Consider the following 142,536-nt stretch of genomic DNA (forward strand, 5'->3'; position numbering starts at 1 on the left):
GATCAATTTTAAGGTTATTTTAATAGTTGTTTTAAAACGTCTTCATGGTCTTGCGTCTTCTTATCTGACAGATTTAACTTTATCTTATGAAAGATCGCGAGCTCACGTATCCTCCTGCGGCCTGCAGAGAACTTTGGTGTTTTTTTCAAAGCAGCCTCAAATCCTTCCTTTTTAATTTGGCTAATGTTTTAAATTCAATAATTCTTTATTTTTCATTTATTTATCTTCAATGTGTACATACAATGGCAGGGGGTGAGCGGACGAGTGGGTTTCACTGTATTTAAATTTGCATTTAAAATTTTGGGGCTGAATTTTACTGTATGAAAAATGCAATATGACTAAAGTTTGATTTGATTTGACGTGCCTGACGAATTGCTGTTGTTGTTCAAGTTCGTTACAAGTACAAGGAGTCATAGAACGGAGAATATCGAGGGTTTGCGTTTGGTTTGCTCTGTGTGGTTTTTCTATGATCTCCATGTATGATATTGAGCTTTTTTGTACCCCACAGTCTAAAAATATGCATTTCGTGTCCGTGTCTCTGTCATGGGCCATGATTGCCCCCCCTCCCTTCAGTATAGTAGAGAAAAGGATATGAAGACGGCTAAATGTTTACCGTTATCTGAGGAGATGTTTCCACTTCCCTATATTAGAAAAAGAAAAAAGAGCAAAAGTTTAATTGTCATTGTGCAGCAAGTTAAGTCAACATTATGAGGTTCTTGTGACAGGGTTGATTTCAGATGTCCTGCAGAGCTTACGATGTGGTGCGAGTTGTAGGAGCCCTTTGAGATGTGCTTTCCTTTGTAGAATTTGTCATCTTTTATCAGTTTCTCCCCACTGCATGTGCAGCCCATCCTGCAAGTGCGTTAGAAATTCTATTCACTGTAACGCATGTAATTCAAAAGAATCACTGTACGTAAAGTTATTTACCAGTGTAACGCATTTTACATAATGCAGTGAAATAGTTCCTGCCTGCAAGATGCTGATCTCTGAGCTCTTACCTGATAAAGCAGATGAGCTTCACTGAAGCTTTTTTCAGTCGCCACTTCTCCTGCTGCAGGATCTGATCTTTGACTTCATGCCCACAGCGAACACGTGGATGAGAGATCCTGGAAATGAATCTTCAATGTCAGGTATATGCCTTTACAAAGAAAAAGACACTGAAACTGTTAAGAGGAAGTGGAATTTTTTTTCAGCTTCGTAAAGTGTTATTCTCATGTACTTTACATTCACCTCAATAAATAAATAAAGTTATTTATCAGATTGTCTTACAAAATATTTCTGTTAAACCTTTAAAAAGTGAGGAACCTTGTAAATGTTTAAGACTTAGAGACTCATTTAACGCCACTTCAAATTTACCAGCATTTGAATCTTTTGCAGGCACATAGATTTAACATTTATAACAAAAGTTTAGCTTGGTGAGTCTGAATGACACAGGCAGAGTGAAAATATCCAACACAAACAAACCTCAAATGGTCACATAATCTCACTGTCCATGAAATAATGTGTGAAAGCAAAAATGCCAACTGACCATAGCTCACCTTCAGAAAAACTACCAGTTCTGTTATTTCAACAATGTTATTTTCTTAGATATGATGGAAATATTAGAATTACCAGTTTCAATAAGCAATGAAACTTCAGACCAGCTGAAATTTATATGCTAACTTAGTTCTGCTGTAGCCTTGAAAAATACATTTTACTTTAAATATATTTCTTATTAGTTTTCTTATTCTTAATCTGAGAGTGTGTAGCTGCATAATTTGATGATTATTGTCATTGGTCTGAAATGATCATCAATACCTATGTAAATTACTAAAACTTTTCCCATGTTCACTTAAAGTGCATTTGATATTTTCCTTAATTTTGAAATTAATGAACTGTCCTAAGACTGAAATGCTAAAATTGACATACCACAGGTAAATACCTTCAAATTGTCCCTGGTTGTCTTCAGAGGTGCTCCAGATGTAAAATGTCTTCAGTTTCCTCATTGAAAACTGGCAGCTTGTCAGGGTGAAACTCTCTCTCTCTCTCTCTCTCTCTCTCTCTCTCTCTCTTCACACACTCACACTCCCACACACACACACACACACACACACTCACACAGGCCTCCCCTGGGGAACCAAGTTGAGTTTACTGGAAACAGGCAGCAGCTTGTTTGTTTTATCATGAGGCCCTCCCTCCCTCCCTCCCTCTGCTGCAGATCATCTCAAACAGCACTAAGATCACCTGCTGATTGAACCCCGATTCCCCTTAAATGTTTTGTAAATAAATGAATGCACTTTATTTATCAGGTTTCTTCAACTCTGGACAGTGTTGATCGAAGGTTTGGCTGATAATAAATGATGCCTGATGAGGGCAGTTGCAGGGTGTTGTGTAAAGAGATCAGGCTGGGCTGCTGGTGTGGCTGAGTGTTGCATGCCTCGATGTGAAGACACAGTTTCTAGTTTCCATAGCAAACTTCTCAGTTCCTCACGCGGTCTGCAGCACTGCTTATCTGATGGATTCTGGTTCTGCAGCCACGAGTAGCTGCAGTGCACATTCTTACCACCAGAGGGACCTCTTGGCCACAGTGAGATTTATCTTCTTAGTTTCATAGAAATGGAGTCTGGGTAACTATTGCAACCCCATCAGAGCTATACATTTGTTTTTGTTTGTTTTCTTTATTGTGATTAATTAATGTATTGTGAAATGAATGAAGAAATGTGTTTTTATATTAAAATGTATGTAGTTTGTGTGATGCTATAGCTGCAAAGAATCCAAACATTCATCCATCAATCCATCTTTGAAACTTATGGTTATCTGAGAATTTCATGGGGGTTTTCATTTACAAAATGTCTTATCCGAGCCTTAACTGTCAAAAGAAAACCGAATGATCACTCTGTTGCTAAAACCATATCTCAGTCTTTCATATATGTGAAACTAATGTATAGTTAGTAATACAGATAAAGTGTGATTTGTGAACTTTGGTGTCTGGCATTTTGGTCCCACACAGTAGATCAGACACACACACACAAAAAAAATCTGTTTTTCTAGTTTTTTTTTCTTCCACAGTATGATACAATAAAAAGGAAATACAAGAACACACACATAAATATCAGTATGCTGCAAAGTGTCTCCCGGGTACGAATCTCTTACAAACAATACCTTTGATAAAGCAGTTTGGCTAACATTGTTTTTTTTCTCAGAATTTGACTCTGAGTTGGATAAGATGCTGTAGAAGATGGATGAACGGTATTAATTTTTTGTTATTTTGCTGATGTTCCTCATTTTCAACACTAGAGGGAGTAAACATTCACATTTTATAGCTTGGCTGTCATTGAAGTGTATTCCTGAAGTCACCTCAATAGTTTGTCCCAAAATGTTTTGGCCTTCCACTTCACGATCAGCCTTTAGATGACATCTTGACTCCGAAGTGTGGTGCTTTCTTCATTTTCAGTCACGATAACTTTTCGCTGCTGCGTTTGGTGTTGAGGCGTTGCAGACTGCAGAGGCGAAAGCAGAGTCAAAGGAGAAAAGTTGAGAGCCGGTGTGTGGTCAATCTATCAAAGCGCAACAATGCTTTAGTTTTCCACACCATGCGAGACGGTTAACCAGGTCCTTCCTATTCTCACCGCACAATGCACCGAGGAGGGAATTCACCCCTCTTCTTCACTGACAATAAAACAAAACACGTCCTTGAGATGGCTGTAATATGACCTTTCCGTACCCGCTCTGCATGCTAACTGTATTATTAAATATGGAGAATGAATCAAAGAAGTCAAAAGGAAGATATCAGTCACAACGTACTGTAACCTATAAGAGCGGGGAACAATAAATCTTACAGCACCGGAAGTGTTTGTTTCCTATGGGGGGCTTTTATACAACACGCAACGTGGGGATATTACTCTCTGGGCAACACTTCACAGGTTTTTGTTTGGACCACCTGTGCTGTGTGTGGGGACTGTGCTGTGCTGTAGTTCTCCAAAGGAACAATCTCACTTCACACACACACACACCCACACACACGCACACACACAGACCCAGGCTGCAGGTGCATGGCGAGTGTTATTGAGTGCGTCCTGGTTACTAACTGCTGTTTCTCTTTATATTCCTTTCTTCTGGTTTTCCATCAGTCCTTGTTTTCTTCCCAGGGCTTAGCGGATGCTTGTGTACAGCTCTGCTGGGGTCCCCAGACATTGCATCCTGCCTGCAGAAGGGTCATAAGTGGCCCCACAGGATAACCTGAACAACAGTGGGAAAGAAAGGGAGCGTGGGTCTCCTTTAGTAATCCAGTGCCAGAAGCCTACATGCTTCCAACAGCCACTTTCAGCCCCCCCCCCCCCACCCCATTATTAATGTGAGTGTGCTCTGCATGTGACTGACAAAATCTGTGCATGTGCCATGTGCTTTTTTTTTTTTTTTTTAGAAATGTGTGTGTTCTCTCACTCACTATACTGTGCAAAAAACTGAATATATAAAAAAAGCTGTGCAGTCAGTGTATTTGCACACACACACACACACACACACACACACACACACCTTCCTCATTTTTGATCCCCCATCCCACATCACAGGAGGCCCCTCTTCTTTGACTTCCCGTCGGTGTGGGAACCTTTTGTGTCCTCTGTCACACATGCAGAGTGAGGGAAGGTCTCCCATCTACATTTTCCATTAAAAAAGACAAAGTAATTGTCAATAAATAAGAAACAATTGAGCTCCCTCGATCTATTCAACGGGCACTTTTGCTCTTCCTCCAGGATGTTCTTGAGTCTCACTTTTCACAGTGCTGTTTTCCTGAGTTGGACAGACACCAGCAACAGACATCAAGCACAACTTGAGCAAGTATATTGTATTATTGTTGGTTTCCCATACATTTAAGACAAGAGTTAAAACAATAAGTCTATTTTATTGTCTCATTGCATCAGTAAACATGGTGAAAATACTTTGTCATGATCTTCTGAAACTATCTTTAGAGGTATCCATCTCATTTTATTTGATAATCATGAAAACATGAACGCCGTGCAGCGCCATAGCAGCAGGGCTGTGCAGCTGTTCCAGAAGCAAGATGCTCTGAGGTAAACATAGCTTTGGGAAAACCCCTCATTATTGTACTGTGGATGACGTTCTTCACTCTCCCAGTGTTTACTGTGAAAATTACTTTGTGCCAGCAGGCAGGTGCTTCCTCGAAAGAGATTTGAGGATTAAATTCTTTTCACGAAGTCAAACATTTCAGTGAAGAATGATAGAAATATCCTTTCACAGTTTGAAAACCTCGATTATTGTTTTTGTTATTGCTGATGTGGTTGATCTCTAGTGTAGATTCTGATTTTCTCCAGCTACTCTTATGTTACTCTTCGTATGAGACACATTATACAACTGTCTGTGAAAGATGTCACAGCATCTTAAGAAGTCTATTTCATGTGAATGTTTTTTTTTTTAACTGTGCTCAATAGACATAATACAGCCACATTTCAGAAACTTTGGATCCAAGTGACTAACATAATCTACATATATTCACAACTTATTACACCCAAAGTGAAGAATGTCAAACTGTTGATCGTATCAGATCCTTGTGGTAATAACTCACCAAGCCAATGCCTTGCTCATGATTTCCTGAGCCTGAACCCTAACCTTTAACCCCATCCTGGCCTGTGCAGGTGTTTATGCTGAGGGTGTAGTTTTGCGATTGGTGGGCTGATGTCACGTGACTCTGTACCCCTTTACTTTCACGCACGTGGACCGGTGTTTGAGTGTGGTTCCCTTGAATTCGGCCACCAGGGGGCAGTTATTTTGATACCATTTCTCTGGAAGCACTGAGGAGGGAATCACCAGATTGTGGATTGTGGGTTTAGAGTGAAATGGCTCGGAAGATTTAAAGCGACACTAAGGAAGTTTTCAACCTTCATAAAACATTTTAATATCTTTTGTGATGATACATCGACTTATAGCTACTTGAATGACCCCTCTGTCACGGGCTGAGGGCGTCAGTATTGCTTTCACTGGGACTAAGCAACTGTGAGGAGGGTGGTAGGAACCCTGCACACTAAAAAACTCCAAACGTGCGGACTGCTTTACGGCATGCGTCACATCATGATATAACATTGTTTAGCCACCATTAGATTCATTACCTCGTCGCTATCCATCCTTCACACAGCCACTGGAAACAAATGAAGGCGAGTTCAGTCTGACAGCACGCCACCGGGAGCAGCATTTTACAACGCCACGCGCTAGTCCTCATGGGAACTGTAGTATTCCTTCAGGCAAAACACTACCGCTTTTGTCCACTGGCGCCGCCAAAATCAACTAAAACTGAAAGTTCCTTAGTGTTGCTTTAAAGTCTGGGTAAGACAGAGGCTGCTTGAGTGTTTTCATTGTGGGTTGTAATTTTCATCACAATGTCAGCAGAGATCAACTATTTGGTTGGAAACAAAATAAGAGGCAGAAAATCATTTTCCACACTGAATGGAATCGCATACTGGATAATAGATGCGTAACACCAAGCAGACTTTGCTCTAAGTTTGTTGTGAGTGCAGCCAGCTCGTTCATTTCAAAAGGAAAATAATGCAGTATGTGTTCAATTCCACAAGCTCTCTCTCTGGAGTTAATGAGTTAGTATTCCCAGACTGTTGGATGCATTTCTATTGTGGAGGACTTCGGAGGCCTCATGTCATATTCTCATTTCAAAAAAAGGCAGTTTGAAAAGAGAGGCCTGCCTCTTAAGCAGTCGATCAGAGTGACACCAATTATGTATGCCACATGACCACAGGAGGCTGCAAATGGAAAGTCAGAGAGGGGCACATCCATCAGCTGTGTCTAATGGGACACTGCAGGAAGAGCCTGAAACAAGGCTCCACAGTCGCTGCTGGTCCTTTCTATCAGATGCTGATTTGAGCTGCATGAAGAATATTATATTTCAAGTGATACATAGACTGTGTCAGTTGTGACTGGAAACCAAAAAACTCTTCCAAAATATTAAACACTGCCACGAATTCCAAAGTTGAGATAATTACTTTTACCGACCTCAAAGCTATTGTGAATCAATCACGGCTCGCGTTGAATGAGAGACTAGTTCTGTGAGAGTGGGGTCAGTATTAGGATAAAATAAAGACTGCTGCCTTCTTGGGTCATCACAGCGGTTCATGTGCATCGTATGTTTTCGATTTGCCACAACTATTATGCTGACCAGCCCAACCTGAGCATTTAGTGGTGTACCTCAGGGCTCACTGCAGGGTCCTCTTGAAAATAGCAATGTGACTGTTAATATTTGATAAGATTGTCTTAACATCAAGAAAAAAAAAATAGACAGAAGGATTTAAATGTACATTTAATATCAGATATAATGTGTGCAATACATTCAGCAAAGATCATGAACTCTGTACCACAGAGATTAATGTAGTTACTTACTTAAAAGCACAATTCAATAGTCTAATATACAGAAAATTGGGATGAAATTGTATCATACATAAATCCCTCAATTGACGTCTGCTACCTTTCAGAGATATTCATCTCCTACAGAAATCAGTTAAAGCTATAAATTCAGTTACCTGAAGGAACTGATACATGCATACAATGATCATCGTCCACCTTTCACACAACAATAAACCCTGTAGAAGACACCGTTAAACATTCAAAAGGAATCCTTTTTTTGTTTGTTTGTTTTTTGGGTTTTTTTGTTTTTTTTCCCTTCGGGATTTCCAGAAAAGAATGACTCGTCCATTTTGTGTACCCAGGACATTGGGTAAAAGAGAACTATAAGCAAGAAAAGTATGTTACTTAGTATCAATTTAATTTTGGAAACAGAATCAAAATACAGTCATAAATCCTCTAAATTATGTAGATTATGAAGAAAAATGTGAGTGGTGCAAAATTGTTCAAACACTTAGAGCACCAGGATTTGTGCATTTCACATTATTTCCACTATTATCGTTATTGTCATCAGAGCATTAAAGTTCTGTAGAGTGAGAGTTAATAGTAGCATTGTTTCATGTCTAAGGCTCAGAACTGCAGCACACAACAAATACTTAGTTACTCATCAGTTTTGCATTGCATGAAAACTAAACAAACATCCTTTATACAATAGATACATTCAAGTTTTTTAGGATTTCTTTTTTTCCATACAGTTGTAAGAGCAGTACTTCTAGTGCAAGTGTTCAATTTCAGCATTAGACATGCTGGTGCAAAGTGCCTGTGATTCTTAATGCATATTTATTAGGATCAAAATAAATACAACAAAATGATAATAGTCTGTGCGAATATTTCAGTTTCTTCAGAAAGTTTCAGTTGCCCACTACTTGTAACATGAGTATCAAGAAGTCTGTTGTTGCCATTTCAAATATACAATAAATATTTTTCTTTTTTTTTTTGTCGCGCATCAGTCCGCCACTTCTCTCCAACTCTGGTGGAGTACCGTAGTAATCAGCTTTCAGCAAACTCTATTTCGAGTTCTTTGATTCAAGTCTTGTAGATTCGTCTTGGTTGTTTAGTTCAACATCAGAATCTTCGACGTCTGCATACGTGCCGTCCTCAGATTCTGCGTTCATCTTGATTCTTCCATCAAGTGGCTTCAGTGTTGTTCTGTTGGCGTCGGTGCTGGGTCCATTCTGACTGTTTATCTTGAAAGGTTGCACCCTCGTCTCACTGTCCTCCACAAGCTGGTCTTCGTCTTCGTCTTCTTCGTCTTCTTCATCTTCTCCGTCGGCCGAATGTCCCTCGTTTTCACTCCAGTCGTCATTGACTGTCTCAGTTTCCTCGCCCTCTTTTCCAGAGGCTGCAGTCTCGTCATCTGCTTCCTCTTCTATAGCATCCATACATTCACACTGTGAGACATCAGGACTGCCATCGACATCTTCTTTTGCTTTGTTTTCCTCTTTGCTTTCCGATATTTCCTCCACATCCGAATTGTCCTCTGGTTTCAGCTCCACCACTTCATCTGCGCCTTCTGTTTCGCCATTGTCTTCTCCACTCTCATCACACGTGTGTTGAACTTCATCAGGATCAGTCTCAGACTCACTGACACCGTTCTCCACGATGTCCTGATCTTCTCCTTCGAGCCGTTCAACTAGCGTAGATTCATCTTCGGTGTCATCCGCCGACGCTTCCTCTTCTTGTTTAACTTCTCCGTCCTCTTCTCCTGCAGATGTACCGTCTGCCTCCGATTCTTCTCCACCATCTCTCTCAGTAGTCGTGGACTGTTGCTCTGATTCTGATTCTTCCTCTTCCCTTGAAGAGCCTCCTGATCCCCCTTGAGCCGTTTCATCGTCCTCACTCTTTTCTTCATCTTTAAAGTCTTCGACGGCACTGCTTTCTGCGTTTTTTTCCGATGCTTCCGTCTCCTCGTACTTCTCTGGCGACAACTCTTCAACAGGGTCTGCTTCACTTGGAGTCTGATTTTCATCTGTTGGTGCCTCTGTGGTCTCATCTTCCTCTGCAGAATCGTCTGTCATCTCATCTTCATACTTGACCTCTGAATGCTCGAATCCTGACTCATTGTCATTGGTAACTTCAGAAGTGTCTCCAAATCCTGTAGTTTCACTCAGGTCTGATGTTGCATCATTTACTGTTTCACTTCCTTCTGATTCAGATTCACTGCTTTCTTCCTCTGAATCATTTACAGGCACAACTTTGGAGCTTTCCTCTCTTGCAGATTCATCTTGACTAGCAGTTTCATCTCCATCCACATCTTCCGAGTCATTTTCATTTGTTCCGCTGCAACATTCACTGATTTCCTCTTCACCCGACTCTTCTTTTTCTGTGTCCTCCTCCTCTGTCTTTTCAATGGCCTCATCTGCACTCGTTGCTCCTTCAGATGTTTCCTTCTCCTCCACATCTTCAACTTTGGCCATGTCCTCAGGAACATCATCGTCAGATCCATGCTCAGCTATCTCCACCACGTCTTCTGTTACGCTTTTCTCCTCAACCATTGAAGCTTCCTCGTCTTTTCCGCCATCATTTTCACCTTCGGTTGGTTCTTCAGAAGTCTCTTTCTCATCAGACTCAGATTCAGCATCACTGGTTTCTTGCACGCTGGATTGTGCCACATCTCCTGCTGGGTTTTCTTCTTCAAGTTCAGTGTCTTTGCCTGCATCTCTTTCTGTTTCGTCTTCATCATCTCTTTCATTTTCTGTTGGCTCGTCGGCTGTTTCCTTCTCGTCTGACTCTGCGTCATCCTCGTCTACTGCAGTGGTTTCATCTTCTTCCTTCAGTTCATCCTCGCTGGAGACAGCATTCTCTGATTCTCCAATCTTTTCATCTTCCGATGGTTCATCATCTGAGCCCTTCTCATCTGACTCAGACTTAACTTCAGATTCTTCCACTTTTTCACATTCATGCTCTGTTGTTTCTACCACGTCATCTGTGGCCTCTTCTTCCTCCACTAAAGTGTCTTCCCCATCAGTTTCCTCCTTTTGCTCGTCTTCACTCGTTGCACTGATATCTCTGTCATCAGCTGTCTCTTCCTCTGAATTCGACTCGTTTGCACTGGTGGCTTGCACAACATCCTCCTTGTCAGATTCATCTTCAGTCGCAGCTTCCTCATCTGCTGCACTGCTTTCTTCATCTACATCTGTAGTTGTGACAGCTACGTCTTTCTCCACAACACTCTCATCTTCAGTCTGTTGTTCATTGTCAGCTGCTCCTGCCTCGACAGCCTCGTCCTCATCAGATTCGTGTTCACTTGTGGCAGCTGCAGTAGTTTCTGCTGCATCTAAATCTTCTGCAGAGTTGTCACAATCTTCTGCGCAATCGCCCAGAGAAACAGCCTCTTCTTTATCATCAACACTCCCCGTTTTCAAAGCCTCCTCATTTCCCATCTCTTCTGCTTCATTTTCATCAGCATCATCATCACTGCCTTCATCTTTTTCTATCATTTCTGTTTTTGCAGCCGTCTCATCTGATGAATCCTTAGCAGTTTCTTCATTATCGTCGTCACTTGTCGCAGTTATCTCTTTTTCGACAATCAGCTCGTCTTCACTTGTTGCCTCTTCAGCATTCACGTCTGTGGTGTCTTCTTCATTTGTGGCTGCGTCTAAATCTTGTCCAGATTCATCCACGCTAGCAGCATCAGTCTCTTCTTCATCGTCAACCTTTCCCACTTCCACACTTTCCTCATCAGACTCGTGATCATCTACAGTCAATTCAGCTGCCATTTCTTCATCAGATTCCTGCACACATGTGGCAGCTGCCTGGCTTTGCAGTTCTGTTTCTTCTTCAGTTGTAGCTGCGTCGCAGACCTCCAGTTCATCATCCTCTGTGTCAACAATCTCTTTTTCTGCAGCAATCTCATCTTCTGTTGCTTCTTCCTCCATCACTGAACCCTGATCTGAAACTTTGTCATCATTCTTGTCCTCAGATCCATCGGCACCAGAAGCTGAAATAGCTATTAAATTGTCAGCCAATTCACAAGTGAGAGTGCTCTCTTCCCTTGTAATATCTTCTTCTGCAGCATCTTCTCTGGATTCAGTTTGTTCCTGCTCTGAGATTGCAGCCTCTGTGTCTTCTCTTTGTGACGCTGCTCCATCCGTAATTATCTCTTCTGCAGGTAACTTCTCATCAGCTTCAACTTCATTGTCTTTTTCATCTGCAGCCAAAGTGATGACATTTTCTTCTTGCATTTCCATTTCCTTTACGGCTTCAACAATAACGTGTTCAACAATTGATTCTGCTGCTTTTGATTCAGATAACACGTTTACCTTAATGCATGTTTGACATGGACAGTTGTCATCGTTGTTGTCGCTGCGCTGGTCACTGAAAGATGTGCCCGTTGCCGAATCATTACTTTTTCCTGCTTTTGAATCAGCTGAGAGTTTTAGCATCGCTCTTAGTTTCTGTTTTCTCTCCTCTGTTTGTGTTGTTGAAACATGGGACATTGCCTCTTCGGGAGGCTTTGGTAGGCCCGTTCTACTTTGAATTTTCCTGAGTTCTCTGTCGATACTGGCCTGGATCTTGTTGTGAACTCCAGTTTTAAGGTCATTTATCATTTCTTCAAGCTTTTCATTATCTCCCAAATTCCATCGAACTTGGAACTCTTTCATTGCGTTGACATAATGCTTCATGAACTGCTTTTTTATGTTAGTTAATAAGGATAAAACCCATATGGGATCAGGATCCTGAGAAATCTCTTTGATTAATTGTGTGCTTTGAAGCAGGAAGCTACTCTCAGATTGCATGTCCTCTTGATCTGCCATCTCAGCTTCTCCAGGAGATTTTTGGCCACTACTGTCATTTCCTGAACTCTTGTTTGTTGATGATGGTGTTTCAGGTATTTCTCTTTGACTGTCATCGCTTCTAATTGTCTCATCTGTTGCTGGGTCTTCTTCATTCAGTTTTTTCTCATCTGAATCTCTGTCAGAGGTCCACTGAGGTTCAGCTTCACAGATCTTTTGTGCTTCTTGCAGTGTACTCACACTGGTTTTCTTCACGCCATCGCTGCTCTTTCCCGAGCCTGTCGATCCACTGTTGACATCCACTCCTGAAGACGAGGTGTGGTTGAAGTCATCGTCCACAGAATGATGGTCGTCCTTTAACGTGTATTCATGTTTTGGAGGCTCACAGAGCCAGAGAGACTGCAGGATGTTCATCAGCTCTTTGTATCTCTCGTCCTTTTCATTCGCATTTTTAGGGTCATTATCGATTAATTGCAGTTTCACAAGGCTGTCCAGAAGCCCTCTGGCTGACGTGCTCAGCTTACGCCCATACACCGGGGAAATTTCTGGTAAACTGTTGCATCTATCAACCTTTGGATTTAGAAGAACCTTCATTACTTGTATGGAGGAGTTGAATACTTTTGACTCATCATCTTGGTCAGTGCAGGTATCGTCATTTGGTGACTCTGAGTTAGTACAAACGCTTTTTATCACCTCATCCTTGTTTTTGTCCTTTGAATTTATTGCTGTTGAGTCGTCACTGTCGTCATTTTGTTCGCCTGTATTTATTTTCTCCGTTCCTGGAACTGTTTGTTGTTCTTCAGTGTCTTCATTAAATTCCTCCATGTCATAGGCATCATTCTCCGCAGGTAAAGTTTTCAGCCACTCGTTCACAACCTCGGTCGGGGATGCATTGGGTAGCCTTGATGGGACCAGGTCAAAGTCATCAGCCTCGGCGCTTCTGTCACTTTTGTGATCAGGAACACTCACTGGACCATTTGTTAGTCGTGGAGACGCAACAATCGTCGCTTCTCCAGGTGCTGTGGTCTCACAGATTTCTTTAACAATGTCTGAACTGGATAAAGTTTGAGACAAATCACTTTTGTTGGATTCATTATCACAAATGACATGATCAGCATTCCCTAAATCCTTCGGCACACTCTGATGAGCTGCTGATGTCGCAGAATTTGAAGTGGACTTGGGTTTAGCGCTACTTTTCACAGTTGTATTTTCTATTTCTGTTCTTCTTGACTTGCTGGACTTAGAGTGACGACTGCTTTTATCACTTGTCTCCTGGTGTCCTTTCTCCTGCAGACAAGAGTCACTGTTTTGTTCAGGATTCAGAACTTTGCCGGTATTCACTGAAGACACGCTGGTTCTGTCGTCAGAATAAGCATCAGCAGTTTTCAACTTCTTCAGCTTGTCTTTATTTTCTGTGTCTCCGTCTATTGTAATGTCAGTTACCTTGGATTTTTTAGATGTAACAGACAGATGTGACTTCACACTTAAGGAACTTTGAGTCGGGCCTTCACTTTTCAAAGAAGTTACTGACTTTTTTGATCGAGCTGAACTCTTTGACCTTGAAGACATCGCTCTTGGTGCTTTGTCATCGCTTTCCTCTACTGTCACAGAAGGAACATTGGACTTGTTGAATGCATCAGATCGATTTGATCTTGTTGATGCGGGGCTCGTTGTTCTCGCCTCTGTTTCGTTTGTATTTTCATCCGTAGGAGCATCAGAGTATTTGGATATTTTTGATCTCGCTGATCTGTTTGACTTTACTGACATGGAGCTTGGTACTCTCTCGGATGTCTCTTCAGTATTTTCATTTGGGGCCTCAGTACTTTCTGGAGTAGAATTCCTATGAGTTATTGATGGCTTTGACTTTGTTGAGTGGGATGATTTAGCTGATCTGGTTGACTTTGCTGTCTGGGGTCTTTCATCCGCCTCATCATTTTTACCATTTTCACAAGGAGTTGCTGCAGACGTGTTTGATTTCAGTGATAAAACACTCGGGCTCCTCTCATTTTGACTAACTTCACAAGCTGCTTGTTCACTAACATTTGTTTTTTCTGATCGTTGCGTAGTGTGAGAGGCTCTTGATTTTCTAGAAACAGATGTTGCATTGGAGTTCTCTGATCTGGCAGACATTGGGCTCAGTGCTCTCTTCCCACTGTCATCTTCTTCATTGGTTTCGTTGCTCTCCGTACCATTTTCAGGTTTTAATCCTGCTGTAGCATGTGAATTTTCTGAGTTTGCCGATTTTATGGAAGTACTACTTGGTGCACGCTCAACGTCAGCAACATTAGATGTTGCTGTCTGATCAGATTCAGCTGAAATGCTGGACCGTCTTGATTTTACCGATCTAGCTGATTTAACTGACAAAGTGCTTGATGGTCTCTGTGCAGCTTCCTCTTTTGCAGATACCCTTGAATTACTGGATCGGGAGGACTTTACTGACATTACACTGGGTACTCGCTCTTCAGTTTCTTTGGCTGAGTTAGCTGACATGCTACTGATTGCTACACTCTCTGCATCGTCCTTGTCATCCGAGACGTCATCAGTAGCTGGCACATCTGAGACTTTTGACAAATTTGACTTCACAGACTTTACTGACAGTGTGGATTTGGCAGACATTGCACTCTTTGATCTCTCAGATGTTTCCACATTTCCATTCCTTTCATGTGAAATGCCAGTTTCAGAGGTAATTGTTTTTGCTGATTTAGCAGACAAGGAAGAAGGGGCCCTTCCTTCAGTGTTTTCATCCTCGTCCAAATCTTCAACTGTGACACCAGAGGCTTGTGTTCGCAAAGACTTCTCAGAAGCATGAGAGTGGCATGATTCAACCGACACGCAGCTTGCAGCTCTTTCCTCAGGCTGTTCATTTCCATGCTCTTCACTGGAGCTTTCACAGCTCTGTGCTGCTGAAAGAGCTGTAGATTTGGACTTCATAGATCGGGCAGAAGTACTCGACTTGATTGTCTGAGATGACATTGCACTCGCTCTTCCTTCATTCTGTGCGTCGCCAATTTCTGTGCTGTGTTCAGAGGGTACCTCTGAAACTTTTGATTTTTTAGACGATTTAGAAATATTCGACTTTGCTGATTTGACTGACATACTGCTGGCTGCTCTTTCCACATGATTAGAATCATTCACTATTTCTTCTACTGCAGAAGCACACTCACTCGACTTATTAGAGGTTCTCGAAACAGTTGACCTTACCGACACTGGACTCTCCATTCTGTCCTGACTTTCTGCTTGTTCATTTCTCCCATCAGAAGCACATTTGGAAGCATCTGATTTGATAGATATTGTAGAAGCATGGGACTGAGGTCTTTCTTCAACGTGGACATCGGCTGAGCATTTTGACCGATTTGACCTCTCAGACTTGATCGACGAGACAGACATTGAACTCACTGACCTGCTTTCAATTTGCTCTTCTCTGCTTGCTATTTCATCACTGGGGTCAAACTCACTGACGGAAACCTTTGATTTCTTTGATACCACTGAAATATTGGACTTTTGTGATTTATTTGACTTTAAAGACAAATTGCTGGGAGCTCTGTCTTCAGGTTCCTCATGATCAAATGTTGGGTGTTCAACACGACAATCCAGTCCAGACTTTGCAGATTTTGTGGATATCGATGACTTGGCAGTTTTGGTTGAAACGGCGCTCTGTGCTCTTTCTTGAGGTTCGTACTCAACTGCTCCCTCATCAGTGCCTGACAAATTTGATCTGGCCGATTTTGCAGACACGTTAGATTTCATTGATTTATTTGACAAAGCACTTGTTGTTCTCTCTGCAGACTTTATGGATATTTCTGACACACTTGATTGGACAGATTTGGCTGACGTGCAGCTCGGTGCTCTTTCTCCACTTCGCCCATTGTCATTTTCTTCTTCTGAGGTCATAGGAATTTCTTCTGCTGGAATTTCAGCAGAACATTTTGAATTGTCTGATCTTGAAGAAATGTTTGATTTAACTGACATCGAACTCACTGACCCCTCTGGGCTTTCATTTTCAGCAATTCCTTCTTCGGGGTTATTGGCATTGTCCTCAGAGCAAACCTTGGATACTTTAGATGCCCGAGAAGTGTTCGATTTTGCTGACCTGGCAGACAAATTGCTCTGAGGTCTTTCTGTCAGTTCCTCCTGATCATCTGTATTTTCTTCACCTGGATTGTTATGTCCTTTTGATGTAGTAGACTTTGCAGAAATCGTCGATTTTGCAGTTTTGGCTGACATTGCACTCCCTGCTCTGTCTTGACTTTCATCCTCACCACCTTCCTGAACAGTATCAATATTTTCATCATGCTGTACTTCAGAAGTATTACATTTGCTCGACCTAGAAGAACGGTGTGACTTTGCTGATTTATTTGACAAAGCACTTGGTGTTCTCTCTGCAGACTTTATGGATATTTCTGACACGGCAGATTTTCCAGATTTGGCTGACATGCAGCTTGGGGATCTTTCTTGAGTCTGTTCTTTGTCATTGTCTTCATCATCAATGCCTTCCTCAGCTGGTGCACCAGCTGAACGTTTGGATTTGCTCGATCTTCCAGAAAGATCTGACTTCGCTGATTTGACTGACAAACAGCTCATTGCCCTCTCCTCACTCTCGCCCTCAACAATCCTTTCCTCATTATTGTCCTCTACACCAGCTTCAGAGACCTTTGGTCTTCTTGATTTTGTAGAAATATTTGACTTTGCTGATTTGACTGACAGGTTACTTGGAGCTCTTTCTGCGAGTTCTTCCTGATCCACTACATTTTCTGCTCCCGATGATTTGATAGACTTGGCAGAAACACTTGATTTTGCAGTTTTGTTTGACATTGAACTTGGTGTTCTCGCTGCAGACTTTGTAGACACGTCCGACACACCTGTCTTAGCAGATTTGGCTGACATGCAGCTTGGTGATCTTGCTTCACTTGGCTCTTCGTTGTCTTCTATCAGTGAGATCTCCGAGCCATCCTCATCTGGAACAGCAGTCGAACATTTGGATATGCTTGATCTTGCAGAAAGATTTGACTTCATTGACTGGACTGACATTGAGCTCAATGCTCTCCCTTCACTTTCACCTTCAACAATTCTTTCTTCAGGATTGTCGTCCAGACCGACTTCAGAAACTTTTGTTCTTCTGGAAGTTGTAGAAATATTTGATTTTGCTGATTTCACTGATGTGACTGACAGACTGCTTGGAGATCTTTTTGTGTTTTCCTCCTGCTCAGCTGTGTTTTCTTGCCCTGTATCATCCAATCTCCTTGATTTAGAAGACTTTGCAGAGATTGTTGATTTGGCCATTCTGGCCGACATTGCACTCTCTGCTCTGTCCTGGTTTTCATTGTCACCCTCTGCTTCAACAGGAATACTGGTGGTTTTGCCAGATTGCACTTCAGAGGTGTTCGATTTGACAGATTTTGTGGAAATGTGTGATTTTGCTGATTTATTTGACAAAGCACTCGGTGTTCTCGCAGGAGACTTTATAGATATTTCTGACTCGCATGAGTGGGCAGATTTGTCTGAGATGCAGCTCGTTGGTCTTTCTTGAATTTGTTCATTGTTGTCTTCTTCATCTGCAATCTCAGAGCCTTCGTCAGCTGGAACACCAGCAGAACATTTTGATCTACCTGATTTGGCAGAAATATTTGACTTCCCTGACTGGACCGACATGGCGCTCAATGCTCTTCCTTCACTTTCACCTTCAACAATTCTTTCCTCAGGATTGTCTTCCTGACCAGCTTCTGAAACTTTTGATCTTCTTGATGTTGCAGAAACGTTGGATTTAACTGATTTTACTGATCTGACTGACACGTTACTTGGTGCTCTCTCTATGTGTTCCTCGTCATTAGCAACATTTTCATCAGCTGGATCATCCAGTCTCGTAGGTTTTTTAGATTTTGTGGAAATAGATGATTTGGCCGTTTTGGTTGACAGTGCACTTTCTGCTCTGTCTAGATTTTCATCGTCAGGAGTTTGAACCTCAGTAACATTTGACTTGAGAGATTTCATTGAGGCCTGTGACTTTGCTGACTTGATCGACAAAGCTCCATCTGCAGAGTTTACAGATACCTTCGAGCTGTTCGACCGAGCTGATTTGGCTGAGACAGCGCTTGGTGCTCTCTCTGCAGATATTTCAGAAACGTGCGAGTGGACTGATGAGCTGCTTGGGGCTCCTTGTTCACTTTCAGTGTCCTTTCCCTCACTTGTAGAATCAATTGACTCTATGGACATTGAGCTCACTGATCTCTCTTCAGTCTCTGCTTCAATAGCAATATCTTCAGTGACATTACTGCAGCCTTCAGAAGGAACTGCAGAATCTCTTGCGGAAGCATTTGACTTTGAGGACATGACCGATGTAGTTGACATACTGCTCGGAGCTCTTTCTTTAAGTTCAGTGTCACCTGCAGGACTTTCTTCAGCTGACACACGAGATTTGGCTGAAATATTTGATCGGGTTGATTTGGCTGACATGTTTGACCGCACAGATTTCACTGACAGCGCACTCGGTCCTCTCTCATTTGAATGGGTAGATTTAGCAGACATTACACTCTCTGCTCTCTCCGCAGCTCCCTCATCGTTGCTGTTTTCTGTCAACACCTCAGTAAAGGTTTTTGACTTACTTGATCTTGTAGATATCTTTGAATCAGCTGATTTTTCTGACATTGCACTAGATACTCTTTCCTCACATTGCTCTTCATCATTTACTTCCTCACATGCATCACCGCCTTTTTCAACTTTAAAATCCGATGATTTAGATTTTGTTGAAATATCTGACTTCACTGAAATCCCAGATTTCACAGAAATGTTGCTTTTAGGTCTCTCTTCGTTTTCCTCTTCAGTCATATCATCATTTTCTTCAGGTTGAGCAACAGGACTCTTTGATTTTGTAGATCTTGTAGATTTATTGGATTTAGTTTCCTCATCAGAAACATCGTTTGATTCTTCATCACCTTTTGATTTTGTAGATTTTGCAGATAAACTTGACTTGATAGATCTTCCAGACATTGCACTTTGTGTGTCCCGTTCAGTTTCATTTTCTTCAGCTGAGAGTTGCATGCTTTCTTCCACAGATCCTTCCGATGTTTCTTGTTTCGATTCTGACATGGCACTCGGCGTCCTCTGCTCAATTTCATCCTCAGTTGTTTTTACATCTGGGATGGAAGATATCCTCGATCCCTTTGATTTATTGGAGGCTTTAGATTTTGACGACATGGAGCTCAGTGCTCTGTCTTCTCCCACGTCTGTCTCTGATTTAGACTCTTCAAGTGTTACCTCTGAGTTCACAGATTTCCCAGATTTCATTGAGGCATTTGAATGAACTGACATGGCACTTTTGGACCTTTCCTCCCCACCATCTTTGGACTCTGTTTCCTCTTTGTCTTCTGACTTATCTGATGTGCAAGAGGCATTTGTTTTCACAGAAATGGCACTTGGCTGATCTTTTAGTACGTCTTCTTCTTCTTCGTCTTCTTCTTCTGTTTGGGCATTCATTTGTTCATTTGTATCATCTTCATCCACGCCACAATGACACGTGTGCTGATTTTCAGAATCTTTTGGCTGGCTGGAAGACCCTGAAGCATTGGATGCTACATCTGTAGGGCTTGGAGATGAATGCTGTGATTCCGTTTGCATCTCACCACTCCCAGCGGTGTCTTCTTTTTCAGGTTCACTATTCTGAGAGGATGGTCTTGAAGCCCTTGGTTGGACATCGTCAGCCTCATCAGCTTGATTCTCCTCATCACCTGCTGACTTTGTAGGAGAAGCACAAGTAACATCTTCTTCCTGATTTTCTTGTTCTGGCATTTGAGCCATTGACAATGCAGCCGCATCAACCAGCTCCTTTGGGCAGCCGTGCAAACAATCAGCCTCACAGGCGTCATTTGTGGAGGACAGCACATTGCACTTTGGCGTCCCGCTCCTGATGGTACAGTACTCCACTGTTTCAGCAGACTCAATCGTCTGCCTTATGCAGGTTTCTCTCTCCACCACCTGCTCCGTGAACTCTTCGCTAGTCTGCCTGTCAACCACTGTCTTTCTAGAGACCACTGTACGCGAGGAGGCGCTGGAGCTGGAAGACTGAATGCAGCGACTTGCTCCATGCACTCCTGGGATATTTTTCCAGATGTCATACTCCCGACAGTGAGGACAGCACTGCGGACAGTGAGACTCTCGATGCCTTGCACGGCGAACAGTGCCATAAGAATCATCTTTATCACTCATCGAAATGTTTTCAGATCCCGAATAGCTTCCATCGCCAACCTGTGAAAAATAGGGGCTATTGTATCCTCGGTGGTACTCGCAGGCCCTGCCTGCAGTCTTTGTCACTTCTGTGGACCAGTGCAATGTTTCGTCATTTTGTAATTTGAAGCGCACTTTCATTTCCATCGACAAGCTGCCGTCCTCGTTGACACGAACCCTCTTCTCGATATCGTCTTCTCCCAGCTGTTCGCAGGCGGGTGGGTTGGAGATGACTGGAGAGTCGGTCCCGTCAGGTGCTGACTTGTCAGAAGACACAGAGTGCCTGGTTTCTCTGTTGTCGCTTTCTAAGTTTGGACAGATGAAACTTTTCCTTGCAGTAAGTCCTTTGTTTGCATCTAACCAAGAAGAAAAATACAAAAACAGACAAATATATAAATTAAATTAACTCATGTGTTGGACAATTCACTTATTTGATGCAAATTCTTTATAAACTGCATTGATTTTTTTTATGGTTACTTGAAAGTAGTACTACATCCTATATTGAGTTAATAAATCTGAGAACCCTAAATCAAGAACCTGTGTAGAAACTCTAGATTATTTTGTCTTCCTTACTTCCATGTTCGTCAGGGTGTCCACTCAGATGTGACTTATTCAGCTTTGGAAGTTTTTCATCAGATGTTTTGTGGAAATTCTCCGCAATCGAAGGGTGAGACGGCTCCCGTCCGACACAGACGAGCACATTGGGGCACTGCAGGAGACTCTGGACATTGTCAATCTGAAACACAATATGACAAATGTCACTTAATGATACATTTCTAGCAAAGTATTTCTTTTTGTAACACTTTACACTGGCTAAGTAGTAAATTCTAGTGCAACATACAAACTCAAAGCCTTTATCTACCCTCACATAATAGAGTTCATATAATATCAATATGTTTCCATGTTGTCCAGTAATTAGAGATTCTTCTATTCTGATTCATCCAACTTAAAGCCATGTCCTAATCCCAGCTGAGGGTGAGTCCCTGGACAGACCACTAGCCCGCTGCTTAAGAGACAGACAGCCACACACACTCACACACACTCACACCTATTGGCAATTTAGAGTCAGTGATTAACCTTTGGGCTGCAGAGTGTCACATTAGTTAGCGCTGCCGCCTCAAAGTGAGAAGATCTGGGTTCATTTATGGGTCAGGGCCTTTCTGCGTGGAGTTTGCATGTTCTCCTCATGTGTTTGGTGGGGTTTCCTCCCACTGTCCAAAACCACACATGAGGTTAATTACAGTCCCTAAATTGTCCATAGGTATGAATGTGAGTGTGTCTAGTTGTTTGTCTCTGCGTGTTTGCCCTGTGATAGACTGGTGACCTTTCAAGTGTCAATTCTGCCCTCGCCCATCGTAAGCTGATTGGATTTAGCTTTCTGTGACCCTAAACAAGATAAGTGGTATAGAAGGATGGATGGATAATCACCTGTCATGCGGTACAGAAAAAAAAACACACCAAGAGAATGAGTGAGTGCTGCACTGAAAGACCCAAACTCACAGCTGAGGTATTCTCACCGCGAGGCCATAGTGGTGACCACCTCACCACTATGTGGTTTCCCAAAGCACCGTTCACAGACAGCACAAAGCTTGTTTTCCCTTCAGATATGGAAGCCAATAAATCAATAAATCATCTGCACATCTGCAAAATGTCAGCATGTTCTACAGGTGCAGCTCATCACAGATGCATATATTTCCCTAAAGGAGGAGAATGCTCCGATCCATGTCCACAACAGAACTTCAGTCTTTTCTCTCTAATTATTTTAATGTATTTTACTTGGAGCTTTTGGGCAAGATTTATTTTGGTAATTGTCCTATCGCCAACAAATGTTCATTTGTTTATTTAATCAGTAGCGTAGCTGGTCTGACTTGTGCACCTTTTCATTATTTCATCACTAAGTGTATTTCTCTATACTTCATATTATTTTCTTAACACAGATTCTCCCCAAATATATTATTTACTGACTCCTATAAAATGCCGGTAAAACATTTCACCTAAAATATCGAGCGCTTTCTTGATTTTACTCCGTTCATGTGCAGTCAGTTTTGATGACAGTGCAGGTTTGAATTTGAAATCCGGTTAGTAACAGCAGATGAATGGCTTCATCTGTGGTCACATGAAGCCAGCGGGAAGATAATTAATTGCCCCCGTGGAAGACACATTTCTGAGACACCTCTGGTATCAAAGTAGGTAAGTTGCAAAGGTGACCTGTTTCTCTTCTCTCAAAAATAGCTCTGATTTGACCAAGATTAATGGGTTTTGAGGAGATATCCACAATCGCAAGGTAACTGCGAGGGAACATCCCCATTTCATTCCCTTGATGCTCACGCTCAAAATATTTATCCTACTCAACTTGGGCTACAGCAATACGTAGTGCAGACGATGTAAAAATGATATATTATGAAACGTTTTGTATGAATTTCACTTTCACAGCTTCTGCATGGACACACACTGGAGACGAAAGTCACCAATCAGTCCCACTAAAATGTGCCAGGAGAGCGATGCCACAAGATGACTGAGCTTAAAACTCAGGTTGATTTTGATGTTTTAGAAAGGCTTTTAGCTGAAATAACAGGATTGTAGACTGTTTTGGTTGCAGCTTCCTTTTTTTTTTGGTTAGAAACACAATGTGCCCTCACAACCTAAATGAAATACTTTTTCCTATCGATTTCTCACTTAAAAATGTGCATTTGACAAATCTCAGCTCTAATTTACGGCATCAGATTCATCCTTATTGATCTCTTTATTACTCTGTTCCTCAGTCTCAGACTAAACAATAAAGATCGCAATATATAATAAAAAAAAACAAGCTTAAAAAATTGGCTTTAAATTCCAACTATTTTTCACTCAATCATTGCTTTTGTAGTTTTATAGAGTGTAAAGGATTCATTCTCTTGAAGTTTACCCCTAAAATAAAAACATATAAAATCACAAGCTCCTCCATTTATCGATAAGAATATGTTGGGGGAAAAAAAATAAACACCTGCATTCAGGTGTGTGTGAGCTCACCTTGCGTCCCTCCAGAGTGTAGAACTTCCTAATGTGGTACTGCATGAGCTCAGAAACTTCCTCTAAGAACAGTCCGAAGCTGCGTAGCCCCCTGCGGTGCAGGACGATGGTCTTCCTGAGCGAGGGGTCGCTGTTCTTCACCAGGACCACCCTCTTTTTATGTCTGTGATGGTGAACGTGGCCGGAGGGAGCCCCTTCTGGCCTGCTTGGTCCTCTGAGAACATACTGGTGGGGGTGGTGGTGGTGGTGGTGGGGGTGGTGGTAGGGTGTGTGATAGAAGGGCGTCAGGTGAGTGTCTACGGCCTCGAAGGTCTGAGCGTGTCTGTACTCAGAGCAGAGACAGCACTCGTTCACATGGTGGCCCACAATGCCGTGCTGCGGAATCCTGGGTAGGTGGTGGGAGTGGTGCTTGAAGGCGTGCGAAGGTCTGTGGTCGCCTTCAGCTCCGACGGCACTGAAGCACTGGAAGCTGCGTTTGTGGGAGGACATTTTTATAGTGTCCGTCTCCACAACGGAGGGTGATCTCAGGTGAGCAGACGGAGGGGGCGGGTGAGGTCAGGAAAACGGCGGCCGGGGTTCGTCATGTTTCTCCTGAGTATCCACGAGGAAGGTGTCACGCAACGAACCTGCATGGCTCCCACACACCCCGGTCTAAAAGAGACAGGAAAAAAAAAACTGGTTAAAAATAAGCTGCTCAGCCTGGAAAAGGAAAGGATAAACAAGAAAATCCATGTTTTCCTCACTTTCTAATCACCTGCACAAGCCCCTGCTGGATTTGAGCATCCTTCTAGACTTTCCCTTGCAACTCAGCATGAACGCTTCTCTAAACTGCTTAAGTCTAAAGATATACCTTAACTTGTCTGATGAGGTCTGGCATAGAGCTCGTCTGGAAAAAAAAACAAAACAAAAAAAACAGAAGTCTTTTCAAGGTAAAACACCTGAGAGCATATAGTGAGCAAATGCTTCTTTTACTGCAAGGTTTTGTATTAATTAATGTACATTTTGAGCCACTGTAATCTTGTGAATAATTATGCCACACACACTTAACCATTTTTTTAGTGGTTGATGTGGCTTAAATATTACAAACGCATCCTAAATTAGATTTAATTTAGTGTGTTGAGCAGCTGTTGAGAATGTAACAATCCACAGTTTAAAGTGGGATGAAAACAACAGTTGATAGATACGTTCAGACTGCTGTGAGGATCAAAGAGTAAATGAAGGCATGGATCATGATAGAGCCGCAAATAAATCCTCCAAGTGACTTTAAATAACGAGCTTAAGGCTCTGTGAGCGGTTGAAGTGGACGTTACCTCAGTGATCATCCGTCACTACAATAATACATCCGGAGCCAGCTGCCTCTGCAATCAAGATGCAGGGATGGCTCGTAAAAACAGAAATACCTGCAATAAGCAAAATGCATTCTCTCTGTGACAATACTCGAAACTAAAACCCGATCCCGCACTGCAGGATGGGAGGAGATGCATCCCAGCATCAAATGCAATTTCAAATGGTGTGAATTCTGTTTACAATAGAAATAGACTAAGCTTGACTGACGCTTGTAAAGAAAAGGTTTGCCTATTGTGCTTGTTCTTGCATTAGCAGTGTTGTAGACAAGCAAGTAAGAAGCAGGAAGTGATCCCGCATGTTTCCTCCAAGGAAACTGCACTATTTGTTGCTGTAAATACTCTCACATGTTACACTGACAATCATAAGTAAGTCATAAGTATTATAAGTGGCCCCATTTATAGTCCAAAAAGACAGTCTCAGAGCTTATCTTCAATAAAAAGGTTCTACACCATCCAAGATGTTAAAAGTAAAATCTATTCATGTCCATTATGGTTACATCCCTTTAGATGGATGTTTTATTAACACTGATGCTATGTTTTGACCTGCTGACTTGCCTTTAAGGCTCATCATGATCCTGAGATAAAAGATCAACTTGCTAGAGAACTATACTAACAAGAACATCAGGGTTATATACCGAGATATTGATTTATTTTTCTAATAATAAATAAAATAAATACTTTTGAGCTGTATGCTGATATTGTGATGTCTTATATCAGGAAATATGGACTGTAGTGATAAGGTAAATACGTAGAGATGACTCAGTAAACAACAGGAATGTACTGTCACTTTTAGTTTGCTAACAAGACAATTCAAGCAAACGGCACAAGTAGATTGCTAAATTTGTTTCTTTTGAACAAACTGGGTTCCTGTAACTCACTGAATCACAGATGCAAAAGATTATTTCTTGACCAGAACCAGGAAACATATGTGGCCTTGTATCCCAACAACAATGTAACACATCCCTGTGGTGTTGTATTGGCCAACCAAATGCTCCAGGAGGACTCCGAGCAAGGAAAATGAAAATTACATCCTGCATACAGGCCAGTTGTTGCATCTTTTGAACAGCATTTCAACTTGCACAGCATGCAGCACAGTGACACTGCTAATACACACAGCACATATGCTCAGAACTGTGCATGCATTCAGAGGCAGCATACTCACAAGAGACGCAGCTATACTCCAGACAAGTAGAAACACATAGCGGGAAAATATTCCGAAATCCACAGATGGAAGTCCTCCAAGAAACAGCGGAGCTATTGCGAGGAAAGACCCGGTAAAGTGGTGTAAAAGCCTCCCCGTCGACGCCGGGCCTACCTGCTAATCAGATGCATGGGAAGCTAAGGATAGACTGAAAAGCCTTGCTAATCACTCTGAGATTGGACTGAAATCTGCTGAGGCTTTGGACACATGACTTGGACTCCGCCGTTGCATAAAGGGAGTTAAACACATTTAGAAAGCAGCTGAAGCCTCAGTGACAGTTTATGACCAAGCATGATTCCTACAGATATGCGTTACCTTTTGGTGTGTGTGTGTGTGTGTGTGTGTGTGTGTGTGTGTGTGTGTGTTTCATCACTGAAACTACTGGTTCCTTCTTTCTGTGCCTTAGAGACACAGTAAGACCCTGCAGCATGTTGTACAGTATCATCATCATGCGCAGGGATTCATATCGCTGCAGCAGTGCTTTTTAAAAAGTCTAAACACGTTAAAATGTATGCATTCAGATGATGGACGTTAAAAACTAGTTTTTGCTTGTTTAGATAGGAAAGACGTTTCTTTTGTTTTGAGGGTTTTTTTACTGTACTGTTTATATTTCTGTTTTGGTCTTTCTATTGTTATCTTTTCACTGTGATTATATTTGACTGGATACATGTACTTTTTTGCAATTTGCTTGCGTGTTTTAACATGCTCTGTTGGACAAAACTCAATAAATGAAGTGTTAAATAAAAGAATACCTTAGTGTCATGATAACTGAAGCTATATGTGGCTATAAACACACTACATCAATAACAAAACAAAAATACAGTGAATGTGTTTCAAAATGAAAATGAAGAAGATATTTAAAGCACACCTCAGCATGTTTTTCTTTTGTTTTCCTTTCATGGGTTTCTTATCTATCTCTAAAAATGCCTTTGACTATTGCTATTACTAAATTTTGTTACTGAAGGGAAACAAAAAGGAATCATGTGATTCTGTGAAAATACAGCAAACGCACAGAGGCTAGAAAATAGGATTCAAAAACAAAAATGTAACATTGAATAGGAATTTCTCAGAGGTCATTAAGATAAACGCCTACAGCTAATTATCCTATTTCACAGCAAGCTGCCGGGCTGGCACACGTCTCCTCACACACACTGTCACAAGTGAACATGGTGAGCAGTCACAAAACCCTCTCTCCATACATGTTAGGGCTGATTTTGTAACACGCGCGTGAAGCCAATTCAGATTAAATACAGTTTGTTCTTAACACCAAATGTGGAAAGTATTTGTCAAGGTTAAAAGAGTTGCCTCACAGTTCAAGAAGTCCTGCCCTCATCAGAGGCTCGGGAACAGCCTGAGGTGTCAGGACTGCTTAGTCACAGGAGAGCCCACTCCCACGAAGACTAGACTCACACAAACTGACAGGGGGGTGAGCCTTTTGCACTACCTGCCCTGAGACTTAAGGAGCTTGATGGGTCATAAATAGGTGGAGCTCAGCTGAGTCGATACGGACAGACGGAGTTCTGACTCAGGAGTGACTCAGGACCACTGCTGAGGACGGACGGTAGTTTGGACGGCTTGTTTTCCTGTGAGCCTCCCCTCCCTCCTCACTCAGAGAGGACACATCCAGCTTTGATTCTACACACAGCTAAAAATAAGCGATGATCAATTATTTTAATTTGGATTTTTTTTTTTTTTTTTTTTTTCCCATTCCATACTTATGACCGACATCTCGCTGCCCTGCCAGCTGTCGGGCTTCCACCTCCTCCTCGGATCACAGGCAGAGCAGGCTGTTCTGAAGCTCATCATCTGTCAGGCGCTCACGTGTCCACTGATGCCCGGGCTTAGCACTCCCCATTCCTGGCCGCAGGTAAAATGTCAGGGCTAATCACAGCGCAACCTGTTGTGCAGTCAGACTCCTGCTATACTGAGTGGTCAGGGTACTAGTAAAGCATACATCCAGGAAGCTGAACCCTGGATTACGAGTCCAGACGAGGGGCATTACGGAAACATTCGAGGCCGGAGCTAGGGTAGAGGCACAATTCTAATCAAAACATTAACACTGAGGTTAAACCCGTACTTAACTATTCCAAGAAAAAAGAATGTTTTCTTGAATACAAAAAAAACCTATCACCTGCATTTTTTTCTTTTTCATTCTATGTCTCAAACTTTTAAATGTGCAGTGAATCACACATCGTACTCTGACCCTTTACTATAAGGTTCTTATTAAAATATTTTTGAGAGTTAAATATTTCAATTGTGTAGTTTTATGGAAAATAACTTTGCTTTTGACAGTGGGTAAAATTATATTATAGGTCATTAATATATATCATATAACATTTTCAATTGTAAAACAGCCCCAATTTGAGATTCCAGTATGAGACTGGAAAAAAATCTGACTTTTTCCAAAATTGACATTGTGGATCTAGAATCACAAAGAAAACAAGTTTCTTTTAATATAAAATGTAAATTATGAATGAACTTTTAATTATTGACTGACTGGCGATGGGCCGAGGTAGAAGAGAGTAATTTTTGAGAACGATCCTCACCAGTCTTGATTCCGAATCTACAAAAATGAATAGCATCCACATATAAACAGTGGCTTGAAAAAGTATAAATACCCCTTTGAATTTTTCCACATTTTGTCACACTCCAACCACAGACTTTAATGTATTTTATTAGGATTTTATGTGATAGACGAGCACAACATAATGCACATTTGTGAGTGGAAGAAAAGTGAAACATGGTTTTGTTTTTATGCATAATGAAAATGATTATTTTTCACAAAATTTGATATTTTCTACTACTACCCATCAACCCTGCTGCAGGATGTGACCTCAGAGTGTAGTGTGAAAAAAAAACTGAACAAGCATGAATAAATAAATAACCCAAGTGGAGTCCTGTAGCCTTAAGTAGCAAATTCATGTCTTTGCCAGGAAAGGTTTAGACGTTAGAGAACCGGTGCCAGTTTCACTGTAGTCTGTCCAGACAGGTGTTACCTCTGTTCACCCTTTAACCTTTGCCTGACACCGCGAGGTCACAGTGTGGATCACAGAGGTGTCAAGACCTTAAACCTCTCACTGACTCTATCAAGTCATGGCAGTTTCCTGATCTCATTATTCTATACTCAGAAAGACCAGAGCACCATATTTTGTAAAATTATTATTTTTTTGCATGAATTTAGCAATTGTGTAAATATATTTTTATGAACTGCATTGCTTCACTTATATATTTGCAGTAATAGTCATCTTTTTTGGCGTGACATAATATCTAAGTTCCATTTTGACTGTTCTTTTTAAATAACATTATCAGTGTTGTAAAACTTACTCATTAAAAAAAGAACTGGCAAACTCTCTAAACAAAACTTCATTACTTTTACTAGTATGTGATAATGAAAAGGATGAAGGTCCGTCCTGTGTGGGGTTTGAACTCACGCCTGGAGGATGTGCTGCATACCAACAAAGCTCTGACCAATCAAAACACCAGCTTCCCACCAGCTCCAACTTTTAACCAATCACAAAGCAGAAATGTTGGAGGAGAAAGAACAGTTCTATTCAAATTTGCAAAAACGGAAATACTATATTGGGATTGTTTTTGTGTTGTAATCCCACATCAACGGTTAAAATAAAGACAGTTTAATCCAAAGTTTGCAAGAAACATGAACCTGTCTATTACGGGATTTGAACTCAAAGCTTCCGGCTGGAATAGTGACTAATCTATCAAAGGTCCAGCCAATCAAACCAGAAATATTGCTTTTAATAATATATGGCTAATATGAACGTTTCACAATTAATATTTAATAGGGGTTCTAAGTCAGTAGCTCATATTTATTATGCAACTCACATATATTAAAAAGAAGAAGAAAGACATCTACAGTAGAGCTTGAGCTCCCGCCTGGCTGTGAACAAGGTCTGGGTGGAAAACAAAGCATTCTTTATTAAATTACATTTACAGCTTCAGTATTGCACTTGCACAGTTCACAAAAAAGATTTTAAAAAATAACGCAATTGAAAATAGTGTGCATTCAAAAAGTTATTTGTGATATGCAGATCAACACATCAATTCATTTAAAAAACAGTTTAAAAATTCAGACTTCAACCATACAATAACATTGAAATCATTTGGTTAGTTTAATGATATATTGAGGGGAAAAAGTGTTTTACGAAGATTGCATAACCTCTGTGATTATACTGAACATACAATAAACAATAACAAAAACAACAATAGATCAACAGACCTGTCACAACCTGATACTGTTCCACAAATTAATTCAACTGGAGCAGCCCCCACTTTACTACCTGAACTTAACAAAAATGTTTTGTTTAAATGTGCACTGCAATAGAAAGAAAATTATAGGAATGCTGGTCTGTTATGCTAGATGGAAAAAGAACAGTGTAACGCTAGTCTGAGAAGTGACTTCATCATCATCATTATTAGTACTATTAGATTGCACTGTTGCACTAAATGTCATAACAATGCAAAAAAAAATGAAAAGGAGATTTCTGTCAGAAGTGGGATTCGAACCCACGCCTCCAGGGGAGACTGCGACCTGAACGCAGCGCCTTAGACCGCTCGGCCATCCTGACAGCTGTAGCGATGATTTAGTGATGTTAGTGTTAGCCATATCGATCAAATGAATACTGAATTACAGCGGTAAATAGCAAAGAAAGCGCTAAAACTATCGTTTTTTAAAGTAGAACATAGACATTCTCGCCTGTATGAGCGTAGACTTACAAGGTAAGCTACAAAACCTTCCGCCAAAAACTCTAACTTTCGGTGCAGCTGCAGAAAGCTAGCCGGCTAATTAATTAGCTATCGAGCGATCTCAAAATGCTACAATTTACGCTAACTATTTAAAAACACAACATCTGGAACAAAGTTAAGCTATGAAACGGAAACTGTTGGAACATAAAACAGAGAGAAACACAGCGAACGGAGACTTTGTGATGATGATCCAGGGCGAAGAAGCTCCTCTCCTGTCCGCCTCCATGTCCGAACTACGAGCTGTCACCATTTAATTAGCTGACCTGTTCAAAATAAAACTTTTTCCGGTGCAATTTCTCAGGTTTCTAAAGCCTTTCTAGTGGTATTATATGTGGGGTTTGGGGGCTTTCACATAGATGCCTGTACACAGGTCTCACAAAAAAATAAAATAAAATAAAATAAATAAAAAATAAAATAAATATACATAAGATTATACATAAGTTTATCTGAATTTCTCAACATCTGGACGTCAATGAACACGTCTGTATTTGGTAATTATAAAAATTATTCATTTGTGAAATTCCATTTTCTGGGCTTAGGAACCGGACATGATTTTGATTGATTTCCTGTTTATTCACAAGAAATAAAAACATTAGAGGCTGTTGGCTTGTATAAATAGTGATTTTCCATATCTTTGTTTGGTGGATCCTGCCTTTAAATGGGTGGTTGGATCACACCTGTTATATTGATGTGCAATTTATGGCAATAGTGACTGTTTATTGTTAATAATATTATTTTTATACAGACATAAATAAACCTCTCACTTTCAGAACATGATCTCAAGTCTACTCACAAGGTCCCTACTGGCTAAGGTCCCATTTACATAATTTAAGTAAAAAAGGATAGTTTTTTAGTTTTCATTTCAGTTTGTATTTGCGTTTACACAGCAATGTTTTGAAAATGTGAGTGTTTAAATTGCTGTGAATGTGAGTGCGTGTGATTGTCTGTCCTGTGATGGACTAGAGAAGCCGTCATTTTATATAAATGGTGTAAGTTTACAAATAAGGTCATCCACTATAATGAATAACATTTGTTTCTCAAACACCATGGGATATCGACTCTGTGAAAGTGCAGACTGTGTATTTTACAGCAGCAGAGTTTACCAAAGCAGAGGGTCAAGGCTAAAAGTGCTTACAGTTTGTTCTTGGTCCAAAAAAAAAAAAAAAAAAAAAACACATTTCAGTAGGATTATGAATACATTAGTGGTGCATTGCTGAGTGGAAAGGAGAAGCAGTTTTACAACTGTGTTATATGATGGCTCTTGTGATGGCGAATGATTACTTGACTTTGATTCAAGGCAGTTTGTGTATTTTGGATCGTAGGATTCAGTTCAGCCCACGTGCGTCCATGTGGGTCACAGTGGATACGTGACTGCTCTCTGAGCTTATCAGGAGCTTCAGCTATCACTGCTCTTCAAGTATTCGACCATCTGTAATAAACATGGGCCCGTCCAGCTCATATCCTGTTTTGAACCTGTCAACATGGTACTTTAGTTGAGGTGTTTGAACTCTTGGGACAACCGTGTGACTCATTTCCACGTGTTTCATATTTGATGTGGAGTCTTTAAGGAAACGGGGGCGAGCATGCAGCAGGAAGGGATTCCTTCAAGCTCAGACATCAACAACATCCCCAATATTAAAACTTGTACCGCTAAGGTCAGAGGGTTGGGAGTGACGATGGAAATGATGCCAGAGTTACCCGCTGCCAAGGTCAGAGAGGAGCGATGCCACGGAGAAAATCTGGGAGTAAACAGCGCACATCAAGGCTCGGGAAATGCTGTGTGTCATCGCTGACGTACTCCATCAGCGAGTTAGCAGCGCTGCCGGGAGTTTAGCTGTTCCTCAGTGAAGGAACTTGCATCATTGAACAGTCATCTACAAACGTTTAAGAAGTGGCATCAGTCATAACTTCAGAGAAGTGAGCAGGATGGGTTTTCATAAGCACGTTGGAGTTGTGATCAATAGTTGAGGATTAAACAATAATTCATATACAAATTTAACAAAAAAACAGCAACATTTTGAGTTCAGGTGGCATCAACAAATAACTTATCATGACTGATAAGCTCACCACCCAAAGACATTCACTTCACCACACTGCAGGATATGTTCACTCATAAATATTTATATTATTACTCCACTATTAGTATTTTGCTTAAAGTGTGTTTAGTAATGTTAGTTGATTGACCTGGCCACATAATAAACATATTCTGAGAAACATATCGATGTGATTAATATCTTCACCAGACAGATGAGGAGAACATTTCCTACACGCTGTGGGACGGTGGCAAAACAGCAGTCTTGACTGTAAAGCGTATCCGCCCCCAACTTTAGAGGAAATACATTGGTTTCCTTACTCATTCCATCCTGTTTAAAGAATTTGGGTATGTACACTTGAATGGTTCATGCAGTTACAAGGGTGTTTCTGTTTCTGGTAGAAAATATGGAGCTTTATTCATAGTCTCAGAAAGATAACTTTTCTTTATTGTGCACATAACTATTGATTTTGATCACAAAAGGCAATTATCTTTTTTTTATTGTCTGGTCAATAATTTTGTGTTCATTAAACTTTGGGGCAGCTCAGCTGTCTTCATCCCATTCTGTCACAGCTGTGACACCTGTGAAGGAAATAATTGTGTGTGTACTGTCATTCCAGTGCAGAAATTGAAGGCTCGTTACTGAACGACCTCCAAACCACACCTGATTATGAAGGCTTTCAGAGCTGCTGCACTGTGTGCACATTCTTTTTGACAAGTTTACTTTTATACTATTTTCTACATTTTAAATCACAAACTGCACACTGTATGTGTAAGCGCTGATGGTTTCACCTGGCTTGTCCTTTCAGGCTAAACAATCACTTGTTTATTTCCAGTGAAAATTATTAAAACAGGAGATGCATCTCAAATGACACAGATTGTTCAGAACTTGATGAAGGAAAAATTAGGAGTAGTGGCCAAAAACCTTTGACAGACAATCAGCATGTCCAAGCATTTGGCTATCATGAGGCTGGATGACTGGATGAAGCAGTATAGAAGATGAATAAATGAATCAGTCAATCAATCAATGAACAGAGTTGTCAGCTTCATGATCTTCAAATATAGAAATACTTCAGGGTAACAATGCTAATTTTATGACTTATTTCTGCTGAAACATGAAAAGCCCTGCGTCTCGTCAGCGGCCATCAGTCATCAGGCAGCCGGTTGGTTTGCTTTGTCTATCCTCCGCAGTAGCTGTTAAAAGGGGCTCTCTCACACCGCTCAACTTATAACATCACTCACCCAAATCATTAAGGCGTCTGCTTTTCAGGATGCACACTGAGTAAACTCTGTTAGCGCGGCGCAGCGGGGCCCGAGCCACGACGGCAGCGCGTGGGCCTCCTGAAATGGAAACGCCAGGGAGTGACTGCAGATCAAAGACACGCCACCCTCGCCATTCAAGAAAGTCGTGTTCATAATCACTTAATGTCTGTAAGTGTTTGTTTAAAGAGAAGAGAGCACATTCTCAAAAGGTGAGTAATATTGGGATGTGTCCGCTCTGAAGGAAGAAATCGCTGCCTTTAAATAAAATTACACTGTCCAAGCCACGGTCTTTGTTTACCAACGCTGTCAGGGTCAAAACACTCTGCCGTTTGCTTCCATGAAAGCGTGAACCCAGGTACATGACGCCTCCTCCAGTTATTCCCACAATAAGAGATCCCACACAGAACAGATAAGGGACGTTCTATCTCTTAAATGGAACAACCACATTGCAATTAGGAAGCACAATAGGAACATCCTCCTCCACATGGAGGTGAAGAGTTACACCACCCTGGGGAGAATCCGCAGTAGTCAAAAACAAGCCACATTGTGCTGCAGCGCGCTGGTGTACACCAATGCAACCCATGCTATTAGAAACAAGGGTAGAGAGAGAGAGATCAGTACAGACCACAGTGTAAAAATGGGACGCCCCATAATTTAACACCTCGTGTTAAACAGAATTCACCCGTGGAAGTTTTAATACTTCAAAACGTCTTGTGATACAACTTCGAAGCTCTTATTAAAGTGTGGAGTTGTGCATAGGTTTGGAAGAAAGCACATTTCTCAATCCTTTTTCGTGCATTCTCCGGTGTAGCACAGGCTTTGCTGCCTGTGCCGATTTGGTAATCAGGCCGCGCTTACGGGTAAATGGAAATCTAGCCTTCTCCTTCCCCGGGTTGGCAGCCATGTGCTGGCCTCCCTCTGTGCTTTTGCTGGTCGCCTGTATCTGCTTAGAACAGGTGCCGGATCCCGTTCAGCTGCAGCATTCACAGCGCAGGTACGGGTGGGAGGCCCTTGGCTGCTCGCGCGGTCCCCCAAGTTTTCCAGGGGTCCCCATCTGTGTCCCCGCACATCCTCTGCCACATGGCACCTGTCCCTCGACGAGTCTGGTCCATTCTTCGTCCGGCGACGTACACGCCTGCCTGCCACCCCACACTCTGCCTGTTGTTGAGCCACAATGAGATGAAGAATAGCTGCACCCATAATCCCTCGCTGTGAGATGTGTGTGTGTGTGTGTGTGTGTGCGCCTTCCCTTCTTTTTCCTCCTTTGGCCAGATTTAGGGCCAAGTACAAATTGTAAACAGGTTATTATGCTGCTGTAGCACACTCCAACTGGAAATGCACTCCGACAACATTTAGTGTTTACTGATGTGAACGTGTCTTTATCCGTCACACGGAGGAGTTCAGTTTGGTGTAAAGTTCACGGAAATTAGTGTCACAGTGGCGTGCTAATAGGTTTGTTGTTTTCTGTTTGCCAGGCTTAACGTGAAGACATGTAATTATTTCCTGAAAGCTGCTTGAACGTGCAATTTGCTTCCTGCACTGCAAGAAACTGCTGCATGCAGCACTTTTATTCTGTTTTATAATTTCAGATATAAACAGGAATCTTCGTGCAGCATTTATTCAGAAGCTGCACGAGCCAAGTCAAACACAGCGTAGCATATATAGCACGCCGGTGTAAAGGCCATCGCGGCCTCAATCAGCGATATGCCTTAGTCACGTAGTTCAAATCAGCCACTTCCTCTTGACCTACAGTTAATACATTAGGAACGTCATACAACACATGTGGTCGACTTCCAAATGTGTGGGGACAGCACGCCGGCTACACAATGGACACCGGCCCCGAGCAGACAGTCGGCCTCCTCCACGCCTCCGGAGAACACGATATTTAAAGTGCTCGCCGCTCGCCTCGTTCCCAACAGATGCATAATACGTTACGCAGCTGTGAGAGCGCCGCGTCCCGTCTGAGCGCGCCGAGCTTTACGTCTGTTACCTTGACAGTTGCTGTTGCATTGGAGCGGTGGTGAGGTTGTTTGTTTGGCCAGGGAAGTGACATGACGGCAGAGGAGGAAATAGGAAACATAACAGACTACCTGACAGACTCATTCCACAGGCTTGACCTGAGACTGGATCCGAGCCAGCGAGCAATCAGAGAGAAATAACAAGGGGAGGCTCTTTTGTTTGTTCAGCCTATATCCTTATGATCACAAATACTGTGAATCTTGGGGTCGTGCAAGTGTGTGAGGGATTCGAATACACACATCGGCGGCACGGTGCATGTTAGTGGAATTAAATATTTAGAGAATTATCGAATGTTGATTTGCATTAAAAATAAAATGCATAAAGATTTTGTTGTTTTTTTTTAAGTGTTGTGTCTCTGTCTCCGGTTGTTGACGCACCATTTTCTCTTTCCGTTGTTGATTTATTGCAGCTGAAACAGCAGTCGGAGCTGTCGGAGCTTCAGCAGAAGGCTCTGACTAAAGGTTAGGATGATGATGAGTCAACTCCTCAGGACGGAAAGGAGCCCGACATGTTCAGTGTTTCGCCCTCACTTCCGAAAGTACCAAAAAAGTGATGAGATTCACAAATCTCAGTAAACACCATGTAGCTCTGATTAGTTTTATCTGAGGATCTTCAGTTGGTGATGATTAGATATCAAATCATGTTTATTATATCTGTGCAGTCTAAAACTGCATCATTTCATCCTGTTCATCAGTTTCTTCAGAGTAAATAATGTCAGCTGCTGCTGTTCTGGGAAGCTGTGGCTCCGCCGGGACAGTAGGTCGTCTCCCAGGTCAATAGTTCAGTCCCGCATCTCACCTTATCTGTGTGTTGAACTGTCCCCGGGCGAGAAGCTGAAATTCAAATTGTTTTGAATTTAGATCGAGAACCCTGCGTGGCAGCCATGTCCACTGATGTGCGCGTGTGTGAGTATGCCAGTAAAGCAGCGCCACAACATATAAGTGAAGTCCATTTATTGTTAATAATCTTACTGAATTATTTTTGTCCCAAAGACGTAGTTTTTTTTTTATAATAGACTCAAACTGTTTTAACCGAAAGAACCTGACATTGAATCAGTACGACGCTTTTTGCTAAGTTAACCGATACGGGTGTAAGCATTAAAACTATACTACATGTAGTGACAGATAAAATATGTTATGTTCATATAAATGTCAATGAATCTCTGTACTAATTTTTTCAGTCCAATCAAAACAACGTGATTCAAGTAATGGAAACTTGACTGTTTTAGGGTTTTTTGTTTTTTTTTTTTAAATATAAAGGCCTAAAGATTTGAAGGTTTACCAAGTATATTTCCAAATTAAGTCAGTCTACCCCTTATTTTTAAGCATAATCTAAAGGAACTGGATGTTTTGTTGCACCCATTAAGAGTAAGTGTTTGGTGTATTTTAGGAATCTTGTTGATCATTTCTGTGCCAATGTCATCATAGTGCTCATAATTATCATCCTAACTTTTTTCCTGTAATCACTGCAATGCAACAAAAAGAAGCATATTTTGTTTTTTGCCTGACTCGAACTTCTTTGTGTGCGTCTAACCCGAATTTGACCAGGCTTTGTTGTGGCTTGAGTCTTTGTCCTTGTGCGTGTTGCGGCGTCCTACCCTGAGGTGGTAGACAAGGTTTCTGAAACATTACAGGTCATCTCCGCCGAGGGAGTCGGCAGCAGAAGCAGCACCCTGAGCTAACCCTGACCGCTCCCGGGCTAATGCCCCCACCGAAGGTTACCTTCTCAACCCAGATGCCCGAGGCACTCACCCACCCGACTCCAGAGTCCAAAATATGGCTGCGCTAACGTAGAGCGTCTGCGGGGGTTTAGACCCTGCAGGCGCAGAGGTGTAATGATATAACCTCAGATGAATGAGCACAAACGCAAAAACTGGTATATGATGAATGTTGTCATTCAGGTTGGTTTAAACACATCCAGATTCGAGTTCCCAAGCGTGTCAGATCGCGGCTGGTAGTCGGAGCCAAAAATGTGACTGTCGTGAGGACGGATTTCAGGCGGAGGAATCTGGTTTGAACTCATTCGTGAAGCAGACCTGCATGTGTGTGGTCAAGGTGCAATAGGCCGGGTCGACAAAGCCTCTCCTGAAAAATGGTGGATAAGTAAAGACGGGTGAGTAAGATGCTAATCAGCAGCGCGGTGTTTCCTCCCGCTCGCTGAACAGCGGGTTCCCTTCCCTCACTCTGGCTTTAATGCCGGGCCCAGCCAGGCCCAAACATCCTGACGGAGAGAGGCTTTTCGCTTATCAGTCAGGAAACACCGCTCCTCCGCCACATCCTCTTTACAAGAAGCACGACTCAACCATTCCCAAAAAATGCAGGAAGACCAGCCAGACTCCAGGATTTGTCAAAAGCCCCCTGAATTCCTTTTATCGAGAAAGAAAAATTCAAGAGAACAGAGAGACTGAGGAGAGGAGTGGAAAGAGGAGAGGGGGGAAAAAAAAGAGAGAAAAATGAGGAGGGTGTACAACAGTCAACGAGGCCCCAGAATTTATTTTTTTTTATTTATTTTGCACAGATTACCAAAGGTCTGCATCAGCAAGATATAACATTGGGGGGGGTTGGTTGCGGGGGTGGAAGGAGTGGGGGGGGGGGGGGGGGGGGGGGGGGGGGGGGGGGGGGGGGTCCAGCGCGCCTAAGAATGGCACCCTGGAATAAGACGGTGGAAAACAAAGCACGGCCGAGATGGAGGCGGGCGGGGACGGCTGTGCCTGTTTTACACTAATCCTCTGAACCGGGATGAAATGAAAGCGAGAGGAGAGGGATGGAGAGAGACGATGGCGGGTGGAAAAAGCCGGTGGGAGAGTGGGTGTCATAATGGGCCTCTCGCAGCGACACGGCGCCCGGAATAGAAGAACACTCAATTCAAAGATTTTTTTGTTTTGTTTTTTCACTCCTCTCTGAATTGTTTATGGACATGTTGAAAACTTGTGACTCCACTAACTTTTATTTCAAAATGTAATTGTAGTAATTATTTTCTATGTATATGAGTACAAATGTAATCCATATGCTATACAGCTTCATGGTTTTAGGAGTATCTATCATTATCAATAATTTTTAATTATGTGAAACAATAAACAGAAATCTTTTGTCATGGTATATCATCTGTGGAAGTGTGATCCAGGTAGCAACTGCGTTAAAATAAAAATTGACCTTTATTTTAAATTACTGTCTTTCACAAACCTAAATCAGCATACAGTTATAGTTACTATTATTATTTCTCATTGTAGACGTGGATTATATATTATTAGTTACTTGAGAGGAAGTATAAACGCCTTTCTTTCTTCATTTTTAAGTTGCATAAGAAATGTCCAACTAAAACCTCATTCAATTACAACTACTGAGGTAAGACTCCCAAACTGGTGAGAGCGACAACATAAAAATACAAACATTTGAATGGAAAGCGTTGATAATAACAATACAGGTAGCATTTTAAGCAAAAAAAACATCAAAGTACTTAAATTAGCTTCTTCAGAGCGTCTGTACATGCCTCAGTGGCAGCAGTGAGATTTACAAGTAGACAAAGACGATTGTTCTACTGGTTTAAGAAAACTCATGACAACTGGAGGTGGCATACTATAGTATTTTGTGTCTGCATCCCTGAGGTGTCCATCTCCTTCTTCCACAGCCTCCCGACCGCTCTCGGTTTTGTCGAATCGGGCTCCAGATAATCATATTGCTCAGTATTCAGTTCACGGTCGGATGAAATTGTCCACAGATGCGAATAAAGGTTCTGATATATGTTCTTTCGGCATCCAGGCGCAACGCCATCCCAGAGTTCAGGTAGTGTAGCGTCTCTGATCAGTCACGGGCGCAGCCGGTGTCGCCGCCGCCGCCACGCTTACGAGATGCCGTAGTTGTTGTAGTAGGCTGCCGTGGCGTCGGCCAGCACAGAAATGAGGCTGGTTTCTGTGGTGCTGCTGGGACACGCGGCGGCCGGAGCGGCGGCGGCGGCGGCGGACGCCACCTGGATGTGTCCCGTCACCGTCATGCCGCCGGCGCCGCCGCCCTGCTCGGGGTGGAACCCGCTCACTGTGGAGTTCAGGTACTGGTCGAACTCGTTGCGGTCCACCTCGCCCAGGAGCTCGGCCTGGCTCAGTTGGTCCAGGGTCTCCAGGTGGGCCGGCGTCTCCGGCGGAGGGGACAGCTGGCCCAGGTGGCCCTGGTGGAGCCCGTGGTGGATCTGCGGGAAGGGCGATGAACTGTAGTAGGACAGGGGGGGGGCCGGGGAGGAGTCCGCCGCTGCCCCCAGACTGGGACATGTGAGGGATGTGAGCGATGTGCGAGCCCCCGCAGTGGAGCTGGGTCTGAGCGTAGTCAGTGTGGTAAGGGGGGGGGCTGCCCAAGTGTGTCTGGTTTTGGTGGTGATCATCTGGACAGGAAGCTGAGGAGGAGCTGCCAGACGTGGAGTAATAAGAGGGGGGCACGTGCTCGTGGTCCATGGCGTCCAGAGGGGACATCTCGGGAGGGGTGGGGAGGCCGTAGGGGTAGGTGTCGAAGCTGCTGCTGGAGCCGGCGGGGTCCCTGAAACTCCTGACGCTGGGCAGAGCGGGGCTGGAGCTGGAGAACGGGCCGCCGACTCCACCGGAGCCGCCGCCGTCGTCTTTGTCGAGGGGGTGGCAGAGGGCTCGCTGCTCCGGCATGGCGCCGTGCTCGGGGGCCAGCCCGCTCAGGAGGAAGCCGGGGTCCACTCGCTTACAGATGCGTTTCAGCTGCTTCTTCCGGCGCGGCCGATACTTGTAGTTGGGATAGTCCTGCATGTGCTGCACCCGCAGCCTCTCCGCTTCCTCCACATAGGGCCTCTTCTGAGGAGGAGTCAGGGCCTTCCACGACTTCCCTGCACCAAACACACACAAGGCATGTTAGTAATGCAGAAAAAATGAACACATGTAGCATTAAAAAAGCTTTCTAAAAAAAACCCATCACATTCATATTTAAACTAATTACAAAAGTATTAATTACATCAATTAAATGTTAATAAAAACTATTTTTTATTTCAAAATAGATTTTTTTAATTTTCATTAAATTATTTAGATGGTTAATTGTCTATTAAAGAACATAAACAAATAAAATATGAGTCAAAACCTTCAGGGTAACCTCCACTATCCTTTTTGCGTCTGAATTTATAAAATCCCCTTCATTCTTTTCACTAAAACATTTAATGTAAAAATATATGAAATGTATTTTAAATCTTCTATCAGACAGTACAGTAGCTTGTTTAACAATAAAGTGAGTATATAAACGCCAGATTTGCTGGATCTGTGTAACTTTAAAGTGACAAAACCCAATAATTTCTTCCACTGTTTTCTGTAACTTTCAGGATTTATGCATTATAATGTGAGCAGTTATCTGACTTCACTCTTGACAAGCAATGATATATTTAAACAAAAAGAAGAAGAAGAAAGAAAAGACATTTTATTGTTGTAGAGTTGCAAAGAGTAAAAAAAAAACGAGGCCTAAAGGGAATAAAAAGTTTAGAGGAAATCAGAAAACGGTAAGATAATAATAATAATAATAATAATAATAATAATAATAATAATAATAATAATAATAATCTCTCACCCAGCATCTTGCTGAGCTCGGCGTTGTGCAGGTCCGGGTTTTGCACCGCCAGCCGTTTGCGCTCATCCTTGGCCCAGACCATGAAGGCGTTCATGGGCCGCCGGATCCGCGGCTCCGGCGTCTTGTCCGCGGCGGTCCGGTGCGGCCCGTGGCCGTCGGGCACGTCCCCGTCCCCCGGAGGACACTCGAAGGACTCCGGCCAGGACGAGTACGCGCTGATGAGAGCAGCCATCTGCGCGCTCTCTCCTCTCCAAAACTTGGGATGCGCGCGCCTGTAAGAAGTTTCACTCTCTTCTTGGAAGATGGTTTTAAAAATAAAAAAAAAAAAAAAAGACAAAAAAAAATCCAAACTTAAAAACTAAAACTCCTGCAGTGTGCTTCAGTCTCTCGGTGCGGGTTGAGCAGAAAGCCCAGATGCGCTCATGTTGCGGCTCCTCCTTGTGATTCGGTCTTTCCTGGTGGATGGGGGGAAGCGCTTTATATCTGAGGAGCAGGTTCCAGGAGAAACCCCGGAGGAGGACTCTCAGCTCCTCCTTGATTGCTAGTTGAGCCCCGTGAAAGGAAAGAGAGAGAGCAGCAACATTTCAACACCAGTAACTCCTTAAACTGGCCTCACAACACAACAAGGCTCTGGACAGACAGCTTAATACCTGTTTAACTGACGGAACTCCTTTGCACGATTCTTTATTTTTTTATTGACATAAGAAAACTTTTTTCACAACTGAAGAAATGTGTATTTTAATGTGCAAAATATCTCGAGCTTAAGAGACAAACTAGGATTTGCAGCCACACTGTTTTCTCAGCTCCAGAAGAGAAATCTGACCTGACAAACCAACCGAACCTGTTTCACCCAGTTTACCCAGAGACATTAAACTGCTGTGGTTAACTGCGCCTGTCTTCAGGTTTCCCATGAAACTCAGCGTGAACATCAGTGAAGGTGTCTGCTTGCCAAGAAAGATGCAACAAAGAGCTGAAATCATTTTTGCACGTTGAGGGATTCATTGCAAACATAATGTGCTTCCAGTGAATCAAATATATCCTCTTTTTCAGGAGTTTGATGGCAGATAAATGACTGGAGCCTGTGAGCATATCTTTGGTGGGCAAGTGAAATTAAACGGCTGAACGCACACTACAAACAAATCAGTTTCCTTCTGTGGCCAGAAACGGGTGCGTATCAAATCCAGAAGTTCCTGTTGACAGGGAGCTGTTGGGCCGCGGCCAAGGAGCAGCTCGCGCTCTCACACAGCCGCCGATCCACCGCTCAGATAGTGTTTTAAGACGGCGGGAGAGTCCTGATGACAGAGGGGAAGAGCATCGAGCTTTCGTCTCCTGCAGTGGCGGGTCGGGGCTCTCCACTCAGCGCTCTGAAACTCGCCCACAGGAAGAGGATACGGCACCTGAAGCCACAGATTGTGCTCATAGCAGGCACGGCGGTGATATAAAGGGACACGCTTCCTCTTGCCGTTCTCGCAGGGGCCGCTAGATGTGGAGTCAGGGAAAGTCAGAAGAGCAGAGTAAACGGAAGGTGGGCTTCCAAGTGACTGACAACTCAGGTGAGGAGACAGACTGTCGTCCTGGATGAATCTGTAGGAAGAACACACACCACAAAGAGAACGGTCCAGAAGTGAAATCAAACCCAAATCTTCCTGCTGAGAGGAAGTGTTGATCACTGCACCGTAGAAACAGAGAAACATTAGAAACCAGACCGACTCTCACGCTCTCGTTTGGGGTTTTTCCAAAGCTGCACTTCACTTCAGAGTCTATATGGTGAAATCCATTTACCATACGGAAGAATGATGCTCATGTAAAAACTCTTAAAGAGAGATTTTCTCAGGAGAAAAAGGTTTAGAAAAAAATCGCACAGCTCAAAGTTAAAGACCTTTACCTCTGGGAAAAGTCTTCCTGATATACTCTATTCAAATCTGAGGTGTATCAATGACACTGTATGTCTGGGAGCGTAGATTCTGGTAGGTATGGTCTACTGGTAAATATCTTTTTCTGCCTATACTCAACTAGAAAATATTAAAGACATCCACAAGTGACTGAGAGTCATGCTTTCAGCCAGAAGATGACACTTTCAAAGACAATAAGGAATTTTGCTACGAGGGATAAGACAGATTCCCCCTCCGTTGACGCACACCATGCAAATCTGAAACAGGACAGTCCTGTTAGGCGTTTACGAAGAAATTAAAAGGAATGAATCTGCACCAACGGGTGGCGACAGCGGCTCGACACGTGCCAAACATTCAGAGCTCCTCCACACCGGCAGAGACTCACTGTGAAAAATGACTGCACTTCACTTCTCAGACATTTTATTTACACGTCAGCTTTTTTTTTTTTTAATTATTTCATTTTATTTCACAAAAGGGAAAAAAGCTCATTATGCACGACCACTAGATTTAAAAAGGTACGATCCAAATGAAGCACAACCAGTTGGTTTGCTGAAACTTGTGTCACATCTTATAATTTGCATTTGTGACATATGGAAAAAAAAAACTTGTTTGGGCTGTATTTCTTGATACTAAACTGACAAAACAATTTCTAGGAATTTCAACGTCGAGGAAACACAGGTATTTCCACAACGCTGCAACTGACCTGTTTATATCAAATATGGGACTAATGTCAAGATACACGGTCTCTGGCGCTTCTCTTCAAGATGATTCAGTCAAAACTTGTTCAGCTGTGTCGAAAAAGCTCAAACTCTGCTTGATCCATCTGCACAAAGTTTAAGAATTAACAGTGACTTTTTTTTTAATGCATTCCTCGTACAGCGATCAGCAGTGACGCTAACCTTGTCATTTCACTGTCAGGGGAAAAAACCCGATTTCCTCCAGCAGTGGAGCATTTCATGGGGTTTACATAGGGCAGGAACGGGGTTTTCTGACTTGTTTTATATGATAAAATGTGTCTGAGAAAAACAGTCTGTTATTATCTTCTGTATGAAGGGGGCGTCTGATATTCCTCTAAAGATGCTTCACTTCACAGGAGTGAGTCTCAGTAATGATCAAATCCTCTTAAATCTAAATGGTTCAACTTCGTCCCACAGTCCTATTCCCTCTTCTTCTTTTTCTTTTTGGGTTTCTTCTGAACCGACTCGTCCGTGTCCTCCGTCGCCACACTGTCCACCCCCTCCCCTCCCTCCTCCCTGTGTTTCTTCTTCTTCTTCTTCTTTTTCTGTGTAACCTCTGACTCTGCGCTCTGATTTTCAGTTTGATCCAGTCCATTCTGCAGCTCGTCATCTAGATTTAGCTTTTTAAGCTTTTTCTTCCTGGTCGAGGACGGATCCTCGCAGTTCTCAGTGACGGCGTGGTCATCTTTCGCCGTTTTCCTCTTTTTCTTCGAAGGCTCGTGATTCTCTTCGCCGTCTATTGCTATGACAGGATTGCTCATCTCCTCTTCCACCTCTTCAGAGGATTTCTTGTTTTTCTTTTTCTTCTTCTTCTTCTTTTTGGGCTCTTCCGTATCATCACGGGCGGGACTGGTTTCTTCAGAGGCTGCTGCGCTCCGGGCCCCTCGGCCGTTCTTCAGCCGGGCCATTCGCTGCGCAAAATACTCCTGCATGGTCAGAGTGCTCGTCACCGTGTTGGTGATGGACTCCGGATCCAGTTCAGAGGGAGCGGCGGCGGCGGCGGCGTTTTCCTCCGTCTCGCCTTGAGAAGAGTCCCCGCTGTTGCTCTCCTAGACAAGAAAGATCAGGAGACAAGTGTAAGTGGTCGTCAATCACCATGCAGACACTAATCCGGTGGATTTCAGTGATTGAAAAGCTGGGGCCCAAAACGGGATCTTGCTGAGACGATGGGTGTTAACGACTTCAAACGGGCCACTCTCAAAACAGATCCCACTTCCACACAGCTGCACATGGTGCAGGATCTGAATATTCACAACACAGTAATATATCGACACAGTGCTGTCGAACACATTTTAGTTCAGGAGCCACAAACAGCCCAATTTCATCTCCAGTGGACGGGATTTGTAAAATAGTGCCATAAACAAAAGGAAATTTAAACTTGAAAGTCTTTTTGATGCAGATTGTCTGATGAAAACATCTATTTTCACAAAGTCAAACAGTTCCTGCAATGACTCAATTAAATGTATTTCATTTAATGAAACCTTCTGGTGCAAAATATGGTAAAAGATCAAAAACCAACTTATATAGCTGTCGCATTATTTATGTTTTTACAAACTCACCCTGACAGCATGGCTTTGAGGCCACTGCCTGCTTTCTATCTTTCATGGTATCTCCGGTCAGGTGTCAGGTGTGTCTGAAATTTGTTATAAAATAAATGTTTTTTTTTGGTACCATTTCCTTGGTGGTTTGGCGGGCCGGATTGCAGCCTCCTGTGGGCCGGTTATAGCCATGGGCCTTATGATCAATTCCACCAGGCTGAAAACGGGTAATTTTGCGCATCAAGCATTAAAGTGTGCAGGAAGAATTTGAAATATTTTATTATTTATTGTTAATCCCGACTGATGCAGGCATCAATATTTGATTTTGATTTAGAATAAATTGCACACTGTGCTTTGGGAGCATTTATGTACTTAATTTTCTGTTTTCAGAGTTAAACATACTTTAATACAGTGTGAACATGTCACTTTGTTAAAGTGATACTTATGTGCAGAGGTTTTTCTAAAAAAGCGAGATTGATAGATTGATATGGTTTGCCATCTGGTTTTAATTTCAGGTGAACATTTGTCTTTTTCCTGAACATGTTTACTTTAGTAGCTAATGTTTAAAGTTTCTTCCAAAAACTAAAAGAACCAATTCATAAAAACCCTTGAAGGAAACACAACCGTAACTTGCTGTGTATGAAAAATAAAAATAAGGCTGCCCAATCTGCGGCTCTCAAATAGTAGGCGACTGAAGGGTACATACTTTTGTTTATTAAACTAGTATCTCTGTGAAGCTACAATGTAATTGTTTCATAAAACAAACAGGAAGTGATGTGTATTTATGCTAAAAATGCAACGTATGAAACAAAAGAAAATTATTCCATATTTTTGGTTTGTAAAGTAAAACTTGAAAAGAGGGTTGATGTTTTGTTGTATTTGAATGTTCTCCTGTAGACAAGAGGTTCTCCCCATCATTATTTGAATTTTAAGCTACTTTTGTGACATTTAATATTGAAAACGGAACATTTTCAGTATCTTTGACTTCACTTTTAGGGTAAATCAAGTATCCGGTGGCTCTAATGGGTGTCCTTTGTCCTGAAAGTCAAAATACATTTAACGCACTTAATTCTACATTTGGTCTCCTGATAGTGAAAGTAACACTTTAGTAATGAGCCACGGAAATCTATTTTGTTTGTTGAGGACAGAAAATCCCAGCTCAGTCAGCTGTGGTTTGAGTTGGGTTTAAAGCTTGTGATCTGATGCAAACCGATTCCAGTGTAACAGTGAACGCGCCGCCGCCGGGGCTCCTCAGCTTCAAACATGTGGGTCACATGATGAACTGGTGACCAAAGGACAGCGGCCAACACACACCGTCACTGAGACTCCAGCACGATTTCATCCAGTTTTTCCTCTCTTTTTAAACCTTCTGTATATCTTCTGGAGATTTCAGGAGAGCACAGTCGCTTTGGTCCAACACCAAATCTTAACATTTCTTTTTGTGGTATGAGCAGCAAAGATAGAGTAACTTTTTTCAAGGGTGTAACGCTGGTGCTCATTCCCACACATGGATCATATTTTAAAGGAAATAATCAGGATTTCCTGCCATGAAAAATGATTACAAAGAATTAATCTACCAAAAACAGTGTTCTTTGTGTGTGTAGTTCAGTCCACAGCAGGAACTACTGCGCGTCTTTGACAGATGTTTCACCGACGGGATCGAGTCTGTTTTATAATTTCAGTATCTCAAATAAAAAAAATTTAAATCTGACAGGTCGATCTCCAGGTCGTAAAACTCACTTCTCCAACCTTTCGGCTTCATAATAAGCAGGGCCAACTTTACAACATGATTCCTGATTTTAACTGGGCAGCATGAACAATTTGTCACCTCACCCCCGCGACCCATTTGTCTTCATTTTCCTAATGGCCTACTCAATGCATAATGATTTGTCCCGAAGAATACAGAAGCTCCTCTGGAGAGTCACACTAAACAATACTGCCGCTCTGTGTATTACCTCAGAGGTGGTGAAGTAGACTGCATTTTTCAAACACTACAGATTAGAGATAAAGTGAAAACCCGGGACGGTGTCGAGGTTTGGCCTTCTACGTTTTCACATGCAGATCAGAGAGCCGCTCCAAAAGCGGGAAGTGATGAGGATAAAAGCAAAAATATCGATTTTGTTATACATTTAATTTATTTGAATTAACTTTTTACATCACTATGTATTCTTTAAAGGAAAAAAATCACTATTCAGGTGAAGCTGGAGTGTTAGATAACAAGATTGCTTGCTCGAAAAATAAGACATTCAGACGGACTCAAAGCACAGGATTGAATGCTAAATGACAAAGCAGGTGTTTTGAATGGACACAAAGTTTTCTGCCGCCTCAGACCTTGGCTAGAAAGAGTCGCAACTTCTAACAAGGGGGATCAGGCCCTTCAGGTGAGGTGCCATTAAACACAACTTTCCAACTTCCAAGAGAAAAAAAAATCTATACTCGCCGTTACTGCACAATGGCATCCCGGCTGCTCGGGAGAGTGGAGCTGGGGCTTAGAGCTGACAGCGCCAAACAACATGTAACTGGGATTTGGGAAGATGGCTGGGGGCCACTTTAGAACTGCCTGTGAAATTACTCTCAGGAGAGGGAGCGGGTGAATGAGCGAGCGAGCGAGGGAAGGGAGAGCGGCGAGTGACTGAGGGAGGGACGTCGCCTTCATCATCGGGGAGAGGCGGCCTGGGCTTGGTATATGGTTCGTCCTCACTGCCTGGGGATCTCCATTAGACTCTGATCCGACAGCGGGAGAAGTGCTGCGCTGAGCACCGGCTGGACACACACATACAGTACGGCCACAAAGCTGCAGATCCAGTCAGCAGTACTGGCAGCCCTGGAGATTTGTCTTGGCGCCGAGTGTTGAGGGCAACATGTTACTTAGAGACGACTTGGCAGAAATGTTTCAGATCTTCTCTTATTTCCAGGTGTGTCTTCTGTCCTCTGGCTCATTGTCATCAGTTACCATTTCTGTACATTGTCAAGTTTTGTGAAAGCGTTTAATAACATCGAGGGATGTAACGATTCACTAAGATCATGACTTGATGTGGTTCTCGGTACTCTGGCCACGATACACTGCTGTTGTTTTTTTAAATAAAGAATTTCTGGAATAATTGAGACTGAAATCTTATTTCTGTTAAAGCCAATTCTGTATTTTCTCATCTTTTTATTCCTGAAGGAGGTTCAGTAAATGACTGTAAGCTGTGAACTCAGGCACATTTGTTTTTCTTTGGAAAATAACTTAATATTCATTTTGTTTTCAAAAAATTAAATGAATTTCAAAAGAAATTACAAAAAAAACAAAAAAAAAATCTATGAAGAAAACACCTGATTTAAAATCGGCTGGGCCACAGCCAGGACTTTGGCATCATGTGCACCGATTATCCTGCTGTTCTGCTGTAGGACGTCGAACACGTGTCAACGTGGGACTTTATCAAAGAAGTGACATGCTCAAATCTAGACCGTGCACTCTGCTGTTTGCTTTGCTATGCATTTTATTATTGCACTTCATTTTAAATCGTCATGTTTGAATCGATTTTTTACCATCTCACATCAGATTTCCAACTCAACTAACAGCATTCCAAAGACAGAAAGAAAAAAAAACATACATTTTACAATTTATTCCTACTTAAATCCTTCTAACATTCTATAAACCACATAGTTTGAAAGAAATACTTTGCATCAGCCATCAACACTGCAAAACAATTTGAGATGCTTTTTTTTGAGCACATGCCTGTTTTGTCTTGTTCTCAAAAAAAAAAAAAAAAAAAAAAAAAAAAGGCCTCAAAATATCCACGTTAAGATGAGACCTCCTGTAAAAGCTTTACAGTGAAAAGCTACAGAAACCTCAAATGTTTCCCACAACAACAACAAAATAACTTCTAAATAAAACACTGACGTCAGGAGGCAACAAGGAAAAACACACAGACACACAATCTACAGACGTTACTGAGGCCTGCCAGCAGTGATTTTCCAGCAGGTTTGTCGGACATCAACATTTTTGGCAAACTATTCCCTTTTTGTTGGTAAGTTTGGCAAAGAATTGATTACCGAGTGCACACCTCTTCATGCTAAGCATACAGGATTTTTTTTTTTCTTGCAATTTTCTTCTGAATGAACTTGCCCTTTTAATACTGCTTAAATATGCTGACACAACTTTCCAGTTACAGGGGGAAAAAAAAAAAAAAAAAAAAGTTACTCCATAAATTATAAAAAAGTAAGTTGCTGGAAACTGGGAAAGAAAAACAGCTAAAACAAGCCAGAGTTAAGGAGTGGAGTGTTGAGAACACACCTATATAAAGCCACGTCTACTCCTCCTCCTCCTCCTCCTCCTCCTCTCCTCCCAGACGCAGAACCCCAGGAAAAGGATGCGCTCAATGCACTGTGTGCAGTTCTGAGATAAGGCTCCTTCAGCAGAGGAGCGGCCTGGCTGGCTATCGGGCCCTTCCTGCTCCGCTCGCTCCCCTGGCGGGGGCTGGGGCTGGGCAGGGAACACAAGGGGGTTCCGCAGAGGGTCCCAGAGAAAAGGAGAGGGTGGGAAGGCATTCAACAGGGCGCCTCCTTCAAGACACTCCAGTTCTATCTCTCCCCGCTAATGTAGCCAGTGGAAAAGCAAAGGTAAGGCATGTGCCGGGGTGCCAAGACGCCGAGGCCAACATATTCAGCGGGAGAGCCAATCAAGCCAGCAGAGGCACGGTGGAAAAGGTTCACTGGAGTGCATGAGAAACTTTCTCCCTCCAGCACAATCCTGCAGAAAGACACAGCAAATTCCACAACTTTGTTCATTCCATTTCATACAGAATCGCTCCAAGTTGTGACTTTCGCCATTAATGTTTGACTCACTTGTATAAAAGGTACCAAATGTTGCAACCAGTGACAGCTTTAGCGTTCAACGTGACTTCAGGAGATTGCTCCTGAAGTGACAACTCGGAGTCGGCGGGGTCATACAGACATGGAAATGACTTCACTCCGTGCCGTCAGTGTTTCCACTAAATACATTAATCCTGAAACTGAATAGTTTTAACAGCCCTGCTTCATCCCAACATGATTCCATAAAACTCGGCAGCATTAGGTCCTATCAACACAGGATTAATGCCTCAATGTACTGTAAAAAGTTACGTTTACAAAGTATTTCAACTCGAGTAAAGCATGTTTCAGTCACATATAGCTTAAACTCTCACCAGCATCCTAAATAGCTAAACTTCTCTATCTTTTGTAGATATTTACAAATAACTGACACAAACCTAGATTAAATTACAAAATGAGAACAGGTCTTTGTAATTTTTTTTCTTTTTTGGTAGTAAAACAGGTAAAGCTGTATCAAGATAAACAAGTTTGGAAGGTGCGCCTTCTGGTTGGTATTAATTAGGATTTGACAATGCTGCAGATGCCCATTTATTTTCTTAAAAACTGCCTGTTTGCATTACTGGCCGATGTTTTTTTCCCCCCCTCAATAGCCAATATTGGTCGGGTCTGTAATTGCATGAGTGCAGCCTCATTGTCCTGCCACAATAATAAATTTGGTGATACCCGAGGTCTATGGATCAGTCCCTGATTAGCCAGCTGTCTCTCCCTGATGAGCACGAGAGTCCAGCGGCCCATCCTTCATGAGGCTGACGTGGGCGGACAGAAAAACAGGTGGATGACTTATTCGCCGGTAAATAACCCAACGCATCAGTATTCCGAAAGCAACGCCGCCAAGTCTAAAAGCGAATATTCGATATTAATCTCACTCTGGTGCATAAACATGGCTCACACAAAGTTAAAACATTAGATGCCACACAAAGTATAAAGACCCAACAAAGCAACACTTTTGCTTGTATCGTGTGTGCAAATACGACCAAAACACACACAACAACAAAAAAAAAAAAAAACTGCGGCTTGAAAAATTGCACTTTGTGCCCGCTGCAGGAGCGTTTATCATAAGTAACAAATGAAGACAACATTATGCATGCAGCATGACTGCCCCATACTTGTTTAACACTGCAAACGCTTGCTGACAATGCCCCCCCCTCGCCAACGTCGGGGACCCCCGCCCCCCCCCCCCTCCCCCACCCCGGGGAAAGGAGATGCTGTGATTACTTTCCCCAGCTGTGATTTATTAGATTAAACAGTCAGTGATTAAACGGTAGTCTGAGGTTGTAAACAGCCGAGAGGGCTGGAAATCTTTGGGCGGTTAGCTTTACCAGGCGGTAATTACCCCGGTCCCATGTACGCTAGCTTAGGGCCTGTAACCAGGAGACAGACACCCCCCTTTTTTCTTTTCTGTCCCGCGCTAATCTGTATGTGTCAGTGAGCTGGCACCGCCAGAGGGAGCGGCCCCAACAACTGCCAGGGAGGTAAGTGGCAAATGTGTGGTGTGTGTGTGTTTGTGTGTGTGTGCGCAGGCGACAAGGAGGGGGTCTGGTCGGTTGGCGGGTCTTGATATTTTCGGCGGTCCGAGTAAAAAGGGCCTGTCAACAAACCTGCTCAAAGAAAGGGAGCGCTTTTTACAAGGAGCAATTAGATGTTATCTGAGAGTGCAGCGGAGCTCCGCGGCCTCACAATGAGCGTGAGCGCTCCGGCCCGCTCAGACTGCGGCGACGCACGTTCACACCGACACCCCCTGTCAACGGATCACCGCCGCCAGTTGATGGAGGAGTTCAGAAACTGTGGACTGCGGCTTGCTGGATTTCTATTTATACTGTCGATCAGAAGTTTGTGGAAATCAAAACACAAAGGAAAAACAATGAAGCCTGAAAGCTACTTAGCTACAATATTCCAACAAACATTTCTCATGTTACATCTTAGAATTTTGTGAAAATAATTCATCACTAACTGACTTTACATTTACAAAGCCTCTGTGTCAACCTGCAGTAAACTTTCTATTAAAAAAAAGACTTTTTTTTCCCTTGTGCGCCGTCAGCAAAGCCTCACAGTTCGACTCCGCCCATCAGCATCTTAGCGACACGTCTGCCAAATGCCGGAGCCCCCCGACCCGCGGCGCCCCTGCCCCGTGTCGGGGGAGACCCCGCTGCCGTGCGATCCTTCATGTGGACGCTTGCGTGGGCAGCGGACGCTCGCAACAGGTGCCACCCGACGAGGCCCGGTCCTCGGCCCTTTGTGCCGGAGCAGGCGTGGGAGTGAGAGAGGCCGCGGGGGTCAGGCTGACCCGGGAACGGGCCGCTCCATACCTACCGTCTGACTGCAGGCTCGCACGTCAAAACAAGGCATGTACCAAATTATCCCGGGTCTTTTATCTTACCCGACATCTTTGGGGAGGACACAACTAATGATGTTCAAACCATTCTGACGCTTGGGGAAGCTGAACAGTCATAAAGCTGATAAACATTAAAGCAGGAACTTTGTTATTTCTAAATTGTGCCAATTAGGAAAGTGCATTAATTTATGGCCCAATGCTGGAATAAATTCACAGTAATTATGCCGAGTACTTTAAATTATCTGGAGGAATGTAATTAAAACAGCCATGTAATATCTAATCTTCAAACTTTGGTTGCCATCATATTTTTTTTTTTTTTTAAGTCACATAATCTGCAGTGGTTTATGAATAAATGTATTCAACTTAAATTTACCTTTATGAAAACATATTTCCTTAAAAAAATGAAGCGGTATAAGAAAATATGAGCTGAAAAAAAAATAAAACTATGGCTTGTTTCCACCTTTCAACTGAGCTGGCGGCTTTAAAAAATGACTAACTTTTGTTGATGTATGAATCGGCGGGGAGTCTATTTATCAGCAGGCCCTCTGCAGTCGCCCGCTTGGGTCCCTCAAGTCACAAGTCGCGTCGCTCCCCTTTGACTGATTAATTAGCCAATCAGAGGACATTTTTCACTGGGCGGCAGAATGGTTTATTTCAGCTAATGCCGGGCTTTCCAGTTGAGGCCCGCTGGAGCCTCGTCGGCTCTTTCGGCCTGTCTGAGCGGCTGGGCAGAGGGGCAAGGGAGATAAATCAAGCCGGGCTGGCCCTCTATGTGGCTCCCCTAACTAAACCCCCTGAGGAGGGCACGGAGAGCAGGGGTGGTGGGGAAGGGGGGAGGGAGGGGAGCGGGACGCGGGACGGCCAGGGGCACTGCTCGCCCGCCGATAAGCACGGGGAGCGCAGGGCTGCCAAAGTGCCTTCATTTAGAAGTGGTCGGGGCTTTTTGATATCTCGGCAGAGAGGGCCTGTCGTTTGTCATGCGGTGAGTAATTGTGTTGAGGGGCACAGGAGGAGGCGGGAGATGGAGGGGCGACTCGGAGGCGTGGGACGGGTGATGAATAACAGAGAGCGCAGCGGATGGACAGGTGCTGCACTGCAAACCTCCCTGGTCAGGTAGTGTAAATAATGGCTTTTAGCTTACATTTTCAGGTGGCTACATAAAAACAAAACACTGTGTGTGATGGTAGATCCTGTCAAAAAAAAAAAAAAAATTGCTTTACTTGAGCAAACGAAATACAATTTGTTGGTACATTCAAGTACAACGATATGATTGGTATTTAGACCTCTAGTAATTGCTCTTTATATTTTATAATTGTAGGTTTATCACATCACACAGGGATTAAAATTACTTAAGTTCTTCTGCGGTTGAATATCTAAACGCTTAATTTCATTAACCAAGAAAAATTACAGGGGAAAAAAAAAAACCTTAGGATTAATTTGAAAGCTATTACGTGAAGCACAGCTCTGTCACAGATATAAAAAGGTCAGACTTTAAAAAACATCACTCACAAGAAATGACCTGATGGATGATAGCTGGCTGCTAAAGTGCAAAAACAATTCTTAAGGTCATTTCACATATTTCGATGCGTACGTCTCAACTCATCCAGCCTGGCCTTTGATGAACGGAGGTATGTGGGATAGTCGTGCGTTTGGGTGTGCGTGCGTGTGTGTGTGTGTGTGTGTGTGTGTGTGTGTGTGTGTGTGTGTGTGTGTGTGTGTGTGTGTGTGTGTGTGTGTGTGTGTGTGTTTCAGGGAGCGTTGTGAGCAGCGATAAGAGGCCAGCAGGAAGCACATCACTGCAGAGGAAGGAAAACACCAGCAGTGGGGGACTGGTGGAAGGGAGGCAGGAGGGACAGCCGTGGGTGGCTGGGTGAAATGCTGGAAGATTCATGAGGGGGAAAAGGAGAGCTTGTCGGGACAAGCCAGTCCTGATTTGGTCCGGTCTCCTGGCCTCACCTTGTCAAGATGCAGATATGTGATAATACGACTGGTGGCAGCTTAAAAAAAAAAAAAAAACAAAATAAAATCCTGCAACAAATCAACCACAACACCGACACTTGCAGGGTGTATAAAGTCCCGACGTAACAACAACACAACTCTTTGGGGCCATGAGATTACTGCATGTTTGTATCAGGCACGGTGTATTCTGGGATACAACGGCGATGGAGGATAACTGAAGCCACAGAGCCGAGGGTCGCTGGCAGTGTCGCGGACACAGCCACAGGACACTCGCAGGAGATCCGGCAAAATGCCTGGAGCTTGATTGGTCCATCACCCTCTTTGCCTCCTCCCAGCTACCTCAGATGTTGTTGGGCTTCAACACGAGGCCTCGTGGGAAGCCATTGTAATTGTGTTCAGTGTTTTCGATATGGTCAATGGGGTCCCTCCTGGCTGAAAAATAACAACCCATAACCAAACGATTAGGGAGGAAATCATGGTGTGTATTGCCCGCATTTCCAATGTTAATCAGCTGGGGAGCTGCTGCCATTGTCATGTTATGGCTCGGCACCTGCATGGGAATAGAGAAGGGCTTTTTTTTTTGTACAATTTATGGATTTTTAAGATGCCAATTTCTTCAAGCCAAATGCTTGAGATAAACACAAGGAGCCAACCAGAGGCTTTTCTGTGTCGCAGAGTCCAAAAGCTAGATATGTGATTGTCTGGTTGGCTCTGTGCTGGGGCAATCCAACTTGGGACGACGAAAACTGTTTCACTGACTCCCACATAATAATAATGAAATCGAATAAAGTTTTGTGTAGTGTTGCTTCTCATGTGCCGATAATTATTCCCACAATTTATGTACATAAATAAACTAAAGCCAAGACATTTTGAGAATAATAATGTTGCTGCAGCATCTTAACATATAAAATAATGGAAATTTATTCATGAAGCCCAAAGGTGGGTTTGCAATGGACTTTAAAAAACTAATTTACTTAACCGTCTTTCAGCCGAAGCAGAAAGTGGTTTTATACAGTGAGTTGCTGTAGATGTTTCAATAATTTTGGTTGTCATTAGTATCAGATGGACTTTGATAAACCAGGTTTAGTAAATTCAGAAAGACTGAAGGATGCTCGTTTTAGTTAGAAAAAATAGATTTCCTTGAGCCCAAATAAAAGCGAGTTAACTAAAACAAACTATGTGATTGGTCTGGAAATGCACTTCAGATCCACCTGAGCCTCTGAGCCATGCTTCAAAGTTTGAGAGCGTCCATAAGGCCATGCAGCAGAGGGGTGTTTGAAGAGACCAACCACAGACGCCGTGAGCAAAAGGAAGTTTTCTGCAAGCGTCATCACTTCGGATTTCTGCCCACCTCACCTCTATTTTGATTTTCTTTTAGTGATGCCTGCTGGCACACCTAACTAACTAACAAAACACCTCGAGACAGAGGCAGGAGAAAAAAGGGAGAGTTGAGGGAATCAAGGGTTAAGAGTGCAAATCCCTTAACTGGATTTTGGTGCTCTTGCCACCATCAGTGGCCTGTTGGCGGTGTGAAAGCGTCATGCTGTGACATTGCTAATCTGGAGCCACAGGCTGCAGTGAGGCTGCGCGGGCCCTGCAGAGGCGCAGGTATCATGCGACACCGGAGCGGCCGGCGGAAAGCGTCGGCACCGATGGTCACTCCTAATTACCAGGACAGCGGCAGATCAGCTCGAGCCACCTGGCCAGTGGAATGTTGACTCTTGTCTGAGTGCACACTTGACTTTGGGTTCAAGAAGATCAGAGGCCTGCATGCTTCGTTTAAAAGGCAAATTGCTCTTTCAGTGTTCACTGCGGTAAAAACAATCTCAAATCTCACCTCCTTCTGACAAGATCAAAGACATATTGTGTCAACAGTGTTTTTCAAACCAATATTCGACTGAAATCAGATTACTCTGAGAAATATTTTGATGGCAGCTGAAAAAAAAAAAACCCAAATTTCATAGCCTACATTTAAATCTTGAGTAGATTCTGTCAGTAGCTATGGGTCACCACACATCTTACCTGTTCCTGTTCTTTGGGAGGTTTGGCTCTCTTCCCAAAGATACAGTTGAGGTCTGTTTCACTGCGGGAGGACAGGTCCTTTCCTAAAAGGAAGCAAATTGGAACAATTGTAGCCAAACAGATTGTAAGAGTTGCCTCTGCCTCATATATATATTTATATGTGAGCGTGTGAGTGTGTGTGTGTGTGTGTGTGTGTGTGTGTGTGTGTTGAGGTAAGTGGGAGAGCAGACTAGTCTGAAGGCTTTGAATGGTCCACTTCTTGCTGCCGCGAGGATAAAACGGCAAAGAAAAATAAACCAACTGCAAGGTCTGTCACGCCACGCCTCCGGATTCCCATTTTCTGTCCAGGCCTCAAAGACTCCTGAAGCACACAGTCGTCTGTCTCAAGTCTGAGCGGCCCGGACCCTGTTCGTACAGCTGCATCCTCTTCCTTCAGCGGGGCTCTGATAACATTTGGTTATTTATTGCTTTTAAACCTCTATCTTTCCGACTCTTGGCTTTGAAAGTCACTGCACATGTAGGTCCAAGAATCAAAACTAAGAAAATATGCTGAAAACTGTAATGACAGGGGGGGTGGGGGGTGGGGCTCTGGGGTGTTTGTCATCTTGAGAACGGAGGTCAGATGTGAAATTATGCCCAATCTGACCTTTCTACTGTTTGGATGAGGAAGTACCTGTCAGAATTTCAGACTTTCAGGTGAAAGTGCAAATAACAACGCTCTGATAAAAAAGCAGCTTATCACCTTTCCCATACAAAAAGGATTAAACACGGGCACTGCCCGTGCGAAGGAGAAGCTGGCGTGTGTGTGCTCTCCAAGGTCACGGCTGGCAATGGCAACGACGATCGACACAAATAAGTCGTCCGACCAGACTGACACATCACTGAACTGACAAATAAAAATCCAGTATTAGTTCCATCAACAGCATGAAAAACGAAACAAGTGGGTGTGATGTCTCTAAGGAACGAGACTGACATGCAGGGATTTACAAGCTGTCCCTGTCAAAACATGACGCTTACTGGCTGACACCTACAAAACCGCTCCGCTAAAAGCCTGAAACTGGAGTAAGAGCATCGCGGACGGAGGCTTGCAGTTAAATTCTGCATCAGCCACCCCTGCTGCCCTGACAGGTGATAGATGGAGGCTGCAATTAAAACTGGGTTACTGTTTTATGCTGTGGGCTCTGGACCTCAGCAGTGGAGATTTTGGTGCCTTTCCCCACAAACAAAGGCCATCAATCGTCAGTGCTGGCAAAGAGGGAGCCGGTGTGAACAGGATATCAATAAAAAAAGCAGGAGAGAGTAAGGAGGAGGCACTGGGAGAGGTTTGGACGGTTCTCCAATGCTACTGTGGACATTATATTTTTCGCAGAAATGCCCTGATACATATCTGTCTTGGAAAATGCAGGCGGAAAGTCCCATGAGGCTTTTTTTTAATCAATATATATATATATATATATATATATATATATATATATATATATGTATATATATATATATATATATAAATTAAACCAAATCCAAACCATGACACATTAACCTTCACCTGTTCATAGACCACGGCGACGTATAGGAGAACTATGCGAGTATTACTTGACCTTATCAACCTCTCATGTAACAAGCTTAGCGAGACTAAATCTATTACCAAGCCTTAACTTGGCAACGACCTCACAAGAGGGGGGGGGGTCAACATCTGAGCGGTCGGCAGAGACGCGCAAACAGGAGTGGCAGGTTATTTGTTGCTCGGAAACTTCATGGTTGCTCATTAAAATTTGACAACTAAAACACAATGAAACTGTGTTGAAACAAATGAGTCTGACGACGTGAATTCATGTTGCTGTTTTGAATCGTTGTTAGAGGACAACAAGCATTTGAATGTCTTAAAAAAGACTCTTAAAAATGTTGTTGTTTGCATAAGTCACACATGATGAAGTTTCCACTCAAGTTGCACGCTGCCAACTGAAAAACAAGAAGTGTGTGCGTGCCTCCGTTTTGTCGCATGACAACCGCCGCGGCCTCTTTGAATTCAGACAGGTTAAAGTGGTTTCATATTACCAAAGACGGTTAAATTGACAGAGCTACTGAGCCTTAAAGTGGCTGAAGATTGAATTCCAGTTAAAACGTTTCCACCTGCAACTTACGCCGACATGTTTCCAAGTTTTTTTAAAAGGGCCACGAAAAAACATCACACTTAATAGAGAACTGCTAACAGCAGGAAGACCAGGTGAGACTTTGCTTTAGCTTCTACTGACATATATAAAGAGCTGCGAGGGGTAATGGAGGAGATCTCCTCAAATGGATTTAAACCTACAAGGCCTACAGGGTCAGACTTCATTAGTTGGCAGAAGGTCGGAGTACGAGTGCATCGTAATGCAGAGACAGAAAAATAAAAAAGTAAAACAAATTGTAAGAATATTAAAAACAAGGTGTTTTATGAGTTTCTCTCCATTGGGAGATGAGTGGTGGCAACGGGGGATACAATCAGCAACAACAAAAACGTTCTGTGAAACCAGGAAACTGATGAAAACAGGTCAAAACTTACAAACATTTCAATTCAAACTTCAGTTTGCTGGTCTCTTCGTTACGTAAGGCTGCTGATGGAACTGACACTTACTGATGGGAAAATGAAAATAGAGAACACAGACTCATGTGAGAGTATTCAGAGTGCTCTGATTCAGAAACAAACCCCAACAAAATCCACTCGGAAAAACATGGCATCATTCAGATGCAAAGAAATCAAACCATGTTTAATGGATTCGCGTTTTAGAGACACATCTACTCACTGCTGCTTTGACATACAACTCTGTCTTCAAGCCAATTTTCTATTTGAGCAAATCTGTCCTGTTAGTTGCAGGATAATTAATTAACACATGGTAACTGAAAGGCATTAGCCAAGCATGTAAAGTAATGAAGAACAGCAAGGGGGGAAAAAAAAGCTCACGATTTTTGTCTCAAGTGCTACAAGCGTGGTCTCATCACCTTGTCAGGAAAAAGGTCTTTTTCTGGCTCTGACCAAATTAAGACCACAAAAACAGGGTGAGAGGATCTGGGGGAGAGACTGTGGCAATGTTTTATCTGGCAAGGTCATCTGATAGGTCGCGGGAGGTGTTGTTTTTGGGGGGCCGGTAAATGGAGAAGCCAGATGCCCCAAACAGGAAGCAGGAAGTTGCTATTGAATGACGTAAAATATGAAAGCCTCTTCCAGGTGAGATGAAAGTTGAAGGATTTTATTTTGCCAAGTACGCTGACCTGAAGAGGTTAATAAGGGCCCAATGAAAACCAGTAATTGAGTCATTATTTTAACATATCATATTTGGAATCTGCACAGAACATGTCCAACGAAGAGACATACCACTGAAGATTTTTTATGAAACTATGCTGCCTGTTCCAAGTGAAGCCGCTCAGCCATAAAATGTGGGCTGGTGGTTACTCATTCTGTTCTCCAGTGGTCCTGAACACCAAATTCCTCCTTTCTGTGTATCAGCGTACCGGCCTTGACCAGCAAATCTTGGCTTCCTGACGTGTAAAAGAGTAATGAAAGAAGAGGGAAGGGCTATAAATAACCTCCCTAGCATCTGACAGGCCAACTGACCCAGGACAGACTGACAGAGCTCTGATCAGCGTCTGTGGTCTGAGACCAGCACACAGGGCTCAAAGAAGGGTCAAGGAGACCGTCTATGTCGACCGGTGTAGGTATACACAGCAGTGGCTGCAGGAAGGCCAGTGCTGACCTCAAACTATCCCCACCGCTTCTTCAATGTATCTCAGATGCATACCAAAATTTTCCTGAGTGATGGCAAGAGCATTCAGCTGTGTCGGCTGCACAGTTTCTACATGTTTATATGAGAATTTCTGAGAGGAAGTTTTCACAACTCGCTGAGTTGAGTCTTCTGGCTGCTATAAATATCTGAAAAGATGAAAACAAAGACCCACCTTTAGTGAACTTCATGTAATGGACCCTCTTTCTGGAAGTCTTGGATTTCTCTTCCAAGCTGAAGCCTCTCGGCTCCTCTGGGGGAGTTCCTGCAGATAACACGTTACAAAATAGTGAATATCAATGGGGAAAAATCGTCTACAACTAAGCAGCTACAAATTAAAGAGGATCTGAGTTATTGCACTCACACTTAACAACCACAAACATAACATCATTTTATCAGAGTCCTAATGGCAATGTTAATGCTGTGAAGGTGACTGCTTTCAGGCTTCACAAGACAATATGTTGCACTGCAGCACCCTCTACTGCCCAAGTATCCAAGAAATCCAACTTGATGTGCTTGTTTGTCAATGAGTAGCTTGATGCCCAGTATACATTTTTAGGAAGTACAATGTGCATACATGCATATCACACAAAATTTCCCACCTGGCAGCCAAGAACAAGACCTTGAGGTGACAAGCTCATAAAAAGTGGGCAATGAAGATTGGAAAAAAAAAAAAAATCAGCATTAATCAACCCTGCCTTCTAAAGCTGAGATGGGTACTGACACATTTAGGGTCTTTGGTGACATTTTCATAATTTGCATTGCTTATTTGAGGAATGCTGGTGATGAGGACTTTGGTGTGTCTATGCGTTCTAATTTCTACTTTTACCAGAAGAAGGTATTGCAAAAGTTCAGTTATCTCAAACTAGTTTCAAATCAGTGAGCTTAATAGAATTCTGCCCTAAGCATATCACCATTCATCAGAACAAAATCAGTAAAAACATCTTTGAAAAGCGGTGAACACAATCAGGAGATATCAACTGTGAACGTGTAGCTCATGAGAGCTCATGAGTCTACAATTGTGTTATGCTAATATTTGGGGATTCTTTCCAACTCTGTTAAATGTATGGCGGTAGAACATGGTCCAACCTGACATACGACATACCATTGCTGTTTTGACCATGGCAGTTGTTCAGCTGAGCAAGAAGCTCATTAAAATCATCCTGGTGAGCGATCCATTTATCCTGGGGAAAGAAAATAAACATATCAGCACAAGCTGACTGAGAAACACTTCAGGCAATCATGTATCTTGAGGAATGTCAAAGGAGACGCTCAAGAATAATGCAATATTGTAGAATTAAAAAGTAAATCTAAACCAGATGGTTTGATTTTACTAATCAAATCATCTGGTTATGTGTTAAGTGAACACAGGTAAATATTCCAGTTTGAAAATCAATGTCGTATGCACCATTGATTATCACTTGGCCATCTTTACACAACTGTGATTTATATACGACATGTCAACATCATGGACAAGAAATAGTAAAATACAAAAATATATCAGTTGACATCTATTGTAATAATAGATTACATAGATGCGTCATTTCAGCCCCATGCAGAACTTAAGACAGATTCAGATATAAAGGTATTTTTGCTCACTTCATGACTGGCATTTGCTCCAAGCCCATAGCTGTCATTTTTTACTTTAACTTTGATATGGTCGGTGGATCCTTGCTCCGTCCTGCCCAGTCCCTGCAGAACAGGCACAAACATGCCATTGACGTCCACAAACTCTTCAAGTCAGTAAAACCCAAACAGTGGTTAGTCAGTCACCTTGCCCTTAGACCACCCCATTCGCTCCAACATCTTTTGGCCAAATTTGGAGTCATCGTTGCTCCAGGCGCTGTTCCTGGGATCGACAGACCACTTCTGCTTCCTCCGCGCTACAAAGGAAGTACAAATACCATTACGTAACTGGAATACATGTAGCAGAAACATTACGTAAGACACACCAGTGCGAGCACGGAGACGGAAGCAATAAACGTGATGACAACATGACACTCATAGGTCTCGTAAGAGGCGATCAACGTTAAAATGAGTTTTGTCAAAGTTGCAGCTTCCGAGTTAATTCATAGAAATACAGCGCACATACTTTAAATTGACGTACATCCGCTGTGAACAATCTCTTAAATCGCAAATGATTTACACAACAGTCAGAAAGAAACACGTGCAGGTATGCTGCTAACGTTAATGCTAATGTTAGCCACCGGTTCACACAAACAGGGAGTTTGGGAAATACCAGAACATTTCAGACTGACAAGGATAACTGAAGCGTTCACAGGGAATTCTCCCGTATAAAACATAAAGAATAACACGTTGTTACTAACACAGGAAAACAACACTGACAATAAAACTTAGAAGAAAAGTACACACGCTCAGCAAGCATGGACATCCTGGGGTCCTTCGGAGTCCAAGGGAGGTTCACACAAAATGCCTGAACAAAATGTTATGCCAACAACTGCACATCGTAAAACATGGCAACAGGTGGCGCCCAAACACTGTGTTTATACATTTCTAAACTGTAAAGAATCACACAACTAGACTACAACAGAATAGGAATACTTAATAATAACATTACGTGGCATATTCTCCCTAGAGAGATGTATAAAAATTCATATATGGGAGCAGTTTGATTTTTGTTCAGAATTGTGTGTTCAATTCTATTGAGGAACGCTGTAAAGAAATTTTCCTCTGGGATCAATAAAGTACTTTCATTTTATTTTCATGTCTACACAATATTCATGCTAAATTCTGTCGTTGAATGACGTCGCTCTGACTGCATTGTCTCTCCTATATTTTAAGATGCATTATGGTTTTTAAAGCAGCGATTCTGACAGTTGTTCAATATCATTCTCACCTTCTTTACATTCATACACAACACTTCAATGGTAGACAAACTTCACTGGATTTCTATATATCTGTTGCGATTCCACAGCCAGGAAACCTATTTAATGAAGCCACGATTGAGGTTTTAGACAAAATATGACGTCATCATCTGACAACTCCTGCAATCTCCCTGGTGGTCTAGTGGTTAGGATTCGGCGCTCTCACCGCCGCGGCCCGGGTTCGATTCCCGGTCAGGGAACACGCTTTTGTTTGAATCTTAACTTTACGAAGCTGCAGATTACCGGTAACGTTTTCTACATTTTATATTACAAGTGTTCATTGTATGAAATTTCTGATTTTTTTTAAATTATTTTTTGGGGGACTACATATCTGGTCAATGCTTTCTAGTTTTGTATTTTTTTTTTTTTTTTTACTTTTGAGTAAACACAAGCAACACAGACAGCAACATTTCAATTATACTGTGTCTAATATGTGCATTACAAATGGGCAATAAAGCTCATTTGGACTTGATTTAACGGGACTTCCCTCTGGATTTAAAAAAGTATTTCTATTCTACTGTAAAATGTCAAAATTGTCTGAAAAATGCTGGAAAAAAAGGATGAAACCGCTAAAATCAGCCACAAAACAGCCCAAAATGTAATGTAATGTTTACCATCCTAAGTCATACTTGAAGCTTTCTAAATACAACACAAAATATAATTTCTGTACATGTTTTAAAACTACTGTACAAGCTGTGTTGGCCTAACTTTAGCTCTGGATGGACCAGAGCACTGGTCACCACAGCAAATCACACATTTTCTAAAACTGGCTAATCTAGCTTATCTAGATGAGCCATAATGCTATCATACCTCTTTCACGGGCTGAGATACATCCCCTGACACATAGGTGTCTTTTGTGCACCTGTGTCCAAGTGGTCCATGATTATAGATCCCAAAGCAAGGTATTCTGTTTGGATGAATATCTTTTTTCTTTTTTCTTTAAATCCCTATACACGCTACCGCACTGATCGCGGCCATCTTACTACTGGATATACTTTGTCTGCTGTTTCCTGTGTCTTTTTACCAAAATAAAACCGTACAAAAAATAGTCTCTTTTGTAAATTGTTTGTAAACGGTTACCTGATTCTGTGATCGACTGTATTTATTTGTTCTAACTTGCAAAGAAGAGTTGAAAGAACATTTTTCAGTTGTAAAAAGTCTTTTTCCCTACTCTGTAAAAAAAAAAAAAAGTTATTTTGATCATAAAGGTTGTAGATCCTGCTTTATATAAATGTTATGCATATACAACCAACCATATTCACTTTTTAACCACCCACTCATCCACTGGTCATGCTTTAACTAAAACAACAGGTCATGTCAAGCATGCAAAGCACATTTACAATTCATCCAACCCACACATAGGTCTGTTTATTTATGCATGTGATTCACCAACTGCTAGAAAAGTAAGTTGTATACCAGCTCAATGTGAATGCCACAAGAGAATATGAACATATTTAAAAAGTACAGAAAAACAACAGACCACAATCATCATTATATGTCCTCGCGCTTAACACAGTCTGACACAATAATGCACATAACTTCTACATCTTTCACTGCTCTATACATTCTGAAACAAATACATACAAGCAGCTTAAACCACCACAAAGCAAACAGCTGTTCTGAACTGAATTCCACATAAACATTCCACTTATGTAACTTGTACCCAACAGGAAGGAGAGCGTTCTCACCTAAATAAACAACCAGCAGACAGGACCACCAGATAAGGCACGGCAGATGTATCAGTGGTCAACGGTGACCGTGTCAGTGGATGGATGGTCGTCTCATTTACAGGTGCTGCTGCTGGACACAGACAGGAGTGTATGCACCATCGCACATGTATCAGTCTATTATGTTTTATATATATATTTTAAGTATTTTTATAATTATTCTTTTCCTAACTGTGACAAACATGTTGTCCCTTAAAGCAGGAATGAGAAAATATAATAGAAATTAAATGTTCCATTGCTTCAAATGGCTCTGCTCGTCTGTCTTGTCCTGTCTTCAGTCAATCTTTTTTTTTTCCCCCCTCTGCTGCTGGAAGAAATTAAAACCATCCGCTGTGTTAAACAGCTTCTCCTTACGCCTGAAGGGTGAATATGAGTTATTTTTAGAACGCCACTAAACTAAAAAGCCACAGTTGTGTCTGTAAGAGGACTCATTTTGTTCTGCATCTGTAATTAGCAGAGTGAGTGTCCTTGACTCACATACGGCTCTCCAAAGGCTTTCTGATGAAATTCTTTCAGAGAGAAAACATTTCATTCCATTACAAGACAAGACTGAACAGTGTTCTGTGCCTAAGGTGCAAACTAAATGAATCAAATAAATCAATCATTGATTCAAAAGATTTCTTTGATGTTTTTTTTTTAATTTAATTATTAATAATTTGCGCATACCGGTACTTCAAAAAAGTCCTTCTACATGGTGATGTGGCAGTTCCAATTCTCATTTCAACCATGAGAATGCAGTCTGTCTAGCTTGAATAGATGGATGAAGTATGAATACATTTGTATTTATTCAAAGAAAGACATAAATAAGACAGAGGCATTTTTTTTGTAACAGTGTTTCAGTTAAATCAACAATTTAGCTCTAAAAAGATATTCCATCTTCCTTAACTTAATTTTTTTTTCTTGGTTTGTTTGAGACATTCACCATTCCAACAGAAAAAAAAACGTATTTTATGAAATAATAATCAAGTAATTTGCTTTCTGAAACATGCAGGTGAAACATGCATTAAATACTGACAAGCTTCAGCGTGCTGGAGTCTTGTCCGAGTGACACAGCTTCAAAGTGGATTTCAGAGGGGATTAAAGAGAAGGAGATTCACTTCAGCTGCTGTTCCAGAGTCTGAAATCTCTCTGGGTTATTAATGGTTAAAGCTCCACTGTGCACGGCTCTAATCTGATCCCAAAACTGCAGCTCAAGTTACCACCTAAAGCTTGAGATTAAAATAAAGTTGTGTAACTGAGCTCGAGACGGGGACAGTTAGCATTGTTTTCTTGACACTCTAGGCTGTCCCAAGCTTCATCACTTCTTCTGCCAAACCCGTTTCATCTCAGTTAAATTTTGATGTTCATTTTCTGATAGTGGAAGCTTGGTGACAATACGAGCAACACACGTGTTTTGGGTGGACGGCTCATGTGTCTGTGTCCTGCTTTCTGGAGGTCACATGAGGCCATGAACTCAGAGTGGATTTTTTTTTAATCTTATAAAATCAGTTCCACACTTTAAGAGTTCTGAAATGACAACAAAATACAAATTTCATATTTCAGTTAACCCTCTGAGTGTGACTTGAACGTGTACCAAATACACAACGCATTGTAATGTTAGATAAAACACCCGTTTCTTATTGTTCCATGGTCATACAACTTGTGGAACATGTACGGTAATTTTCATGCATGCATTTCTTTTTTTCTTCTTCTTCTGTGGTTTATCATATATGCATGTAGGCATGTGGGTGTGGAGTATAGCCAGCAGGCACACTGCAACAGAACACAATGTGCTCGTACAGGAAGGAACTTCACATCACATCTCAAGCAATTTGCACGTGTAGTGCTGGAATTCTCACAGATATTCCTTTACACGTAATCCGTTTTGCTTAATTAATTCACACAGAGCCCTCTGCTCTGTGTTTGCATGTTTTCCCTGTGCATGTGATGGTTTTCTCATTCTTCTGACTGTAATTTGCCCTAGCACAACAGTTAGAGAGATAAAGATAAGAACTCTTTTTTAAACTACAAGATTATGATTTATAAAATGGTGCATAAACTAAAGTTAAGCTGATATAAAGCAATTGCTTGATTGTGAATCAGTCGGTATATAGGTTAACATGGAACGAAAAACATGCATTTTTACATACATGCTGGTCAGGCCGCTGCAGTTTAGTTTTTTCGGAGGGAGGGTGTGTGAGAGGTGGTTGTTTGGTAGGATGGTGGTGCGGTCTTGGCCTCCATTCCCATGGCAACAGGTCTCCATGTGCAATAACAGCTGTGTCACAGAGTGTTATGGCGTCTCTGGCTCCGCGCCAAGCGCCTCCCTTCCTCCCGCTCAGTCTCCTTTATGTCTCGGCCCTTTAGTTCCAGCCCTGGTCCGACATAATCTGCTGCACACTGTGTGAATCTTATTACACGATGACGGACAAAACACTGGGGCCCCGGCGACCGAGCGAAGCCGTCTGATTGGCTGCGGGGAGGAGGTCCTGCGAGTGTGAGAGCACACCCAGGGAGACCTCTTACATAACAGGAAAGGTTTTCCTTACAAGAAAGAGGACACGAAGTAAAGAGTGAAAGTCTCATTTAGTGTGGCTTAGTTTCCTCTGCCAGCCTCCACTCCCTCCTTTTGGAGAGCTCAGTCTGTGACACACTAACGTTCAGCCTCTTTCTCATTCAGGCAGCATGCAAACCATAGTTTGAATTGTGAGAATGTGGGAGTGTTTTCTTGCCTGTGACCATAGATCCCGCAGCCAATAGAGTCAATGCTGCACATGTGCAGAGCGTGCTTACACATGTGCTCATATGTTCTGTGAATCTTGAAAACGGCGTGTGTTTCAGTCCACTCCTACTCTTACATCAGCTGCTGAATGTGTCTTAAAAGACCTGTTCTCAAAGGTAGAAATGCTTTTTATTTAGCGCTTTAATAAATCCTGAGTAAATATTGATTTTTATTTACGGTTCCACCTTTTGGCCAGGCTCGAGAATGTCAATAATCTTGCAGTTTTCCCTACACATCCTAAGACGTGGATGTTGTGTTTTAAACAGACATTTAGTTCTATGATTCTTTTTCCGTATTTAACTTTCGAAATGAACTGTGAAATCTTTGGAAAACACTCTTTTGTTCCGTCTGTACACATTGGACTTGGGTGTGAAAACCCTGAACGGTTACAAGAACATGTGAAAATGTACCTTTTCAAGGTTTGTTGACATTTATGTGCATTTATGCGATCATCATTCCACCCAGAGAGCGCCTGTGCTGCCAGCTTTACAGTTTTGCTGAAGGACGCTCAGAGAAAACAGCTACTGATTAGCTGTGAGGAGTTGAAACGAAATCCTGCGCACTCATCTACTCCACCATCGCAAGGTGAATTCAACTGTTTTGCACACTCAGCCTGCCTCTCTCCTTGCTGTGTGTGTTTCACCTAGAGGTCACCCAACGGCCAAAGCCACTGACACAATGAAACTGGAGGCGGGCTATCAAGTGTGAAGCCGATAACAATGCTGCACCGAGGGTGGCGGTTCACGATCTCAGATGCTTTTATTGACGTGCTCAGTAACACTCTTTATTTCGCCCTTTTTTTCTCACTGCTGCAGTGTGGAGTCCAGTTTTCAGTGGAAACCTGAGAATGCTGAGCATGGATCCTGCAGAAATTAAAGTAGAACTCTCTTCCAACAGCTTTTGTTTTTTTCCAAGAATAACACAAATATTCACACTTTTTGACATGTTTGGCAAAGAAAGCTGTCTTCCACCTTAAGGCGGCAAAACTTGTTTCTCGCTGACTGTGGTGTGTTCTGGTTAGTATCAAATTTGAAACTGCCAGAGGTGAACAGCTCCTGTCATGCAGCGACACATACGGGCACAAATAAGACCGGGAACGAACAGGGATGTGGAAAAAGAAGTTTATTGTCAAAGCTTGTCATAAGATTGAAAAAAAACAAAAAAACAAAAAAAAACCCGAGCCTTGTAAGACTCTCACATAGAAACCACTTTCCTTGACAGAGTTAGACACCGCTACGTGGGTGAATACAGACGTGAAATGCCGTCACGTCTACATTCAGGGCCACAATCTTAGTGCTGATGAAAAAAAAAAAACAAAAAAAAACAAGTAAACAGGATCACTTAGAAAGAAAAAAAAAAGAGAGTTGAGAAATGCTTTTATTCAAAGCATCCAAACATTTAACACCGACAGAATAAATAATGTTATGAGGAATAAACAGAAGAACGATTCCTAAGCATTCTTGTGCCGCACTGCTCGAAATACAGAAGCGCTGTATCAGATAATCACTCCAGCAGGTGGTTAAGGTCATTTATCGATCAGAAATTATTCCCTCTAAAGTGCATCAAATGATACAACTTGTGTATTTGTGCACCGACTGATTTATTTTTGGGAGCTCAAGCCTGAAATTTGATGAATATTGGGGCATTTAGCAGAAAAACAAAACCCTGACCCATCTAGAGAGTGAAAGACAAGCGAGTAGAAACGCTTAAAATGCTTCACGTATGTAAATCCTCCTTTTTTTTTTTTTTTAACACGAATTTTCTTCCCAGAAAAATTTTTTGCACAATTCCTCCACATACGAGTCATCTTCCTTTTCATCCCAACAAGTTTCCACAGGCCAGGTTCATATCCCTGATACTGCCGACAGCCTTCGGGGGGAGGGAGGGGGAGGGGTGAGTGGATGAACAGGAGCAGAGAGGATTGTCTGACCCGCACACACCTTTGCATTCTGGAGACGGGGGTGAGGGGGGGGGGGGGGGGAGCCTGGCGCCAGGCAAGCGGAGCCCTTTCTGATTTTGCAGAGAGAAGTGAGAGAACGACTATGTACAGGCCATGTTTCTCTATTCTCTTTGGTCAGTCTTCACATTATTTACAAATAAAAAAAATACTCCAAATGAAGCGCCGGCCGCCCTCAGTTGGCACGAGCCATGCGCGTTTCTGCTCCGAAGTAGTTGAGCATCGTCTGGACGAGCTCTGGGAGGTCGTAGTCGTGTTTCCAGCCCCAGTCCTTCCGTGCGTTGGAATCATCGAAGTTCATTGGCCAGCTGTCGGCTGAGAAGAAACACATCAAGAGAAGAGTTCAATGAATTTTTATATTTCTAAACAGATGAGAAAACCCTTGATCTTTGTCTAAAATGACCAGCAGTTCACGGTGGCTGAAGTTGGCATACTTTAAACAAACACTGCTGACATATCTGGCTTTGTTGACTTTGTTATACAAGAGAGGGATTCGAACTGCTCGCTCGGCAGAATATAAAGGTCAAAGGTCAGCGTCCAACGGATCAAAACGTGTCTCACCGATGGCCTGTCGTACGTGGTCCACGTCGTACGTCACCTCCAGCTCCGGCATCTGCTTCTGGAGCTCCTGGGCCAGCTCCTCCGGGGTGAAGCTCATGGCGTTGATGTTGTAGGTCCTCATGCTGAGCGTGTCGGCCGGCGCCTCCATCACCTCCAGCGTGGCGCGCAGGCAGTCGTCGATGTACATCATGGGCAGCCGCGTGTCGGGCTTCAGGTTGCACTCAAACTTGCCGGTTTTGATGGCGTCGTGGAAGATCTGGACGGCATAATCTGTTCAGAGAGAGGAAGGTATAATTAGTAAAGCAATAGGCTTAGAAAAAGGGAGTTCAGCAGCGCGAACCGCCGACGAATAACAACTGCCTGTCATTAGGGTGGAGAAGCCTTCGGGGCGAGTCGGCTGACTTAAAAATAAAATGGAGCGCTGGTTACATAACCAACTTCTAACCTGACAGAAGAGTTACAGGAAGCAGGTGTCCATGAACAGTGGAGCCTGCTGCCTGCTCAGATTCACTGATATCTCCTTACCTGTCGTGCCGCCGCCGGGTTGAGAATCAGCCGAGATGATTCCCGGGTAGCGGAGGCAGCGGAAGTCCAGCCCGTAGCGGTGGTGGTAGTACTGTTCAGACAGGACGCAGTTACGGATTACCCAGAAATACACGTCTATCAGTGATGAGAGGAGTCGTTCAGAATGGACGTCGGTCTCACCTCTCCCATCAGCTCGGCGTGAACTTTGGAGACGCCGTAGATGGTGCGGGGTCTCTGCACGCACAGGTCCGGCGTGGGGTTTCGGGGGGAGGTGGGGCCGAAGGCGCCGATGGTGCTCGGGACGAACAAACGCAGGCCGTGCTCCGCCGCGATGTCCAGGATGTTGTGAAGGCCTGAGGAAGCGACGCAGCCACACGCGTGAGCAAACTGCTGCTAAGGGAACGTTTCAGGGAGAATTTCACTGAGGAAAAACACTGAAGAGTCACGAGTTCGCTCACCGGTGATGTTAACGGAGCGTGCCAAGGCCACATTGGCTTCTCCGACGGCGCTGAGGAGGGCGCTGTAGTGAACCAGCCAGGTGATGCGGTTGTTCACCACAATTTCCCGCAGGTTCTTGTAGTCCAGGATGTCTGAGTAGATGAAGGGACCTGAGAGAGGAGACAGAAAGGATCCAATAGTTTCTAGAGTTCAAACTTCACAGAAATGTGGAGTAATTGGAGCAAAACCTCAAGAAAATCAGCTTTTACAGTCCTGACTATCTGTCTGGGAGGCGGTTGAGTGAAGCAGTGTCTTATTATATTTTTTTGTATTTGCTTCCATTTTGCAAAGTCACTCTCTGTTCTTGTAATTTAAAGTATTGACCTAAAGCAAATTTCTGGAAACTGTGACGTCCACTGGAGTATAAATAAAAGAAAATCAATACTGAATGACGACGTATTTACTGATGTCGTGGCTGATTGGAGAAAAAAAGTCTGTGAAACATTTGTAACGCATGAGCAGCCTTTGTTGCCCAGTCCCTGAACTTTTTGGAGGTTTAGTCAATAGACAAACAATTTAAACCTTGTTATCAAGGATTATTACCCAGCTCTTTGGGTACCATCCAAGTCAAAGCCACGTTGCAGGACATGAGTTTGATTTAATTTTGCACCTATGGACTCAGATCTGTCGCATTTCCTCATTTGTGATGAAACGCTATATGTAGAAACTGTGTTTCACATGAGTGTATGTGACTCACCGCTGTGGTACACGTTGCTCGAAGGTTTCCTGATATCTGACAGAATGACATTGTTCTTCCCAAACCTTTTCCTGCGAAAAAGCCCACATTATGCAACGTCAAAAAACAGTCAAACAATCCCGTGACAGTTTGCGTAAAAGCTGACAACAGCTGGAGGCGAGTCACACTCCTGTGTGTCACTAAACAAATTCTTACCTCAGTAATTTGGCCAGTCCCACCCCGAGCTGTCCCAGACCACCTGTGGGAATGAGAAGCACAGAGACAATGAATAAACTTCAATTAAGAGCTATTAACACTAAAGTAAACAGTATTTACCATCCAAGCCCAGCGTGCCGAGTTTACCTGTGATGAGCACCTTGGGGTGGTCTGTCTCGGAGAAGGACACGGAGTGGAAGCTGGCATCAGACGTCACCTGACGTGGGGAGAAGCTGATGCTGCGCACCGCCACTGTCAGGGGCTGACAGCCACACCCTGGGGTGCCGAGCAGGGCCTGCTGGGCCACCTTGCTGAGAGTTCTGATGACAGGCATGCTGGTACCTGCAAGAGCAAAAACGTGAAGGATTTTGAATTCCAGTCTTCTCAGATGACTTATTTAAAAGAGATTTTCAAAGCTGGTGTTTGCCATTTCAGACTTGATGTGTTCATCTGGCATCGTCTGATGGTCGAAGCTGCTCTGTGTCAAGTGTTTTGGGCTCGTTTCCAGGACAAACAGACACAAACAGACTCAGCGACCGGACAGGGGATTTGGAGACGCAACTCGGCTTGCATCGATTTCATGCTGCTCTCCAAATGACACCAAAGTTTTGTGAAAACGTCCTTAGTTTTGGGGGAAAAGTTGCGTCAGTGTGGGATGACACGTCGGCGACAGTCGAGGACAAATGACAGACTTTATGCAAATAAAACCAGCGCACCGCAGCGCAGCGCGCAGCGCAGCGACGCAAACAATGCGCACCTTTGTCCTTCAATCACAGACTTTCTGTTTAACAAAAACTTACATCTTCTACACAAGGAACGCCAAAACGCATTAAAATAACCATAACGCTTATGATAAAACAGCCCATCTTTGTGTCTCGTTAATTATATGTTCTTCAAGTTTAGCGCAACGCATCATTTCGGAGGTGGACTCACCGCGAGGACAGGGTGCTCCCAAAAAAAGGAAGGAGCAGAGTAACTTGAGAGTATTTATACTGCCCTGCCTTCAGCAGGGGCCAATCAGGGAGAGAGGGCGTGCAGGAGAAAGCAGCAGAGGAAACGGTGCCAAGATCAGGTGGCGGGGATTATGTATCTCCAAACATTTGATGATTCACCTGTTATTACGGTTCTCAACTTATTTTGGGTGGAATTTGAAGAATTAAGCGGAGATCATTTCAAGTTAAAGCGAACATTTGAAAACTAGTTTAAAATAATATTATGAGAGTTCCTAATGAAAACGCTTTGTTATATGGGAAGTCATCCATCTCTCCCCCACAAACACGGTTCACAACAGTTGCGCAACAGGGGCACAGACTTGCCCCCCCGCCCCGCCCTTTCTGCTGATGCCGCGCGTCAGGGCGCATCTCCGTTAGATGAAGATTCCCTCGGTCACAATAACTCCTCTGACCTCCCGCTGCTTCTCTGCACCCGATCACCCCGAATAAGCCGCCAAAGTGATTAATAAGTGAGAGGAGCCTCTCTCTTTTTTTTTTGTGATGTAAAGCGTCTCTTTTCAAATGGAGAGCAAGGAGAGGCAGACTGCCACCCAGACAAATGAAACCAGGCCAGTGAACCGGGCTGAGGCTGCGCTGGCGCACGGCCTGAACCCTGCGCGTCACGGTTACACCATCCAATAGACCCTGCTCGAGAAGGGATTTCAGTTTAGTTTAAAAAAAAAAAACGGAGAGGGTTTCAGAGACTGTAACCTTGCAGCTGAGCACGTGTTCGTGGCACAACTGAGGCTGCGATCGCGTAAAATAAAAAAAATCTGACGAATTTTATTTTGCGGGTATTTAAATGCCAAAAGAAATTCTGAATGTATAGCGGAAGTAGTTTCACTTACTAGTGAATATTTATGAGTATAATCAGTCCAAGAAAAAGAAAAAGAAGAAAGAATCCAGTCCGGCTCGTTCCTCTGAGAAAGATGCTTCTTCCTCCTCGCGCGGCTCCCGTCGCTCCTCTGCGCTCTGACGCGATGCCGGCTGTGTTATCTCCGTCCTGTGTTGCATCAGCTGCGCCTTCAAGTTATATATCAGCGGCCGTCTGCTTTCAGGGGAAGCCGGCTTTCGCCTGGGATTGGTGGAGCGCCGGAGGTGCGGTCCCCTCACGGCTGACCACTCCTTCCCACGCAACGTCACCGACGCCCGGTGCGCCCGGTCCGGCTGCGCGTCCCCGGGCAGGGGATACCTGCCAGAGGTGATCGGTCCCGTGTGTGGTCAGGAATACACTTTTAACTGTGGGGAGAAATGCAGAAAAAACCCCGTAAAAGTTTGTAACCAAAGAACAAAAAAAAAAAAAAAACAAAAACAGTGAAATGAGTATTTCTTGAATGCACACAAAACAAAGTACTTTTATTAGAGTAAAATAGAAGAGAATGGGTTATGAATGTGCAAATAAATGCAGGCTTTACTCATATCAGCATTAAAAGGATGAAATTAACAGAAAAACAGCAACAGTATTTACAAGAAGCACTCAGTATTTTAACAGTAGTCTAGTTTTACTTAAGTTCAATGTAACTGATGTAACCATAGTTTTGTTTGAGCACTTTTCACCTCTCTTTGCACCTCTCGTGACAATCACACTATTGAAGTGTGTTGAGCTGGACTGGATTGTTCTGCTCCTCCCATGCTGACAGGTAAAATATTGAAACCAGTTTTCAACACAGAGTAGATCTGCTTATTACACAGCTGGCATTCATTTCTGTCATGACCCTGATCAAGGCAGGATTTATTGCAGAGCGGTTTGCCAAATGGGAAGGTTAATGTGCATATAATGTTTGTATGAAGGCAATGATTTGATTGTGGCACACTACTGTAATTTGTAACACTATATGCCAACCTTTTTAAAGTCTTCTTTCATTCAACAACTTTTTATTGGTGACACATCTGTAAAAGCTTCATACTAAGGATAAACATAAATAACCAAAGTGTTGTTGATTTTGTATGCATGAGGAAAGTTTTTCCTGAAATATTTGAGGACAACAATAATAAATCAGTGAAAAAATTTTTTTGGATAAGCTATTGACTGCCTTACAATAAGATGACTGATTAAACACAAGACTGGGGGGCTTACCTGTGTGGAGTCTGCATATTTTCTAAGTGTGCAGACTCAGAAGTCTGAAGACAGACATATTGATGACCTGTCTGACTAGATGTAGAAGTTTATAGGTGCGTGTGTACAGTGTATGTGTGTATTGTCATGTGTTTGCTCTGTGGTGGACTGACCATCTGTCCAGGAGGATCTCTGTTACCCTGAAATCATCTGGGATCACTTCCAGCATCCTGTCAGGCTAAGTTGGATAAAGAGTGTGTGGGTGCGCCTGCTGGATAAATCTCTTCACCACTGAAATAGATATTTGTCATTGATTTGATCGATCAACAATCATTTTCAGTATAAGCAGTGTGTGGTTTGCTTGGTCATTCAGCTGCATCACTATGAAGCACAAGTATTGCACAGCCTCAGAAGCAGCCCAGCTGTCAAACACAACCCCACAAAACAAACAAGCTCACATGTTTCTAGAGACGCAAGGTCTACACCCTCCATCCATTGATCCATTGATCCATTCCATCCTAGAACCATTTTTAAGGACAAATCTTCACAGCTGTAGATTCTGTCCAGTCTGGCAGCAAAAGCGAGACGTGAGCCTGTGCAGCATCTTTGATTTGAATCAATTCATGTTTATTGAGTGAAAGGTCTGATGCCAGTGTGTACACACCCCTCTGCATGACTTTGAGATTTGTTTGCAGTAGATAGCAGGGAGCCAAGCTGGCCGGCGGGCTGTGGGAGCGGAGGGTGGGCTTCCAGCTCTTATCTGAGTGGTGGACGGGTGCACACCCCCCGTGGCTGTCATCACCGGAGAGGAAACGGCTGCCTCAAAAAAACAAGTTAATCTGTAAGCCGACACACTTTCGACCAAAACAGAATATTTCTAAGAAATAACTAGAATGAATCAATTTAAAAAAAAAAAAAAAAAAGAACTGCTTTTACCTCAAAATGTTTCAAAACAACAAAGTTCTAACAGTTACTGCGCTTAAAATGATGCAGGAGTGTGAAACAACAGCCTCTGTCTTTATATTTGTTATGAAAGAATGAAATCGATAATGAAGTCTGAAGTTTTCTGCCCTCAGGATGACACTGCCAGTCCTCCAGGAGAAGGACTGTAAACACTGTGTCCATCATTACATGCCAGCCCGCAGCAGCTGATCCCGGTCTATTTATTCTCCAGTCATCTCATCAGGTGATTGTTTCATCAGCAGTGCTAACATATCTGGAGAGGTGGCCGAGGGCGACGCAATCCAGGGGGCGGGGCGAAGAGGGAAACATAAACATGTTACCTGCCTTTATAGGAAGCACCTCTGGATTAAAAATAACCATGACATGCAATGTCCTATAGATATTATTTTAAAAGCAATCAAAGTTTACACGTTGTATGGTTGTGAATTGGCGTGTGACAATTGGGAGGTCATTTTTCCTTCCTGTGACTTTATTCTGAAACCATGAAGGCTTTTCCATTTGGCGCGCTGGAGGTCAGGCAGGTGCTTCGGGTTTGGTCGTAAAAAGCGCCACATGTCGAGGCTCGAAACTGGGAATCTGGAAGGTGGAGGTAAGATTCCAGAGAGTTGAGGAGAACCACAAACTCTGATTCCAGGAGACTTGTGGGCATTATTTCATGTGTGTTTCACCAAGAAATTCACATTTAGTTAGTTATTTGATGCAGACATTGAGGTGAAATATAATGTTGTACCAGAACGAAAGCATCAGACTGGCTCCAAATTTGAGAAACAACATCCTTAAACATGCAGCCATAATGATAGCAAAATAAAAAAAATCATTACAATTTCATCTTTTGTGCTACAATTTTATTTGCTTGAAAACATAAAAAAAAAAAAAATTAAATTATCTGAACAGAAATAGACTGTTACAAGCATCTGATCGGCCCTGATAACCTTAGACACATTTTATATTCTTTTTTTTTTTGAATTTCTGATTTTACAGTAAGGCATTGCACATTGTGGAGAGGTTCAACAAAACAAAGAGTTTACTTGCAAAACAGTACAATAATTTCTGCTCAAGCAACAACAAACACAGGATATTGTGTATAATGCAAGTATAATAAACATCTTCCATTGTGAGTCACCCCGATGATCTGGCGGGACTCATTGTTTTCGCTCATGCACACACAAAGCATGGAGGTGAGGCGTCTTTTTGGCTGACAGGAGACAAAGTAAATAGTGCACACAAGAAATACACATGTAAACTTTTTTCCCTTTGTAATGCGTTTTAAAGTAGTGGCTGGAATAAGCTGATATTAGTGTGGTTAGCATAAAACTTTAGAAAAGGTTAAAGGTATTCTAATCAGAATTAAACGAACGGAGATTATGCAACAAGCACTACTGGCCAGTAATCACAGTACTGTAAATGTAAAGCTTGATAACAGCATGATCAATAACAGCACTGGAGGAGGAGATCGGCCGTCTCCACAAGAGTTCAGGTGCAGACTTCCAATGGAAGACCACGGCACGATTTCAAGTTTGAAGACAGAGAAAATGTTTTTAAAAGCAGCTTCACTCACAGCTGGTCAGCACTGACTGAAAAAAAAACAAAAAAACTTTATGCCAGATATGGAGATATAATCAGAAGATCATATTTGTAAAACTGGATTAAAAGGTGATGGCGTCACATGCAGAATATAGCAAAGATTCACACAAAGTGCAGTAGTTCTTGAAAACGTATAACTTAGATATGCATTTGTCAAGATAAAGGAATCATCTTAATTATTATACAACTCTGGTCTTTAAAGCAAATGAAGTATTTTCGCCGTTGGAGCAGTCGGACCCTGACTGAAGCCTTGCCTCTGTCACCATGACAACCAAACTATCGGCACTCTTTTTTTAAATATTGCTGCTGAGGATATTCTAACCTGCTGATGAAACACGGGGCAACGGCTCGTCCTTCAGAGCCACATGAACCGAAGAGTCAACATGATCCCTCAGGTTTGAATAAAGCACCAAACACACAGCGAGGTCTGGAGTCTGGGGAATCACTGCGTCATGAGGTCGCGCTAACTTGTGGCCACTGGAATGTTCAGAAACAAACTGATAAATATGCATTTTTTTTTTTCCAGATAGGCATTATATAAACCCATTATACAGTCCTGTGGGTGTCGACTGTACCTACACATCTTCTGTCATCTCAACGTGAGGCCAAGTCACGTGCCGCCTTCCAGCACCCTATATGTTGCCATAGTTACTCCGCGGCGCTCCAGTGCTGGATACATTCATCAGGATATTTGGTGAAAAACGTGGACCCTGTGCACCATTCCGCCGCGCCGAGGAGATGGTTTTAGTGTACGTAGGTGAAAAGCGAGAGCGCGACTGCAGAGGTTAGATGAAATCAGATGACCGGTCAGCGTGCATGGATTTAAATCTACATGCGAAGGGAGTTTAGAAGATTACATGAAGCAAATTTAGTTTTCAGCATTAATCCAAAGGATTCGGATATTTAGTTTAGAGATATTTTCCTCTAACTTTGTGTAGAAAGACAATAAAGCAAAGCGTTTCCTGTTTGTGAGGTTTCAGTCCACTGAATTATGACTATTGTTTAAAAGCTGATGGATGAAGAGAGATGTCTTTCAATTACAGCTTCTTTTTTTTTTTTAAATATCTGAATATAACTCGCAACTGGCTGGGAACAATCTGTTTATATCAAATGACTGTCACTTTATCTCCTTCCATCTTTTGCTTTTTCCCTTTTTGGCAGACATTTGTCTTTATGGTGTGTGCAGCAGAGGATCTTCAGTTTCAAGCTGGGCCAGCTGCCGGCGCAAGCTGTTCACTTTGTTCTGAAGTTCCTTGTTGTACTCGATGATGTGTACCATTTCTTCATAGGCCTCATCCAGACTCCTGGAGGAGCGGTTCCAGCGAAGAAACACTCCTGGATGTGAAAGAAAACAAAACAAGGAACTGAGACACGAACAAAGAAACATTTTTTTTTTTTAATCTTATAAGTCATTTAACTCAGCATGCTGCGAAAAACATGACATATTTAGATGACAGAACAAAAGGTACAGGAGGGCAGCCATTATGTTCATCGGCTGTAAAATCAGGCTCATCAACAGTCTCGCAGTGGATGGAGGATCTTCAGAGATGTGCTGTATGACTGGAATGTACCGTACGGCGGTTATAAAGGGAACAAAACAAGGCAATCACCTGAGCGAGTGATCACAAATCAAAATGTACTGGCTCTCATGGCAGAGCCGCAGATATCTCAGCTGGTGTCTCACTGCTGCGTTGTGTTGTGTCGGCTATTCTCAAGAAATTTGTAAAAAAGAAAAATCTATGTTTTACTTGAAATTTTCACTATTTTCTTGGTGGTCTGTCGGGCCGGATTGGAGCCTCTTGTGGGCTAGTTTTGGCCCACGTGCCTTATGTTGGACACCCCTGTATTAAATCAGTAATCAGAAAAACTTCATGAAAACCATATGACACAGAAAAATCTGAACTATTCAATGTTGCCATTGTGGTTTTTAACTACTGACACCAACCTTTAATGGAAGTGCAGACCAGACCAATTACATTTATTAATTTTTCTACTAATCTAATTCAAACAGTGAAACTTTTCATGTATTTTGGATTTATTACACAAAAAAGTGCCAAGATTCTTATTTTTGTTATTCTTAAAAATGTAAAGTGTCTCCAAACAGGACAACATTTGATAAGATATTTCAACCAGATGCAAAATTAATCACAATTTTTACAATCAAACTTAGAAAATACTGGAAATGTTTTCAATTTATAGGCGAGTCAAAATAACTAACAAAAAAAAAAAAGTCAACAACGGGATATTCTGATGCTTTAACATGAGACTGTAGTCAGAGCTTTACATTACATAAGGAAATTCTAGATTTGCATTTGTGTGAGTGTCCGACTGCATCAAAATGTGTGTGACATAAAGATAAGCACGAGGCCTGGAAAGGTGTGTGTGTGTGTGTGTGTGTGTGTGTGTGTGTGTGTGTGTGTGTGTGTGTGTGTGTCCTCATATGACACAGGTGGCAGATTTGAAACAACAATCTCAAGTTTGGTGGTTTGGTTTTCTCTGGCGCCCCCTGTGGTGATCAGCTGTACTGCACCCTATCCACACATTCTCTGGACAAAAAAAAAAAAACAAAAAAACAACAGAAACTTGTTCGTTTTCTTGATGTGCCAAAAACAAAGTGAGTTCAGGCCGGAACATTTTAGACTCCTGTAAGGAGACAGGGTGAAAAGTGAAAAAAAGAGAGGTATCCATTCAACTCTTCTTGTTGAGAACAAGGTGTGAGAAGGAGCAAGATGTCTGCTGGAAAAAGAAAAAAAAAAATGTTTTTTTTGAGTATTCATGCAGCTTCAATCAGAATAAGCTTCCTTGAATTTGCACCAAACACCATAAAACTCATTAAATTCCAACACTCGACCTCAGACTGCGCATTGACAAAAATATCCGCCTTTTCAGTTTTTCCTGAATCAGCCTGCTGAGTAAATGCGGTTCATGAGTGAGGAGGAGTCACTGGACAGGCAGCCTCCGGTTTTGCCTTTGTGATTTGGGGCTGCGACTGTGCGTCACCTTCTGAGAGGCAGCCGCGTCGGGAGGCCGTCTCGTGCTCCTATGTCATTTTCCACTTCATATAGGAAGAGGGTGTGACTGAGGCTTTATGCTGCTGCAGCAGCCAGCCTGAACCGAATGACCCAGAGAGTCTGGACTCCTTCCCCCAACGCAGCCATTCTCCTCCGGCAAATGTCTCACGAACTTCAGACAAACGTGAACCGTCAAATTTAACCAGAAACCACCAGAGGAATGCTCCCTCACACCCCGTCGTTAACGCTTTAAACTCCTGCTGTGGTTTTTCTTGGAGCCTCAGTAACCTGTCAGCCGTTATATTTGAACTCGGAAGCTTTTACAACCACTGGGGAACCACTTTCCTTTAAAGAACATCGAAATTACTGAACATTTATGTCACAATATCTGCATGAAAACTGGCGACTTCACTCAGAGTCATGTTGTCAGAGTGAGTTTGTGAAAACATGCAGAACGTAACAGCTATAGGAGAAGGTTTTTAGATATTTCACTGTATTTTGTGCCTGAAAATAAAATGAAAATAGGTTTTATGTTGACATTTTAATAATTTTCAGAAGTAATTGTTTCCTTTTGTGAAAACAGGCATTTTCACCATGTCTTTCTAAAGAAAGACATCAGTCTGGTTTTAGGATTATTTTAAGACATTTAAGATTTTAAATGACATCAGGTGGAATTTAGCTCATAAAAATCTCACTGTGTTGGTTCTACTGGACCTGAGTGCTTTTGACACACTTTATTAAATATACTGAGACACCTGGTGGGCCTCTCTGGTACTGTTCTTAGCTGGATCAGTTCTGGATAAGGTTCCTCAGGAACCCATGAAATTAGGTGTGGTGTTCCACAGGGCTCAATTTTAGGTCCCATTCCTTTTAACCTCCACATGCCTCTTCTTGGGGACGTCATCAGGAGACACGGCATCAGTTTCCATAGTTACGCTGACGATACTCTGCTATACATCAGTTTCCATAGTTAAGCTGATGATACTCTGCTGTACATCAGTTTCCATAGTTAAGCTGATGATACTCTGCTATACATCAGTTTCCATAGTTACGCTGATGATACTCTGCTGTACATCAGTTTCCATAGTTACGCTGATGATACTCTGCTGTACATCAGTTTCCATAGTTACGCTGATGATACTCTGCTGTACATCGCTGTGTCTCCTGATGACTCGGGGCCAATAGAATCCCTTCTTAACTGTATTTCAGACATCAAGTCATGATGGCAGTGATTTTCCTGCAGCTCAACCAGGACAAAACTGAGGTTTTAGTTATCGGTCCTGAAGGCCAGAGAGAGAAACTTTTACTAAAACTACAAGGTTTTAAAACAGCACGATCTGTACAGAACCTAGGAATGATTTTTGGCTCTGAGCAGAATTTTAGCCCACATATATAACAAAGATTGATTGAAATTGATCTTTTTCATGTTGTTTTATACTTTAAATGCTGTAAAGCACTTAGTGTTATTTGTTTAAATCTGAAAAGTTCAATACAAATAAAATTTGATTGCTTGATTGATGAAACAAAAACTTCAAAGTTTGATTTTAAAGGTCATTATGGCACTAATTTACTGGCTCGGATCTACTCAAGATGAAATTATGCTGTATATGTTTCTATTTGCCCAAACTAAAAGTTCTTAAAGAATACATTTTTATTAAATAGTTTTTTCCTCAGAGACATTGGAGATTGCGTTTGTGCTGGGGAAAAAAAAAAACACACATTTTTGATTGCAAAATGAAAACGTCACCCAAGCTGGTGAACTGTTCAGTTTACCAAAGTTCAGAGTCATGATTTGCACCTTTTGCCTTCTTATCTTCTATTCAATCTTCCATCAACATCCATTGCTTATCTTTTTTAAATTATTTTTTAGCAAACGTGCTGAAACAGATTTGCATGCCGTTCTTCTGGTAATCTGGTTTCCTCCCAAAGTCCAGAAAAACTAGTTCTGGGTTAATCGGTGACTCTGAAATTGCCCAAAGGTGTGACTGTGAATGTGTCTGTCTCCCATTGTTTTTGTTTGCCCAGCAATAATCTGGCCCCCTGTCTTCTTATAAAATAGCTCATTCTGCATCCAGATGATCTGTTATGTAATCTGTTAACTGTTGTGGGGATGCGGTCATCGACACCTTCGTCCCTGCTGGCTCTATTCTGGCACACAGCGAACCTTCTCCCAAACAAAAACAAAGTATTTCAACAGTCCAAAATCTTAAATCTCGACGAATTTCAGTTTTCAGCCTGTTCAACTCAGTCAGAGACATGTTTATTCCCGTCTGGACGCGCTGCAGACATGTGCCGGGCTCTAATGTTGTTGCTACAGATCCGTCAGGAAGGGATCCGGGACACTAAGATTAGCCCGCTAAATGAGAGCCGGTAGTAAAGCATTCCTCACCACCCGGCGTCAGCTGTGCTCGAGTGTCAGGGAGGATACATCCAGCCGCGGACCATAATAAGAAAAACAGGAAGGCCGCGCACATCAATGCCGTGCGCGACGTGCAATGTGCTGAATGCTGACAATGCAAAGTCTGGTCGTCACCTCTTTACGTAACGCTGTTCGGATCACTGAATGCCCAAATGAAATGAAGGTTAAACTGTGAGGCTATATTTGTTCATGCAGTTTGACAGAGCACATACAAATCCAGAGTCACTATATTATTCTTAAAAATCATTACTTTTAAATGCAGTGTTTACATTGTTCACACATCAATGTAAAGCAGATTTACGTTTTATTTGCAGTGAAAATTAATTCTTTACCATAAAAAAAATCCTCCTTCACACAGTAAACTGACATTTCTTCAAATCTTTCCAACCATTCCCTGATAAACTGGGTGCAGATAAACTCACTGCTTTCATTCCAGATACAAAACTCCTTATTTCAAATGAAGAGAATCATCTGCAACAGACCCCAACACTCTCATCATCTACTGAGCTCTTATTATTTTTCACAAATATCATACAAGTCATATTGCATAATCACTGCACTCACTTTTAGTTTGTTATTCATTTGTTCCTTAGCATATATCACTGTAAATACTGCAGTCTGACTTCTAGGTTGGTGCCCCCCTGAGAAATGTTTCTCGGTTGAAACAAATGTGGAAAAAAAAAATGAAATAAAATGAAGGTTTACAGTTTCTGTTACGGACATAACAAATGTAACTTTAAAAAAAACGTGTGCACACTTGAAAACTTTAAAGAAAGAGCACATACTACAGTATTTACAAGTCAATTACAGGGTCACCAAGTGACCCTTGTTCTGAAGCAATGTCGCCCTCTAGTGGTGATATTTCACAGCCTTCAAACTAAATGTTGGAGGAGACTTGGCAGCACACCGCTCGGTATTGTCACCAATTATTGACAGTAAGAATAATATTGGCTTTTTTGCATCAACGCTGTGAGTTCGTACCTCTTCTCACTCCAAATATAAACTCATAACACGAGTCATGAACACAGATTGATGAAAATTAAAGCGCCGTCTTCTTGAAGACGCTGTAAGTCTTATTAGCTGACTGATGAAAGCAGGTTTTCTGAGTCAGGTTTTTATACCTTTGAACTTCAAGTGTGTTACATAGTAATTAAAAATTTTCTCTGTGTGACAAAAGGCAGTCGGAAGCTCTAATCATTTCCTCTCTTAAAGGAAAATATAACAATTTTTTTTTTAATCAGGCTGACCTTAAACAATGTCAGAGGATGTAATGATTTTTGAGTGATTGTATTTTTCAGGTAACAATGTTGATTTGATGGAGACTCCAAAATGATCTTTGTTCACTTCCCGGTGGTTTATAATTGTATTTTCACTCATTTTATCCAGGATACAGTCCATGTTCTATATATTCAGGGCAGTTTATTTTTGCTCCAATGTAATCCAAGTGAAGATCTGTCTCCTTTCCAATCTCAGTCACTGAATGTGCTTCTGAAAGCTTCCTACCTTCCCACAGCAGCAGACTCTGAGGGGCGACAGAAGGCCAGATCACGAGACTGTTTGCCTCGTAGAGGGGGTTGGTGAAGTGTTCCAGCTCCTGGGGTCGATTCACCCATGACCACAGGGACACTGTCTTCTCAGGCAGAGACAGTCTGGCTCTTTAAAAAGAAACAAAAAGGAGAGTTAAGCTTCAGCTTCGGGAACAGCGGGTCCCAGCAGTTTCTAATAGCCGGCTTGTGATTTGCAGAACAGCACAGATGTGGATTAATGACAACCGTTAAGCTGAAAGAAAAGCTTTACTTTTCCTCCATTAAAACTTTGGAGGTGACTTGAGTTAAACATTGCTCATCTACGTTAGCAATGATGCAGTTTTTCGTGATCTAGATCAATAAATCAAAGGCATATATGCAGGATGATCAGACATATTGAGCTAAGACATCTGGCTATCGCACACGATTGCTCTTATTATGGAACCAGTCCAGTTGTACATTAGCCAGCTGCAGACTGACCTCTCAGCTGCGCTGTTGCCCAGGAATGTACCGAACTGAGAGGCATAGGCGTGCTCGAACAGCAGCACCAGGAAGCTCTCAGTGAATTCAAAGGAGCAGGGAAACTGGCGGAGGATCTGCCACACGCAGTCCAGGAAGAGCAGGAAGACGGGCGCTTCCTGGCGAGGCTTGCTGTTGGAGTAGGCAGACTGAGCACAGCGCTGCTGGAATGGATGACCTGCCTGTGGGGAGAGAGGATTCATGAGACAAAACACGAACATCGAAGTCATCGGACATGATATAATATATGGGAAACCTATTTTGTAGAAGAAGTGCACAGTAAAAAAAGAAAACGAGTGGCTCAAAGTGTGTAAATACTCAGCAGCTCATTTCATCAATAGGAGGGGAAAGAAAATCTCAGTGAAGGTCACCTGGAGCCACTCTCGCTCCACTAGACCCTGGAAGCCTTTGATGGTCCTGCAAGCCGGATCAAGGATGATCTGAGCCAACGAGGTCACCTGGAGAGTGGAATCTGTCCCTTCTGTGCCGTGAACAAGCACCGAGGCTCCCTCCCTGAAACCAGCACACATCCAGACAGGCGATCAGCACGCCACCTGCCTCACTGCTTAGCATTTAATGGTTAACAAGACAACAGGCCGATCGAGCATCTGTTCCCTGACCTGTCAATGCACTGGGCAGCCAGGCAGGCAGTGGTGAGGATCTCCTTGACGTGAGTCTGCCAGCTGGAGGCTTCCAGCTTGCTTAACCAGCGGTCCATGCTGTGGGACTGGTCATTACAAGCCTCCACCAGCTTAATCAGGCTCTCCTGCAGGACGTTCGACCTGGAGATGACAGAATCATACAAATTCTTCTTAATACCTACCTTTCAAAAACTTTTCCTGCCCTGATAATAACCACTCACCTTTCGATGGTTTTGTGGATCCTCCTCCACTGAGGGTAGTTAGCCTCAGACTCGAATCCTCCACCTCGTGCTTTGGCCTGCTGGGCCACGTTGATGGTGCGCGTATCAATGATGTATCCACGTTTTCCCGGCCGCAGGGTGGCATTGATAAGCTTCTCATCCTCTTTGCACCGTCGTCCATTCGTGCCCGTCAGCGGCTGTCCGGCTCGCATCATCACCTGAAAGTGTGGGATCTCTGGATAAATGCAGTTCTCTACATACGCCGCGCAAAATATAAAGTCATGCGTAAATAAGCAGTCCAAGCAAGAGATGAATTTATATTTGTGGCGCTCACCATGCCATTCTTTTTGTGATAGTAGCTGAGGACGGGAAAGCGGCCACCGTGACGGAAAGTAGCAACTTTCCTCAGTGTGTCGTCGTCCACGTCTTTGGGCACGGCCACCAGAGGCGGGTATGACGGACACACACTGAAGTCCTGGTTGACCTCGCTGAGTCTCCACTCGTCCGTCTGAGGGACACAAGACAAGCAAAAGGGGAACAAAAAAGCAGAAGATTCAAAGAAAAATTCTAATGAAAGGACTTCCTGTTGTGAGTGAACATACAGCAGAGTGAGACAGAATAAATTCACTGATCTTGTTCATACCATGGACTCCAAATCTTTAAAGGCATCCAGTGGAAGAAACGAATTCCATCCATCTTCTAAGACTTCAAACATCGGTCGGTAGAAAAATGGGTACATCAGTGAAACTATATCAAGAGTGGACAGGGCCTGCAGAGAGTAAAACACACACTGATTACAAACAGCCTGAAGCATTTTTCACCACTGTGAACACAAACATCAAGCAGTTAATAACGCCATGCAGCAGCCAGGCTCTCCATCACATTCCACCTGAATATCAACATTTGTTTTTTTTTTACCTCAACAGAGCTGGCAATGTTGAGACACTCCTCCATACCAGGGATGTCGAGCTGGATCACCCTCAAGTCTTTGCATTTGACAATGATGCTTCCCAAGGACCCTACAAATCTAGAAGACATTTTTTCAGAAAAGCAGACGGATATCAACGGGACACAAAGGCAGAGTATGAGATCTGACGCTCAATCTGATCTTTCGACGGTCACTGTTAATTTGACGCAAACACTCAGTGGTTGATCGAAACCCAAGAAACCCAATTCAATCGCAGCAACAACAATCAGTAATTCTGCTTCATAAAGACATGATAACATGATACAGTATCTGCAGTATCTCAAATTGTATTTTCTTCTGTTGAAATGCGGTCTGTGCACTCTGATCTGATGCTTTCAACCATGCGATGATAATTGTACCTTTTCTTTAACAATTTAGAAATGCTGCAACATGACGTTGATGGCAGTGAGAGGATAACAGACACAAAAACCAAGCAACGGTCAGATCCTGACCTCTTTTCTATGGAGTCGATGTTTGAGTGGAGCAGCCACAGCTCCTCTGTGTTGTCCTGTCTGGAGGACAGAATGAGGTGATGACCAGTCAGACAGAGGGTCCCTTCAACAGTGGGCAGGAAAGGACGATGTAGGACAACCCCGTCCACCCTGGGTGTCTTTATCAACTCTGCAAACTCCATGATCTGATCAGACGAAACAAAAATCCGAGGGTTTTCAGAAGGAGGAGTGGATATACGCCACCGTAACACACACGGAAAACACTGCGCATACACTCAAAAGCTATCTCTCATGTATTAAAAATATCAAATGCAAGTCGATGTAGAAGGATTAACGAGTAAATGCTTTAAACACGCGACTGAGAAGTAAAGTCAGCTGATTCAGACGCTGCGGTTAGCTAACAAGCTAATCGCGACAGAAACACAAGAAAAGAATGTTCGCAATTTTCTAATGTTCACTAAAACAACAATAGGATAAATGATATAAAACAAACTGTACAGGTCACGATGTTATTCGTCGGTGTTATAAAGACTGATCGTAGAATTACCAGCTAGTCCTTTATTTGGTTACAGGGCGAGGGCGAGACTGGTACGTTCACAAAAACACACCGACTAGAAACAACATACGTGTAAATATTGGCCGAGTTCGATTACCTACGTGGTTCCTCGTGATTTTTAGCATGGCTTTTTGTGTATATACAATTTTTCTTATTACTATTTTAACAACTGTCTTCATTCCGAAGTTTCAGGCTTTGTTTTTTCCTCCCTCTATTGTTGTCTCATTTACACCAAAAGTTAGATTTTTGAATGAAGAGTTCAGCTCCCTGGGATCACAACACACACCACAGCACAACACAACACAACACAACACACCACAGCACAACATATAACATAATGCTGTTCTGATTATGTTGATGTTTGAACTTCGATATTTTACTAGTGACTTTTCTTAATAAAATGAATAAAATCGGTTAAAAATAAAGACTTAATGAATATATGTCATTTGCTATATTGAAGTGCATGTCAAAAATACCACAGATTTCAAGTGTCATGTAAAGACATATTTTAATGTTATATAAAGTAAATTGTTAGAGCAGCTGTAAGTTCTCGAAAGAATGATTTGACGAAGAAGAAGAAGAAGAAGAAGAAGAAGAAGAAGATGATGATGATGATGATGATGATGATGAAGAAGAAGAAGAAGAAGAAGAAGAAGAAGAAGATGATGATGATGATGATGATGATGATGTTGTTGACGTGTGTATTTGTGTGCACGTACGCGTGCGTGTCGTTTATGTACTATTCAAGTGCCAGGTCAAAAATATCAATTATGAACACTAGGTGGTAACATTGGAACATTTTTGAGAGAAAACACTGCGAGAGATATTAACTGCATATTTTTTTCAAAGGTTAAATGTTTTTCTTAAAAAGAAAAGAATGAATCAATGTAAACAATGTTGTGTTAAACAGATAAGAGATTGTGAAATAAGTTCATAGGACTCAACCCAGTGATAATATGGCGCCTCTTCGTTGATGGGATACGTCAGACAGCAAGGGAACATTTTGTCCTCGAAGTTGATGTGTTGTGACGCAGAGCAAGCACAAGGAATTGAGCAAGTTTCACAGAGGCATGTTGCGAATGAGAAGGTCGTGGCTTCAAATATGAGCCAGGTTTTTCTGCGTGGAGTTTCCCTTTGCATGTTCTCTCCATGCATGTATTGATGGACTTTTGGAATGAGAGGGTTTGAAGTTGCATGTTTTCTCTTCGTTTGCCCTGTGATATTCCCTGTGTGCAGTGGTCAGCATCTACCCAAAAAGCTCCCCTAAAACAAAGCAGTGAATGGTCGAAGACATTTAATACACCTGGGGATGGAAGGCTGACTTGAAGTGGCCCGATCCAACAGACTGTAGTATGCTCAAACTGCTGCAGAAGGTAATTCTGGTTCTGATAGAGAGCTGTCACATGTCCACCAACCAGCCAAAATTCCCTTGCTGATCAATTTCTTCTGCTGCAAGCGACAACAAAGGTCAGTGAGCATCAGAACTGGACCACAGAGAAATGTGAAAAGGTGGTCCGGGCTGATGGATCACATTTCATTTTACATTACATAGATAGGTCAGTGCATGTTGTGATTTACCAGGGTGATTTTTTTTCTTTTTCTTTTGATTTGTCCTGCCGGGAAAATTTGGAAATGCTACTTTGATACTTATCACATACAGAAGCAAACCATGCACATCCTTTAAAGGAAATGGGATTACCCAATGGCAGTTGTGTCTTTCAGATGGATAAGACACCCTGCCATGAAGTAGAAAAGATTTAGAGATGGTTTGAGAAACATGGCGTATATCACAATAAGAATCTTACAAGGACCAAAACAGGAGAATGGACGTTTTTCAAAAAGAGGGCATTTTTTCTTTTTTGGTGTTTGATGAAGTGGAATTTACAGAGAGGACAAAATCTGTCAATGATCATCAGAAAATCTCCTTTTCAGGTATCCAGTGAAATGAGCGAAATGACTCCAGGGTCTAGTGAGAAAAGTCTGCGTCAGGTCGAGTGGTGCGCTCACACTTAAGACGGAGGAGGCGGAGGCAGCTCCCAGGAGGAATGTGGGCAGATTAGAGGAGCAGAAGGGGCAACTTGAAAGATGGAGAATTGCAAACAGGAGGATGAAAGCAGAGAAGTCAAATTGCACACCAGAAACACCAGACTAAACATTTTACCTCAAAAATGATAGTGGAGTGAGACATCTACTGACGACACGACGAGCCTGAGCCGAGCTTAAACTGTTTTGATGCTTTACAGGCACCAATTAAACAATCAAGAAAATTACGAAGCCACACACACTCACCTCATGGAGATAACGTTCTAAGTCAATCTTTTAAGATCATAAGTGAACTGCCTTCCCTAAAGGCAGCTGGAGGTTTACTCTACAGAAAGAGGACGCAGCAGGAAGAAGCTGTTGCCTGAGGGTTTCTGTTTTAGTTCTCAAAAGATTGAGGAGATCTACCCGCTGAGATCTTAAAGCATATGAAGGAACCCACATCGACCTTGAATGGAAGCCTCCCAAAGGAGGTGAACACTTTTGGAGGGGGTAGATGAGCGTGAACAGATGGCTTAGTGGAGGCTTTATCAGGGAGGTTTGTTTTAGATGTAATTTTGACATTGCAGTGTGTGTGTGTGTGTGTGTGTGTGTGTGTGTGTGTGTGTGTTTCTGTGATGTATTGCAGATCAGCGCAGTATCTGCTTCAGTTGCATCCTGTCTGAACTCCACAATAGATGATTTGCTCTGGGCCTTTCCAGCTCACATCACAGGGAGCGCCATATAGATGCCAGAGCTCAAATGAATGTGAAACCCAGCAACGCTTTACAAACCAAATACCTGTCCTTCTTCCCTGGAAGAAATGCTTTGCTGTGGATTTTTTTTTTTTTTTAAATATGATGGTCTGATAGAAGTGCTGTAGCTTTCAAAGCAAATATTCACTTCAAAACCGTTTGATGCTACACTGAACAAACCTCTTTTTACCAGGATAACCAGACAAATGTGTTGATGAAATCAAGGTTTTATAAATACAAATCATTCAGTTGATATGACTGTAGATTTTTTTAAAATATAACATACTGTAACAGACTTCTTTTCCATTTATTTTCATTCTTTATTTAAAAAAAAAAACAATTTTCAAGCAAAAACAGGCAAATTATGAGTGTCCAGATCTGTCCATGTTTGTGCCACCTCCATACGTCAAATTATAGAACTGACTTTAGACATTTGGAACATCCTACTGCAAATTTTTAAAGACTAACAATTAGCACCCACACAATTACCCATGCAAGCTTTTCATTCAGTTTCTGATGAAGACAACCGCATGCACGAGTCACTTCTTCCCTTCAGCCCTTTGTTCTGTGAGGCTGCTTGTCTGTCGTCTATTTCTGTGATGTTATTTTGGTTGTGTCCGGTGAATCAGAGCCGTCTGTCAAAGGCAGAGGATGACGACTTAAAAACGTGGGTCCTGTACCAAAATCTCTCTCAGAAATGCCTTGAAATGAGCATTCCTGTGTAGTGGTGATGATTTTGAAAACTCTCTTTGATTCTTTATTAACTTAATGAGTGGAAGGCAATGGTAGAATTCCATAAGTGTTAAATTTTTAATGAAAAGTGCCATTGTTGTTTTAGTTTAAGAGTAATAAATGCTGTGGAAAACCCTCATTAAGCCTTCAGAACTGATGAAACTGATGTCTGTTTTGCTCATTTCTGTATTTTCATTCTTTTTTAGAGGGGGATTTCTCTCAGCTCTGTAACATTTGAGATGATCTCTTGCTGAAAGACTGAAATCTTCGCGTGTTGGATATGAGCAGTTGTTTTACATTATTGACAGTTAAAAAAAAAGCCATTTTCTTCTTGCCATTTATATTGATTACACCTCTGAAAGGGCAAAACATGAAATATGCTGGCTCCTCCACGGAGCATTATTGATTGCTCCACTTGAAAATTTTGCCTACATAATGCAGAATTTACATGTTGTGAGAGAGAGCTGAACACACACTGGATTTTGTGGCCCATAACAGCCTCTGAGCAATATTCAACATGATTTTTTTTTGTTGTAAATGTCTGTTGCTGTATTTAGATTTACTGCAGCTCTTTATTTCCCTTTACTTGAGTGTGAAATGACTATTGCCTGTTGTCTGAGAGTGCTTCCTGTGACAAATTGGTTGGAGTGGCTTTTATAATTTGTTGTCGTCTCATTTGATTGTTGCTATTGCTATGAGGCCTTTTTCAGCAGGCAATTGCGCCTCAGAATCTGACCTGAGAGCGCACCTTGTGTGCTGCTCAGAGTTCATTTAGGCAGTTAACCACTGCAGAGAAAGAAGGTAAAAATGAAAGCTACCGAATGAAACAGGGTTTGCTGAGAGGATCCAGCTTGTCTCTTGCACACTACCATAGTCTTATGTGTACATTCAATCAAAAGTAAATATCTTTTTCACTGTTATACGGCCCAGGGGAAGAGCTTTGGCTTGATTATTTTTCATCCAGCGGTGTCCAGGATGTGTCTGCCACCCTGAAACAAAGAATTTTCCAGCAACCTTTTGACCACATGTTATAAGCAAGCAAACAACAGTTCACCGGGACTCGAAGGCTATTTATAGCAAAACATCATAATGGCGAGATCATTTCAGTTTTTTTCACGGACACTTCAAGCTTCAACTTAACCTTACATTTCTCTCTCTGAAAAATGGCTGTTATGATGTGAAATGAAAACGGGGTTTAGCCAAAGGCGCCTAAAGAAAAATCCATCCATTCATCTATGATGCCGCTTTATCCAGTTTGTTAATCCATCAAAGGATGACACAAAAAGCAGGATAACAATCAATTTTTGCTTACCAAAAAATGTCAAACATATATTTTTTTAAATCAAGTACCCTGAGACATTAGTTAATATGGTCGTGGACACTGTTTCGTCACTCTAAAAATATGTTTTACTCTGGGTTGAAAAAAAGAGAAAAAGAGTTAAATCAGCAGACAGCAGCAGGTCTGAGCAGAACTCCACCCAACTCCATCATTTTCTGGTCATCCTCACTTTATATAGAAGCAACAACCCCCAGAATAGCATCTGTTGTTTTTCCCATGGCAGCTGGCGTCTGGGGACGTCTGGTAATCAGAGTTTATGGCGCCACATAAACTCATCAAATGTCATGGCAGCTTGACTCTTCTGGCGGTGGTGTGTCTCTCAAGGAAACTTGAAATCTGAATGAGCTACTGAAAACCAAATACTCCATATTAGTCACCCCTTTCTTATTTTAATGAGATATCACTTCACCATAATAGTGAAGCAGAGGGAGAGCGAGAGAGTGAGAGGGAGGGGGTCACGGGTTCAGCACTGGACAGCTCCCATCACATCCAAACAGGCACAGAGACCAGAGCAGAGCAGGAAGCGGGGGGTGAAGTGGACATGATCCAATCAATCTCACACTGGATATGACCCTGCATGGCAGCTCTGTGCGCCGTGCAGGGCCTCCGTCTCTAATCACAGTCGTTGAGCCTGCAGCCTGACTTTCCAGCTCTTTGCTCTTACGTGTATCTGAGCGGTGGGAGGGAGTACTCAGCTTCCCTGAAAAAAAGACTGCGAGATACTCCTTGAGATGAACTCTTTGGATAAGGTGTGCAGAAGGTGGCTAAGTTACAGATATTCAGTAGACATGTCAAATTCTGATAACATCATAGGAACATTACACTTGCAGCACATGACTGGCTGATGGATAAACGCTGGTGTGGTCATAAAAACTCTTTATAGAGCAATGAAACCAGTTTACATAAGAAGCCAAGCTTGTATTTTGTGTTTTTGTTTGGTTCTAGGCTGTAAAACTGGATTTATTTTAGATAAACAAACAAACAAACAGGAGATTTTTAATTTTTAAAGTATTTTTAAATGTGGTGATGATCGTCTCCCTGCATCAAGCAGGACACTAGATGGCAACCAAGCTGAGCTCCAGAGGCTGGTGCGTGCGCGCGCACAAGCCTGTGTGTTTGTGTGTGTGCACGTGTGAGAGTGTGTAAGACAAGGGGACACTGGGAGAGAGAGGGAGAGAGAGAGAGAGAGAGAGAGAGAGAGGTGGGGGGATGAATTACGTCGGTGTGGGACAGTGGAGAGCTCCGTTCATGGCACTCAACTTGCAGCTGGAGGCGAGCTGCGGAGAGGGGAAGCGACCGAGCAGCGGGGAATGAGATTAAAGCAAGGTAAAGGGGGAAAAAACTGATAGATCACAGCTGGATGCACGAGTTACGGATTAAACAGGGGGAAGTTGCAGATTAGAGCACGGTAACCAGGTGGGAATCGGGCTGCAGAGGAGGGAAAGAGGGGAAAGATGTGCTGCGTCTGCGGCGCCTCTGGTGCGCAATCTGGGGACGGACTGAGGCGCGGCGACGCGCCAACACCCCGCTTTTAGATGGCTCCAACATTTGGGGTGCAAAACAGGTGTCAGGGAAGTGTCGTCACGAACCCCGGAAGCCGGAGGAGGTGGGAACATCAGAGGGAAAGATGGCAGCGAAATCCGATGGTCGCGGGGTCGTCACCGGTTTCGCCCAGCTGCACAACCTGGACGAGGTGGTGGGGACGGGAGAGGACGACACTCGGGACGGCAGCTCATTCCACATCTGCCACTGCTGCAACACCTCGTCGTGCTACTGGGGATGCCGGAGCGCCTGTCTGCATTACCTCCGGAGGAAGGGGAAGGGGAAGGGGAGAGATGCAGCGCGACCACCGCAGGAGGAGCGCCTCTGGCTGGACTGCCTGTGGATCATCCTGGCGCTGCTGGTCTTCTTCTGGGACGTGGGGACCGATCTGTGGCTGGCCATCGACTATTACCACAAGCAGAACTTCCTGTGGTCTGGCCTGACCCTGTTCTTCGTGCTGGTACCGTCGGTTCTGGTCCAGATCCTGAGCTTCAGGTGGTTTGTCCAGGATTACACCGGGGGAGGACTGGGCTCCGTGGAGGGGCTCAGCAGTCGGAGAGCAACAGTCAGTTTGCAAAGAGACAGGTGCTGCAGACTCTCTGTCTGGATCTGGCAGACCCTCATACACATCTTTCAGATGGGACAAGTGTGGAGGTAAGGGGAACTTTGAGTTTAACCTTTAGAAGAGGCAGTAAAAGTCTCCGAGGGTCTGCGTTTCTCCTGCTCCTCTCACTCTTTCCACCCGGCGAGTCTTCTTCTAACCTCTTCTTGACTGTCACCTGGTATAACCCGATCCTGTGTACATGACTGGGGTAAAAATCAGCACGGTTGCAATGCCATTACGTCCTCCTCCTCCTCCTCCTCCTCCTCCTCCTCCTCCTCTGTCTGCTGTTGTGGTGCCCAGATCAGCATTTACACTTTAGTTCATTTGCACACACACACACACACACACACACACACACACACACACACACACACACACGCACACGCACACGCACAGAGAGAGAGAGCGAGAGGGAGGAGAGAGAGCTACATTTTACGCATTTGGAACACATTTCAGCGTGTCAGCCAAATGCGTCTGCTCGGAAAATGCGCCGCTGTGATTGTTTCATCACAGTGCGCCATTGCGCTTGTGCGGGGAGGGCAGGAGCTATTTGTTCAAAGAGGGGCAGGTAGTAGCCTAAAGCTCGTGTATGTGTATGTGCGCGTGCGTGCGTGCGTGCGTGCGTGTGTGTGTCTGAGTGCGCGCCGTTCCCATCACAGTGCACGGTCGCCTCGGTTCACCCGCTCTTCCCCGCATCACATCCTCCGACCAGAGGCCAGACGAGCATCTGCTTTCACGGCTCACAAAACTACATCTTCCCCCCACAGACATGATGTCATCGATTCCTCTCGCGGCGATCGACATCTCTGGTCCTCAAACCCGCTTTTCTTTTTCTGAAAAAAAAAAAAAAAATCTCTGGAAGTGGACGCGTCGGGGGACTGGAGGTGTCCGTCTCTCCGCGCGTAAAAACCCCCGACATGCAGACAGAGAGAGAGACTGTAGTAAAAGACGCGACTCCGGTGCGCGGGGCAGATCTACTCTACTTTTAGGATGCTCAGTTCGGGGCTTCTGAGCAGCGAGTTGTTTTCTGGTGCAGACAGACGCAGTGCCTGGCATTTAATGGGGGGAAGAAGAAGAAGGAAAAAAAAAGTAATGCATGACGGCTGATCTGAGAGGACTGCCAGCAGGGAAAAATGGAGCCAAACATGCACGCTGCGAGCTGAGCAGGTCAAACGATTTCACCCAGACGTTCAGGATTTTAGTCCACATCCAAATGTTGTTTTTTTTTCTTTTTGCTTAAGTTATTGAGATTGGGCACTGATTATGCTCCTGTGTTTGACAGCAGCCTTTGCTCTTCAACAAATGAACGGATTTTATAAACCTTGATTGTAGTCTAAGCCAGGACTAGAACTATTTGTATGTTTATTTATTTATGGGACTATCATTTCACCTGGGTTCATCTTCCTATATGTGCCCCAAAAGAAACACTTTCACTCATCACTGAAGTTGAATCCACTGCATGTTGGTGCTTTCTCTGTTTGATGGATTATTGGGTCATTGTTCTCACATTTTTCATACAAAGGCAGCAAGGAGAGCTGGACCCTGTCAAAAACACTGGCAGTGTTGGTGTTCATAGATATTTATTCCCTTGAATGCATCTATGGACGTGCAACATCACAACATCACTTATTTCCTCTCCACCAAAAAAATTAAACATGCAGGTAAAAGACCAGTACCTGTAATCTTCAGCTATCTGGCAGGCTGTGTCTGTCCTCATTAATCAGGAGGGAGCGTATTGAGAGAACAGTTTATTGTTCGGCTGCAGCAGACAACGTGCCACTGCAGAAAAAGCACAGATTTAAACAATGCATTGGAGCTGTATTTCACATTTACATGTTTGAGGGTGATTGCATTGTATGCATGTTCCACGTCTGGCTTGGCTTCAGGTGACCTTTAAAGGTCCAGTGAGCAAGATGTTTGAAAAAAAAGAAAAAAACAAATCTCCATGTAGAAAACTGTTCTACTGGAACAGCACAATAGCTTAGAATTATAACTTTATATGCAGCAAAATATATCAGATTAAGCACCCTCCACACGATGAGTATGTCCCAGTTCCCAAATAACAGGAGAGTATTTGACATTTTTCAGCCTTCTGTCCAGTGACAAAAGGGTTATAAAAGTGAATTTAAAAAAAAGCTTTAGCTTGAACGTTACAGCTTGGACTTCTGTGCCCACATTAGATTCAAATATTGTCCTTAAAAAACAAACTAAACAATCCTACATTTGTGACTTCCACCTCTATTTTTTAGAGTTTTCATCACTAACAGCATATCCGACTTTGTGCTTTGCTTGTCATAACAACACCAGCCACCACAGGTCAAAATATATGTGTGTGTGAGTTACATAAGCTGCTTTTACAGTTCATGTTAATGCTGAACTGTGCGATTCGCCTCATCCCACTCCCCTGAATATATGCCGTACAAATAATGTGTCCGCTTATGTAAATATCTGTATTTGTCCTATAGATGGTCATCTAATTTATCATCTCGTTCTGGGAGGACAGCATTTCACTGGAGGATAAATCTCTACAGTCACCTGTGAAAAACTTTGTATTTTTGCTTACAGTTTTGTGTGTCTTTGTTACTCTAAATTTTCACTTCAGATTTGTACAGAAAACAGATTTTTTTTTGTTGAGAAAAAGGTTGTTTTGTGGCCACGGCTTGTTCCCAGCAGTGGGTGGGAAAAGAAGGGAGGCAGCTGAATCGTCTGTTAGTTGCTTTGTGCGCCTTGACTGCTCATTGACTGCTTCTTTTATTGCAGCTGAGGACTCTTTAATGTTATTCATCAAATCATTTCTATTTGGGATGACACATCTTAATATGACAGTCGAGTTTGTTTTCAAAAGTCTTCAAAACTGAACAGAATGACTTATTTTAAGTGAAGGAAAATGCATTGATATCGGAAATATTGATACCAGATTGATTTCATTCATTCATCCACCTTCTTTAGTGTTTCTTTTCCACTTAGGGCTGTGAATGGCTGCAGAAAACCCCAGCCAGCTGTAGTCTGAGGCAGGATACATCCTGGACAGGCCACCAACCACACACACACCGTCAGAACAAACACACAGAAAGGTCCTAAACCCGCACTCGAACCAGGAATATCCGTAATGTGAGGCAAGAATCACCGCACCACAATGAAAGGCCCCCCCCCCAGGACTAATATATCTCTAATTAAAAAAAAAAAAAACTTAGACCTGCATCTGGTTAGCTTAGTTTAGCTGGAAGGCTGAAAGTGGAGGGAACGAACCCAGCCTGACAAAACACCCTCCCCCCGATTAAACTCACTAATGGATTTCTTCCTGTCGTCTTCACTGGTTGCCTGGTAACTGCTCCTATTCCCCCTGGGCGAACGACTGTTTAAATATCAAACTTAAGTTTTATACTTCTCAAAAATAAACTTCAACTTTACAAGAACAAAAGAAAATAAAAAAGTAATTCAACGTGAAGTAAGAAAAAGAGCAACGAATGTTGCCGGGAAGGAACTCAAGGAAACACAATGTGTTGGTGTGTGTGTTGTGACAGCGCGGGGCCTTGGGCACGGGATCGTTGTCAGGCCACTCTCTCCCGTTGGACGTGATCCGCCTGGCTGCTGGTTTGGAGCTGAGGGTCAAAAGCTGCTCTTGTCAGCTTAGTGAGAGTTCACAACCTGAGACCCGCAGGGCCCACAGTTGATATGGAGATTATTAGACTGTGTAAGAGGCCGCTCGGCCCATAGGTAGCATATGTTATCATGCTGCAGTGTATTGTGGGAGGAGGTGGATGCATTTAGTGACGGGATTCCTCAGACAAATCTTTGAAATGATGATCTCTGATGATTTTGCGGGAGATCGGTTATGGTTTTTTTCCATGACTGAATTCAAAGTAGCTGTCAAGCTCACTCATGGAGAAGATGCTACGGTATCAGCCTGTGAAATGTTTTGCCTTCATTAATACGGTGAAACAAGCCGGAGTGCTGACAGGACTCAAAAACGCTGCCTCATCATGTCTCATTACTCAGTTCCACTTTCGATCCTACATTCAATTAGCTACCGTTTCTTTCTCTCGGCGCACCTGAGCGCCACGCGGATGACAGAATCGCTGCGTTTGTTTTGCATTTATCTTCTTGTTAATTGTTGGACGGAACAGAGAGGATTTCTCTCTCATCTATAATCCTGCTATGTCACTGGCTTTCTGCAGCTCTTTCATGTTTTTTCCCCTCCCTGTGAATCACCGGCGCTGCTGATGGGGTCTCCTCCAGCTTAGAAGATTCTACTCACATACGCTCTGCCGCACACTGGCTCACACACACGCTGAGGTCTCCTGGTGGTGCGGCGGACAGCTTAATCAGTGTAAGCCCAAATTAGCATTTGACAGGGAAAGGACTGCATCCATCTCCATCTCCCCGAGAAGAAATTCGAGCTGAAAGTTTGTGTCTTGCTCAGGAATTCCCAGTAGAAATATTGTCTAGTCTGCTCCTGTCCTTCTAGTGACTGATAACTGCATGAAACGTTGCGTAACAGGCAGACTGTTATGCCATCCCACAAACTAAATACAGTGGTTCTCACTAAAAAGGGACATTTTTCTTTACTATCTGGGAACTAACTAAATATTCAACACATAAAACCTGATTAAAACGGGCACTGCTATATTTCATCAGACTTTGTAATTCCTCCTGCGTGTTGAAAGTTTGCATGTGAAAGTAGATATTTTTTGGTATAAAAGGAGGAGGATATGGCAAGGATCGTTTGCATCATTTTAAATGACCAGTCAAGAAACACTGGGTCCTCACCAGTCGGTCAGTTCAGAAGAGCCACGGCTTCTGCTGCTTAGATTTGACATCAGCATAACTTGTAGCTGGTTGAAGACACCCTTGTCCTGGAGTTTCCATGTTTTCCTTTTGAATATGTGTTTTTTTTCCCTCCCACATTCCAAAAACACAAACATAAAATTATTAGTGGTTTCTGAATCCTTGCCGATACGAATGTGTGTTTATGTGTTCGTCTGTCTCACTGTTTGCTCTGTAAAAAAACGGACATGGTCTCCAGGGTGCAGCCTGCCTTTGCACATAGTCATCTGGGATTGGCTCCAGCACCCTGTGCTGTAAAGCTGAATAAAGCGGTATGGAAGATGGATGAAAGAATAAGAAACACGCCTGGGGAGCTGTCCAGTGCTGAAAATTAGGCTCACGCTCAAAGACACATTTGGTGCAGTTTCTCAATATTTTTAATAGCTCTATATAAACTCAATAAATATTTTATGTCTGACTGCAATAATTTTTACTATCTCAAAAAATGAAGGAGTGTGTTGGACAGCACTGTGGCCACAATTAAACTGACGTGTAAAAATCTTTGACATTAATGTTCTATTTTAGGCACATTGAGACTCTTCTTAAAAGCTCATTATGTTACATTGTCTTCATAAGAAGTAGATTGTTTGAGATCAACGCAAGAACACTAAGGAAACCAAAGCACTTATGCAGAAAATGTTTTATTTAAAACAGAAAGAAATCGTCTATATGTGCAGTAATGTAAAAATGAACTGACTGGTTTGTGCATGCTGACTCTCAATGTCAAACCAGAAATGCCACTGATGCTGTCGCTTGGTTTTTTTTTTTTTGCCTTCATCCAGGCTATTCAGGAATTTTCTGACTGAACAGAAGCCAGGGAAGCCCCCCCCCCCCCCCTCGCCATTCTACAAAATGTTTTAACACAACAAATCTGGCTGGTTGGATTATGCTTTAATCCAGAACAAGAGTGGGCTCACTACCAGGCAACATGAAGAAATCGCCTCATGGTTGACATCTGCCTCTGTTTCCTAGCCTGGTAAATATTAATACAGACTGCGAAGGAGTCGACAAAAGCCTTTCTTGGCTGGCTGGGCTGCTTGTAGTTGCCAAAAAAAGGTTTGTAGACGCGGTGAGGCAAGACATTGAGATGATACAATGCAACCAGCTGTCTAGGCAAGGGGAAAAAAAATGCTGAGGGGGTTGGATGAAGCAGGACATGAAGGCTTGGGTGAATTTGTGACAATCCATGTAATCATGTAGTGAGAGTTTAAAATGACGAAAGATGGGAACATCTTGTTCCCTCCACGGTGAATGCACTAGAGTAAATTTGGAGTGAAGGAAGTGGTTGACAGATGTCTAACTGGGCTGCTGGTGGGATACATAAATAAAGGGGTTTCCTTTAGAAATCCAATGCTTTTCCATTGTTATGAAGGTATTTTCTACTGTGTATTTTCTCTTTTTTGTATATGAAAAAGTACATTATTATAATTGCAGCGCCCCACCGAAGATGCAGATCATTCTGTGAAAAGCAAAAAGATAAAGAGACCAGACAGCCAGACGCTGGAAAGTACACATCCAACTGTGTTATTTACAGACTACACAATAAACTTCCAGCGCTGGTGTGGAACATATCAGCGTAATGCTCCTCATTTTCTCATTAGGAATGATAATGGGGAACAAACCTTTAAAGCCAGCTTGCTAGGAAAAACCCCCCAATTAAGTGACAGGCGAGCCTAACAAAATGTGAGAAAGGAGGGCTTTCAGGGAAGCGGATCGCAGCTGGGGGTAAAGAGACCGAGAGTCGTAAATGTTAGAAAGCATGTGCTTCAGTTATCTGAGAAGCAGAGATGAGTTTAAAAGAGGGATTCAATTGGCGTTTTGGTTTTTTGGAATTCAGACTTCAATTCGAAGTGTTTGTGAAAAAATGTCTGCTTGATGTCATTTTTGTTTAAAATCAAACCTTCTGCTCCTTGACGAGCAGATGGATGATTAGACGACGTGTCATCGAGTTCAACAAGTTTCAACGGGGTGTTTTGGTGACATTTTATATGGTTGCATTGAGGTGAAACCACTGAATAAATGAGCAGCAGACGTGTTAGCTCATTGCAATCCCATTCCTTCAGGTGATAACGCCGGCTGTTATTGCAGCGAGCTCTTAAGTGCAGAGCAGGGGCAAATGAATGGGAATAAAAAGCTTATGATGATGCTTGATTTAACAGCCTCGGGCCTGCCTGCCGAGCAAAACAATATTTCTTGTGCAGGCCCGAAGGCTGCGCCGCTGTAGTTCTCGCTGCCTTTCCACACTGGTCAAGAGACAGAAACGGCTCTGGGAGGAATACGGAGCGTATGGGCTGATGGGTCACCGGGCCGAGATCTGCATGCGCCTCACACACTTACGTGTGTGTGAACATACACGAACGGCCCCTCGGGGGAGCAGAGACTAACTCTTTTTATGTACCTCTTTATATGCGGTTGCACATCGCGGGGCGTCTCTCACTCGCAGGCACACAGGAGCACACCTTGGCAGAATTACACGTTTCCGCGTCCCGTTTCTCGCGGCTCTTCACAGATCAGAGTGAGGTGGTGGAGACTCTTCCTCCCCCCGTCATGGCTGTGAGCAAAAGTCATTACCGGCATGCTTCCCCTGAAGGAGCAGATGACCAATTGCATTTTTATTTATTTTTTAAGACCCAGAAGGGGAAACATTTGTGCCACAAATGTGGATAAAGATCCATTAATTGAATATTTACATAATCTCTGTTCAATTTAATTTGCAACACAGGAAATGCAGACTTGTGTACTTTGTACCCCGTCACAACATTGGCTTTATTCACTCTCTAATAAACTAATTTTAGCGAAAAAAATGTTCTTTTGCTTACTAAGAAAGACCCAGAGAAAGGATTAAAAAGAGGGGAATCTTAGTTGAAAATGCCTGAAACAAAGCATTCATTGGGATTGTGGGAAGTTAAAAGCATCGACTTTGATTCTTTCTGTGCAGCAACCTGTTCAGGATGTATCCTGAGTATGATTCAGTTCAGAATCATTGACATAGAGTTAAAATACAATGAAAATACAGCTTGAACAGACAGAGCAACAAACAAACAGTTGTCTGATCTCAAATATACAGAATAATACGACTTAACTATACATTTGTCAACGTGTTCCTGATTTTAGGGGCATTTCATCAGTTAAAGTTGGCAAAACTCCATTAATTGCCATACAGTACTAAAAGTGTGAACTAATAAGTTGTTGATTTTGTTCCTTTAATTCCATTTATATTTCAACAGACACACTTGCCAGATTCATTATTTTTCAGTTTACTTTTGTGTATGTTAACATGTTTGCGCTCGTGGTTTCCCGCTCACTACGGCTGTAGTCGGCGCGCTCGTGGAATCAGGCTGGTGATGTCGGATTTATTGACTTTGAAGTCTGCTGTTTGCACAGTGCGGCGTGCGCCGAGTTCTGTTTGGCAATTAAAGCGGGCTGCATCAGTTCAATTCCCAGTCCTCTCTGTCAGTTATTTCCATTCTCCTCTGAAACAGAACTTGAAACCCTTTCCCTGTTGCTGCTTTTCCTTTGAGCTCCCCCAGCAGCTCTCGCCACAGACACACGTGGTGATGTATGCATTTCCACATTACTCCACTGCATATTCCACTCCAAGAAAATCATTACCGGGGCCCAGAGGATATCCTCTGTGAGCTGTAATACTCATGCACAGCGATTATTTTTCATCTGGTGTCCCAGGAATAATAGTTGCGTTGCTATTATATATTTATTACTCCTTTTCTCCTGGACTAGGTGAGTCCCAGATTCCCTGATGCACTATTTGGGATCATCATGTGTTCTCCCTGCATACTCTTTCAATCCATTAGTGCTCTTCAGCTCAAGCCACCACATTACCATCTGTTTTCCCTGCAAAGTTAACATATGTTTTTATTTTTATCCCTCCCTGTCACTTACACTTATTCATGCTCTTAAGGCTCCTCATAAAGCCTTTTATCCCCTTCTATCCATCATGGAAAGAGACACCTTACTGCCTTGTCCCCTCCTTATTAGTTGTAGTTAGACAGATAGAGCTCGCGCTGCTGTGCTCTCTAATGCTGTGTCCCTTATCACGACTTAAAGTCATCACGCTGCCCCCTTCTCCTCCGTCTTTCCCTCCGTGCCTGAGCCTCTCTCTGTGTTTCCCTCACATAAAGCTACACTTGACCTCCATTTCTGTCAAGGAAAACTGGAGCATCTGCTCCTGCCCCATTACGACTCGGCGCCTCCTCCTTTCCTGTCCACTGTATCCTGCCATATACCACCCATCTTACGCTCCCCACAGAGCCCATTTTCAGATTCCCCCCATGTTTTTGTTCTTCGCCGCTCTGACAAAATGTCTCACTTCTGCGGGAAACTGTTACACCTCAGTTTATGAGTCAACCTGTGGCCGAGTGGCTCTGCCTCGCCCTCCACATGCTGCTTCTTCAGCCTCACAGCTTTTCCTCAATCTTATTTCTGAGTATGGCGGGGCAGAGAGCTCATAACCTTTGATTATAACATTTCAGTTTTTCGTCGTGTAACAAATAATGTCTCGCTAGAATTGCCGTAATTCAACTTTCCTGAAGGGCTTTCTGGAATTGCTTATCCCGTGGAGAACGAATGCCTCCCCATGCAGCACATAGCGGCGATTTGCAACACTTCAACTCAAAGCAAAATGATGCTGGTTCACATACACCTGTCAGCGGCTGCACTCAGCCCTGGAGATCACACAGGCTCGCCACACGAGATCAGTTTAGTGTGAAGTGAGAGGAAGACAAGCAAGAGACGAACAAAGTCAAACATCAGGCCAAACAGAAATAGGTGTTTCTCTAAGGAGTTGGATCTGGGCAGACTAGACAGGTTCAGTGAAAATAAAGCAATGAACTATATCAAAATGCACTGCAGTATCGCAAGCGCGCTGTTAAAAAAAAAAAAGGTTTGCCTCTCAGAAATCATGAAATAAATTAAAAACAAAGACATGCATATATTCACATGTTTCTGCAGGTTGTGCTCGTGCGACCTACTATCAACGCCATGTCCTTGATCGTTGAGAGGCTCTCCCAGGAGAGTCCCACTTATAATGCAAACAAACTGGTGGAAAGACTAGAAAATACCACACACTTGAGCTGTGGCTGAAAAAACACCGTTATTTATAGTGATGGAGTTGAACAAATCTCCGTGATGCTGGTTTGTTCTGACACTCTGTCTTTTTACAAGCTTTGTGTTGTGCCGTGAATGATGATGAAGAAGAAGACAAGGCTTACCTCTGTTGCTGACAAGGGTGCAGTTTCTTCTGTGCGAAACGCATAAAATCACCAAGCCCAACAACTTCTCAGAAGCAGCTTTCCACAGCCAGAAAACGAGCGAGATCAATCTGCCAAAACTAGCAGACTGCTCTCCGCCCACAAAATCATCTAAACTCATTAAGGAGAGATGTTTTAAACTGTAACAACTGTGAGGTTTAAATGTCAAAACAGATTAGGTGATGTATAAACAGGTTATACATTACAACTTATCTCCAGTTTTCTGTCTTTGTTAGCAAAGAGTTACCGTGTTGTTTGGGCGTTTAATGAGGCTGGAGTCCATCATCAGGAAGCCGATCCATTCACACTCACTGAAACTTGACAGTCAGTCAACATCTTTTGACTCAGAGTCGGCTGGAAACTCAGAGAGAGAGAGAAAAAAAAAACAAAACAAATGAGAAAGCATGAAAAGACTTCACAGCTCAGAGTCCAGGTCCTCTCCCTGTGAAGCAGCAGTGTACCGCTGTGCTGCCCGAGATTTAAAACACTTTACAACACAATCCAATGCACCTGTCAAGATACTGTGTGTCAATCTTGTATTCCATGCAACATATATTTTCTGATTAGTTATTAAATCACCTTAATAAACAGGTGATAATTATTTACATTTTATTGCAAATGGTGCTAATATGTTACCTGCTTCTGTTATAAAAGTGTCACATATCAAGCTTTGGTCTTGTCTGCCTGTGCGCACACACACACACACACACACACACACACACACGGACACACTTCTCTGCTGGTTTTGACGCTGCCTGTGCGTTACCCATATCTCGCCGGTGTCTCAGGAGCTGCATCAGCACTGCTCAGTGAAGACCACCATTGTTTGAGCCTAATCATGGCCGACGCTCCAGGCGTCAGTTTGATAAACAGACAATCTTTGCTTATAAATAATTGAACAGCCCCGGTAGTTTCCCGTACTCTCACCGTGTCACACTTGCAGGCTTTTTTGCAGTCATCTCCTCTCATTCTCATATTTGCATGGTGACACTCTGCTCAGTGAGCTGTTAACGCTCGCCGTGAAACTGGGAGCGTGAAGAATTTCTGCACGTGAACTCAAAAAGACAGGATCTTTTGCGGGAATCCCATGCAGTTGTGCAGAGTGCGCACAATGCCTCCGCTCGCTGCACTTGGAGTCATGAGTATGAGCAGGAAAGTGAGACGACACGTTGACAGAAACATGCTATTATTGTGCTCTACTCTTGGTAGTTTTTATTCTAATACCAGATGAATGTTTATTCTCTGACGTTACACCAGAAATGTATTCAAGAGTAAGACGTAAAGTTACATGTATCTTTGTGTTCTGAATTAATTTTGAGACATTTCTTGTTGCACAAATCAGATCGGGGACACAAAACGAGCCTGTTTACATGCACATTAAAAATCCAATCATACATTTCTGATATTGTCTGATTATTCAAGCGAAGGCAGTCGTCTGATTGGGAGAAATGGCATTCACACGTCTGCGTACCCAATACTCCAATGTCTTTCCCTCATAATCTAATTCATTTTGTTTATTGAAATCTACACGTGTTTATGGAAAAAATGTACACTAATGACAACAAACATGACTTGAAGCAGCAGCCAGCGGACAAGGAGCCACTTCTTGAGTAATGAGGACATGAATTTCACATTTAATTAAATGAAAACCCTCAACAGAGCTCATGCTGAGACTGTGGGGTGTCGCCATGTTCAACAAGATAAGACTGGAAGGGTCTAACAGAGGTGTCACACACGTTTTAGTTCAGGGGCCAAATGCAGTCCGCTTTCATCTCTCGAGTGGCCCGGACAAGTAAAAGAGTACCATGATAAGCTTTAAATTTAAAATAAAATACTTGTTGTTGCTGCTGGTGCAGAATAAACATGATGAAAATATTTTTATTGTATAAGAATTACTATTAAAAATGACTGCAGCCTCAACATATAGCTGCTTTTAACTATAATGTCTGGTGCAAAATACAGTGAAGTGCCTTATTTTCTTTTTCTCTGAATTTTTTACGATTTGCTCGGTGGTTTGACGGGCCGGATTGGAGCCTTTCGCGGGCTGGTTTTGGCCCACGGGCCTTATGTTTGCCACCCCTGGCTTAGAGAATAATAAACACTTTGAGTCTTAGTTAATAAACACTAAAAGATATCCAATAATGGACTGAAGCACATAAAAACCAGTGTTTTTGGATTCCCACATTTCTTGCTTGTAAATGATCCGTTGATTACAATTATCACGTTACAAAACGAGCTCAGCGTTCGCTTCTCGCTCATATTTCTTTCGGCCCGTGTTCGACCTCCGTGCTCAGCAGTCTATGGCCGTCCTTCCTCTGTCCTTTGCTTCTTCCTCCTGATTGTGGCTGCATGGCCTTTTCCTTTATTTGGGTGACCGCGGTGAGTCTGAAGAGCTAAATTGGGTTCTAGTGGGGGAACGGAGAGCTTCGCAGGAGAGAGGTCATCGGCTCAGGAGTCCAGCAGTGATCAGTCGGTTGTCGTACATCACCGCCACTGCAGGCCTGACAGGGAATAGGTTCACTAAAGGGCACTTCACATGTTGAAACTGAGAGCCATTACCTTTGTTTACGGCTTTATTTTTCTTTCCCGGCTCTTGTCCATCCTCATGTTCCTTTGACTGTCGCTGTTTCTATTTGTGTTTGCGCGCTGCCTCTGTCTCTTATTTGCCACTTCCCCTCCCTGGTTGCCTCCATCACTCTTCTTATTTTCTCATCTGTTGTTTTGTTTCTGCAGAATCCACACACACAGCGCCTGTTTGTCCTCATAGTGAATTACATATCGCCGGGGCCTGTCTGCTTTGAGCCATGCCGAGTGTTCTGAGACATTGCGGTCTCCATGTCTGCGGTAAAACAAGCGCTCACTGATGTACTCTTCTGCCAGTGTCAGCCACACGCGCATACTGTTAAAAACTGGTTTCCCGTGAGTGAGTGTACTCATCACATATATGTCAATATGGTGTGAATGTAAAGGCGTGCATAGGAGGTGTGAATGTTCAGCGGCCTTATGCTGCTCTGTGAAGCACTCTGCTCATCTGGTGTAAAACATCCGATGCTGCGCTGCTTAGTTTTGCTCTGCAGGAGAAGAAAAAAAAAAAAAAACGGAGGAACATTGTTGATCGGATGATTACAGATTTACAGGCTGTTTTGAAAAATGAATTGCTTCGTCATACAGCTGTCATACTGTACAAGAAAAAAGTAGAGTTTTGATGACTATCATTCCTAGAACTGTCATACTGTTAGGGTTGTCCAGTATTTTGCAAAGTTGCTTTCTCAACATGCACAATATCTATTTTGCAAAAGACAGACTGTAATGGGATGAATTATATTTAAATGCACTGTGCATTCATGCTCCACATGTCTCCTGGAGACTTTGGGTCATCAATTAATTCACTGCAGGGTGACAGTTTCAATTCTCTAGCTGAGTGGTTCCTAACTATTTCTCCCTCCTACGCTTCTTTTTAAGTCTGTCCACATGAATGTCCGTGCACTCCCATTGTTAATGCTTACAGCACATTGTTCTCCGTGCTTGTGTGTGTGTTATCGTTACAAAAAGAAACGACAGCGCCCAGCACGTTGCCGTGTGAACGCAAAACTTTCCTGAAATGCAAAAACAATGTGTTTTCACTCAACAGTTCTCGTGCAAAATGGAGTCTCAGAGTAAACTAAAGTACCGTTTACGTCATCTTTGTTTTCATTTGTCATTTTACTGAGACGCCGTCAAAGATACTCAGCATAATTTGACGTTATATAATATAATATTCTATCGACGTGGACATTGATATTTAAAGCGTTTGTCTTTTCAATGAGGCCTAAGAGGTGCATGAACACTGTTCCACTTTGTACTTCCCTCTGCAGTGGTTTGAGGATGAAATGGAGTCAGCGAGATATTTTCAGCCACCGTGTCTGAGTGGATTAGTCCAGTGTTCCTTTAAGGGACATCACAGTTTAAAAACTGCCACTGTGACTCCCATTTGGATTACAGGTTTGGAAGAAACAGCTCAAAGTGCAGCATAAACACAGCGCTGCTTCACAGTTTTGCATTTATAGTTTGCAACACGGGGAGACATAAGCATCAGGGGATTGTCCTATATGACTAATATTAATTTATATTTTCTAATCTAATAAAAGGTGAAGAGAAATAAATCCACGTTGATGTTCCACAATGGAGTATCATTTTCAGTACATTAATCGGAGCAGATCACGACAAATAACGTGAACGTCATCAGAATTCACAGCGACGCGATTTGTAAAAACTTTGAAGAACGGTGAGTCGTGTCGCGGATGGCATGACCCCTGCAGAGCTCGGATCCCAACTTTGTGGAGTCAGTTTGGGATTACACGGAGAGACCGGAGCAGCTTAACTCTGCGCCGTGGACTGGGGTGACATCTCCACGTTTCCAGGAGGAACTTCCCCGACAAGCGATTTGAGAAGATTCGAATTTCTGTGAAAAAAATATAGTCTGTATTTTGCTGCACCTACTGGGATGTTGCCATTCATGATGAGACTGAGAGGATGTCTAATGTGATGAGCTTCAAATGTGTGGCAAAAATTAGGTTATTTACTACAGTGAGGAAATGCAGATATGAAAATATATTTAAAAAAATGATGCAGAGACTCACTAGTGCACAATTATAGCTTTAACAAATATTATGTACTGACAGCGAGATATGTTATTTCAGAGAGCTCCCAAAAAAAAAAAAAGCTGTAAATCTTGAATTCAAACCCATGTGGAGCAGGGCAAACAGTGCTTAGCGAGGAGTGTCAATTCACACATGAACGTGTGAGTTTCACACAAAGTACAAAAATAATTCAGGAAATGAGGGAAACATCAACCAGTGGGTAATCACCCCGTCCCTCTCAAGCAAATTGCACCCTGCCTGTACTCCAGAGTATCAAGTGGTAATGCTTTCTCTCTCCCGGCTCCGATCGATCTATTAATATATGTGAATAAATGTCTACCTTCACTGTGTTTCTGTTATAAAAAGGCCAATTCGATCGGGCTGAGACGTCATCCTGATATTCGCGGGCTGTCACTTCCAGGAGGAAATTGGAGTGCACAGATTTCTGTCGTGGTTGATATGTGGACATTTTACGCATTTGTAACCTCAGTTAGTCGTGACACTTTTCCCTCACGCTTCTCATCCTCGCATCTGACATTTCACCCTGAAAACTGACGGCAAGCCCACTTTCTCCGTTTGCCCTCCCCTCACTTTCAGCAGTGAATGGATTTGCGCTCTGGAGTTTTAATATAGAACGCGACAAGATTAGCAGGATGTTTAATCAGGGAGCCTTTTGAAATAAGCTTAACATTCATCCGAGTGCAAAAAAAATAATAGCGCGGGAATTCTGTTGGTTTACACTGAGGAAATTGTTCTTGGGAGTCACAAAAAAAAAAAATAAAAATCAAGCTGTGCTGTCAAGTGTCTTTAATGCATGCTTATTGATTTTTGGGGGACTTTTTCTGATACAGGTCCTCCATGAAGGACTTTGAGGCTTTTCCCACACCGTTCTCATCCGAGAGGAAAATGGATGTTTGTTTATTTATTTATATATTTCCTTCCTCCTTGGCGCTTTCCCCTCACTGCCACGGGAGATTATGGACCGGGTTTTGTCTTTTTTTTTTTTTTGGCATGGCTGAGCTCTCCTCTCACTCACCTCCCCATTGGGCAAAAAAAAAAAAAAAAAATCTCTGCCCTTTGAAGACAAGTTAATGTAACAACGCACGGCGCAATAGGCGGCGCAGAGAGGCTCTGATCTCAGACTGGATGCTAATATAGTCATTGATCACACGTTGTCACACCTGATTTCCTGTGACAATTGGCAGCGTGCCAAAACAGCCAGCAACACAGACAACACAGAGGCTGTGGTCTCTGTGGTCCTGTGCGTAACCACAAACAGAACGCTTGCTGTAATTTGTTTCTGGTACAAAGACCCACATTTGAGAGAGAGAGAGAGAGAGAGAGACAGAGAGAGATCTTTTAAGTGTTTTATTGTAGAGACAAATTCCGGCATTAATTGTTCATCATTATCATTTATTTATACCTCCATGTGTAATTAATGTAAATTGATGCGGTTTCATAAATTGTTAAACACAATGAAGGGTTTTCTTTTTTATATGTTAGTGCCCACATTTGTCACTTTGTGAGCATTGTTTGTCTAACTGTGGCTCACAGAGCATTTATGAAGTTAATTCAAAAAGGTCCATCCGTCCACCTTGTAGACGGCTTCAACCCCAATCCCAGAAGATTCAGAGACGGAGCAAATCACACAATCGCACAATCACAGACAGACACGCTCACTCCGGTGGACAATTTCGAATTGAGCAATTACAATCAGGCGCGTGCTTTTGGGTTGTGGGTGGAAAACACGTGTCTGCACAGTGACAACAAACAAAATCCACGTAGAGGAAAGATTTGCGAGCTCCAGCTCGAACCGGATGAGGTGCAAGTACTCGACACGACAACACTGCGTGGCTAATTTGGGGAGTTTTGCAGAGTGGAAAAGGTTAGATGGTTAGATGGATGGATGGATGGATGGATTCCATTAGCACCTCTCTAATTGACTGGATAAAGGTGAATTTTATGACTCTAACAGATGGAGCTGTAGCTCTTAACCATCCTCAATGATATGCATATATAGTTAAGAAATGGAGAGATGGGTGTATCCATAATTACGTGGCTACCGATGTTCTCTTGAATAATATTAAGTCTTGCGAGCAGACACTCTTTTTTTTTTCCTGTTTTGCACACATTATGACTATATGGTCTGCACAGGTGCTCGTACCTGTTCCGTCAATACACCGAGCCAAATGCCGTTAATGCCGCTCAGTCGTTTTTACACTTCAGATGCTCGTCCGCGGCTTGTGCGGCTGTGCACGTCCCACCTTGCTTTGCACTGTTGATGATGATTTGATGTGTCAGGTTTCATTTACACCTGTCCGTGCCAGAGACACTGTGAAATTAATTGAGCTAAAAAATTAATTTGCACAAGATTTCTCAAAACGTCCAAATAGTCATTAACATGCCTCACATCAAAGCTTCAGCGTGCGCAGCAGAGGGGAAATACCAGGCTAGAGCTAAATATGTGTGTGTGTGTGTGTGTGTTTGTGTGTGTATTCGTGTGTGTGTGTGTGTGTGTGTGTGTGTGTGTCAGAGCAAAAGAGAGACAGACGAAGACGCGGGGAGGATGATGAGATCGCTGGAAAAAGCTGCTGTGGAAGTTGATTAAGAGGTTGCGGAGATGCCCTAACTGCTGCTTTTTGAAGGAGATTTTCCCGAGCTCATTCGTTCCGTATTTCTATATTGAGAAATATTAAACAGATCATCTGGCAGTACAGTCATAATGCAATTAATTATTCACTGCTGAACTCCCGGTACAGTTTTAATTAGCTCTTCGCACAGCATCTGCCCATCAGAATTACAACAAAAAGATGTGTGACACTTCATTCTCCAATTGTTATGATGGAGAAAGTACTGTTGGGGGGGAACATATGATCTGTCAATGAAGCTGTTGAAATAGGAATTCTGAATTTAAGATATATTTTCGGAATTTGTTCTTTAGGAACTGTGATTATGAAGCAGACGAATGTCGACTGTGCATTGTATAATGCACCAGAGGACAGTGTTCATAACATGCTTTCTTCATAGGCTCTTTTTAAATCAGGTGAAATGATTACACTTGTGCAGCTCTTTCTTCATTTAAGTGGAGTTTTAGATCTGGATTCCTCTATATGTGTGTGAGTAGGTCAAACAGAAAACAGAAGAAAGTGGCACACATAGACTGGGGAGGGGAAGAAGACCCACCCAGAACAATCAGAGGTGGGGCTAATTAACATGAGTGGAGCACAGCATCAGTCATACACACAGTTAGGAATGCCTGGAAAACGAGAAACAGGCGTAACTGGAAGTGATCAGAAAGAGGGTGAAGCCGTGCGTGGCCAAATTATCAGATCGGGTCCGCTGGAAAGCAGGAACTTGATACGCTCGCTAACGTACTCTGGTGCACTTTCATTAAAGGCTGTGTGAGCGTGAACACACACAACGCGGCCAAAACGGCACAGTGTGTAGCAGCCTTCGGGTCTGCTGTGCTGCCCCGGCCTTTTGTCGCCCAAGCAGACCGAGACCTTTGGAAGAGCAGGTCTCTCTGTCCGCTCAGAGAAAACTCTTCTCCATCAAACTATATGTGGGACACGAACACAAGATGTCTGAACAGGTGTATAAAACCTGTGCCTCGTTTCACAACATCTTTGTTTTAATGCAACAGAGGGAATCCAGCAAGTACATCAAACTCAGCTCAGCATGTATTATAAATCTTTAAAGTTCTGTCAGAGCTGTTTGGTCTGATATGAAAAAGGCCAGCATGGATAAAAATGTACCAGGTGTTGTAACAATATGTACCCTTTGCGTGTGTGTGTGTGTGTGTGTGTGTGTGTGTGTGTGTGTATTTTCTCTGCACCAGAAGATTTAAACGAAAGAGCGATAGTTTGAGCCTGAAATGTTACGTTTGGTGAAATAACTTAAAAGATACAATTTGACAAATATGATCTGTGATAGACACGTGTTCCTAAAATAAGCTGGTGTTTCAGTGAAGTTAGTTATTTTGTCACACATTCAGGAATAATTTGGAGATTACAAAAAGTTTTATTGGGAAAAAAGGATGTGAAGACAATATTCTGTTTTCCTTTTACTATATAAAAAAATATAGTGACGTAGGAGAAAGAAAAATATATGAGGGTGAACTATGGTCCAGTAATTAAGTTTCGCTACATCTCATTTTCTCCAGTTTGAATTTTTTCCCCCCAAGTAGTTGGGAAAAGTTTTTCAATATCTTTATGCAAATTACTCATAAAAAATCTAAGATTTAGAGCTGTGATTTCGACTTGCAAAATTTCTTTTTCTCCCCTTTCACATGAGCATGCCTTGTCGTTAGAGAGCTGAAACGTAGACGTGCACATTGAGAACTGTTAATTAGGATATGCCCTGCTGCAAACTGTGACCTAGATTCACAGTGGAGACCGGCTCTGTGACCAGTCAGACCAGCGCCGCTGTGCCGCGGCGTTTGGAGCGGCTCCGGCGATGCATAGAAAACTGGAGAACAAAAAAAAAGAAAACTCCACTCCTCCTCTTTCATTCCCTCCTTATTCTTCCCCTTCTGTGTACAGATGGTCAATCTAAATCCATGAAAGGAGATGTACTGGAAATGAGCTGAACAACCTTAAAGCGAGCAGGAGGGCAAAGAGAAAAGCAGGTTGTTGCAGGAAACTGTAGGAATCTCCTTCTGCATTCTGTGTTTTTGGGTGTGATAAACCTTTTACTCACAGGTTACTCACTCAATGAAGAACAATCGGCAAAAGGATGAAATAAAACACGGAATTAATGTAAAGCATTGCTGAACAGCGAAAGTCTTGGAATAACCCCTAATCTACACCAGATGTGGCTGCACCACTGCACCATTCAACGCTATCTTCCTGTTTCCACCAGCCTGGCGCTTCGCTTCACAGACAAAGCTCAGAGTCTATTTTTGTTCCCAAGTTGTGCACCGGGGATCGGGGATCGAAGAAAGGCATAGTAAATCAAATATGGAAGTTCTCGTACTCAGTCTGTAAAAAGTGGCGTCGGTGCTTCCCTATTTTTATAACTGCCAGTAATGTTTTTTGCAGGTGTGCCAGGGAAAACACGATCAGATTTTGATTTTATTTGGTGGGAACATTTTAATGCTTATAGACCAGTTTCTTTTTGTTTCACATAATTATGATAAAAATGCCTCGATAGCATAGTGTTTGGTTCCAAATGAATATATGGTGCTATTGCGGACTTGCATACCAAAACAAAGCTATTTTTTTAATTTTTCAAGTCATTTAGATATGAGTATCAGCCGATACCGATGCTTTCCTGATCCGATACTCACATTGTTATTACTGCGAGTTTATTGCGAACATACGTATAGTATATTATAGTATCAACAGTGGAGGGCACTTATTTGCTGCTCTCTTGCGACTCAAAAGCAAAAAAAACATGCAAAATCCACTAATACTTAATGATAACACACTAACAACGTATGTGCTTCGTTTTGTTTAAATAATCTGCAGTAAAAGAGCAGATAAGCAGCTGGAGACTGTGGAAAAGTCGCCCCGAGGACTCAGGTTTTAGTAGCAATTCCACCAATCACTAATTAACAATATAAATGGATGACTTGAAATGAAACCAATCAATGCTTTTGGCTATTTTTAGATCACTCTGTGTTTAATTTAACACTTAGAATACTGACTGAAATTATAAAAAAAAAAAAAAAAAAAAAAAAAGATGAAGCGCCCCAACCAACAAATGTATCACCAGCTGCCGCTGAGTTGCAACTAAGTTGTCTCAATCTAAAAGCGTCATTAGAGTGAGCTTTGCTTATAGAATCAAAATTCTTCTCAGAATGATGTGAGAACTTATTTCAACTTTATTCAGTTACAAAAAAAAAAAAAAAAACACATCTACTTATTAAATCTGTTGCGTTAAATGAAGCGAATATTAAAACCGGCTTGGCTGTTAAACTGTTGTCAGCATCTATCTTAAAATACTTCCAGACTGCTGACATGTTAGCGCTGGACTGCTGCTCACGGTGTGTTTGCTATTCGTACATTTCCAGCAGGTCGCATACGGGGCTCAGTGGATGGCAGCTGACGTAAAAAACATTGGCGAGTTGATCGGACTAAACCCGATCAATCAAAAATCATTAATTTGCACTGATGTGATCGTGACATTCTTAGTGGGAACGAATGGAGATTGTAACTAGAGGCACAATATGAGAGGAAAGATCAAGAGAAAAAAACATTATCTTCGAAATATAAGCTCCTTCTCAGTCAGCCGTTAGAAGCAGCAGCGTATTTCTTAAAACAAGCAAAACCCAAACTTGTTGAAGATAAGAATCTATGAAATATCTCTGTCTGCGTGCCTGAGGATGGCAGCGCCGTTAGTCAGGGGTTACTAACAAGCCATCAGATATCCTCCGCCTCGGTGTCCCTCCCTGCTCCTCCCTCATCTATTTGTCTTCAGGATGTCTCTCCACACTTCAAGCCAGACACTTCCCACCATTCGTTATAATGGCTCCAACAATAGCCAAAGACGACGGGCTTGCTTAATTGGGGCGAGAAAACTCATCCGTCTACCGCCGACTGTCTGACTCATCACACCAAACATCGCAGTTTAGGAAATCTCCGAGGAGAAACGTCTTCGTGATGGCTGTCCCTCGCCCGTGTGCTTTCTCTGTGGTTGATTACGAACTGATCAGTTTTAATGAGACACTCATGTAGCATTTGTACTCAGTGGGAACACAGTGTTGCGTGTCACCACTTGTCTTGGTATTGTTGCTGTGGAATGTTATCGACCAAAACATTTTTGTGGTGGATTTTGGATCCACGTGTCCACTGAGGTGGAAAACATGGTCTGCTCACAGCTATCCACCTGTCTGACCTGCTGACCACGATGCTACAACGCGCGGCCTTGTCAGCGGCTGACCCGGGTGACTCACGGCGGTCGGGGCGGTCTGCCTGCGCAGCCCCCTCCGCTCCCCCTCGCCCGGTGACATAAGTTTCTGTCTCCCTGTGCTTGTCTGCCGTCGCCTCGAGTGTTTGCTCAACACTCTCACATTTGTACATCCTTCTCTCCTACGTGGCCTTTCACAAAAAAAAAAAAAAAAAAAAGAAGACGAAACAAAGAACGCCAGAGAGACCACATTACCATGTTTTCAAGCCATTCTGCTCAGAAGCTCCTCCGTCCCTCCCTCTCCTCTGTCGCTCATTCCTCTGTTGCTTTTCCCAGACCTACCCCGGCGAGTCCTGGCGGGCGGCAGGCGATGACAGTTGTATTAGCAGTCGATTTTGAGGTCACCCTCGCTCAGTCCCACAGAGACACGCCAACACTGTGAGAGCCACAGAAACAAAGAGAGGGAAGACGGTGCAGAAGCAAATGCAGAGGATAAAAAAAAAAAACTAAACAGACGACAGCAAAAAAGGGAAAATGTACACAGAAATGTGCAGAGTGGTTGTAGGATCTATGTACGCCCCCCCCCCCCCCCTCAGTCTGCAAAAATTAGCTCCCATTCCACATTTATTAATCCAGTCTTCTAATATCTGATTTTATATGGGATTTTCTGTCTCTAAAACCAATCCCAGGCAGGTCACACACACAGAATCATTAACATCTACAGGAAATTAAACTGAAGCACGAGACTGTCCTCTTGTTTTTGGAGGCGAGCTGCTTTCTAAATGACCATTTCAGACTGATGCGCATCAGTTTTTGTCACATTCAACCAAATTTACAGTTTAAAGTTACATTTTTGAACACATGTTCACAGAGGTTAAATGTTCTGGATACAGCAATCCCATCCAGATGGACGTTCACAGAAATCACATAGCAAACCAGACAGGTTACTAAAAAAAAGACAAAAACAATAGCCTCACAAGTATTTAGCTGCTTGCTAGTTTTTTGCTTCCAGCAGACGAACCTTGTGCTTGTTTTACTCGATGTGTCGAACACAGACAGAGAAGCACAAAGTTCTTTAATTCATGCCTGTCTTGACTCGAGTTGGGAAACACGATGCGTGTTACACGTTTCCCACTTGTTCCTGACATCTGCTGTAACGAGCGATAACCACTGCTGCTGTCAAAAGGCGTTCGACTGTCAACTCAACGGTTACCATAGAAACCAGTCGACCAGAAACGGCAGCGGCCCCGTCAATCCCCCGATGCACTTCGCTGTTTGCATACAATGTTAGCCGCCAATACGCAGCTAGTCCTGCAATGATAGTTGAATCTATTGATGAATGAGCCAATATTTTTAATGGCTTCGAGCGAGAGAAATACCAGACTGTCTGCTTTATCCTTTAATAAGAGGAAGAACACATTATTCGAACGGGACTCGGTCGACCCTGAAGGCCTCTGGTCCATTGATGTATTGGGAACCACTTCTGAAACACGTCTGTGGACTGTGTGACCAACGTGGAAGCAGATGAAAGCTCAGAAAGGTTTTACACAAAGGCATTCAAATCAGGATAATCCGATTGTGTGATTATGATTCAATATTTAATATTTACCTTTTTAATAGTTATCATGTCTACTTTGATATTTTGCCTTTCTGTTAAGCCTTCTGTTATGCTCCACTGTGTGTGGAGGAATGCTGTAAAATATTTCAGAGGTCTGAGTGAGATGACATACAGTAACACACTGCATGTAAGATAAGATGAATGCATAAGATGAATGTGCACTGAACCTTTTTTTCCCCCTATGGAGCTGACTTACAATGAAACGGCGCCCTTTTTGACACCGGGCTGAGACGACGTCCGTGACACATTCAGTGAACTACACCTACATGCTGTATGTTTATGTTTATTTTGCTGTAGTCCTTCAGCTTGAATAAGGCAAGTGTGAGACCTAGTGTCTGTGCACGTGGGTGTAAAATCCATTGGAAAGAGCCCCGCCATCTCTTGATTGACATTTAATCACCATGGCAACAAGTGGGCTGCAAGTGGCTGCTCCCCTGAGAGCTTTTAGTCACCAGGTTGCAAGAAATACGGAGACCGCGGACTTTCTTGCAGACTGTTGCCACTGTTGTGTTCCACATTCATATTTATGGAGGCTAACACCCAGAACCCCTTTAAACCCGCCCTTTTGCAGATGTCTAGCCCTCCTCCTGCTTCAGTCTAACCCCCCAGCCAGCTGTTGACCCACTATTCAAATGCAGCAGCGAGTCATGATTAAGTGTTAGACGACAATCGGCACATGCTTGTTGGTTCCTGGCGGCTCCGGTTGTCGCAGCGCTTCGGGCGCTTAAACGCCGCCGCTAATTGTTTCCTCCCTCAGCGGGACGCTGACTTCCAGCGGCATTGTGTTGACTACAAGATTCTGTGGGTAGATTTCAGGTTCAGGGGAACGGCGCGATGACGGCAACACTCCCTGACTTCCAGATGGTGTTTGTCTCTGCATTGTGATGTGGCTCTGTACGGTGTTGACTCATCCCGCACCCGTCTCCCGTCGCCTGTACCTTGTCACTGTCTCACTTCTCTGCCTTTTCTCAGCCGCTCGTCGCGAGCGTTGCGCAAAGTGTGGCAACCACATTAACCGTTACATGAGCAATCGTTCCTACATTCTGCATGGAATCCTGCAGAAGAGAAGAAAGTGGGAAGGGGGAATCCCAAAAAAATCCCAAGTGCGGTGCGGCTTTGGTTTTCTGTATCTGCTCAGTATTTCTTTCTCTTGTAGACTCGCAAAAACACACACACACACACACACTTTTCCGCTATTCTTGCGTTTCATCTCCAGGTACCATTGAATATTGGTGTTCACACTGAAGAGTCTCATCCAGTTACCATAGCATCCCCTTGTAAGCACAAAGACTCCCGCTGAGGTCCGACTGCGGAGGCGTTTCAAGCCCTATTGCAGATGGTGTCATTCCCACATGCCACCTCGTAGGGGTTCTGCTCAACCTGCTGAAGAGTAAGGGTGGGCAGATAGTTTGATTGATGTCTTGTGCAAGATTTTTTTTGTCTTAGTCTGCTTGTACTGTGGGTTTATGATAGTAAAAAGCCTCCCACGGAGATGCTCTGCCCACTGGTTTAGGCTGCATATCTGCTGCGGTCAATAATTTAACATATTTTGTCTTTTTTTAACGGTTCACTGCACAGTATTTTGTTTTTGTAACATAGTTGTTGCAAGAGATATATTGATTGGTATGTTTTTAAATCCAGACTGAAAATAAGTGTTTATCACTGAGAAGTGTTTTTCATACGCGAAAATCTTCACAATTCTATTCTGAAATGTGTGGGATCCGGTCAAAAACAAATTATATGAAATGAAACTCAATCAGTATTCAGGAAAAATACTTTTCCGTCCATCTCGGGTGTCTGTTTACCCAACAATGGCACTCAGAGATGCTGAAAAGTCAACTTTTGAAAATGCTCCAATGGAAACGGAGGGAAACACAACTCTTCTGCATGCACACCTCAGTCATAGTAAATAGTCCTATAAATAATAACAACAATGGCGGCCTCAGGAGTGTCTTGACTCCTTATCCATATTCTCCTGAGACTTGCTCATTTTTGAGTTGAGAGTCACCTGTAACAGCAATCGTTTTGGCCATGGGTCCATGCAAATATCCGTGCGCTCGCCATTGTTACTATTTATAGCGTATTGTCAGTGTGCATGTGTGTGTTGAGTGGACAGTGGCCTGTTTTGCAAGTGACATAATTTTTCAGTGCTTCTTCTATTTCCATGTACAGTAAATGGACATTATTTTTCAAAATGTTGCGGTGTAAACACGAAACTTTCTGTAAACGAAAACGCAAAAACAATGCATTATAAAGAGTTCCTAAGCGTGACGGGGAACGGGATGTGAACCCTGCTGAATACGGGCCAAGGCCATGTTACTATCATCAACTCTCATATTTATCTGAAATACAGAGTATTCAGTTACCGGTATACAGATAGTTCTAAAAGCACATGGTTGAAACTGAATATGATACTTTATTGAGTTTTTTTGTTCTGTTTTTCCAAATTTCAAGTGGCTTCCTAATGATTTATCGATCATTCGCTCAATGCACGGACGATGAGAGTCTGTTTCGTTTCAGTGATTATTCTTGAGGTGCACTGCGGAATGTGTGGAGGGTGCCGTGCTATTATGCTGTGAATAGGCATCCAGGTATTTGGTTTTCCCTCTGATTACACGCTCCCCCTATTTCTCTTTCGCTGTCAGGTATGGTTTTGGTTACAGGCTGCTCCTCTGAGAACTGGGTAAAGGAGCCGAGGCCCGAGGCTCCGCTGCTACTGAGCCAGCTCCCTGCTTCTCCCTGGAAATTACAGTTTCTCTCACAGTCGCTCTCACACACAGCTCGGTGGAGACACAGGAAATTGACAAGGGACATGTGGATCTGGGATTAGATGAATGATGTTGGATTCAGCACACACACGTTCTGGCACAAGTACACACTTTTTTTTTTTTTTTGAGAGCAAAGCATCCGACAGTAGTGCAGTCAGGGTATTGTGAAAGAGTGTTTTTTTTTTTTTTGTTTTAGACAAATGCAAAGGTATTATGTAACATAGCTTACTCGTATGACACTGACAGACCTTTACAGTTTTAACAAGAGGTAGTCATAAAAACTGTGGAGGTACTGAGGCAAAAAAAAAAATCCTCTGTTTGGTGAAGATACTATTATTTACAGAGTGCAACTGACCTGCTTATCATGGCCTATTTGAAGGCCTTTACTTTGTTGTTGTTGTTGCATTCTTTATATGACTTTAACTGATGAAACGTCCTTTTTTTATCATTCAAATGAAGCATTAGTTTGATCCTGCTCCTAAATCTTCTATTTATGATGACTTCTTCTGAAATATTCTGTTTCTCTAATTAATGTCACCTTTCCTTTCTGCATCCTGTCGTCTCCCTTTCTGGCTTAACAAACACTTTAAATATTGTTTTCTTACCAGCATCATATCTTGGTAATGATCAAATTGTTTGCAGGTGCTTAAATAGTAAAATGGTAAATAGATTCTTGAGATTCTGTGTCTTACTTTAGGACACTTCCACATGACACCTTGCTCAATGCCTGTGTATTTCCGTCCACTGTCACTTAAGTGCCACAGTTCTGAAGCTTCAAGGTCATTTAAGGAGATAGTTATTTAGACTCTTTAATTTTCATCAAACATATACAAATAGAGACCAAACTACTCTCTGGTTGAGGAGCTTTTAAACACCCAGGCTGCATATACAGTCCTATTCTATCCTCTGTGTTATTAGAAAACCTAATAAGCTAATGCATTTCATCACAGTTTTAAAAGAAATTCCTTAGATGTAGCCCATTATTGTAATATTCAGTTTAAGTACAGACGGGATCTACCTTTGCCAGTCTGTGTTACATTTAAAGAAGTAATTATCGGCGCTTCCGCAGCAGGACAATGCTGTATTGTTCATTTAAACTGGAAAATGTGAAAGATGTATATTCTGCTTCGCACCAATGCTGTCTATTATATATTAATTTCCCACTGAAAAAACAAAAAAAACAAAAAAGCTTTGCATGCTGTTACATCACTTTTCCAGAATTATGGAAACAAAAACATCAGTAAAAATAAGAGAAAAAAAACAGCTTGTCATTTCAGTGCAAGGCTATTTATTTTTGCTTTCTGTCTTTCACTGAGCTGTGGCAATGTTGGGTAAAAGGGCAGCAGGAAAAAGATGGAAGAAAAGGCAGAGTCTCACACACATACACACACACACACACACACACACACAAAAGAAAGACACCTGGCTGTAATGACTTCAAGAGGAAAACAATAATACACGATGCAATCGGGCACTGAAGGTAAAAACAGGGGAGCTATGAAAGAGACTTGCTGAAGCTCCTCTGCACCAAGCACACAGGTTTTGATCTCAGTCTCCGGGCCTCATCAGTGGCTACTGATCTTGCGGTGAGTTTTCACTTTTAAATCTTGCTTTCACATCTTTACAATGTCTACAGCGCCTGGCTTAACCCGGTCATAGCTTATTTCCTCCCAGCTGTACAGTAAAACATCTCTATTATTCATCTTATCTGTGGCCTTGAATTGCACTCGTGATGCGGGTTTTCAAGACTAAATAAAGAAGTTGTGCTACTTCATAACAACGTAATGTTGGTTTTAAGTCAACCTAAACATGTCCTCCGTCTGTGACGCAGTTTCAGGAGATCACTGGTTTATTTCAAGGTTGTCAAACAAAAGGCCCGTGGGCCAAAACCAGCCCGCAATCCGGCCCACTGAACCGCCAAGCAAATTCTAAAAATTTCAAAGAAGACATAGTTTTTTACAAATAAGACACAATAGAGCAGAAGGTGGTGTAAAACAGTTCTTCATCTCATCTTCTAAAATATTTCCTAATCTTGTTCGTCCTTTGGATGTGTCAGATGAAGGTGTGCGGCGGCCGCCGGCCCCGGCTCAAACCACGGGTCAGCGCACAGCCTCACAAGGTGAGCGGCTGCCATTGAAGCCCCCGCTAATGACTTATTGACTGGGTGCCGCTGAGCGTGCTTCATCCAGGGCGCTTCAAAGGTAAAGCTGGTGGGGCTGTGATGTGTTGTTCGATGGGACAAGGCCGCTTGAAGTCAGCGCCGCCTCGTCTTGTACCCCGATACGAACAGAGAACAGTGTTGAGTGGAGCAAAAACAAGGAAACGCTGGGAAATTGAAAGCCTCTGAAGTTGCGCGGAAATATTTGCATTGCGTTGAATGCTCTGTCACATCGCTGGCATGCACGGAGAATTCTCCTTTGTTAAAGTCTCATATTTTGAGCTGCACATATATTTTCCCCTCCTCACTGTATCTGCATTGCGCGCAGGCTTGTTTTTGTCTTGTTTGTTTACTGAATGCTGCTTATGCACCTCTTCTCTTTCAAACTCACACATACACTGCGTTTAGAGCTGTGTGCATGTGTGTGTGTGTGTGTGTGTGTGTGTGTGTAGCTCCATAGTGCTGCATACATCCTGGCCTGCTTTAGGAACGCAACCCGACCGTAGCACATTGAGCCTTTCTGAGGAGATCTCGCTCTCTTGTGTGCGGCCTTTGATGAAAGTGTGTCACCGACTTGAGATGCAGCCATTTGATCTGGTCTGATGTGAACTGGGGAGGTGACCCGGGAGCCGGCAGACACAGGCGTGCACACACACACACACACACACCGCCTAATTATTCACTCCCAGATGTTTAGTTTTGCGACCCCGGCACAGAAGGAAAGCGTGTGAGGGGACACTAATGACAAAGGCCGCCACAGTTAGCTTGGTGAAGCTGTGAGAGAGAGAGAAAGCGAGTACATGAGGGCAAGAAAAAGTTTTAGAGTCCACTAATCTGCAGTCAGTTCCTTGTTTATATAGTCTTATAAAAAAAAAAAAAAAAAAAAAGTTCTTTCGCTTCCAAATATTCTGCGCAAAATGGACTGGCCGCTCGGCTAACTGAAACCCCGGGTCAGCTTGTGAGACGCTCATCCTGTGCTACCATCCTGGCTCCTCTTGTTTAGCTGTCCACCTCAGATACAGATCAACCTTCCTCTGGCAGGGACAAGCACCTAAAGCCCCCTGTGAGTGGCACATAGACGTCAGTGCAGCCTCTCCCTTTCTGTTTCTCCGTCTCCGTCGCTGTCGCCACGCTGGCCACGAGCCCCACAAGCTTCCAGGCCGCACATATTGACAAGCCTGTTTTTTTCTGTGCAACGTGCTGACGTTTGGAGAGACTGTCGCTTTCCATTTGCTTTTTAATATTTCAGTGTGAGGTAGTTTTGGGTGTTGCTGCTGCAGGATCTGCGACGGGGATTGGGGTTCAGTGACAAGCTATAAAAAAAAAGTGTGTACTGGGGAAAGTTTGGAACACAGTGATGTGTTTTCAGTCTTCATTTGGACATGTTGTACAACGTATAAAATAGAACTAGGCAGAAGTCTTGGATTTAACAAGAGGCCACTGAGAAAGCCTTTCCCCTTTAACTCTTCATAGAATAAATGCAGTTTGAATGGAAAGCAGTGACAGATTAGAAGCGCTAATCTGAAACATGAGGTTGATGCTGATTTTCATGACAGCAGATGAAGGATGTTTATCAATAGAGTAGAGTTTTGTGTAATCCAGTAAAAAAGACTATTGAAGATGACACAAAACAAAATAAACCCATAAAAGATATGCTACTCGCCGATCCCACAAGTTCAAGTGTTGTATATAACACACCTCAAGCAAAACGTTTAATTCTAAATATCTAAATTGTATTTTGATGAAGAATTCTGAGAGTATTTGTAAATGATCACATGTTGTGTAAATTAAATAGTAGTTGAAGGCTTTTATTTGAAACATTTTATCTGTATTTCTATTGCAGCCATTGCAGTTGTTGTTTTGCGATCTTTACATTTTTAATTTTGTCTGCATCACAGTAAAGAACAAATCCTCAAGTGTAACAGCTCCATTGGCTGTTGGGCCCTATCCATGAAAGTATCTGACTTTTCACATAAAAATAGTTAGCTCGGCTTCCCTTATATTCTACATTTGTGTCTATCAATATCTTTTATTGTGAGACTACAGGAACCATTCAGTTCATTCATTCTCCTTCATAATTTCATCCCATGACGAAACAGACTCTGCTCTACTTTTATCACTAATTGCCCTCTGGGTATCAGTCGCACTGTAATATTAGTGCACAAATAAAGTCCCAGAGCATTTTAAAAGGAGGACACGTCTGACTCCTTTTCATCCGTATCAATTCCCCGAAAGGAAAAAAAAAAAAAAAAAAAAAAGTTGTCACAATGCCGATAAAGAAAGACCGGAGAACTTGTGCGACTTGTAATTTTTCCAAGGCGATGCGCTGCCCTCAACATGAGCCTGTGTGAATTCCATTTCCCTCCTTGATGTTAAAGCACGAGCATGGTTTTTCCTTCCCTCCCAAAGAGAGTACTGGAGTAATAGCAGCTGCTCAGTCCTGATTAGAGCCACCGTCCTTCCAGAGCCAAGCCCACACATCTCTGCCCTACTTTCTCTTCCTCTCCTCCTCCTCCTCCTCCTGATCTTCCTCTCTCCCCAACAACTTCTAAAGTCATGCTCCAACCGCTATTTCAGACTGAAAATCACAGTCCATGACAAATGTTTCCTCGCGTGCATCCCTGTGCCTTCTTCTGTTTTAACAGTTTTGCAGCTGCTGGTTGTGTGCTGTTGGGTTGGTTTTCGATTTCGCAAATGAAAAATCCATAAATGCAGTCCAGATCACAACAAATTGGGCAGTTCTGCATTGATTTGTCCTTCAGTCATTGTGCTTCCGGACACTGATTTTCAAATAAAATAAAAAAATACTTCATTAAAACGCCAGCTGTAATTTCAGGGAGTTGACATAAACATTTGTGGTGGAGAGCCTTTTTAGCACAAAGTGTGCCTGTTCAAAATTAATGGGAGCGATCGACAGGAAGTCGATTTCTTCGACTGAATATTTCTCTGTCCACATATTCAGGGTTGTATCCCTGAAAAATGAAATGTTCACAGTTTTAATGCTGTTGGCTTTAATCACTCTATACAGAATTGAACACATCACCGCATTTGTATTATTTCCTTATATGAAATGGACCTGCAGGCCTGAAATTCCCCAGTTTACACACAGATGGAGTCGAGGCGTTTCTGAAAAAGTTCCACCTTGGGAACCATTTTCAAAAAGTTGCAGTGCTGAACACCCAAAACACGATGAAATGAATTAAAATAATTTAACATTTTCTCCATTTACATGAGTGATACAGTATCACTGGCGATATTGACAATCTTAATCTACTAATCCTGTCAGTTCATGTGGTGCTAATTACAGTTCAATGGAGATAGATATTGTACAGTCAAAATTAATGATCAAAGGTGTTGTAGCTTTTTTATTTATTTTTTGTTTAGCTTGTTTGTAGGAGGCATTGGCCATGCCACACGGGAATCAACACATGATACGTGAACACTGATTAAAATCGCTTGTAAGATATATGTACATTTTCTGTCCTTTCCAAAACTGACATTGGGTTTTCATACAAAATAAACTAATGTCTGAGGTAAAGTTTTAGCATTTAAAAAGTGTTTCCATTTGCTTGTCTCGTCTGTAATGTGTTGAATGAGAGCGCTTTGGACCACTGGACAGGATATATTCTACATGCACACATAAAGGTCCTTAAAAAGAAACCATGGAACCAAAATTAGTTTTCTGAGACCAAACCTGAACGTGTGCTTTTCTGTGTCGTGCTTTTTACGTTTCGCTTCAGCACTGAGGTGAGACTCTCTTCATGATGTGCCCTGAGAGTCCCGAACATGCTGCGTTTTCATTCTGCACACGTGACCCTGTGAATGTCTGGGTGTGTGATGAGCACGCTCTCTCTCTTGACCCATAAAACAAACTTGTGAAAATCTTCTACACTTCTTAGCCGTGTGATTTTTATTCACTTTGTTGTCTCGTAGTAGTTCTGCTTCACTCCAGTCCCAGGCCACTTTGCATCCTTTGTAAACTTAAAAGACAGCTGCACAGAGTTGGAGACTCAAACAGCTTGAAGTTAAAATTTCTGGAGCATCTTTTTCCTGTAATCCGCTGCTTTTTTTTCTCTTTTTTTTTTTTAAATGATGACAAGACAAACCGAAGCAGCTCATGCACTCAAATTACTCGAGTGTCAGAGTGAGATGAGTAGCTTCGTGTCAGATGGATTGCTTTTTATGAAAAACCCCAAACCACATTTTTCCATTTTGAAGCGTCTGCTGTAACAGTAGCAGGATGCAATATTGGCACACAGACCTCAATAATTTAGTTGATCTAATTACACCAGTTACAAAGCGCTGATTGTACAAGTGTGTAGCTAATGGTCAGTGTTCAGGTGCTTCACATTTAATTTGACTCATTTAAAAATCAGACACTTAAAAAAAAAAAAAGAAAAAGAAAAGCAATGCATTTCATGCCAGATGACTCATTGCAGACTTGGAAAACGCATTAATAAACACAGCCAGGGATTCCCAGAGCAGCGTGAGCTTGGCGGCTCGGTCTCGACAGCACAGCCAAAGAGATGCTGCATAATAAGCTAACGTTTTAGCACTTTGCAAGGAACGAAAGGCAAGGGAAAGCCTGATGGCGGAAAACAAAAATATAAGGGGGGAAAACAAAGGTGAGTGGGAATAAGATGAAAGAAAACGAAGGGAAAGGGGGAATAAGAGGTTCATTCTCTCCCCCGGGCTAAGTAGTGGCAGATTGTTCAGCCTAAGGTTGGACATGCCCAGAGGTTTTGTGAATGAAATGGACACCTTGGCACGGCGCCCGCACATTACGCTGCGAGGTTTTCTCCTGCTTTCCTTCCCCCTGCACCCTGCTATTCATCAGGAGACTTCCCAGACTGCAACATGTTGGAGTCCAGTTACCATCACTCAGCAGCTCCCAGGAGTCTCCCACCATCTCTGTCCTCCCGTCTTCTCACTTCGTCTCTCCAAACACACTCTTTTAATACATATTACTTACATTTTTTGCGGAAATATAGCTTTGTTTCTTTTTTATGTGGAGAAATCCCACGAGTCCAATCATGATTTTGTTGTTAATAATAGCGGGCAAAAAAACATTTTCAATTTTGAATATTTCAGACCCGTATCCCTGTATCCACACCAGTATCTGTGCTCCTATTCAAACTGAAGAATGTCAGCATTTTGCACGACTCTGATGTTGGCCGATAAAAGTTAACACATCAGTTTCGTCTTCAATGTTTTTACATCATGTTACTCACAGCTTCTGCTCGTTCACTTCGTCAGCTAGCACTCACAGATGTTCTAATTCTTTACGAAGGAAGATCTTTATGAGTGAAACATCCAGTGTTGTACATAATTTGGAACTCAAAAGCTGAATTGTATTCAGCCTTCTTATGACTCAAACAAATGCATGAATCATTACATTTGTTGTAATGAAGCCTTCTTAGAGAATCGCCATGAACTGTGAATATTTTTTGCTTGCTGTTTTGGCTGTAAGCAGCTCTGTTGTTCCACCCCCTTCCCACGGCGGACAGCCACTGTGGTTGTTGTGAAGTATTTAGCAGGTAATTGCCTGATTTGCCCTTGCCTGTTTGTTGGGAATGTAACATAGCTAAGAGGAAAGTCAGTGATGGACTGAGATTCACCAATTAGATGGAAATGTAACTTCAAATGAGGGCTGACAGTGCCAGCCCCACAGGGCAGGGGCATTTTGGGAATGATGTGAAGAATTCTATTGCATCGCTTGTTTGTGCAGTGATGTACATTCCTTTGTGCGTAACATTGCAGAACATCAGCAAGTCCGACATGCTGCCTTTATTATTCGATATTTTAAATTATTTCATCTGTTAAATTACACGTTCCTTTTCTTTCTTTCTTTCTTTCCCCTCTCATCCTTCCCTGTTTTCTCTGCTTGTTGCATCAATCTTCTACTTTTAACTCCAACATCCATCATCCAACCTCTGTCCCGCTTTGTCCACTATAAGGACATACGTTGATTGATCTGATCTGTGAAAGTCAACAGTCAGTCACAAGGGAAACAGAGAGACCGTTACTCACATTCATGTCTGATAAAGACATTGAATGTAAAAGCACAAATGTAAAAAAAATAAACAAAATCTTTGCAGATTTATGGATATAAAAGTATAAATGGATTATCAAACTGCGTAAACATGCACAGTAACTTACAGTAAATGGTGCAGACGTATTGTTAACACTGGTATCCCATGTTGCTGTATCAGTCGTGAGTTAATTCAGCTGTATTCCGCTGTAACAGCAGGTATCAGTTACCTGTTATTCATTAATTAAAGTCTTCTGATCAAAGCCAGAGGAACTACCTGGCGTGACGTGATCACAGCAGCGGCAGGTGCAGCACGGAGGCTCTTCATCAAGGTGGCTTTTCACCAAAGATGATAAGACTTGATTAATCCCTCTGCTATAGAGACATCGGAAATAGTATCCTGAATTGAGATCTAGATCCAAATACTTTTTTAACATGCTACACTAATGTCACTCTTTGAATGTTCTGACAGCGGGTATCATTCATATCGTATCCATGTTCCCTTTTCAGCCGTGGTAACACTACAAACTGCACTATTTTAACATTTCATCAACCCACATATCACAGCCTTTTCCCTTTCACCCTGAGGCTCTGACAAGGAGATATAGCTGCGATCATACACACATGCTGCTTTTATTGATGACAGGGGATGTTTGCGTCTGCTCCAGCAGCCAATCAGTCACTCTGAGCACTGATGAAAAGGCCCTCAAAGAGAGAGAGGCCTAGATCCAGTCTGGAGGGGGGGCTTTGCCCCGTCAGCATCCAGTCTTCCCTGTATAGATCCATGGGGGGAGAGGATGGGTTCTCAGGATACCTACCTCTATCGATCACACCCCATCCCCCCTTTGTTTTTCCCTGCCTATGCTCCGTCTAACCATCCCCCCTCCCAGAGAGGTAAAGCAGACACAGGAGCTCTCATTTAAGCTGAGTCCACACGTGAGTGTGTGAGTGTGTATGTGTTACGCTTGTCACCATGTTTGTATGTTTGTGTGTGTGTGTGTGTGTGTGTGTGTGTGTGTGTTTTTGTGCATTTTTAGGAGCTGGAAGGCCGACACCATGAATCCAGACTGCCGTCTCGGAGGACTTATAAAATATTGTATTCTCCACTGTTTGGGTGAAGGGAGGAGGCTGTTTATCGGCTGCAAATGCTGCAAAGAGCTGGAGAGACGTTTTTTTTTTTTCTCCAGCATTGTTTGGTGTGTGTGTGTGTGTGTGTGTGTGTGTGTGTGCGTGTGCACACTGAAGCTTTGATGACTTTTAATTTTCCCTCGTTACCCAGACCCACATCCCACCCGGCCTGCTGTGCAGCTGCGTTGCGATTGCTCCGGGCTGTGACCTGAAAGCACCCCACCGCAGCTAAAATACCGCTGGATTTCGGCGTGCCGACGGCCCCGCGTCGTGCACGCTGTCCGTCTCTGTCCTTCTCTGTGCCTGGCAGGCCGATGTTTTGATCTGTCACAACAAGTTTTGCGCGGCAGGCGTGTCAGAGACAAGTCACGCATATGGTTTGTGTCACCGGATTCCCTCAGGTCAGACGAGGGATCAGGGATTTCCCTTAGTGACACCTTGTAATGGTGTGAAGCCTGGTGTAATATTCTGATTGTTTGTGTGTACACTTGCACACACACACGTTTGTCCATGTGTCATTTTTTTTCCTTGAGAGAAAGCTTTAAGTGTTTCAGCAACATTTGTACTTGGCACATGACAAACATCAGGGACAGATGTGTTAATCTGCGCTGAAGCCTTTATAGCACATCTTGGCTTCAAAAAGCCCAAATTTCATTTGTGTCCCTTCAGCTCAGATTGACCGTTCCCCACTGCGTCGCTAGGAAATCCTGAATCAGTTGAAAATTACAGTTATTATTGGCTTCATTACAACTGAAATGGTCAAATGTTTCATGTTATTGGCCATCAGTAAAATATTGGTTGGGTGTTGCACCTTGGCGAGGAGAGTAAGCAACTGTAAAAAAAAAAAAATGCTGTTTTTAAAAAAAGAATAAATCCAGTTTTTATTATGCACTGAAGTCATAATTTAGACCAAAAAGAAGTCCTGATTTCCAGGCAAAGACTGGTAAAACCCCGGAGAAAAAGTGGCACAGAGGAACAGTAGTTTATTAAAAAAACAACAGCTTCTTATTCATTCTCATTGCACAAAAGTCAAGCCAATTTAAGTCTCAGCCCTCAACAGCAGTGCTGGTTTTTCACATGGCTCCACTTTGCTTTACGGGCAGAGTGACGTGTTTAGGTAACCTCCTCACTTGTTTCTGGCTCTGACAGTGATCAGTTAATGACAATCACAGAAGATATGGAAGTTTCTTCAGGAAGATTTTTAGAATTTGTGCAAAACTTGTAAAAATCAATGATATTTCCATCAGCATTGGTGTGTTTCTCCTATTTGCTTTGAAAAAAAAAAATCAGGTAAACTATGAAAAACACTTTAAGCCATGAATCGTGTACAATCCTGGTCAGTTTTATATTTTTTCCCATAGATTTTATAATTGTGTTATTTTTTTCATTTTTCTGATGTTAAAAAGGTTCTAACTGATTTGATCTTCGAGATACCCTTAAAAGTGTCCAAGGCTGAAATTTCCACTTCTAAGACCCGGACACGTGGTGAATTTATTTGAAATGGAGACACTGCGCACTGACAGTCCTGTCGTTTAATAGGCCTGCTGTAATTGATCCTATCATCTGTGTCGCCGTCTGAATGCGTGTCTGCGCCTCACATTGTCATGCCCCCTGCGAGCCTCAGCGGTGTGACAGCAGTGTCACTTATGATAGATGAGGCGACATACTGCATATCAATAATGTGTCAGTTCACTTTACGCTCATCCATATATCCCTTTCTCTTAGAGAACGGCTCCTATCTTTCAAATGTGCATGTTCTGTGACTAATCCTCCTCACCAGTCGGCACTCCTGTGAAAATAGGACAGTTTTTGAGACTGCTGTGTTTGGAGCTTTCTGTATTTTCCCGGGGGCATATTCCCTAAAGAGGAAGATTAATATATCAATGGATGACTTGATCATAGTTACACACACACATATATTGGTGTGTGTGTGTTTGTGAGTGAGAGAATCTGCGCAGTTCAAAGGGGGCCGCCTACTTTATTTGCATGTCTGGAGTGAACATCTATCATCATCATCAAGCGCAGCAAAAGCGTGAGGCAGGCGGGCGCCGCCGACACTCTCGGGATAGAGACGCGACGCACTTTCAAACCTTCGCTGCGGCAGCATCAGACGCTTCCTAAATGCCTTCACCTGCGGGGAAACGCACACTGCGTGCACACATGCACTGATGCAAACAGACAGGTGATGTTCTGTGACACTTTCTCTTTGCTTGGCGTTGGCTGCAGCTGTATTTCCCCGTCATTTCTCCTTGCTGCTGACCAATCCCAGTATAGAAATGAGTGATTCAGATCTAAAAAAAAAAAAAATCATACAGGATCGCCCAGACGTCACCATTTAAACTCCCTCCTCCTTCATCTCCAGCATTTTCATTTTTTTTCCAGTACTGTTGGCCAGAGTGGCTCAGTCCATTCTTTTGGTAGCCAGAGGGGTTTGCAGAGCAGCTCCGAACGGGAGAGGGGAGAGCTGGAGTGGTACAGCCTGATAGATAGAGGAGCGAGAGACAGTGTGTGTGAGTGGAATAGTAAAAAGAGCCCCCGAGACGAAGAGGGGGTGCGTGGTGGGAGGGAGGGAGGGAGGGAGCGAGAGCGAAGGAGGGAGGAGTATGGTGGGGTGGAGGCACGGAGCCAGAAAATTGCATTGCGTGCTCAGTGATTAGTTTACCTCCTGGGTCTCATTCTCTCTCACTCCTCTCCTCTCACTCGCCGCTCACTCCCCAGGTTCTTCTCCACCTCTGGTAGCTTTTCCTGGTGTCTTTGTCTCGCCACTTTGCTGCCTCTCGCCTTCCTCCACTTCCTCTGTCACTACATCACACTGTCACTCCTTTCTATTGTCTTCTCCTTGCCCGCCGTCTTCCACTTTCTTAGCGGATATCTCCACTGCCTCTCCTCTCTATCTCTGTCCTGCCGCCCCCCCCCTCCCTCCCTCCCTCCCTGTGTGCTGACTTGGCTCTCGCCTCCATTCTTGTGTTATCTTCAGGGCTTGAAAAATGCAAAATGCCACCTGACCTGCAAGCAAACTCATCAAACCTTGAACAAAAATTGTGCTGCGATTATGTGTTTTTATTGGGATAGTAGCTGTGCAAACAAAATAAAAAAGCTCACAGGCACAGAGGAGATTGGCACAGACAACTTCCAATCAGTCAGTAAGTCAGGAAGCATTTTAACACCATAAGCCAGCCCGGCTAATTATAGTCTTAAGAGCAATAAACACGAGCTTCCAGTGTCTCGCACCGTACAGCAGAAGTGCTGATGCTGAATGGAAGCCAGCCCCCACACGTCCCTTTTTGGTTTGGTGCTCTTTGAAAAGCAAGTGGGTCAAGCCTTTTCTTCTTAATCCGTACATAATCTCGCCCCTCTAGTTGAAGAGCAACCACAAAACAGTGCATCAGGGGCGGGGAGACGGACTGAAAGAGAGACAGGAGGAAAAGGGGGAGAGAGAAATAGGATTTCACTTTAGGCTGTCGGCGCATTTTCATTTATCAACAAAAAAAAAAAAGGGAAGATTTTTGCTGAAGCCACAATAGTCTGCATTCCTAATATTTCAGCTCGAACGGTCAAATTTTCGCTGTAATTTGTTGTGTCTGCCTGAGTGTACCTAGACTAAAGATTCAGCAGTCTGTTTAATATGAAGAGCTGTGAAAGTAGCTGCAACGTCGTGTTTGACATAAATATAGCCGCAGTCGAAAGCTTTTGTGAAAAGCTTTGGAAAAAAAAAAAAAAAAAGAAAGAGAAAGAATGGACCTGGAGGGCAGACTGTATCACAGTGTGCACTGAGGGAGGAAAACAACATTATTATATTGAGTAGGAGCTGAGGGAATTCATCCATCCATCCATCCATCGAGGGTCAGGGTTGTGGGGCACATAGAGCTGATCCCAGCTAACAAAAGGTGAAAGGTGAAAGCAGGGCTCACACTTGTCTGGGGTGGGGGGGGGGGGGGGGGGGGGGTCAATCACGGTTACGTTCACAGGTCACATAAAGCCCACATTTCACAGTCCCATAATAACCTTTAGAATCAAACTTCAAAGTTTTTCTTTGTTGAGAGAATACTTAATGAAAATATCTATATTTTTGTTAAACCAAGCAATCACTACCAAGCAATACTATAATCTCGACATAAAGCCAATTGCAATGAAGCCTTTTGGTGCAAAATACAGTGAAATATCAGTTGCTGCATTGCGCATGTGTTTTTTTTTTTTTTTGCAAATTCAAATTCCAATTTTGTCCCACTGACCTCATGTTTACCACCCTTTTTACTAGACAGTTCCCCTGTCCATCACAGCGCAAATACAAAGAGACAAGCAGTTACAGTTACACACATTTGATTCATTATTTAACCTCACCTCTGTGTTTTTGGACTGTTAGAGGAAACTGGATTTCTCAGAGGGAAAACAAAACACAAGGATAACATGAAAACCCCACACGGAGAGGCCTGAACTGGACTCGAGCCCATGGTCTTCTCATTATAAGGGGAGCATATCAACCATTATTGAATGTTTAGTCAAGTACCAACAATATGGATCTGCAGCTGATCAACTGTAAGCAGAGATGACTTTTCTTCATCCTGTCAGAACTGAATATTACACAATGAGTGGATTTAAAACAAATAAAAAGCTTATATTCCGACATGTATGTTTTGGAAAAACTCTGAAGTGAGATGTCAGGTTTGTGGCTGAAGCTGGCATTACTGCGAGTGCGGTGAACACTTTCCTCCTTTATGTAAACCCTACTTGATTTTATTGGTCCGAGCTGCATTATGTACTTTTAATTTCACCTGTTGAATCCAGTCATTTAATTAAGCCTGCCCTTCATTTGATTACCCATCTGGATATTGGATAGTGCAGCCAAAGCACTGTTGATAGCTGCTAATGCCTGGCTGAAGTGATCAATAGCCTAGCGTATCCGAAAGGCAAGGCAGCGTTCACCTCTTTAACACTAATACCGAATCCGCACATCCTTATCCGTATCGGGCTTCAGTCCATTATTGGAGAGTGACCCAAAATTATCTTTAATCAGCCTGAATCTGGCACTCGTCCATCTGACAGCAGGAAGGCCTTGATCAAGTGATTTCTTGTAGCTCTTCTCCTTTCCCATCCTCTCTTCAACACGATGCCCTTTCCTCTCATTTCCAGGTTTCACCCTTCTTTCCCCCCACCCCCTCATTCTGGTGGTGGTGCGATGCCATGTGACCGCAGCTCGATGACTTAGGGTACCTGAAGACTGTTGCTAATGGTGACAAATGACTGTTTCGCAGAGAGTCGAGGAGGGAGCGTACGGCTGAGACGAAAGCTAATGTTCTGGTGTGAGTCCATGCTGGCTAATTGCACAGTAAGAGGAGAAATGAAAGAAACATTTCTTGCTGTGTCCATTAGTTTGAAGTGCAGTTTGACATTTCGAGTCATCAAACGGCTTCGCTTTGGTTGCAGTCGCGATCCTACGCCACATCTGAGCTCTTGGTGTATTTAATGGCATTGCGTGTCTTGTTGACATTAATGAAGCTGCCATTAACAATATCAACAACGTTTTGGGTGAAATACCACAATATGTGGTCAAAAAATATTTATAAAAGTGTTAGCTTGTGTCCTTTAGTGTGTCCTCGAGAAAACATTGTCCATGGTACTTGGTTGATGTGACACTCGTTTGTGCTTCTTTGTGTAATCTATGCCAGAAATCAGTAACTAACCAAAACTGTACAGTTTACGTGTCCTCTCCATTTTTGCTCGGTTGGATGTAAAAACTGTGGCGCTATTTTAGTGTTGACACTTAAAGCTCGTATCCGGAGTTCCGTTCGTTTCCAATGTATGTATCATTTTTCAACAGAGCTTAAACGTGTCAGTCTGGTTCGATACTACAATATAATATTAGCATAAAGCAATATAAAAATGTATTTATGAGCCCCGCCTTCGTCTCATAGACCCCCATGTTATCCGAAAAAGCGCCGGTCAGCTTGAGCCAATAGATTTCGAGCTTCCGCCTTGTCTTGCTGTCAATCAACCTGTGCACGCAGCCAGAGAGCACACGCACTCGCCCAGGCAGAGGTGAGTTAGCAACGCAGCAGCCGCCGCGCTTACCTCGGATATATCCACTGTCTGCTGAACATCCACCGTAAACAGCTAAACATTTAGGATGCTGTAGGACTCAGAGGCTCTCATTTTCACCCGACAGATAATTCACGTGCATTATTAAAGGGGCGTGGCTTGGTCGCTCATGAAAGTAGAGGGAGGGCGGAACCTCGAGACGTTGGATTAAAAAAAAAAAACCTCTCTCTTTCAAAACTCCGGACACGAGCTTTAAGCGGGAAAAAATATGTAGGATGCTTTATCGCATGCGGACTTTTTGCAGTTTTTCACAAAAATCATGAAAAAAACATAAATAAGAAAGTTAAAAAGTTTTTTTTTTTAATGATTTAAGGTTTTTTTTAAAGATTTAAAAGGATTTGACAGATGAAGTCACGCACACATACACACTGTATAAAAAAATCTGTCCAGCTCTTTGCAGCATTTCCAACTGATGAACAGCCTCCTCCCTTTGCCCGTATAAATCTTTTCTTATCATTTGTCATATATTTAGATTTCTTAATTACCTGATTTGATGTGACTGCCACATGTTTTGTTTCAGACTTAACTTAGCTAAATCGAAATCATAATTGCATTAACTAAATTCACAGGCAAAACGTCGACCATCAAGCACAAACAGGCCACATCAGCTGTTGTGGCTGCGTTGCGTGTTCTAATTACAGTGATAATACTTAGTCAAGACATCAGCGCTGCTTAGCCGTTCTAAACTCTAAAAGCTGACAGGGCGAAGCAGAGTTGACACAGCGTCTCTCATCGCAGTCTGCCGCTACCCATCGCTTTCAGCTTGCATCATGTCAACTCGGCCTCCATTCAACATTCCAGCAGCTCTCGGTGAAGGAATCGCCCAAAGGCACCGGTCACAGATCGTTGTGTGTTTGTGTGTGAGTGTATCTGACTTGCCTGTGGGACTGAGCTCTAAACTCAGCCAGTGCAGCTTTTCATCCAGGGCTATTCACCGCCGTGCGGAGGATAAGGACCTATCTGATGTAGGATCACAGGATGCTGTTAAACTTGAAGCCCAGTGAGATACATAGAGCTATCAAATATATCCACAAGGTAGAAATTTTTATAAATCTAAAATATTTTCACTTTCTTTAGAAAAACTTTTGTGTTACACATCGATTTGATTTCTGTTTATGGAATTCTGGATCAATCTGACATGCTAAATTGAAGATATGTTTGCTGTAACAGTTGTTCCTGACACTGCAAAGATTGTCAAACGATGAGTAACACAACACTGATGCCACTGCGAGCCTCCTGCTGAAGCTGTGATACTTTGAATCACTGCAAAAGGCGAAGCGAGAAATGTCCTTGAGTAAGAGTCAAGTCCCTGCCTGTCTTTCTTCAGCCGGTGTCACTGAGACATCAATGATAAAAGAAAGAAAGACAGACAGAAAATCAGGGGGAAATAGTGCTGTTGGAGAGAAGAAGATATTGGCCCCATTTACATGACAATATTTCAAGTTAAACATTTCCCTGAGTGTTTGAAATTCACCCTTTATATCAGAATAAAAATCCTCTATAGATTCAAAAAATTACCTTGTAAACACCTAATTCTGAATGAAAATGACTATTCCAAAGTATACTTAAATCCAAAGTAAGCGGTTGGTTTATTCTGATTTTAAAGCTGAATTGAATAAGTCCTCGAATGTGTACATGTTCAATCTACTTCAAATTAATTCGCATCGCTCTACTCCTTTGTTCCTGTCGCAGTGATGCACATATTCCAGGATGGCCGCCTGAAACCAGCCTTGGACTCGAGTGTAGGCGAATTATTTCATGGAAATGGATATAACGAAAAGAGTTAATGGATGGAAGCATTAAGATGCAGACCTTTTGAAAATCAAGAAAGAAAGAAAAGTCACTGAAAAGTTTCCAGAAAGTTTCCCCCTGTTTACACGACAAAGGAGTCGGAGCAGTTTTGAACTGTTCCACCTTTGGAGCCATTTTCAAAAAATTGTGTTTTCAGTGACTTCAACCACAGCTGTGGCGTAAATACAGCCCAGCAATGAAAGTTTTGTATTTTCACTTGGAAACATTGTCATGTAAACAGGGCCTTCCACAGTCCAAAAAAATACTCTTGGGAGTTAAAGGGTACCTCAAAAAATCCCTTTGGTGTGAATTTAATGATTCTCTGCACTAACAATCTGTCTAGATTAGCTATATCCTCAATGCAGCCACAGATGAGTTCTGCTCCAGATCTCTGCAATCCAAACCAGTATAGAAGACTGATCCACTGAAGTAATTAGTTAATTAGTTGTATAATTTCTAATTTTGTTGCATCTTATAATATTCAGGATTTTAAGGACAATTTAGGAGATTTCAAGCTATTGGGCATTTTCTAACTTTTTTGATTGAGTCTTTTTCTTTTAGAACTTAACTGGTCAAGCAGGAGATAATGGCTGCGGAACACCTTTCACTTCCCTTGGAGGGGGGAAAAAAAAAAAAAATCCACAAGCGGAAATTGAGTTTTGACCTACAAGGAATAAGAGGTGTCAGAGAAAGTCATGAAGAGAGTGAAAGACACAAAGATCCCGAGTAACAGACGGATAGAAATGTAAATCTTCCTGATAAGAGAGGTTTAAACCTCTCTGGGAGTTGGTCCACAGAGTGACTCAGGCCGTGACTCACCGCAGCTGGCATCGCCACCACCGTTCTTACACACATACACACATTTTTTTTAATAAACCCTGAGACCGTGACTGTGGTCTGAAGCTCCCATGCTTACTGTTAGTTCATATTCCACCTGTTACTCACGATGCATAAGCTCTGCTTCATGCTGCTGTAATAGTACTTGTGATCTTCTTATGAATCAGCTTATGACATGATATGAATGCAGGCTGAGCTGCTGAGCTGCTTCCCACCAACATGACTTAGGAGACAGATGCTGGCGAGGTGTGTGTGTGTATGCGCGTGTGTTCGTGAACCTTCAAACCACCCACTCATGGGATTAGTGTAACGGTGGTCGAATGACTCATCGGTCAATATCTTTGGAGGAGAGACAGAACGGTCAAGTTTTCCCACACGGTTCGTTTCTTACACCGAAAAAACAAAAAATCTCACCAAGTTCATTTGTTTTGTTTTTAGTCAAAATGTCTCATCCCACTTGATTAAAGATAAATTTACCTAACATGTAATATTTCAGCAATATAGAAGGACTTATTTTAAAATCTTACAAGAGAATCTTCATCGTGTGACGATGATGTTGTGGCGGTAGTAGTAGTTGTAGTAGTAGTAGTAGTAGTAGTAGTAGTGGTGGTGGAGCAGCTTAATGGCTGCCTCGTGTCCCGACAGCGACCGCCGACGGCTGGGCCTGGAACATGACCCTGGCGCTGCGTCGAGTTGTTAGGCCATGCGTACGCTGCTTAACGAGCCGTGAGTGATCGCTATGATCTTACCACAAATAATTCATGAAGAACCCTGTGGAGGAGCTGTGGAGCTAAAAGGGAAGTGCATGGGAGAGAAAGGCATCAAGGACTAAACCACAGCTTAAGTGGAGTGAGGGTGTAGCGGGGGGTGGAGACGGTGGAGACCGAAAGGGATTCATCTGACAGATGTGTTTGAAATAGAAGGGAAATCCCCTATTACCTACAGCGCTGACAAGTACATATGCATGCGTGCATGTGTGTGATGTGTGTGTGTGTGGGCTTGTTCTTCTGAAGCCGTTTGTGTTACTACCTCTGGAAAGGCACAGTGGGAGTGTTAGCAGCGTGCATCACAATCGGGGATGTGTGTGATATCATGGTGCAGGAATCAGCTGCGCGCGTGTGTGTGTGTGTGTGTGTGTGTGTGTGTGTGTGTGTGTGTTGGAGACGTGACGAAGTGAACGCAGATTTTTCTGACAGCGCTGAAACTCAAAGCGTTTAACTGTACAAGTTTTTCTGCTGAAGCCGAGGGAATACAGTGTTTTATCTAAAAGGAAGGAGGCAGATGCGAGTAAATGACAACTGCCATTTATTTTTATGTCCTTGGGATGTTAGAGCTGATGTATGAATTATAAACAGTTACTGTAAAAATACGGTATATTGATGCCTAACAACATATCAGTCAGCACCGTTGATGATTTTCCGCCAGCGGTGAGGAAACATTAATCATTAAATGTGACTGCATTTGGTGTTTTTTCATAGTTCGGAAGCACAAGATGTAGTCAGGCCGCATTGAATTTCTATAATCATCATGTATGAGAAGGAGATGATGTTGAGATTTGCTGGGTAGATTGAAACATTATTTTTAATTGAATTACCTATTATGTAAAGTAATTTAACAGACTTCATTCAACCTGAACAATGTCTCCTCCACCGAAAGAGCCTTGAGTTTGTGTCCAATAGAAAAATTATCCGATGACTTATTAAAGGGCACAATCTTAGATTTTCTGCCAGTGTTGCAATTAATTAAAAAATAAGCAAAAATACAACCAACCACCATGCTGTTGGACTGTGGGAAGAAAGTGGAAGACATGCAAACTCCTCACGGAAAACCCCTCAGGCCCAACTTCACAAACGTTTTTCGTAATTTGAATATTAAGTGAACATCGCTTTTTTCTTCTGATTGCATTGCTTTAAAAATATAATATGATGCTATAATAACATGTAAGCTTTCACCATCCTTTTTTTTCATTACAGAAATTACATTCATTGATAAACTAACAAAAGAATGAATCATGCCACCAATCGAGTAATTATTCATCTCGCACCACTAGAAGTAATTTAACAAAATTCCGCTTGCTAAACTGAGTAAAATATTACAAATAACAAATCTGCTTAGCATCGACATGTTTGCCTGCAGCCATTATCATTTAGCTCAAAGCACCATGTTGCCCAAGTGCAGCCTTGCTCAAGTGGTGAGGCAGTCACAGCGGCGATGGAGATTACCGTTTCTGATGGAGGCGCCGCGGAGCGGCGAGAAGAACACACACTAATGGAAACGGGGGAATGGAGACAAAGGGCTTCTGTAGGTCCATGTGGCATGTCATTAGTTGGGGAGTGGGTTTGACTTGTTCCATCTGACATTTACCACTCTGACTGAAAATGTCACGGAATGCCAGCCTTTACCGCCGGATATAATGGTGCCTGTTACAGCCCAGAGCCATTGATCCCCAAAACTTTTGTCCATTTTGCCCCCTCCCTTGTTTCTCTTGCCCACTGTCCCGAGAAGGGCTGTCGTCTGTGCACTCCCAGATTTCCTTTTCCCACACGCGACGTCTCTCTTCGGTGCTCGGTGCATCGGCAGCCTTGGCTCAGCGTGAGATCTTCCTGTGACGGTGCTCACAGAAGAATAGAGCCAGCAGGAGCCGTCTATTGTGCATCATCGGTGACAATAAATAAGTGGTCCAAGCTTTATACGCTGTGTGTACTCCACTTGCCATGACAAACCACCCTGCAATTGTCAGCCGAACTTTCTTTTCAATTCATTTCTAACCTATTTCAGAACAGGACGCTTTTTCTTTCCTCGTTTTTTTTTTTTTTTTTTCTTGGTAAACATCCGATGTGCCACCGGGGACAAATGAGAAAACAGCATCAAAGTCAATTTAGTGTCATTTGTGATTATTTATTTTTTGAATAAAGTAAATTTGATCAAATGTCTTGTGAATAAGTATTGAAAAATGTATTCTGTTATTATATTAAAGTTCCCCCATTGAAAAGATTTCCAGCACTGCACTGCTTGTGTTGAATTTGCATGGAAAGCAGAACCAGATCGATCCTAATCTTGACCTTTAGTCTCAGTCAAAACAACAACCAAAAGCAATCAGACTGCACTTGACTATTGGTTCTTTACAGCACACTGTTCTCAGCCTCATTTCAAATTAAACACTAATCTCATGCCCAATAGCTAATTCAAAAAGTAATTATGTCGAAAG

The 142,536-nt window shown here is 42.7% G+C and overlaps 8 protein-coding genes and 2 non-coding genes across 15 annotated transcripts in view; 2 read left to right on the plus strand and 8 right to left on the minus strand.

Annotated features, from left to right (window-relative positions):
• Positions 1–1,996, minus strand: part of LOC115402203 (tyrosine-protein kinase Blk-like) — an 8,223-nt gene extending 6,227 nt beyond the window's left edge. Inside the window, exons 1-4 of one of the 3 annotated variants that reach the window (XM_030110700.1) lie at positions 1,922–1,996; positions 999–1,106; positions 756–852; positions 614–641 (exon numbers count right to left, since the gene is read on the minus strand). In XM_030110700.1, the coding sequence (XP_029966560.1) occupies positions 614–641; positions 756–851 (124 nt within the window). In that variant the 5' untranslated portion in view covers position 852; positions 999–1,106; positions 1,922–1,996. Of the gene's footprint in view, positions 1–613; positions 642–755; positions 853–998; positions 1,139–1,908 lie in introns of all 3 variants that reach the window. The other 2 variants (XM_030110702.1, XM_030110701.1) reach the window with 2 other exon arrangements.
• A 10,307-nt stretch (positions 1,997–12,303) lies between these two features.
• Positions 12,304–18,981, minus strand: LOC115402286 (uncharacterized). Its single transcript, XM_030110798.1, has 4 exons — positions 18,803–18,981; positions 15,339–15,838; positions 12,378–12,572; positions 12,304–12,315 (listed from the first exon to the last, which is right to left on the minus strand). The coding sequence occupies exons 1-4, from the start codon at positions 18,957–18,959 to the stop codon at positions 12,304–12,306; spliced, it is 864 nt and encodes a 287-aa protein (XP_029966658.1). The 5' UTR covers positions 18,960–18,981.
• A 1,923-nt stretch (positions 18,982–20,904) lies between these two features.
• Positions 20,905–23,852, minus strand: LOC115402287 (retinitis pigmentosa 1-like 1 protein). The gene is made up of 2 exons (XM_030110799.1): positions 23,364–23,852; positions 20,905–21,090 (listed from the first exon to the last, which is right to left on the minus strand). Exons 1-2 carry the CDS (start codon positions 23,850–23,852, stop codon positions 20,905–20,907), a joined length of 675 nt encoding a protein of 224 aa, XP_029966659.1.
• A 6,558-nt stretch (positions 23,853–30,410) lies between these two features.
• Positions 30,411–30,493, minus strand: trnal-cag (transfer RNA leucine (anticodon CAG)). The gene has a single exon. It is a non-coding gene; the product is annotated as a tRNA-Leu (tRNA).
• Positions 30,494–39,259: 8,766 nt separating this feature from the next.
• LOC115402210 (transcription factor Sox-7-like) lies at positions 39,260–41,843 on the minus strand. Its single transcript, XM_030110714.1, is given in 3 exon segments — positions 39,260–40,198; positions 40,200–40,821; positions 41,547–41,843. Coding segments are annotated over 3 exon segments (1,227 nt in total). The 5' UTR covers positions 41,779–41,843; the 3' UTR covers positions 39,260–39,825.
• A 1,871-nt stretch (positions 41,844–43,714) lies between these two features.
• LOC115402213 (PIN2/TERF1-interacting telomerase inhibitor 1-like) lies at positions 43,715–67,499 on the minus strand. Of its 2 annotated transcripts, none has more exons than XM_030110720.1 (7): positions 63,009–63,038; positions 62,409–62,518; positions 62,235–62,327; positions 61,741–61,819; positions 60,811–60,900; positions 56,881–56,963; positions 43,715–45,224 (listed from the first exon to the last, which is right to left on the minus strand). In XM_030110720.1, the coding sequence occupies exons 1-7, from the start codon at positions 63,025–63,027 to the stop codon at positions 44,595–44,597; spliced, it is 1,104 nt and encodes a 367-aa protein (XP_029966580.1). In that variant the 5' UTR covers positions 63,028–63,038; the 3' UTR covers positions 43,715–44,594. The 2 variants fall into 2 exon arrangements, with proteins under 2 accessions (XP_029966580.1, XP_029966581.1); XM_030110721.1 differs by lacking the exon at positions 63,009–63,038 and adding an exon at positions 67,377–67,499 and having other exon boundaries at positions 43,716–45,224.
• On the plus strand, positions 63,649–63,720 carry trnae-cuc (transfer RNA glutamic acid (anticodon CUC)). The gene has a single exon. It is a non-coding gene; the product is annotated as a tRNA-Glu (tRNA).
• A 2,158-nt stretch (positions 67,500–69,657) lies between the features above and the next one.
• LOC115402212 (L-threonine 3-dehydrogenase, mitochondrial-like) lies at positions 69,658–74,435 on the minus strand. Of its 2 annotated transcripts, none has more exons than XM_030110719.1 (9): positions 74,282–74,435; positions 72,589–72,783; positions 72,442–72,484; positions 72,247–72,317; positions 71,510–71,659; positions 71,232–71,404; positions 71,052–71,142; positions 70,527–70,796; positions 69,658–70,280 (listed from the first exon to the last, which is right to left on the minus strand). In XM_030110719.1, the coding sequence occupies exons 2-9, from the start codon at positions 72,773–72,775 to the stop codon at positions 70,141–70,143; spliced, it is 1,125 nt and encodes a 374-aa protein (XP_029966579.1). In that variant the 5' UTR covers positions 72,776–72,783; positions 74,282–74,435; the 3' UTR covers positions 69,658–70,140. The 2 variants fall into 2 exon arrangements, with proteins under 2 accessions (XP_029966579.1, XP_029966577.1); XM_030110717.1 differs by lacking the exon at positions 74,282–74,435 and adding an exon at positions 73,375–73,387.
• A 4,036-nt stretch (positions 74,436–78,471) lies between these two features.
• Positions 78,472–88,407, minus strand: LOC115402199 (myotubularin-related protein 9-like). 2 transcript variants are annotated; one of them, XM_030110695.1, is made up of 11 exons: positions 88,340–88,407; positions 87,793–87,977; positions 87,292–87,400; positions 87,017–87,142; positions 86,708–86,881; positions 86,374–86,591; positions 86,132–86,293; positions 85,883–86,024; positions 85,473–85,693; positions 84,970–85,121; positions 79,208–79,371 (listed from the first exon to the last, which is right to left on the minus strand). In XM_030110695.1, the coding sequence occupies exons 2-11, from the start codon at positions 87,972–87,974 to the stop codon at positions 79,208–79,210; spliced, it is 1,650 nt and encodes a 549-aa protein (XP_029966555.1). In that variant the 5' UTR covers positions 87,975–87,977; positions 88,340–88,407. The 2 variants fall into 2 exon arrangements, with proteins under 2 accessions (XP_029966556.1, XP_029966555.1); XM_030110696.1 differs by lacking the exon at positions 88,340–88,407 and having other exon boundaries at positions 78,472–79,371; positions 87,793–87,974.
• Positions 88,408–94,416: 6,009 nt separating this feature from the next.
• The window catches only part of LOC115402196 (XK-related protein 6), a 51,752-nt gene continuing 3,632 nt past the window's right edge, over positions 94,417–142,536 (plus strand). Inside the window, exon 1 of the mRNA XM_030110692.1 lies at positions 94,417–95,389. Coding sequence (XP_029966552.1) covers positions 94,821–95,389 — 569 coding nt within the window. The 5' untranslated portion in view covers positions 94,417–94,820. The remainder of the gene's footprint in view (positions 95,390–142,536) is intronic.

This window comes from Salarias fasciatus, chromosome 15 (assembly GCF_902148845.1).
Source record: "Salarias fasciatus chromosome 15, fSalaFa1.1, whole genome shotgun sequence".
Lineage (NCBI taxonomy): Eukaryota > Metazoa > Chordata > Actinopteri > Blenniiformes > Blenniidae > Salarias > Salarias fasciatus.

What these genes read in the sequence shown, in the direction of transcription:
- LOC115402199 (XM_030110696.1), bottom strand. Translation starts at nt 87,974, where the DNA reads ATGGAGTTTGCAGAGTTGATAAAGACACCCAGGGTGGACGGGGTTGTC. An exon ending in ATCGACTCCATAGAAAAGAG is followed by an intron (nt 87,401 to 87,792) that starts GTCAGGATCTGA and finishes AATGTCTTCTAG; the next exon opens with ATTTGTAGGGTCCTTGGGAA. An exon ending in TTAAAGATTTGGAGTCCATG is followed by an intron (nt 86,882 to 87,016) that starts GTATGAACAAGA and finishes TGTGTCCCTCAG; the next exon opens with ACGGACGAGTGGAGACTCAG.
- LOC115402286 (XM_030110798.1), bottom strand. Translation starts at nt 18,959, where the DNA reads ATGACTGAAGAGGAAAACGAAGAGAGACCTAAAAGCAACATTTCTGTG. An exon ending in AGTAAATGATGAAGAGCAAT is followed by an intron (nt 15,839 to 18,802) that starts GTGAGGAAAGAG and finishes CAAATTTGTCAG; the next exon opens with GCACTGATGAGGGAGCAGTT. An exon ending in GAATGGAGAGTCCAGTGTCG is followed by an intron (nt 12,573 to 15,338) that starts GTAAGGTCAACT and finishes GCGAATGAAAAG; the next exon opens with GACGAGAGATACAAAGAGCT.
- LOC115402213 (XM_030110720.1), bottom strand. An exon ending in GAGCAAATGCCAGTCATGAA is followed by an intron (nt 61,820 to 62,234) that starts GTGAGCAAAAAT and finishes TTCTTTCCCCAG; the next exon opens with GATAAATGGATCGCTCACCA. An exon ending in CTCCCAAAGAACAGGAACAG is followed by an intron (nt 45,225 to 56,880) that starts GTAAGATGTGTG and finishes TTTCTTGTCTAG; the next exon opens with GAGAGCAACAGCGGGGACTC.
- LOC115402287 (XM_030110799.1), bottom strand. Translation starts at nt 23,852, where the DNA reads ATGTCCTCCCACAAACGCAGCTTCCAGTGCTTCAGTGCCGTCGGAGCT. An exon ending in ACACTCTGGAGGGACGCAAG is followed by an intron (nt 21,091 to 23,363) that starts GTGAGCTCACAC and finishes ATTGTGTTTCAG; the next exon opens with ATTGACAATGTCCAGAGTCT.
- LOC115402212 (XM_030110719.1), bottom strand. Translation starts at nt 72,775, where the DNA reads ATGCCTGTCATCAGAACTCTCAGCAAGGTGGCCCAGCAGGCCCTGCTC. An exon ending in CCCCAAGGTGCTCATCACAG is followed by an intron (nt 72,485 to 72,588) that starts GTAAACTCGGCA and finishes TCATTCCCACAG; the next exon opens with GTGGTCTGGGACAGCTCGGG. An exon ending in CCACGTACGACAGGCCATCG is followed by an intron (nt 70,281 to 70,526) that starts GTGAGACACGTT and finishes GTTTCTTCTCAG; the next exon opens with CCGACAGCTGGCCAATGAAC.